This window comes from Macrosteles quadrilineatus, unplaced genomic scaffold (assembly GCF_028750875.1).
Source record: "Macrosteles quadrilineatus isolate MER2022 unplaced genomic scaffold, UCM_ALF_1.0 Scaffold_2__2_contigs__length_208266976, whole genome shotgun sequence".
In the NCBI taxonomy this organism is placed as follows: domain Eukaryota; kingdom Metazoa; phylum Arthropoda; class Insecta; order Hemiptera; family Cicadellidae; genus Macrosteles; species Macrosteles quadrilineatus.
In genome coordinates, this window is record NW_026542595.1 from 202,205,524 (window position 1) to 202,349,702 (window position 144,179).

General features: G+C 31.5%; 12 protein-coding genes and 2 long non-coding RNA genes across 14 annotated transcripts; 12 read left to right on the forward strand and 2 right to left on the reverse strand.

The window, feature by feature from the left end:
• Positions 1–1,648: 1,648 nt before the first annotated feature.
• Positions 1,649–4,486, forward strand: LOC128985283 (peptidoglycan-recognition protein 1-like). Its single transcript, XM_054404673.1, has 3 exons — positions 1,649–1,878; positions 3,404–3,531; positions 4,389–4,486. Exons 1-3 carry the CDS (start codon positions 1,649–1,651, stop codon positions 4,484–4,486), a joined length of 456 nt encoding a protein of 151 aa, XP_054260648.1.
• A 10,815-nt stretch (positions 4,487–15,301) lies between these two features.
• LOC128985950 (uncharacterized) lies at positions 15,302–18,273 on the reverse strand. Its single transcript, XM_054405957.1, has 3 exons — positions 18,143–18,273; positions 16,308–16,520; positions 15,302–15,644 (listed from the first exon to the last, which is right to left on the reverse strand). Exons 1-3 carry the CDS (start codon positions 18,209–18,211, stop codon positions 15,414–15,416), a joined length of 513 nt encoding a protein of 170 aa, XP_054261932.1. The 5' UTR covers positions 18,212–18,273; the 3' UTR covers positions 15,302–15,413.
• A 1,904-nt stretch (positions 18,274–20,177) lies between these two features.
• Positions 20,178–23,656, reverse strand: LOC128985948 (peptidoglycan-recognition protein SB2-like). The gene is made up of 5 exons (XM_054405955.1): positions 23,575–23,656; positions 22,646–22,898; positions 21,167–21,297; positions 20,470–20,641; positions 20,178–20,340 (listed from the first exon to the last, which is right to left on the reverse strand). The coding sequence occupies exons 2-5, from the start codon at positions 22,891–22,893 to the stop codon at positions 20,337–20,339; spliced, it is 555 nt and encodes a 184-aa protein (XP_054261930.1). The 5' UTR covers positions 22,894–22,898; positions 23,575–23,656; the 3' UTR covers positions 20,178–20,336.
• Positions 23,657–29,557: 5,901 nt separating this feature from the next.
• Positions 29,558–32,150, forward strand: LOC128985947 (uncharacterized). Its single transcript, XM_054405954.1, has 3 exons — positions 29,558–29,667; positions 30,508–30,711; positions 31,685–32,150. Exons 1-3 carry the CDS (start codon positions 29,605–29,607, stop codon positions 31,970–31,972), a joined length of 555 nt encoding a protein of 184 aa, XP_054261929.1. The 5' UTR covers positions 29,558–29,604; the 3' UTR covers positions 31,973–32,150.
• Positions 32,151–39,898: 7,748 nt separating this feature from the next.
• Positions 39,899–40,663, forward strand: LOC128985953 (uncharacterized). The gene is made up of 2 exons (XR_008490089.1): positions 39,899–40,030; positions 40,553–40,663. It is a non-coding gene; the product is annotated as an uncharacterized LOC128985953 (long non-coding RNA).
• A 12,511-nt stretch (positions 40,664–53,174) lies between these two features.
• On the forward strand, positions 53,175–57,547 carry LOC128985284 (uncharacterized). Its single transcript, XM_054404674.1, has 3 exons — positions 53,175–53,502; positions 53,964–54,091; positions 57,408–57,547. Exons 1-3 carry the CDS (start codon positions 53,207–53,209, stop codon positions 57,545–57,547), a joined length of 564 nt encoding a protein of 187 aa, XP_054260649.1. The 5' UTR covers positions 53,175–53,206.
• A 5,819-nt stretch (positions 57,548–63,366) lies between these two features.
• On the forward strand, positions 63,367–65,886 carry LOC128985949 (peptidoglycan recognition protein 1-like). The gene is made up of 3 exons (XM_054405956.1): positions 63,367–63,612; positions 64,146–64,273; positions 65,695–65,886. Exons 1-3 carry the CDS (start codon positions 63,383–63,385, stop codon positions 65,865–65,867), a joined length of 531 nt encoding a protein of 176 aa, XP_054261931.1. The 5' UTR covers positions 63,367–63,382; the 3' UTR covers positions 65,868–65,886.
• A 546-nt stretch (positions 65,887–66,432) lies between these two features.
• LOC128985951 (peptidoglycan-recognition protein SB2-like) lies at positions 66,433–70,348 on the forward strand. Its single transcript, XM_054405958.1, has 4 exons — positions 66,433–66,660; positions 67,626–67,870; positions 69,184–69,311; positions 70,179–70,348. Exons 2-4 carry the CDS (start codon positions 67,650–67,652, stop codon positions 70,328–70,330), a joined length of 501 nt encoding a protein of 166 aa, XP_054261933.1. The 5' UTR covers positions 66,433–66,660; positions 67,626–67,649; the 3' UTR covers positions 70,331–70,348.
• A 1,179-nt stretch (positions 70,349–71,527) lies between these two features.
• On the forward strand, positions 71,528–75,659 carry LOC128985952 (peptidoglycan recognition protein 1-like). Its single transcript, XM_054405960.1, has 5 exons — positions 71,528–71,603; positions 72,054–72,194; positions 73,107–73,239; positions 74,702–74,829; positions 75,321–75,659. Exons 2-5 carry the CDS (start codon positions 72,125–72,127, stop codon positions 75,443–75,445), a joined length of 456 nt encoding a protein of 151 aa, XP_054261935.1. The 5' UTR covers positions 71,528–71,603; positions 72,054–72,124; the 3' UTR covers positions 75,446–75,659.
• A 1,776-nt stretch (positions 75,660–77,435) lies between these two features.
• On the forward strand, positions 77,436–80,713 carry LOC128985954 (uncharacterized). Its single transcript, XR_008490090.1, has 3 exons — positions 77,436–77,627; positions 79,454–79,581; positions 80,601–80,713. It is a non-coding gene; the product is annotated as an uncharacterized LOC128985954 (long non-coding RNA).
• Positions 80,714–81,859: 1,146 nt separating this feature from the next.
• LOC128985285 (peptidoglycan recognition protein 3-like) lies at positions 81,860–93,500 on the forward strand. The gene is made up of 8 exons (XM_054404675.1): positions 81,860–81,863; positions 82,231–82,444; positions 83,868–83,995; positions 85,988–86,117; positions 89,297–89,557; positions 91,207–91,334; positions 92,586–92,711; positions 93,457–93,500. Exons 1-8 carry the CDS (start codon positions 81,860–81,862, stop codon positions 93,498–93,500), a joined length of 1,035 nt encoding a protein of 344 aa, XP_054260650.1.
• Positions 93,501–95,605: 2,105 nt separating this feature from the next.
• LOC128984524 (peptidoglycan-recognition protein SB1-like) lies at positions 95,606–98,214 on the forward strand. The gene is made up of 3 exons (XM_054403855.1): positions 95,606–95,872; positions 96,522–96,649; positions 97,896–98,214. Exons 1-3 carry the CDS (start codon positions 95,667–95,669, stop codon positions 98,006–98,008), a joined length of 447 nt encoding a protein of 148 aa, XP_054259830.1. The 5' UTR covers positions 95,606–95,666; the 3' UTR covers positions 98,009–98,214.
• Positions 98,215–100,170: 1,956 nt separating this feature from the next.
• Positions 100,171–113,730, forward strand: LOC128985286 (peptidoglycan recognition protein 4-like). The gene is made up of 5 exons (XM_054404677.1): positions 100,171–100,417; positions 105,275–105,402; positions 111,115–111,355; positions 112,611–112,744; positions 113,524–113,730. Exons 1-5 carry the CDS (start codon positions 100,179–100,181, stop codon positions 113,634–113,636), a joined length of 855 nt encoding a protein of 284 aa, XP_054260652.1. The 5' UTR covers positions 100,171–100,178; the 3' UTR covers positions 113,637–113,730.
• Positions 113,731–116,448: 2,718 nt separating this feature from the next.
• Positions 116,449–124,792, forward strand: LOC128983938 (peptidoglycan recognition protein 1-like). Its single transcript, XM_054403215.1, has 4 exons — positions 116,449–116,535; positions 121,195–121,406; positions 123,773–123,900; positions 124,364–124,792. The coding sequence occupies exons 2-4, from the start codon at positions 121,201–121,203 to the stop codon at positions 124,465–124,467; spliced, it is 438 nt and encodes a 145-aa protein (XP_054259190.1). The 5' UTR covers positions 116,449–116,535; positions 121,195–121,200; the 3' UTR covers positions 124,468–124,792.
• Positions 124,793–144,179: the final 19,387 nt, after the last annotated feature.

A 144,179-nucleotide genomic window follows, 5' to 3' on the forward strand; every position in this document is an offset into this window, starting at 1 on the left:
CTCTATTTCCAAGACTTTCCAAGAGAAAATAGACTTTAATAAGTGTGTTACAATTTTGTAAGCAAGATCATCATTGGATTTTAAATAAAAAATTCAGAAGAAAATGATGTTGCCTCCATCGTTGCAAAAGAAGTTCTAGTTCGCAGTTGGAGTTTTTTCCTTGTATTTTAAGGACTTATTTCAGGATATAATATTAACTTTCAAATTTATTTCTATATTTTATTTAATGATGAATGTTTTATAACAAAAAGCAAAATTATCTGTATTCCAATTTTTTTGTATGGAAATTCTATAAACAAAGTTTTTTTATTATTAAAAAGCCAAACAGTCAAAAACCACCACTTCGAAAAGGAATCTTAGAACAAAAATAAAACCTCATTTTGAAGCATTCAGAGTGTTTAAGCGCCATAATTAACTATTCGGATTTTTTTATAATTTTGTTACATAAAGAATATCTTAAATCCATCATAGTTGAGTTAACTGTCTACTTCCCTGAATTTTACGTAGGTTAGCCTAAGTATGTGAAATGTAAGTATGTGTATACTACACTGTATAAAAATTATTCGCAATGTAACAATCTAAATTTATAAATAATAAAACTATAATTAAAATATGCCGCCACGCATAATGGGTGTCCATTGTTTGCTAAACAATTTGCTTAACAGCAAAAATTAAAAGTCAAACAATTCACTAGTTCTAAAAACCTTAATATCAAATGGTTCATCAAAAGATAATTTTTTTCGGTTGTATTTGGAACTACAAATGTACCGTTAAGCAATGACGTATTATCACGTAGATAATGACCGAAACTAGATAATACTATCAGGGAAAATAATAACTTATGTAGTCTAGATAAATTAAACACATGACTACAACAGCTTTTTGATTCCAGTATGATTTGTTTTTCTTGACGACAGATTATTTAATCAAAACCATGGATTCAGATCAAATATTTATGGTAAGTTATTATTACTTTTTATTACATAGAAACATTGCAATAACACTATATTATCAGGCAAAGTTATTGTAACTTAATTGCAAGAGGGTTTTCTTGTTTATATTATTATGAGGTAAAAACAAACATAACAAAACTATTAAGGACTTGTAAATATATATTTGACACCTTATGTATTAATACTATTAGGGTTATTCAGTGTGTAATATAAATAGTTTTATATGATTTAGTAATTTTTCATTATAATAGTCGAAAATTATAAACATTTTGATTTAATTTGCAACAGGTCTTGTAGATTCGTATTATGACTTCGTGATTATGACTTTTCAGCTTGATAAATTATGTATTAATAACAGAAATACTAATATTTTTAGAATTAACTTTCTGTTATCCCCTTATAAGTTGTTTATATAGCCTATGATTGGATTTCTCTTTTTTCACAAAATTAATTTATGACGAATTAAGCTAAAATATCAAACAAGATACCATGTTTAGAATGTTTAAGTATATTGCTGCTGATTCATAAAAAAACTGTATACTTATAGAGGATCCTTATTGATGTGTCAAAATATTTATAAAATCCATCGCACAGTAATATTGTCCCCATTCTTTCTCATTAACTACTTCATTGAAACATTCAACTTTCTTATAACAAATTATGTAATAAAACCACAGAACTTTTCCGTAGCACACATGTATAGAACACTTTCCACCCAGCCCGAAAAGGCGTCCGTTGTGTCCCGAGCCGAGTGGGGAGCTGTGGAACACACTGGGAACAAACCTATACGTCACCCAATCATATATGTGTTCCTCACGATCAACTCACACGCACCGAGGTGTGCCAATAAGGAAGAGTGTTCCAGAATACTCCGGGACATGCAGGATCGAGACATGAAGGACGGATGTACCGACATTAAATACAAGTCCGTCAAATGGGTATACATAATTTTACTCATATACTTATTGTGGTTCTAGACAAAAGCAACATGACATGATCTTAAAATGAAGTTTTACAGAATCATATAACGATCATATAAGGATCGTTTAACTGCATGGCCCGATAATGCACAAAAGTAACCTTTTCGAGAATAGTACAGACAAAATAAACTTTTAACCACTTCCATCCCAATGCGAAGTTGAGTCAATTGAGATTTCTAACACTATAATAATAAACCAAAATGTGTTTAAACTGGTAAATAAAAAGAAAATAGAAATATATCTCAACCTGTTTCGAATAGTTTTATGCTAAAGTACAAAGGACACATGCTCTTATTCCTTAATTTTATAAAAACAAGTCTGAAAGTTAGATAGATTGGTTTTTAAAATTACTGATTGTACTGAGCCATCTGGTTCATCATAGATAACCAGACACGACACTTAGGCTTTACTTTTGTTGTTGCTTTAGCCATCTTGATAGTATGCTAAATTACATTAGTTTACCAACCTGTGCGTCTATGTGACTGATTTATAAAATAGAAACTATGATAAAATGGAAATGTTAGTAAAATCAGTAGCAGTTGTGTAGATTTTTGGTTATTGTGGTCAAGATTGTGAAAATCTTGCTCGTTGGGCCCTGAAAAGTGTAATAACTGTTTGATATTTATAAACTGGCCCATGAGAACTTGATCGTTTGTCTCATAATAAATGGTCCTAACTAAAGGAACAACCAATCTTAGCGAGAATAAAACATTCAGATATTACGCACAATTAATTATGTACTCATCATGAACGTATATGAACGCATTCGTTTTATTCATCGCAAGTACAGGTTTTACGAAATTATATTGTGAAAGAGTCCCATCTATGTAACAAAGGATTATTCGTTGCAAGTATTTTCTAATTGTCTGCTTGGTAAGATTTCCAGAAATTTTAATTAGGAGCTTTTTACGTTGACAGACGATTCTAATTGCACCCAAACCTACCTCTTCAGCTCTTTGTGCTTAGCATCAAGTTAAATTTGAAATATGAATGTAGTAAAGAAATACGTTTTGAAATTTTAGGATAATATTGTTTATTTTAACAATTAAGGTATGTTTTAACTAAAAGCAAAGGTGCATGGCAGTTCATGCTCAAAAAAATATTTTTTTTAATAATACCTACCTTGTATAACAAATGTAACGTAAAACTTGGCGTATGCCATTTCTATAATATTGATTTTTGATTGGCTGAAAAGAAAAACACGTGTAACCTTTCTTTGGAACTTTTATTATACTCAGATTATCACATTTAAGTTTAAAGTGAGTAAACTTCATATGAATAATAAATTTATAGATTTATAACACTTACTGCAGTTAATTACTGCAGTTAATTCCTATAAAATTTTCCATTTTTTGACATTTTAGGACTCCTATAAAACTTGTGTAATCCCCATTTGTAAATATCTTTTGTATCTAAAAAAGAAAAAAAACCGATTATTTGATTTTGCCTACTCATAGCTATCTTTCACAGTTTTCTGATAGGGGATGATGGAACGATCTATGAGGGACGGGGTTGGAATTTTCGTCCTCACCATCTAGACCAGTTTCCATCCATGGATGGGCAAATGCTGGACTTCGCTTGCATCGGCAATTTCAGAAGTAAGTTAGATGTAAAATAGAATGATAAATTATAGGCTAACTTTACAAGCTACTAAAATTGTTTTATCTTATAAAAATATAAGTCAAAGTATTATGAAAACGAATAACACCAATACCGTATGGTTTAGTATATTTTAACACAAGTAGATTATTTGTTCTCCTGAACTTCAATGCATGGACAAAACCGTATACTTTCCTGTAATGATAAATCGTATAAATTATAACTTTATCCTATCTATACACGTATTAATTTTTTAAGTAAATTATATTCAACTAGATGGTTTTGACTAAAGATATGTAATATTTGTTGTAAGAGGAGTACAGTACATCATTTTTCTATTAAATAGAACTAATAAATAGTTTACTTTCTATGAAGGTTAATATTTTATTATTATGTCACACACTTAGCTAACAGCACATCCGTTACCCTATACAAATGTTAAATATAAGAAATATATGGATCCAGCAAATACATTCAAGTTAGGCTTAAATGAAAGATGAAGAATGTATTTACTGAATAAATAAAAATATCCACATATTTTTGGACGTAGTTGTAATGCATTAGTCCCATGTTTTGATATCTTTAATCCCGAAACATCAAAAGCAGGTTTTGGAATAATACGAGTTGATATGACTTGCTAAACACATTTTTACTGCCTCAGATATGGCATTACAACAGATATGACATGGTTTACAAATAGTGGTATACCATTCTTGGCTAGGTTTGAGACTTTGGACGGCTGTGAAATTGAAAAAGGTGTTTTGGCCAAAAGGATGATATTTAAAATAGTTATTTATGTATGATTATCGAGTTTTTCGCAATTTCTTTAATACAATATGTTTTTTGTTCCCAACAGAGGAACTTCGCCCAGACGCCATGTACGATGCTCAATGGAAGCTCCTCAACCTAGGAATTGAGTTGAAATATCTAGCAAAACATGCCCATTATTGGTAGACTTTGTAAATTTATATTTTTATATTTGCTTTTAAAATAATATAACAAAATGCGTATGCAAAACATTTTGTTCTAGTTGTTTACTGTGGTAAAATTATCGTTATAATTGAAAAGAGCATAAATAATATATGTAAAGACATGCAGGCTGCGGAGTGGAACGGATGCATTATCTAATCAATCATTATCCTATGACGAAGCTGCTAGGTCGTCTGCCTGTCCATAGCATAGTTTCATGATTTTATAAATTGAGAGTAAAGGTTTCAAAGAGTCTGGACGACAAAAAAAATGTTTTGCATCATTTTCTCATTAAAAATAAAAGTTATTTCGGGTTTTGTAAATGGTATTTTGTGTGTGTATCCTAGTGTAGAAGTATTAGTACAGAGATTTAGTGTGTCTCTGAACAGCTTTTAAGATAAAATCTTAAAAAAATACTATAACTTTTAACTATAAGTGTTTTTATTTACATCAAGTAATAAATCGAGAACGATCAATGAAACCTCGTTGTATTATTATATATTTATAATTTGAAGAGTAACGTGAAACCTTTTCTAATATTTTATCAAACAAAAACTAAAAAAACACGTATTGTTTAATATAAATTATTATTATACCCTTTGTAATAGACACAGATATCTTATTATGAAAATACTGTATTGCTAATATTGCAACATTACAAGAACCATGAATGGTGAATGTTGAAGAATCAATTTAATCAATCAAACAACCTTTTACTAGAAAGCAAGATTATCGTAAAACGTAGGAAACCAAACGATCACTTTCCAACCCCAACAGACCCTCATTCTGGCTTCACAAACTGCCTATCTACTGCAGCATCCGGGAACTGAGGCTAACTACCTTGGTATTGGATTGGGTTGTTGTTATGTCGCTTGGTTTCTTTGTCGAACGTTTTTCCTAAGCCTAATACGCCAAGCCATTGTATTATATTTGAATAACTTATTTTTGTTTACCAGAATAAAACGTAAACTAAAATGATGACGAAAATTTTAGTATAAATGAAATAAAGATAACATTATCAAACATACCTGATTTTACAAATTATCTTCAAGTTAGTTTACCTAATTAACTACAGTTCGTAAAGTATTTGAGTTATTTTAGTCTAACTCAAATATTAAAAAGTAACTAAATGATTTGTATTCCATTACTTATATTTCGGCCCCTGTTAATCGTCACCGTATAAAATTAGTTTAAAAGCAGAAAAGCTATTTGGATAAGGCTTTCATTTTACTTTTTATACTCCTTTTCAAGAAAACCTCCATATTTGTTTTTTTTATTATTTTTTTTTATTTGTTGTGGAATCAACAAGGTCAAGTCACTAACACAATAAAGTGTGTTTAATGGACTAAAGAATGGAAATGTCAACTCTATTTACCTACTTACATAATCACCTATTTAGTTATTTATTTAAAAATATACACTATTTTAGATAAGAATATACACTATTTCCTTGTTGTAAACCAGGTAAATGTATTTACCTCAAGACATAAAAGAAAAAAAAAGAAAAAAACTGTAAATTTAAAATTATAAAAAAAATATTTAATTAGCAAATTTAATTCATAGCAAATTTAAAAATAGAGAATTTCAATTGGATAAAATAAGTAATTTGTATTGTTTAGAGAATATCGTAATATAACTCATTTCATAACTAACAATTCTAATAATTTACTGAACTGAACACTGATATCATGAGAGGCTTAACGTCACGAGACTATGCCTGCGTTGATTGCATTGTAAATTAATAATCAACATCAGGCTTCATTATAATGAACTGCTGTGCCAAAACCTATATGAGCATAAAGATGGTAAGATTAGCATTACAACAGGTTATCAATACAGTCTGAATTGAATTTATGTATTCCTCCAAATAATAATTCGGTAAACACACCACTTCACCGTGGCGACAGTGAAATACTAAAAAATATTAGTTTGTCTTCGAAAAGAGCACTTGTCATTAATTGTAAATCGTGATATAATCAACCATGAACATTTGAAGGTATAATAGAAATATCCTGAACAATTTAGGTTTTAGACGTCAGATGGGGTGAACCAATTTTGACACCATTGACCCCACAAAAGTCCTTGTTAAATCGTGCTAGTTCGCAAACTCGAAAATGTTTGTAAATATCACCAAAATGTTATGAATTTTACTCGTATTATCGAGTGAACAGTCAAATAACAGACAGTAAAACTAAATACTTTTTATGACACTTAATATATACATTGATACTTATACCATTAACTCACAAGATGGTAACTACATAAAATGTTTGGTAGTTTGTATGTTTGGTTGGTAAAATTTGTTGATGTTTGGTAGGCCTAAGCAGTATGTCATTCACTTTTTGAGTATAAAGATGATAAGTATGTCCAACCGAAATCGTTCACCACTTACCCTCTCGTATTAATATTAGTAAATGTATTTTAAGTGTTATTAGACGTATTTTGATTTATTTTCTGTAATACAAATAACACTTACAATAATGACCAAGAATCTCTCAACACATTTTAAAACATACACTTAGTAAATATTTTTATCAATGGGAATCAACAGGTGTGTAATTTAAAATATCAAAGTAACTGATGTGGTTTTTCGCCTCTGAGGATATAAAAAAAAATAAGGCGGACCCGAGTCTAGGTCTTACCATGAGGCATGCGGTAACAACTTATTCCCTTTATACGGAATTCACGAAACATTCCTATCTTATGTTGGTCGAAATATAAAATAATAATATTCCAAGATGATTTAGGTGTATATACATGTATTACACACTATCACTCATATTTAAATTATATAATTGAAGACAATTATGTTGGGTCAAATATATTCAACATGGTTTGCAGCAAGTAACACCTTAGTGTCGATATTGTACACCTGATAATTAGTACGTTAGGGAAATTAATTATAATTGCTCTGCCTAGACCCAAACTAACGTTACAACACCTTCGCATTACAAACTTGATATCGTCTCCAATACAATTACCTAAGATGAATATTGATTCGTCTTTTACAATGTTTCTAATTGTTGATAAGCTTAATATTTAGTAACTTTTCAAATCAGGCCTTTTTATGAGTGACAATAACAACTGCAGAAAACTGGTATACTAGTGGTTGTACAAATAATTCTTCATTAAGGATCTAACTAGAGGTCAATATTGTCAATCCACAATACTATTAATACAATTTTTTCAAAGTGTGTTACATTTAATGCTCTAGGTTGATGGTAATACGTATAATGCTTTTTCCTACGACCATATTTTGAACGAGACGTTTCATTTCAGTTCTTAGAACTGAAAAGTTTCACTTAACAGCATTATTGTTTTACTTTACAACACGATAACGGGCCAATGAGGTTCAAGTATCAAAGGAAAGAAGTAAAATTTTAGTACTTCGAACGTCAGCTTTTCAGTTGTTAAGACCAATTTAATTGAGTAAACAATGAGTACGTGGTTGCGACAATAAGTAAAAAGCATCACAACCAGTGGTTATGAGAAGTTATAAAAGAAAACATAACTTCTTTTAGACGTTATGATTAGTGTTTTGTTGTAATTAAGAAACGGTCGTAGGTAAAGTAGTGTACACAACTCGCGTAATTAGCCTTCAGGACACTCGTAGAATTCTTTAAGGCACTCGCCAAGGCTTGTGCTAAAAATTTTCTACTCGTGTCACCAAATATCCCTGCGTGATCGTCGTGTAAACTACTATAAAGCTATGACGGAACTTTCTTAACACCTCTTATTTAAGATAATGGACGAATAAGCTCAGTTAATTATTCTATTAACTAAACGGATGGATTAAAATGTTCGATGTGAAACCATTTTGTATCATCGAGTCATCTTAAAGTTTAGAAATTTTTGTATTTTGAATAGCCTTTTGATGAATAAAATCCACCTTCATCTACAATAAAGTAAATGTAAACGGTAACCGAAATCGTCATACAAGCGTAGCACTAATTAAGTGTTTTAGTCTAATATACAGTCTTTAATTCCAAGTTACCATAGCATCATCAATCGTATAGTTGCCCTACTATTGAACTATAATTGTAGTTTCTTCTGAACACACTTGGCAAGATTATAAGTTGGCGTATTATAGAAGTAATCATAGTATAAAGAAATACAGCAAGCTCTTAACCCAGCTATTTGTAATGTTTATGTAACACATAATTATCGTTTTACTTGTTCTGGATAAGAAGTTTACGTTACTTACGTAAATAATAATATATTAAATGTCATTACTGTTTCTCAAGGAATTTAAATAAAATCCTCTTTCACTAGAAGATTACCGCAAAAGTTATTTAGGAGATGAAACAACCACTTTCCAAACCCAACAGATTTTTATTCGTGAACCTCAATTTGATATACTACGGCATCTGGTACTGGGTGTAACAACCTTAGTATTGGATTGTATTGTGGATATGTTGCTTTGTTATTATGTTGATAAAATCACCCTTAGCATTATGACAACATTTATCGATTAGCTAGTAAATATAAAAACAATAACCCGTGTAAATAGGGTACCTTGTTTAAATTATTACAACAGTGTTTATGTATAGAAAACAATACTTAAATTAAACAAAAGTTTAATACTTTACATAGTAACATTTAGAAAAATATTATAAAGGGATTAAAAGTACGATAAGGTTTTAAAACTCAATTACATCATGACGTTAATTTTTTTACTGATCGGTTTTTACCTGTTATTTTGCAGTAAACTATGAATAGACTTAGGACAATGATTAGTTTTTGTAAGTTGTTTCAACCAAAATAACAATTAATAAAGATTAAATTTATAAACCATCATAATTAGGATAAAAATGATCATAGGTTATTATACTATAAAAAAGGCTAGAATATTGACAATTCTGAATCATGTAGTTAAATACGTTTTGTTACTTATATTTAGTGTTTTTTGTACATATTTATCAATATATTAAATCAATTCTAATACCACACTGAGCTGATCATTTGATATCATGAGAGGCTTACCGTCACGAGACTATGCCTGCGTTGATTGCATTGTAAATTAATAATCAACATCAGGCTTCATTATATGATCTGCTCTGCCAAAACCTATATGAGCGTAACAATGGTTAGATTAGCATTACAACAGGTTATCAATACTGTCTGAAATGAATAGATTTTACTGCATTTCTGCTACTGATATACTTTTTTTACTATCTGATATATTAAACAACGTTTGCAAAACTTATGATAGTCTGGCCATACTACTGGTTTGAGTTACACGTATGTGTCCACAATCTCTCTATAAATTTAAATAGGATTTAAAATAAGCACAACAAATGAATTTACAACTAAACAAAAATTAACATGGGCCATGGTAATTTGCCATGTTGGTGACGAAATAACAACAAAATAAACAGAAAATCTAAACAAATGGGAGAAATTCCAATCACATGATTTTTTACAGCGTGGGGCAAAAATAGAGAAGTTTGCACAATACATACTTTTGCTTGTGTTTTCGACCATGTTTGAGCTCTAATATTATTAAGCAACATATTTAATATTTTAAGCAGGAAATGTTTTATTACAGGGGAAAGATACAAAAATGTAACACCGTCAAATATTTGTTTACTTAAGATATACTCATTATTAGGAACCCTTTGGACTTACCATATTTTAGCTATTGATGAAAGAAGACTTAATATTTCAGCTAAGTCAAGTTTAATCAAACACATCTGATTTTAAATCGTTTATTAGTACACGATGATCGAAATGTTAGAGTTTTAAATCAGTAGGCCATGGATGTAGTTCATATGGAATGGAAGTAGGTTTTTTGCATGAGGTAAATTAGCAGCCTTCAGCTTGGTTTTATATACCTTGTGATTAGAATGTCAAGGGAATTAATAATACTTGCTACAATGGATGCTAACTAGCTTAACAACACTTAATCACTCTAAGCTTTCTATTACCCACGTCAATACGAACATCAATTCCTAGTAGATAACAATCGCTTTTTAAAGGTATACCTACTCTAAAATTGTATTTAAAATAACGTCTTTTAAAATTTCTGCTGATAGCATCAATTGACAACAAGCATAGTATAGTGTAAAAGCCTTTAACCTCACATTTCCTACACGAAATACTAGGGGTGTCAATATACTTAACATATTACAGATTATTACTATGTGTGCTCATTTTAAATTTGCACTTTATGACTACAAAAATATTCTATATCCTGAATGTAAGTGGGAAAAGAAGCCAACAATCTTAACGCGTTACCTTATTTACTATACTAAATCAAAGTTTATGGTGGAAATTAATTACTGAATACAATAGAAGGATTTAATGGTACATTGTAGCTATTAAAATCAGTGCTTGGTCCTTATACTTTAAAAAAAATTAGTGTACTTTAATTATACTGTATATTTGATAGCAAAACATGTTTGCCCACGTTGAAATACGATTGCGAATTGGTTATTTGTCTTAATAAAAGCTTAGAATTAAAGTGGAGTATAATTCCGCACAACAATAAGTTTATAATGACCTACAAACATAAAATTACTTGTGTGATTATTGTCTTCCTTTGAATCCAACAGTCTCATCTGAACTCCTACACGCTTAGGAAGTTTATAAATTGGCTTATTATAGCAAAAGCCATAAAGAAATATGTTCAGCTCTTAACACAGCTGCTTGTGATGTTTCTGTAACACGTAAATATTTGTTTCCTCCTTCTTGCTAAGACTTTTTCTTCTTGTGTTTGTAAACTTTGGAATGTAAATTTTGAATTTTTAAAGTTACATTTAATAATATAAGATATAGTAGAGTTGACAATTTTGTTAAAATATATTTGCAGTTGTCGTATTAAAAGTAAATGTTCTGTACCTAATCAAACATTCACAGTGTTTTAAAAAACTCCACACTCTTAGAACTTAACAACCTAATTTAACAATGGTTTGCAATATCTTTGAATAGTAATCCTTTGTTGCTGTGTTGGCAACTAGTTTCGGTTCTTTTGGACCATCATCAGGCCTCAAGTTGTCAGGTAATCACTTAATTCGAAGGTCTTTAACAGAGTTCAATGAATAAAATATATACGACACACTATTACATATGACCACACTAGAACAGTCTAGACTTTACAGTCCGGTCACGTTCGATTTTGTAAATGTCCCTTCGTGTTTTTTTGTAAACCTGTGTAGGTTCTATGCTATCAGCGAGCACATAATAATATCGTATGTTGTATATGTTTAATTTTTTTAACTCTGTTTGTTGGCGACCCTTGAATGAAGTAATTACCTGTCACCTTGAGGCCCGATGATGGTTCAGAGGAACCGAAACTAGTTTCCAAAACAGCAACAAAGGATTACTGGTAGCAATTAGTGTAAACAGTTATAAGTATAATACACTAATCCGCTAAACAACCATTTGAAAAATAATTTAACAAATTAATATATGTTTAACTAATTCGCATTTAATTCACTGATTCACGAAAACCTATCAGGACAACTCACATGTCAGGTCAAAGGTTGTTACAGTTTATCCCACACCTAAGGTATGATTGAAATTATATTTTTTAAACTTTTAAATATAAAAACCTGTTTAGGCTAACTTTATTGATTTGACCTGTTCGTTTCAGTATAAAAAAAAATTGTAATAACATTATTTGGTTGTTTTTAACAGATTGTTTTGCAACAAATTGTTTTTTAAGTTAACATATAAAAAAAAACTGCAGCATAAGGCACATTTTTAACTGTGTTTTGTTTGGTAAATATATAGTTCCTAGTTTTTTTCCCCAACAATGGTGTAGTATTCTCATCATCATAATAATATGTATTATAAATACATAATAATAATACATACATAATAATAATACATACATAATAATAGGTGTTATTTTAAAAATGTTTGCAAAGCTTTAAGGTTTTAAACATCAAGAACAATATTTCTGGAATGGGAAATTACCGCTTGTTCTATACACAAAGGACAATATGTGGTTTGCATGTCAAACACAAAATGTCATTGTCAGACGTTCAGTCACAATCACAAATTGTACAGACATTTTCCGAATTAAATGTCCCTCATTTCAGCACATGATGATACTGTATACTTACTTTTTCACCCTATGATGTAATGTAGCAGATAGTGTAATCGGTTGGTCTCATCCTTGTTGTACACTACATTATTTAGATTGGGAATGAGGTTAAAACAAAAACAAAATTTTGGAAATAGCATGATGCATGATGTTGTCCATGGAAATACATCATCTAAATGTAATTTTAATACGAATTTAAATTAAGTATTTTTTCTTGAATTTTTTAGTTTAAGTATTTAGCTTTATTAAGAAAAGGATTGTCAAACATCACAGAGAGCAGGTGTCATTTTTTATGTTGAGCTAGGCTGATTTAATGTTTATTTTAGATTATTATACTTTTTTCAACTAACCACACAAAATTGATAAGGTGGTCAGTTATATTTTCAATATTATAAGTGTTCATACCATGTAATTCTTTGATGGAAATAAAATCATTTATTCATCATTTATTTATTTATTTATTTATGTGTTTTTTTTACCTTGGGCTGTGAGCGTTGCGGGACACAATGGACCTGCATATTATAAAAGTAAAATATAGTATTTAAATTATTTTCTTTCCTGCTGCACTCCGTAATATGATATCCAATGTAGTTTATGTAAATCCGTAGTTTAATCTAGGGCGCTAGGCACGAGCCTAGGATTGTTTTTCACATTACTTCAGATTGGCCCTGGGGGTTGTAGCAATATCACTTAGATAAAATCCATTGTTGATTTAGTGGGTTTTGAACATCAGGGACCGAAGTCCTGCACTCAAATGCATAGTTACAAATGATTTAGGTAAAGCAAATCTTCCTTGTAAACATTTTAATGTCATAAGTGTTCGACTTGGTTAAATTTGAAAGTAGGCACTAAAGTAGGTAGCTTTTGACTTGCGAAAAAGGACTTCAGTGGCCTTACTCTGTTGAAAAAACTACTTCCACATTACGTTATTTGCATGTCAACCGATATTAATTTGTGACTCTTTGAGACTTTCCGTATTATTATTTTTTTTTCTTATTAAAACGTTTACTACAGAATTGCGCTTACCCCTTAAGTTTTATCCGCTAAGATGCATTAATTTAAAAGATTATTAGTCATAGGTTCTAATCAGATTGATATTCTACATATAGAGTACCATATGCAGTCCAAAGACTAATATTGTTTAACCCATATTGCTGAAGGACTAGAATTGCATAAATCATTTGCATATTGCATGACTCATAACTTTGAGAGGGATTCTGACAATGCTAAATTTTACCACTTTTGTTGGCACTTCCTCTAAAACTCAAATATTGTGTTACTTAGTTCGATATCGTATGTTTTAGTGTGTTTTTAAATAACATTATGATAAGCTTCCACCAATTAATTATAAAATATTGCTCGTAAATTTATTTTTATTTACAAAGAAAATATACTGTGTTTAACTGGAACCGTTTTAAATTGACTTGCATATATATTCTACTATATCATTTTAATTTACTTCCCAAAAAATTGTTGAACCCCAAATCACTTTGTTGCACCAAACATCAAAGCTGAAAAGAGTCTTACTTACAACAAAGGGTTCTCCGCTTAGCAAAGATTTTCCAATTGTCTGCTTGGTAAGTTTTCCAGGCATTTTAATTAGGTGCTGTTTTCATCATGAACGGATCCTACTTTTACCTTGGATAGCCTTTTATCTCTTTTAAATGAGCACTGCAATTATTACAGTAATTGAAGGTCGAACTTAGACTCCAGTTTATGAAGATTTGTTACTAGGGCGTATATAGATTGTTTAGATGTTTTATGTATATTAGTAGCCTAGATTATAGTTTTAGTTACATAGCACAGGTTTAAGATTATTTGCATGATTTAGAATGCCCTGCTAAAATATGACAATATCCATTTATCCCAATTAAATACATTGCTAATATGGGAATTTTAGTACAAAAAACTTTATTAGAAAGAAGAATTACCATACAATGTATTTAGAAAATAAAACAACCCCTGTCCACTCCAATCAACCCTCATTCGGGCTTCACAAACTGCCTATATTTTCTGCAACATCTGGTAGCCAGAATTAAAAACCTTAGTATTGGATAGCGTTGCAGTTATTTTGCTTCTTTTCTTTGTTGATCATTATCCTGTTATGCGTTAAGTTTTTTTACCAACTATTTACACTAACCGATATTACTTATGAAATGTCCCGTAATAATCCTTCATGATATGTTAAGTATTTTTTATGTTGATGTAACTTACACAAGAAAAAACATGTCCAGCTTGTATTTTATAAAAAAATACCACATGATCTGTACTTATCATTTAAAAAACTAAGCTTTATCACAGCATAATATATGCGCCTACGAGGACTTAAAACAGTGAAGTTATTGGATACACAGTCCTTCCTTTAACAAGAATTAACTAAGATTTTTGATTTTACAAAATGTTCGTGTTATTTGGGCCTAAAAAAATACAGCCTTTTCAACAATACTCCAATATAGAGTTGATGGCTATTACATAAACAAAGGCCAGTACGTTGTTTGAATGATGAGCAAAACTTGTCATTTTCAGGCTTTCAGTTACAATAACAAATTTTTGACTTTGTCTGCATCCACAAAAACACTTATTTGTCAGGATTAGCCATTCTAGTATGGTTTTCCCCATGTGAGGTGATTTTGATATTTGGCAATCAGGAAAGCTTCGTATAAAGCTTTATTTATACATTTTAAATCGAGAGGTTTGGTTAAATTTAAAACTACAAGATAAAAAAGTTGTATAATCACTAAGAGGTTTTTATTCAGAAATACTTTACATTACTGTATTTTATTTGCGTTAAACATTTCTACTTTAGTAAATGTATCTCACAAGCATACACGCAGCTATAAATTATATAACTTTGCATTATAATTAGCGCATATTTAATTCATATGAACTGCTATTACAGTCATTAGTACATGCATCCATGAAGCGCTTTTCTCGTAGCTGATTTGTACGCTTCATTGCATCTAGTTTTATTTTTGCTGAACACACAAATTGATCTAACTTTGTTTTCCAAGTGTCGTTTTTGTCTTGAATACATGAAGAATCTCCCTTGCAAGTTTGCACAGCATCGTACCAGTCCTTGTCAATACTTTTGATCTGAAATTTAACCATTATCTGTCACCTTCATACCCAAACACTTTATTGTGATTTAATAAATGCTGTATGAAAAAAATCTTTAGAGATAAAAACACACTGCTATAGGAAATGTTTAATATTATCGTTATTTGGTGGCAAACCCTTCTTACCTCTTCAGTTGTATCAACATTTGACAATATATATTTCATTTCTAGAACATTTAAGAAATTCTACGATTATACCGACTGTTACTTGATGACATCTATTAGAACGAGCTTTGTGTAAGCAAATGTTATTTAATACCTTTACCTGTAATAACCTAAAAAAGCCTGTGAAACCTAATCAATGTTTATACTTGTTGTTGTTTAAACGACAACAAATATGCGGTGAAAGCATATTTCCTTTAAAACGAGGACAAAATTACTTAAATTTGAAAGGTAGACAAATGTTATATTTTGATCTTATCCCCCCTTTTTTCATAGCCAACTAAATTCAATCCTTTTAAATATATCCTTTTATGTAAAATAAAATAAAGTGTAAACAAAATAAATACCTTAAAGTTATTTAATGAGCAAGGCATGAAGGTGTCCTTTTGAGGCGTTTTTATGTTTTTAAGTTTTATAAAATTTTATCGAGAAAATTAAAGCTATTTAATCAAAATATAAATTATAATACAATGCTTACCTGCCCCACGTTGCCAATCATCATAGTTTGAAGGGACACACTTTTAAATCCATACCACTTTTGTTTTTTCAACTGGGATTTACATTCCTCAGCTCGGTCCCCAGTGTATTTCTTCAGAAATTCGTCTTGGGAGTTATCGTAGGCATAGTTGGCCAGATCATTTTTAGCATCTACTGTCTCGTTTTGTTTGTAATGATATGTATCTACGATCGCCTAGAGGCACAAATAGGCTGTTGAACTGTATGATTCCACAGCATAATCACAATATGCAAAGTTTAACCAGTTAAATAATATGTAGTTTAAACCGAAATCTATGAACAAATGAATATCATTTTACAATATTTTACAATATTTACAACATTTTAAAATATTTTACAATATTTACAATATTTAAAAACATTTTACAATATTTTATATTTATATTAATATTTATATATTTTTTACAATATTTTACTTTTACAATATATTACAGCACAATTTAAGATGTTCTGCATAAGTGTTACTTTCTCGAATATTGCATACTTGTGGATGAAATTTTTTTATTGAACTAAAACCTATTTAAAAACCAAAACGGACCTAACTTTTTCGTGAATTAAACCCGCAAGCTGCTGAAATAAATTAGATAGGAGTAATCAGTTTTTTCCTCCAGCTTTCCTTTATTGTAATGTAATATCAATTGTTTGCAAGGCCATGTGTCATTTACAAAAAAATATTCAGATAGTAACTTTGTTAATTTGTAGCTTTGTAGCCTATTAACAGGTAGTTAATAGATTTAGTAGCTTCCACAAAAATCTAAATTGTGTCAACATAAAAAAAAGATTTTCTCCGGACTCTTACGTAAAGACAATTACGAAAATATAATCAAATTTAATTTGATTTCACAGATTAAAATATACTGAAGTAAAAGAGAGGTTAATTATTTTCTTCATAACACTTTATTATTTTTTAGGATTATAATGTAAGATTATAAAGCAATTTTAATAGGCATTTACACTTAAACATTCAATGTGCTTACACGACTATCTGTAAATGAGTTTAACCGGTTGCATACAAAAAGCATAGTTTAAAGTAATTCCATTATATTGTAAATCATGTTGATACCCTACAATTACCTTATCGTGCATGAACAAAGTCAATTTGAAATCTTATAATATTGTTGTGATAGTTCATTCTGTGCTAAAAATATTCAGTGTTCTCTTTAGCGTTTGTTCATGGTAAGTCCTGGATCTAAGACTAATAAGTACATACACTAACTTTACTCACGATGACAACATGTCAAAGCACTTAAGCCTTTTTTCAAAGTCAAATTCCCCCGGAAAGAAGGAAATGTTTTGATAAGTAGTAAGTAACTGGATTTTATATTTATTCGGGTGTCACATATCCTCCTTATTAAAGTATTAGTTCTTAGTAACTATAAGAAAGTATTCTTTTTATGTTGAGTACAGTAAGGTCAATATAACATCAGGTGTTTCCCAGATAAATTGGCATATTAAACATTTAATTATTTTTATTAACGTTGTAAGTCCTCAATAACAAAATCAGTTTCTCTATGAAACTACATTTTACAAATTACAGTGCGCTTTAAATAACACAGTCAAAAGTTAAGTAAAATGATAAAATTATTTGTCCCAAATAGTTTATAATTATTTCAAAGCTTTAGTTTGGATTTCAAAACAACAATTAATCATTTGTTGTAAAACAAAGAGACTACAATGTTTCTTATTGACTATATTTACAATGTTTTTTGATTTACAATAAAATATTATTTTACTGTATAAAATAACTATAAGTATTTTTTAACAGACACAACATTTGTTTGTATGCGGAATACTTACACGGCTCAAGTGGAACACAGCAAGTAAGACAATGATACTGGTGAAAGCCATTTCTTGCTTACGGTACATAACGAAGTCGACTGTACACACAGATGTTTTGTCGGATGATCCGCAATAGCTGTTATCGTTACGCTCTGTTTTGTACTCAATAAATGTCCTGACAGAAATTATGACTACTTGTTCACCGGAGAGAATTGCTGTTATCTCCAAATTCAAGAGAAGTATACTAAATGAAATTTTTAACAGCTAAAGCCTGTTACGAATTTTCAAGGCCAGAGTGGAATTGTGGTACGTTATTTAAGGTGTAAATCAATTTGATATGTATGTACGTTATCACTAGGAATACCGTTATAACAAATTTGAAGGATATTTTATCCAAATTTATTTCAAGATGCCAAAGAAATTTAAGAGTTGGGGGCCATTAAAAATATACGATGCATCTATTCCTTTTTACGCTATCTTAAGCTTAGGAGGAGATTATAAAAGACATGGACTGTAGAGAAACAGATTAGTACACAACTTTTGTTAAATATATAGTCGGTATTATCACGGTGCTATCCATAAGGCATATTTTATTTTAAGCGTACTTTTCCTAGTAAAAATTGAAATCCACTTGAATATTTCCTAAATCAAAATTACTTGTTTTTTACCTCTTTGAAACTATATCACGTCTTTATTGATATTTTACTGAAAAGCATCTTGAAACTACATACTGTATACATTCAAACCTATCATTAATGTGGTTTTCACGTGAACGTAATCTATATAAGCCAATATAAATTAGTGTAAGCTATGAGGAATAATAGTTTGTTCCCTATAGATAATTTTCAAATTGCTTATTTAGTCAAAGATAGAAGTATATCGCCCACCACCGACTCATACATACGAAGTACGCCCAGTTTATGATCTACTCGCGTGTTCTATCAACAAGGGTTTGGTGCATCACAGACATCACGCTAAATTCCCATTAACGTTCATACAACTTAGGTATTGAACATTCACCTGTTCACGATCTGGTGATTTTAATCTTCTGTGTTGCTGAATGGCGTTACCAGTGATCACCATTATAGTGTTGCAGTTGTGACAATTTGAATAATGTCCATTTTAAGGGTGGGGCAGAGCTTACATCACCAAACGTTGCTACAATGACCATATAAAGTTACCCATTATCACCCCCAGGTACAAATGAATTTTTATATCGAGATATTTTCATGGTGAGGAACCCTCAAAATGTCAGACTGATGAAAACTCGAAAAACTAAATCTTAACACAACTAAATTAACCACTTCTGGAAAGATCATAATTTTTGTTGTCCCTTACAGTGGAATAACAATGATGAAATTATAATTATCCACCATGTTGTCAAATGTCCATGTACTTTCAGAAATGTTATACCAAAATATTTCTTAAACAAAATTATATGTTTTCTGGTAGGTGGAAGAATAAATTCCTAAGAGAATTAGCATTTATCTTACATTTGTTAACTATACCCTTGGCCTACTAGTTTTGCATACCAATTTTATTATTTGCCATTTGCTTGAACTGATTTTTACAACCTACATCCATGAATATTCCTTTATAACGTTATTGTATGAGGTCGTAAAACATGTTATGTCAATTTGGATTCCATCATTCAAATATGTGTAGTTTGCTTAATCATCATCACTACTACAAGTGTACCTGATTAATAAATAATTCTTTTCTTTGATAGACGGTTTTGATGATACGTGCCTTTCTTGATTATTAAACATCACTTGCAATATAAACTTGTGACAAGCTATACCCGAAAATAAAAATAGAAATTTGAGATTATAAAGTAATTTTCCATAAATTGTTATGTAAAGCGCAACACTTTCAGTAATTATTCCTAAATATATACATATATATACATATATATTGTATACTATTTACAATCGACCAATTAAAATCAACAAATACAAGCATACTTATGATAACTTAGTGTCAAAATAAATCCACACCATTATAAAACCTTGCCGGTGGTGCTTTAATAAAAAAACAATTTTTTAAATCAAAATACTCCATACAAATAATCAGCTCTTTTCAGTAGTCAGTTACAATAGATAGTCTAGGTTCACTTTCATAAAGATTGTAATCGTACGCAAGTGTCTTAGTGACGAACGAAGAATGCCGAAGAAATTCTATGGCAACTCGGACGTTTTGGATGGGCAACTCTTCAACTGAAAAGTAAAAAATAAGTTTTACGTATGTAGAAAGTCCTTCAGCTTCTCATACAATAGTTTCAACATCTAGGTAGTTGTAGTACACTGGGCTAGATTAATTTGATTCTACGCGATGGTTATTCTTACGTCGCTGGGGGTGGTTCAGGTTCATTGCTCGGAGGTGGGGCTACAGCCGAAGCAAATATCTTTGGTTCACTTTCAATAAGTTTGTAGTCGTTGGCAACTTGCTTCAACACATAAGTGGAGTAACGGATGTAGTCAATAGCATTCCGTACATTCTTTATAGGCAGATCAGCAACTGAAAAATATCATTGAAAATGTATGTACAACGGGCACTTCTCTTGGCGCTTGGTTATAGTATGATTATAATTTATAGATTGTTGATGATTTGGATTAATGTTTAACCACATAATGAATCATCAATGCATTATCTGAAAAATATGTTGATAAATTGTTGTAATTATTCACCGCAATATTAGGTTACATCAGTGATATAGAGTATAACTATAATATTTCTAGCTTTTAGATTTTAGATTGAAGCACTTGTTATATTGTTATGAAATCTGAACGGATAGTCTTAGCAATGTTTTAATAAAAAAACATAATTCTAAGTACATCCTCTAATTTACATAAACGTTTTGAAGTTCAATAGTCCTAGCCAGGGCTACCCTAGCTACCAATCTACCAAATATTTTTTTAATCGTATGCAGAATTCTAGGTGAAGGATTAAGAGGCCCTAAAGTAACTGTATTTTATACCGAAAGAACTACCTAATTTGAACTTTGTATTGAAGTATTTAATGATTGGGTGAATTTTTACTCACTGTTCTCGTAGTTTCCGATGAAACCAAACTCAACACTTCTTCCATAAAGCTCTGGAAATCTGTCATTCCTTTCGGGAAGAAAGTCCCACCCTCGTCCTTCGTACACCTTACCATCACCACCGACAATAAAACTGAAAAAATATTACTCCAACTAAATGTGCAAGTGTAATCAAATTAAACCTGATTGTTAGTAAAACCATAGACAAAATGAATTGAAAATAGACTGTCAGCCGAGCACGTGCAGTGGTTACGATGGTTAACTTAGGTTCTGTCGCACACCGCTGGGAGCACCGTGCAGTTAAGAAGCGCGTTGGTCGTAAGTACATGGCGCTCCTAGCGGTGTGCGCCAGAACCTATGGTAACTGCAGCACAGCTAACAGTATATATTTAACTCTCTTTGTCTATGGTAAAATTTAGTATCCTTAACTAGGTCTGTAATCAAATTAAAATACACTCTTACAGTATATGTAAAATGGAGGTCAAACAATAATAGGTAGGAAATGCTTGTAAGAACGGGAAATATTGTATGCCATGCTTATTTTTTTCAAAAAGGTTACTAACTTGGATTGGGTACAGAATGGGCGTGATAAATGTGCCTCCAATATTGATATTACAAATTAAAATAAACTCCTAGATATATGTCAACCAAAAACCTATACACCTATAACATAGAAACCCTTAAGAATCATTGGAGCCTAGACGTGCTAAGTCAAAAATAAAAATAAAACTGCAAAGCAAATTTTTACATATTGTTCCCTAGATATAGAAATGACACTCCCTTTGGTATTTGAAATAATACATATTTATACGGCAAATAACCATTGAGCGAATTTTTTAACCTAACATTGCCCTTAGAGCGGGCAAATTCAAGATGACCGTAAGTTCCAAGGACTCCCTTGGAAACCAATTATAGAACCACAATGAAAATAGATCTCATAGTGCTCTCGATATTTAAATTACAATACATTTGCATTTGGAATTTGATTTTGGTATGGAAAATAAATCTTCAGCAGCTGTTTGAAATTCGTCCAAGATAGCCGACAGCCTTCAAGGACTCCTTATTATCGTTACCACATGTTATCTGTAAAACACAGCTGTGATGCCTGATTTCTTCGAATGATAACGGTATATGCGTCTTAATAACAGTGACAGCACTTTGTAAGGCAATTCAAAGATCCATCTAATGTAAAAGTTCCAGGTTTCAAAACAACATTAGAAGCAAGAGAGTAAGTCTGTGTTTATGTGCAGGTCAAGTAGATGGACCTAGTGCCTGACAAGATAAATGTTAATGGCGTGACTACTAAGATATCTAGGATGTGCTTGCAAAACATAATACACGATAGCATCCTCGGGAAAGTTTAGTTAGTATTTTCACCACCGCTGTGGGTAAATGAGATAAATAACATACTACATCCAAAAAAAGAGTCACATTATGATTAAAATATCCCAAAGGGCCATAAGAACATAATTTATCCTTACTTGTAACCAATGTCTGGTTTCTCTTGGTCCACCATATGAGACTTCTGCAAGTCTCTGACGGCTTTTTCGCATTGAGTGTTGATTAGACATGGTTTTGTTCCTGTGTTGTAGGTAAAGATGACATTAGGTATCGGTTTGTTCTCTATAGGAGGAGGGGGTGTCGACGAGGGAGGCTCCGCCCGCCATCGAGACCTGGGTATAAAGGCGTAGTGGTTCCCGAGCGAGTAGGGGTCTTTGGTTGATGACATGTTGGCTGAAACAGAAGTTTTTGACCGTTTATGGACTACAACACTAAGTGTTTAGTCATGTTAGAAATATTAGGATATAAAAAACTAATTAGATAAAACCCAGACTAATTAGTTAGTAAGACCCAAAACTTTACATTGAGTAGGCTTATTCAACTGGCCACACAAACCGGCCAAATAAAAACACAAAATAACGGGAAAATGCAAAAGAACTGCGGTTAGTCGTTTATGTAAACCTTCAACACCAATTATAGCACTACAGGAGGTAAAATATTTATAATAAAAGGCATTTAAATTCATAAAATACAAGCTTATAGTAATTATTTGTTATTTATTGGTGATGAAAAATTAATTTCCGAAATTAAAAAAATTGAGGATTTTCTACGTTACTGATATTTTTAAAAACGACAAAGTATAAGACATATATATTTTTTCAATTTCGCGCACCTTTTCTTCAAAATCATTTTCCGCCAATTTTCATTTTTGGTATTCATTTGAAATGGATATTGAGGCCATATTACGAAACGGTTTACAGTGTTTTAACCAAAATGGGATTGTACCTACACTTAGCCTAAGTCGTAAGTTAAAAAAAAAAATTTAATATATTGAAATTAAGTGTTCTTAAAGAATTATCCATCACACAGATTATATTAAACAAAAAAGGAAGTTAACTCATTTACTCACATGTTCCTTGTTTCAATAATTAAAAGATATTCTTCAGAAATATATGTACTACATTTTATTAGAGGGTATTCATTGAATAATGTTTTGTTTAGGAAAATAAATTGAGCATTTTGAACAAATCTAGAACATTAGCCTTATCTAAATTACACCCTTATCTCTTCTTATAAAGGTTTTGACTGCTAACACATAAACTATGAATTTCTAATAAAGCTAAGATAGTTTTTCTAACAAACTAGTCCATGATAGCATATCCGTAAAAATACATCTGTATAATATGTTTTTGTAAGTTTGTATAAGCTATTACGCTGTTTTAAACATTAGTAGGGTGAACACATTTTTAAAGAAATTAAACAGTTTTTCTTGAAGCTTAAACTAATATTTTACGTAAAGAATGGTATACGTTATCGTTCAACCTGGACAGCAAGTTCGCTCCGCGGATATTGAATAATACGCTAAGCCTCAGGGGAAATAATGGCTAAGAAGAAAGCGATTTTGGCAAGGAAATGAGAAAAGTCTTAGCTCAAACGTATAAAAGGGAAATCTTCGTTTTACGTTTCCATCCAAACAAAACAATATTAATATTTATTCTGTGATTTTGAATATTACACGCTGTTTTCGACACGGTTGGTATTTTTGAGTATTTCGCTTAAACAGATTTTTTTTTATTTACTTTGTACCCATTGATTTATTTTCTACCTAATAGCAAATACTACCATGTTCCAGAACCAATTATTTTAAATCGAACAAGCAAATACAATCAAAAACTACTCGACTTCTCCTATAAAATGCTTTTTGTATTTAAATGTATATTTAAATTACGAAGTCCAATTATTGCACATTATTACTATTCAGAACGAGTTTAACCATCTGCATGTTTGATATTGCAGCATCCTCAAGAAAATTTGAAAACGTGCAATGCACTTTAATCGGTAGTCTATTTAAGTTAGGTTCTTATTACATACTAAAGCTATTTTATTATAAAACTGCCTCTCTCCTTAATACTCCTATGGCTCTTAAGATTTTAGTCTATAATAAAAGAATAAATAAAAATAATAATAAAGAATTATAAAGAAGAGGTGGTGTCAATATTTCTATATGTGTGTTTGTACGCGCTAAATGCAAAAACTACTCAACCGACTGGGCTCAAATTTCACAGAAATAAAGCTTCAGCCTCGATATTATACATATTATATTATTGATATTATTATATGTATATTATTTTAAAACTATTCCCGATAGTGACCAAGGACTCTGCCTCGTGGGCTATCAAGGTTCTAAAGTTAGAGTTTCAAAAGTTATTATTGATTGATCTCTAACTCAGCAGAGAGCGAATTAACAAAGTTTGAAATGTACACAAGCAGAAATAACTGTCAAATTCACTTGATGTCACAAATTCCACACAGCCGATTTGAACTAATTCAATTCTGTAATATTATATAGGGAATTAGTCTATGGGTAAAATAAATTATTCTTTAATATAGGAAATAAGTAAAATTAGTTTTTGCCGTATCAACATAGGCTCTTACGCTCAGTTTTGAACTTAGCCTTTGATAATTGTTTCCTAGATGTATTTTTGTGGAATGTCGTGTGCAATTTTACAAACTTTTGAATTTTGAACTCAAGTTTAGTTTATAAATATGTTTTATTCACTTCTAAGCTTACAAACTCAATTCATGGGTTTACTATTTTACACACACGTCATGACTAATCTAACCTTGACGTACCATTATACTTTAAAATACTCGTAAAAAAACATTACAAAGCATTTATTACTGAATTAATGTTAATGATTAACGTGACCTATTTTACTAAACATATGTTTGACTTAAACTAAGTAAAAGATATGTCACAACGAAACGGTATACAGATTAATAAATATAGTATAAATTCAAACAATTGAGAACCATTTTTGCAGAGCCTCCAGTATACGTACTAGAATACTGGAACTGACTTATAAATGAAACCTTAGAATAGTTAATATTGCAAAATTGTATCATACATTTAGACGAACTGAACCAAAGTGACTCCCTACAACAATAATTGGTTTACATTGTTAATGAATAATCCGTGCCTTGGCGTGTAAATCTGTAGTATCCGGTGTGATAAACCGCACTTCCGCCGCCTAACTTCCGTTAAGTGTTAATCATCCTGTTACTTCACGTCACTTTCCTGCCTGTTTGTAGATAGCTTTACGATGATCAGATATAAAATACACCACATACAGAATGCAATAATTACTAACCTAATGTGTAATATATTGTAAAAACGAATACTAAACCAATCATCAAACTTGTTCCTTGCACTAATTATGGCCGTTTTAAATTATTCCCGTTTAAAAATAAGTAGGTGAAATAAACATAACCAAATACAGTAATACAAACAAATAATCACACATCATGTTAATAAGGTAATACATTGAAAGAATAGAATACGAATAAGTACAGCAGAGATATTTTTAACATGAGGTAAATGGAAAGTTCCCTTTAGATAGAACATACGAGCTTGTTTTAAAAATTTATGAAATAATGGATAGTTTTGCGCAAGATTTTCGTCATGACGAACATTTTAAGTATATGGTTTATGGGAGTGTGACTTGTAGTTTTCTCAAAAGTTCATGGGTACTTTGGGATTTATATATGGATGGGACTTACATACAAATAAATACTGACACGTAAAACGAATAACATAACAGCTATTTAGGTATACGAATAAAACCCAATAAGCTTAACATCTCCTCTTCGCACACATAATATAACAAAGTACGGCTATAATCTAAAAACTATACGCGAAAAAAGGTTTCACTATTTTTAACAAATACTATTTTTTAATCCAGGTAAAACTGTTTAAACACTAAACTACTTACAATAATAATTTTAATGGTTTCATTTTGGGTTAGTAAGCAGCTGAATGGATGCAAAATAAAAAAAAATAAGAAAAACTAATTTAAATATATAGAAATACTAGCTGACCCGGCGAACTTCGTATCGCCTAAAGGTTTCCCCTAAGACAGACCAATGGAAAGAAAGTACCGTTACGTTTAATTTTCAAGATGATCTCGTTCGCATCGCTCAATCACGTCCTGGTTGAAGTTCGTTCGCTACGCTCACTCACCTTTGGGTTGAAGTTCGTTCGCTACGCTCACTCACCTTTGGGTTGGAGCTCGTTCGCTACGCTCACTCACCTTTAGGTTGGAGCTCGTTCGCTGCGCTCACTTGCCTTCAGGTTAGCTCGTTCGCTACGCTCACTCGCCTCCAGGTTGAAGTTCGTTCAGGTTGGAGCTCGTTCGCTGCGCTCACTTGCCTACAGGTTAGCTCGTTCGCTACGCTCACTCGCCTCCAGGTTGAAGTTCGTTCGCTAAGCTCACTCACCTTTTGGTTGCAAATTAGCTGTTGTCATAAATGTAAAAGAAATAATAGTGCTGCACCCTGTTGGTAATCCTTGTAACTTTAATGCTATTGAACATCATAGAACAGAACCAACTTGTTTTATTGAAACAGCTGTTAAGATTCATTAATTCCATTTCTCATAAGGTTAACATGGGAAACTCCAGAGCCACTGGGGCGGAGCCCTTTTAAGAATTTCGAAACGGGAAGTAGTTTACGTCCGATTCGCATACCTACAGAATTTACACACCAAATTTCATAACGATCGGTGAAGTCGTTCCGGAGGAGTTTGCAGACAAACACTGTGACACGAGAATTTTATATATTAGAAGAAGATAGAACTGTGTCTGATGAAAAAATGTATAGTTGATGAGTCTAAGTTGATGAGTCTAAGTAGGTTTTATATTTTTACACTAAACACAGTTCTGTATGTTGACGTTATTCCTTACGTATACGAATATTTATCCATTACGTTAAAAGGAAAATATCACGAATATGTGAACATTAAATGTGTAGCAGGATTTGGAGGAAAATATGTTGAGTGCACAAAGTCTAAGCATCATTTCAAGTTTTAGAATGCTGTCAGATAAAATAAGATTAATGCGGTCTCTCGACTTAAGCGAGTTGCTTGGCTGCCTAATGATGCGAAGTCCCATCGTTTGGGAGGGAAAAACTCCTTATCTATTTCCATACAGTAAGCATGAATAGATTGCTGATTGCAATGAAGCTGAGGCGGCTGAATAATCCGTTTACAAAATGATTTATTATTAATTCATTACCGGGGGATTTTGAAAGAACCTAGAAAGGAACTAGAAAAAAAAGTGTCAATTAAATCAATTAAAAGAGTTGACATGAATATAACATATAATATATATACTTGTTCAAATTAAAATACCCCCGCCGTAGCAAACCTGCAGACTAAGAGAATTACCATTTGCCTGAATTGATTTTAAATTAAATCTGTTTAAATAACATTAGGTTTAGGTTTGCGGCTACAGCGAGGCTAATAAAGTGTGGTTGGGTAAAATATTAGTAGCTTACTATAGAATAAATAAATTTTCCAAGTTTGATCAAAATATTTCGATAAACAAGCAAACTACAACCTTTTATAATATTCTCAATACGAACATTGAAATTTAAAATTTACATTTTTTTTTTATTTTCTCCGTAACCAATGACCGTACAAAAACACTTTGGTATACTAAATTATTATTTTTCAAGCTCCTTAAAATGGTCAAGAGATGAATTGAGAAATGTTGTGTTTTGAAGGTCAAACAAAGAAGGTCGAAACCCTAAAACCCTTTTTAACCCCGTAAAACCTTGTTCCCATGGTCCGATCATGCTAGTTCGCGATCTCATTAAAGTTGATCCAGCCTTACACTTTCAAACAAAATTTCATAAAAATTGGAGAAAAATAACTCATTTTATCGCGTTCACGGACGTATATATATATAAATGTATAAAGGTTTGAACGAATAGTGTTTTTGGCCTCTAGGGACCTAAAAATGAAAAAGTATATCGGTCCCGGCTTTAGATCTTACCGTGTCACCTATGGTAATAGCTACTTCCCTGCAGGGAAATTCGCTAAACATATACATCTATTATTTTGTTTAAGGGCTAAAAAAAGAATGTTTGTATTTCTTTTGCTTTTTAGGAAAAAAACTCTCTATGTATTTAGTTTCTATAGCTTATACAACCCCACAAACGATATCCAAGTATAATCAATTGCTGACACAGTTTATACTTCAAACACACTCGTTTCTTTATACACTCTATAAAAATGTTTTAAACTAAATTAGTATAAATTCAATATTTATAACACAGGAGGGTTTAGAAAAAATGTAAAATTGTCTATTTAAAAATGGTGGAACAAATGCTACTTAAACCTTTTAATTTGTATGAAAACGACCTTACAATAAGTACTTTAGTATTCCCTTGTACAGATTTTTTTATTTACAATTAAAAACAGTTTTTCAGATTCATAGTACCGGTATTAAAAAACGATATTTATAATACAATCAAGAAAGTATGATATCTATCTTTTATATTAAACCAGAACGGTTATTAAAAATGCAGGGTTGAATACGAAAACTCGTGACAAAAGAAATTAAATAATGGGTTTTTATTGCATTGTTGATACTTTATTGCGAATTCTCGAATAGCGTTGGGTAACCATTTACCTTTTATTAAACGGATATAAGACCTCTTGAATATACAAATTAGATAACAATTTTTCCGTCTTTTTTATTTTTAATCAGAACATTTCAGAAGGTACGAAACACGATAGACCTGCAATTTCAAAGATTAGGAAACTTATTTAATATGAATTATTTTGACATATTTGTTCAACCACTAATATGCATACATGCACACATATATTTTTAGTTTCTAGGTTAGAAATCTTAATTAAATTTATATCCTAAAATTAAGGCTACAGGCAAAAGTCTGATATTAAATAAACGCATTTGGTAATGAGATTACAACCGGAATTCAGTTCGGCAAAAATGCAAGGTAAGAAATTTACAAAGATGGACCACTGATTGTTCAGATTAAACTGATTGCGTTGATAGTGCTGATATAGGCACACCTGATTGTTAGCAACAATCAACCAGCTGTTTAAGGGTTCATTAATGGACAACCTCCCACTATGGAGGCGAGACTGGTGTTCTTGGATGTGATTCTGGTAGTTTTGCTGACTCTCAATTCTTGGGTAAGACTCAAATTGCTAATTATAATGTAGTTGATATTCAATAATCTACTTACATAGGACGTATAGCTTACTTTTGTTAACTGATAGTCTATGTTTAAATTTACGATTTATACTCATTTTTTCAATTGGATGTAAATAATATTAATTTAGTTAGTATAGGATCTCTGAAATATAACTTAAGATAGATTTAATGCGTACTGTTTAGCAGTACCGGTATTTCATACCTTTTAATGGAAAAATTGTTAATATGAGTTCGGATTTCGTTTGATATTTTTCCAACTGTAAAATACACCAACTTGTATGAAATTACATGCAAGTTTTTTTTTATAATACGATATTCATACCGTTTAAATTGAATGATTATACTTTTAGCAGGGATTTAAAAAAATAAATTATGCAATTCCGTAAAATCGTAACTTGCTATTATATCGTTTAAATATATCCCCTATACTATTAAAATTCTGTATCTAATGTCCTTCTTCTCATTTTAGGTTGGAATGAAAATGTGCAAAAAAGGTCGAATAGCAAATAAAATATAGATTTTTGTAAGCCCCTTTGGTTTCTAATGTATAATAAACTTTCGCCTGTCTATTAAGTTTTATATATTAAAAGACCTATAAAATGTTTATGATCTTCATTTTACGAAATTCTGGACATGAACTTTATAGCTTCTACAGTTAAGAACAATGTACTCATTCAAGATAAAACTCTAAGTTGGGGAAGATGATGCAGTAATACCGATAACTGTAGGATTACAATTTTCCAAGCATAACAACTGCTACATTATATTACTATAAATAAACATAAACCTATTGTAAAAGTTGCAACACATTACAACAGGGTGAAGGAGAGAGCTATGAAGCTGAGTTGGATCTGACGAAGGAGACATGGAATAAGGTTCAGAAACTAGGAGACATTACTAAAGATGTTGAAACGCTGCTGAATAAATACAATGGAAATGCTGCAGAAAACTGTGTGAAGCAGCTTCCTCAACAAAACTACCGTTCTGCTCTTGACAAAAAACTAGCATCTTACAAAAGTAAGGTAAGTAGCCTAAATACATTTGTAAGCCAAATTGTAGTTACTCTTGCAATATTCTCTTTAGTATTTATTTCATTGTTATAATTTAGTTAGTTACAGAAATATTAAAATGATTTACTATAGATCACATTCTACTTACGTATGCCAGTAGGTGTCAATTGTTGTTGATATTATTCATGGTATACATGTTTCAAGCCTAACAGGGCTCATCTTCAGCAGCATTTTACTATGTAAAGTTTTTTTCACACCGAGAAACTTGAAACATGTATAACATGAATAATATCAACAACAATTGACACCTATGGGATACTTAAGTAGGTTATTATCTATAGTAAACATATTAAAGGTGTCAAGGCTGATCATTTTGATTTAAATGATGTCAAGTAGACTAAGTGCTAAGTAGTTCCATAGAAAAGTGTAAAGAATGTTTTAAATTGCGATAAATCATATATTAGTTCAAATAATGGATTATAAATTACACAAATTTAATAATCTTGTCAGAAATTTTTCAAAATATTTGTAAGATTATTCAATCTTTTTAGCAACAGAATAAAACCTACTTAAAGTATTTCATAAACAGTCTACTACAAAACTCGTTATTATTAATGCTAGTGGGTCCATAAAATGCAAAAACAATCCTAGAATAAAATAAATGTAAATAAGTATATTAACGAAGAAAATACATCATGCACTATTTTCCTTGTTTTGGGAATTTATGGATTAAAGTATTTATTATCTTTGCCATTGATTTTTTACAATATTATGTCTTTGTGAGATAAGGAATGAAAAAAAAACATTCATTATTTATAGGGCTGTTATAGTTTTCACTTCATAGTCAAAAAGTAACTAAACAAATCGATTTAATAGTAAAAAGAAAATAAAGTATACCAATCGTAAAATAGATTACTTCATGCATGGCCCACCATATAGAATATAAACCACATATACTCTGTTTAATTTGTATCTTAAATTCCAGCTCGACTACAATGACAAATTGCTACGAGGTGAATTGCAGAAGTGCGGCACTGATGAACCATGCAAAGAGGAGGTGATGACTAAATACGAACAAAACATGGACGCTTTGGTGACGAATGCAAACGTGTACATCCCTGGGCTTAAGACTGCGGCACTAAACAACCTGCAGAAGTTTATGGACTCGTGTGTTCAAGGGACTGTGGTAAAGGATGAGAGCAGGCCAGTGTCCAAGAGCACAAGGGATCAAGAGAGTTACAACAGTGAGGTCGGGGATCAATGGCATTGGTAAAACTGAGCCTTTGAAGGTCTAAAGCAGTTGATCCAATAAGCATGATCTAAGCAAACAGGTTTCAAAGCACACTGAGTTCACTGAGCTAAATGTTTCCCATTATTTTTTCGCCTGGAAAAAATATTTTTCGTAATTTCCTTATTATCTGAATATTCCTAAATAAAGTAAAGGTATTTTCTAGTGCTTATTTCAAACCTGACCTTGTTCGTAGTTAATATACACTAAAGTTATTGTTTGCGTTACCTTTTTTTGTGTACAATTCTAAAAAAAACTGCACGTGCTAAGAACAGTTTCCAAACAAACCAGACATATGTTTTTTTCTGAAATAGTTATTTGTGTAACTAGTGGTGAAAGTGGTACTTTGCTGCACACGAGAGCAATGTTTACGCACGAGCCACAGGCGAGTGCGGAATGATCTCGAGTGCAGCAAAGGCCTTTTTCACTCGTGTTACACATTATATTTTTCCTACAGTCACTATAAAGCATATAAATAATTAGTCTTTCAAACACTATACAACACGTTTTTAGGTTCATCTGGCAACACAAATGGAGCCCTAGAGAAAGTAGTACCCGCGGTCCGTACCACTCCGCTATTTTTCTTCGGCAAGAAATGTGCTCCGCGTTTTGACAATATAGTTCCGTATGTTTTTGTAATTTGAAGTGGTCTCCGCGCCTAAAAAAAGGCTTTAAAGGTATTTTCTTGTTTATTAAGATCGTGGGAATGTTTTAAAAACGTTTAAAAGAAAAGTCCAGAAAGTTCAGAAATACCGAAACTATAAACACGAAATGACAGGTTAAATTGTAGTTATAATAGTCAATCAGCTGCTCATAGTATTATTATCTTAAAGTGTTGCCAACCTATTTCCAAGCGTACACGGATTACGTGCATAATAGAACCACGCTGTTTTGTGTTGTTTCGTTGGAATCTTGATGTGCGGCAAAGTATAAATATGCAGCAATTAGCAGCTTTCTGTACTATAAACAGTACAAGGAAGCCAACTTTGTCGGGTGACTGTAGGAAAATGTAATTTTCAAAACTTAAAAAAATTGATTACAATGTTCTCAAACGGACAGGCAGCACAATCTTACCCATCTAATCGATGCAACTTGGGACCTCGGCTCACCTTTTCCAGAAAGAAAATAACCTACTCTTGTGTAATTTAGAATAGCTAATAACAAAACTTAAAGTCTTAACATTTCTTTGCTGCAAAACCTTAAAGTTGTCATTTTTTTCCAGTTAGTATTATACGAAATGGATTAAAATTTTATTTTTAATACGAGTACTGTATATTACGATTTAAAAGATTAAAACAAAACTAATGTCCAGCTTGTCTAAAGTCAATTTTACCGAGTATCCCATCAGTTAAAAGTGATAAAGATGAATGTGACATTTCCAAATTAAGGCAATAACTTCCCACGAAAATCAATGGTGAGCTTTGGCATTAACTTAGTTAGCAACCGATCTAAAAGTGTATTTCAGTTTAAAACACTTCAGATGCATAATATATACATTTCATTTGTTGTAGATAAAATGTTTTATTTAATAAGGTAGCAAAATGCATTTTGGTGTTAGATAGTAAGGTCATAGCATGATAGATTTACTCCAAGTACTAAAAAGCTCAAAATTATAAGACAAATCATTAAAATAGCTAAAACTCTGCAGTTGGTTTAAATATTAGGTCAGTGTAGTTTTACTACCCATATTTTCCATACTTTCAATCACTCCTGTTTCTTCTGTTGTCTAATAATTTGATTGTATCTAATGGTGGATTCCAATCAAACGGTCTGGAGTTATCACTCAGTTAAAGACAATATCAGGTAATCATTGTTAAAAAACATAATAATTACAAAAACCTGATCCCTAACGTTTTAACCCTGAAACCGGGCACCCTTCACAATTTTAATACTCTTTGAACTGGCTACTGGCATGTAAAGACAATTTAAATTCCTAATATTTATATCGTTCAATTCAACAACTCGTTTATATTCCCTTAGTCCACACTGAAGTGTTATTGGCTTCAAACTACACCAAACGTTAAATCAAAGCGAGTGGTAATCAAACTGTCTGATGGAAGTGTTTGTGCCACAAAGACTTGCAAATGTGAGCTATTTGATCAATGGTAATTGTCATCAGAGAAGGCGTGACTAGCATCGCTTGTGGTCGGATTAGGTCCTTGTGCGATTAACTTCACCATTTTTTATTTTTTATTTGCTGTTGCTTCGATTATTTAATTTTTATTTTCGTCGAACCTTTAAATATACATTAGTTGCTTACTACTGCAGAGCAAATGCTAGCTTCAGATGATACTATAATCAAAAAGATCTAAGTTAAAATTACATACTGATAGTTTTTTTTTTGGATTGAACTCAAAGGTAATACCACTACTTGGAGGTTTGGAGCCCATATTGTATAGGTCCCAATGTATATAGGAACGACAAATGATCACTTATGGCTGAGATTAGCCCACAAGCACCGGATTCTGTGATCACCGTGGCTTTGAGTGTTTATTTAATGTAAAATTGTATCTATACGTTAGTTTTCAGGTATATACTTTACTTTATACTTTATACTTTCTTATGAAATGGCAACCAAACTATGTAGGTATTTTAAGCCAAGTATGAATGGAGATGAGTGTAGGATGAGTGGCGCGATCTTGTAGTCTTGTTAGTGACTAAGGCCGACATTCCTTAGACACAGCTGTTAATTAATAGCCCAAACAGCTAATGGCAACTAAGGGACCTACAGTTTATAGTGGAATCCGAACCACATTTTTCCTTGGTATATACGAATTGGTCTAATTATCAGGATAGTACTGCGGATAGTAGTAGTACTCACTAGTGCGGACGTTAATCCACACCAGGGAGTATCCCATCCACAGCGCATGCCTATAAATATCCACAATCCGTGACCTCCAAGTAGCTGGATTACAGGACGACGCCACCCGTCCCAGTCATTAGAGTAAGTCTGCTGTATATGTTAAGCGTTCGAGTTCTAGCCAAGCTTAGAATCCCACAAATATTGTTTAAAATTGACGACGAGGTTAAGCAATGTGGTAGTTACTCGAAGGGGTGGTAAAAAGCTTTATTTAGGATATTTGAAAAGAATAAAGCAATAATAGTAATCCCTGGTAAGCAGATCCCATTATATACATCTGCCATTATCTGACAATTTTTTTTTGCGAGTCAATTAATCATTAATGTGCACCAGCTAAATTCATTACACTTTTTGTAGTCAATTAGGGCTATATGCAATAACGTTACAATCAATTAATAATAACAGAGTATACCTACACGTAAATGTTGTGGTAACGTCAGCGTTGTGGTTTCAATTGGAACTGTTATATTGTGGTCAAACAGTACCAGACATGATTACATCTAATGGGGGAGATCGAAGATGGTATACGTAAGAAAGGGTTAAAAGAGAATAGAGGAGAGCTAATACCTAGGGTGTGTTAAATCCGGTTTGTTCCAGAGAATACTATGTACAAATGTTCTACTACAATCAACCTTCATTTCATTGAATATCTCCGTGTTTCTCAAAGAAATGTCTGCAGGCCAAAAGGTTTTTTTTCCTTGTAACTGTTTTAGGCCATGGTATAGGTAATAGGTTTAAAGTAAAAACCCATTACATTTTTTTCAACACTACCTTACAAAACCCGTCCTGAAATGGTAATTGCATTCACAAAGAAAGACTTTTGTAGCTGTTATTTTCACTCAATAACTAAAATAAGTAATTAATTAGTATGAATAAAAATAGTTAACCTTTATCTGAAATAAACTAGAACCAAGTGGGCGTATTTGTTAATTTAATAGTTACCCAATCATATAAACTTTGAAATCAAAAAGAATTTCAAGAAAGAGGTTTAAAGAAAGAGTTTAAAATGGTGTCGAAAGAAGATTTAAGGGAAAATTAGAGTTATAATTAGACGTATCTTTAAAACAAAACACTTTCACGTAATTAGGCCAGACGTATATCAATTTATATTTTGTTTATAAACTTGCAAGTATAGCACAAAATTAAAAGACATAAGAGTATTTTTTTTCTGAATTTAAACATAAAATAATGCATGTAAATACTACCTTTTGTACCACACTTACTCTGTAAATATTTTTTTTATTAATACTTTAAATAAAAACCGCTGTTATTAAGTTATATTTAGTTTTATTTTTAACTGTTTATGGTTTTTTTATATACGTGAAGAATATAACAAATTGAAACTGTAGCAAATATTAAGTTGTATTTTAATTTTAAATCTAAAAAGAAAGAAGACTCGTTCAGATTTTAAGATAAGCAGAAAACAATATAAGCCAATTATTCCGGTTGTATTGGATCTGGGTTTCAAGAAATTAAAAACAATCTTTGCGAGTTCTTGGTTTTAGATTAAGCACTGTTGAGGGAATTCAATTAAATACTATTGAAGACTGAAGTAGACACCGTTTCCATTTCAATTATAATTCAATCTGTTGGTTTTGTATCCAAAAGACTTACCACTGCAATATTTCACTTACAAAATGGTTTTGTATTTAAAGCAATACACTATGATAGGAAAAGTTAACTATCAAATATTAATGCTATTTGAAAATGTTAAATGCTTTTAAAAGTATATTTCTCATTTCGTATGAAGTGAAATATAAAAAAGATCCACAACTAGAAATACTGCTAAAGAAAATAATTGTTTATACACCTTCTTAAATTAACTACAATTTTGAATTGTATGTATGGTGATCCCAGGATGATTGGTACAGTGTTTGTTACATAAATAAATATAGTTCGTCTTATGTAATTTCTAAAACGAATGTTTTATACTTAAATTTGATCTCAAGGCTTGATATATAGCCTATTGATATGTTGGGTTTAAGTAAGACATACTAAGAACACTAGTGTGATGAGAGTGTTTAATTAGTGATTAGTACCCTACTACACGTATTGATTGTATTCTTCCTAAGGGTTCTTAAATGCTACCATAGAATTAAAGTATTTTCATATAAACCTTTTTTTATCCTAAGACACTAGGCATAGGTTTGTTTTTTACATTACTTCAGGCTAGACCTAGGAGTTGCGGCATTATTAATTCAAATCCATTGGTGATTGGCGGGATTTGAGCCCGGAAAATTTAGGGACTGAAGTCACGCACTCTAACCACTAGACCAGCTCGCTCCTCCTTATAAAGCCTTGTTAGTGTATTCATGTATTTAGCAGTAATCAATTAATACTGGTCTAAAAACACCTGTATAGAGAGACAGATTCTATTTTAAAGTATTATTTTTTATATTACAACTAATAAGATTGTTACAATTCGTAATATTTAAACAACTCGTCAAACTTATAAACAGTCTATTAATGTTAACTGTTTACAGATACAACTAGTTTGACTTCATTTACGTATTATTGACCTTTAAAGAATGTGGAAGAACAGAGGAAAGTCATGTTTCTAATGTGGCTCGCCCCCTGGTAATCTCTGAACGTGATTTTAACTTGCTAAACTTTTAACAGCCTAAAATTTCCTTCAAAAAATTTCATTAACAGCTTTTACTATTTTACAAGTAAACTTTAACTTTTTTGTTTACACATTTAAGTATAGTTTACACTTACAATGTATTTCTTTCAGATGATGACTTATAATAAGATATTTCACAATTTTTCAAATTTTTTTTCATGAATTTATCAGTTATACTAAAACAACAAACTGTTTAACAATTTATACTACAGGTATGTAAAGGTGGGCATGTGTAAGGAAACAATAATGTTTTTCACATTAAATAAATAAATATAAATAATATTTTTAAACGTTTTACAGAACAACTCAACATAACTAAGTTAAAAAATACACAACAATTATAATAAAACAAAATGTATGATACAATATAATTAGAGGCACTACATGATTATCTTACAGTCATTTTCAGTGGCGTCGTCCTGTAATCCAGCTACTAGGAGGTCACGAATTGTGGATATTTAAAGTCATGCACTGTGGATGCGATACTCCCTGGTGTGGATTAACGTCCTCACGAGTGAGTACTACGACTATCCGCAGTACTATTCTGATAATTAGACCAATTCGTATATACCAAGGAAAAATGTGGTTCGGTTTCCACTATCAACTGTAGGTCCCTTTACCATTAGCTGTATGGGCTATTAATTAACAGCTGTGTCTAAGGAATGTCGGCCTTAGTCACTAACAAGACTACAAGATCGCGCCACTCATCCTACACTCATCTCCACTCATACTTGGCTTAAAATACCTACTATGTATGGTCGCCATTTCATTGAACAGTATTGAACAGTAACATGTTTCTTTTGAAAGCTAGGACACCCCAGTTGTTTTAGTTACATGGACAGATCATTGTATATCTTTGGGCCAAAGTAAGAAAACCCTTTTCTACCCACTTCTAGAGGCACTTATGCAAATAATGAAGGACGAACAAAGTAACTTTACGATTCCTCTTACACTGTCCGTTAAAAATAAAGCTAGATAATTGTAATTACCATGTCGGTTTGGAGTGAAAAGTAACATTCAATCAGCAAAGATAAATCACAAGCTGATTCGTATACATGGCCCAACATTGCTTTACAAAGGAAGGACAGTGTTCTCATTGATGGACAAACAGTGCACACGATCAGGACTGATTGTACATTCGTACAATACTGTGTTACCCAGGCAGTAGAAACAAAGTGATAAAGGTATATTTTGGCATACAATCCTCCTAGTATGAGAAAAGATTTACCAAGTACAACTCAGTGCTCAGTTGATTAAACAATTTTGTATATGAAAGTGGACCTTTCTTTCTATGGTAAAGTTTCCAGTCGATTTCGGCGTGTGTTAATTTTGGCCGTGTATAGTTTTAATAAGGTTACGTTTATCTCTTCTTTTAAAATAGTGTATATTATTCAGGTTTCACATATCCATTAGACTAAAAGAAACAACAAAAATGGTCCACAATCAGATATTTTGATTTACATACAATAATATTTAAGCTGTAAGAAATACATTTAAAATAAGCTAACCTAATGGATGTAAAGGATATTATGTCTATAAATAATTATGTTTAATTTTTGTTTAGTAGTCAACACAATATTTGGTGATCCTCATCTAGTGATTTGATGAGGTATTACCCAAAAATATTTTAAAACAACCTCCGAAACGTTTGTACACTGTACAGGGTGGTAGCAAAATTAATTCCAAGCAAATTTATGTTTTTCCAAGTGGTGGATATAGTAAAATGGTGGTCAGTGGTAGTATAATTATGGTACAAATATGGTACTGAAATTTATATGGGGTTTCTAAAACATTTTTTTAAATTTATATTGGGGTATACAGTTTAATATTGGCTTCAAACCTCAAAGTAGTGGTGTCATCTCGGATTTCAATTCATTTTTTTTTTAAACATAATCCCATCAGTATTTAATTTAAACCTATACCTTTTTGTTTACAGTATCTTGTCTTACGGCTCGCCTAGCCTTTGCTACGTAGTAAGCAACTAGCTTATACTTGCAATCTAAAGAAATACAAATAAATAATAGAAGAAACAGCAAATAAAAAAAAAATTGGTGGAGTAAATCGCACAAGGACCTAATGCAACCACAACCCAGACAGCACGTGAGCTTGGACCAAACTTGGTTTTTACATATTTCTGAATTGGTATGACAAACTTGGAGTTTGGAACCCACTACAAATTTAAAACAGCTTTGGTTAAGTGAACTTGTGTGAATGCGCCAAAACTGAACTTGTTTTATTTACATATATAACCTGGTTGGCCAAGTCCACAATTTAAACACCTAACCAGACCCACGACAAGCTTGTTCATGTGAGTCTAAAGTGAGCAGTGCCATATGACAAAAGAATTTTCCCTCCACCCCTACCCAGAACGCTCCTAAAACCTGTTTCTTTGTGCTGAACCACCATTTTTTTTTGATTTAGACTTCCTCACTCTCAGTTGTCAGTTCTCACTTATCTAGTTCTGGTGTTGTGAGTTACTCGTTTCGTTACTAGTTGTGAGTTTTGTTTATGGTTTTGATACCAAGACGAAGCAAAGAAGAATTAAGGGATTCCTGTAAAGGTAAGATTTAAACTCCATTGATAAAAAATATACTTGTGTTGGTTAGTCTATGATGATATAAGTAAGCTAAGTTAAGCAAACAATTAATTTCATTGCATCAAGACCTCGTAGAATTTTGTTTATAGCCTAAACCTTTTGTGCTTTAACCTTTGACATACTCAGCGCTTCACTGAATCGACAACGTCACTCACTATACTATACTCTAATAGTCTACTGCTGAACTCAACAGAACAGTGCCAAAATTTGTGTTTAACCTTAACCATTATAGTCAATGCCTTAACCTAGTCTACAGATAAAAACAGGCCAAACCATTAGTTTACGTATAAAAGTAAAATAGTAAGAAATAAAAGTTTGATAACAATTTTAAAAACAAAGGTAAGTTAACACCCTGTGTTTGCAACACCAACAAATTCCAAATAATCAAATAATTATAATAGCCTAACAAATAAAAATAATGAAAAATGATTTAAATTATAAATTGTAATAAACCAAATAATTCTAATGCAATTGTATTTTTTATAGATCTTCTGAAGCAGGCGGTGGAGTTGATGGGTTCAGAAAAGAAGTTGAAGGTGAAGTGGAAGATAGTGGGCATTGTATTTATTATATTAATAAATTGTCTTGAAATGTGAATGTCTTGCTTTCTAAACCTCATATATAACCAATATTTTTTCAAGATCACTCATAAAATAGGCTTCATTTTATCATAAATCTTTCTTGGTAAAAGATTAATTATAAGAAAAAATGTGGGCTAGCAAATGAATGGTGTGAAACAGCTTATATGTTAAATAGGTATAAATTATATTACTATTACTATAGCCTATTATAATAATAATAATTATTATTATCTCTGATCATGACAGTAATTGAAGTATATAAAACTTCGTACCGGTACCAAGTTCTGAGTGAGTCTATAGGTGTGAGCTTGTTTGCCCAAGTCTAAAATGTGCTAAAACCAATTCCAATATGAGTCTAGGCCAAGTCCAATATGAGCCTACTAAAAGCGGGCTTGGGTCTCCAAGTCCATAATGAGCCTGTTTAATTTTTGAGTGTGAGCTTGTTTGCCCAAGTCTAAAATGTGCTAAAACCAATTCCAATATGAGTCTAAGCCAAGTCCAATATGAGCCTATTAAAATTGGGCTTGGGTCTCCAAGTCCCGAACAAGTCCATAATGAGCCTGCTTAATCCACCAGACCCGTTTTGTATCCATCATTCCAAGCTTAGAGTGGGTTTGTGCCCATGAGTTCACTGTAGGTTTGGGGTTGGACTTGGGAAGCCAAACCCATAACAAGTTGAACAACTGCCAACTTCGGTCTCTAAAACAAGTCAATACCAAGCCTACAGACTTTGGTCCCTGAGTCTAAACCAGGCTTGGGAACTTGGGCCAATGGACTTGGAACAAGTTCCCATCAAGCCCATTGTGCTGTTGGGGAAGCGATGCTAGTCACGCCTTCTCTGATGACAATTACCATTGATCAAATAGCTCACATTTGCAAGTCTTTGTGGTACAAACACTTCCATCAGAGAGTTTGATTACCACTCGCTTTGATTTAACGTTTGGTGTTCTATGATCACTATCACACTTCACGGTAGACTAGAGAAACATCAACTTCTGGTTTCATTGGACGTCAATGGTAAATATTCTTGTTGATTTTGTACGTAAGTATCTCATTAAGAATTATACTTCGTTCACAATATTTAGGCAGATTTAGGAATAGTCAAAGGTTTAGGGGAACAAATCTATTCACTCCACTTGACCCTTACCTTAAAAGTAATTGCTCAACAGCTGATTAAGCAGAATACATACAAAGTGGCATGGAATCTTCCCCTGAAACCGCTTCAATATTTTGAACGAAGTATGGTACTGTTAAAATATACAGGGTGTCTCCAAATTGTCTGGACATATTTTGTGGACTTGTTCCTTGGGCTAAGACAAACATAAAATGTCATATAAGTATGGGTCTAAAATGCCTAGTTTTCTGTTTGTCAGTCTGTTTGTGATTTGTTAGAGTTATTTTATATCTTGGGCGTTTTTCAAGATAGAAACTTCAAAATTTGTATAAATGTGTACTTTAGTAGGTAAAAAGAGCTTAAAAGGTTTCGTTCCAATATCTCAAGCAGTTTCAATATGGCAGCCATTACAAGTATTTAATGCCATATTTCATGAAAACCGTAAGTATTAAGAAAATTGGTTTTAAGATTAAAAAGTTAGTGAATTTAAATCCAAATCAAATGAGACCTTGTTTGTTAAAATTGGATGACAAACAACCGAGTTGTCAGTTTGTTTTTTTCTACATTCGGTTACGCTATTAAATCGGACTACCATACTGCCCTGTGGAATAACAAATAATAAACAATATGGAAGTTGATGAAATGTATAACTAATTTTAAAAGTTCCAAATGGCCAATATATAATAAATTGTTTTAATCACAAGCGCTCTCGGAAACTATGTTTCCATCTTCAGGCTGTGTTCAATCTTCAATCAAAATTCAATCTAAATATGGAAGTTTATTATTGGTAGCAGTATGGACCATCGACATGTCGATGGTATGGACTACAATACTGCCCTGTGAAATAACAAATAATGAACAATGTGGAAGCCCTATTAAATTACGTAACCAAATGTAGAAAAAAACTGATGTCATCCGATTTTAACAAACAAGGTCTCATTTGAATTAGATTTAACTTTTCTATCTTTTTGATCTGGAAAACAATTGTCTTAATTTTCGGTTTTCATGAAATTTGGCATTAAATATTTTAAATGGCCGCCATATTGAAACGGCTTGAGATATTGGAACGAAACTTTGTAAGCTCTTTTTACCTACTAAAATGCACATTAAAACCAATTTTTAACTTTCTTTCGTGAAAAATGCCCAAGATATAAAATAACTCTTAAAAATCACTAACAGACCGACAAACAGAAATCTAGGAATTTTTTACCCATACTGATATGGCATTTTATGTTTGTCTAGTCCCAGGGAACAAGTCCACAAAATATATCCGGGTTTGGAATTTGGAAACACCCTGTATATACCCCCACCTCAACGAACCTGAATGGTAATAGAAATTTCATTTGCCTTAGGCCTATTGGATTTAAACTAAAATGACATTTATTCCCTATTTAAATATAATTAATGAGTTTACCGAGTAACTTACTTAGGTTTGCTACATAAAAATAAAAAAAAACTTTTTTAAACACCATAAAACCGCAAAACCGTATATATATGAATTTAGGGAGCTCAAAAAGAAAAACTAAATCGGTTCTAGGTCCACGTCTTACAATGAGTACTAAGATTACTACGGTAATAGGTTATTCCCTACATGTGAAATTCGCTTACAAGATTATTTTACCTGTGCATATGCTGGTGTAATGACTTTACAGTTCTAACCCACAATATTCGCGCGTCTCATAAACAATCTATACTCCAAAAAACCTATGGCAATAAATCCTAAGTATTGTTACAATTGTATTGAAATAAAATATTAACTTCTGTACACACCTTTAGAGACAACTTCTCTTAGTCTAGATGTTCTTACATATATTTTTACAAATCCGTTGTAAGTTTTACATATTCGGAACGGAAAGAGTTGTGGGGCAAGAGACAATTTGACAGAGCTACTAACAATCACGTTCTGAAGCGAGTGCCGAGCCACAAGGAAAACGTGACTTTCCTCTTTTCGTCCACTTTGTGTGACAGTGGAGAATAATACTTGAAGCATCTAAAACCATTAAGCTTCTCAAATCATCTGTTAACAGGTTACCAATCATCAGCAATAATTGAACGAAGCTGCAACCCATACTAGTTAGTTAGCAAGAATATACTAATTTATATTCGTTAGTGTTTAGGATTTATATTTAAAGATTTCCAAACCATTATTGTTGGAAGATGTGTTAAGATAACAAGTTTTATCGTCAGAAATCTCTAAGAATACAAATTTTTTTTAGATAAATTCATTTATATATGCATTAAATACAAAATAAGGCTAGGACTACAGTTTTTTCTTACCGGACCTATAAGTTTTAAGTCACAAAATCATCCAGCTTCTTAAATGGTAGAAATAATTACTACTACACAGTTTTGCAATTTTCTTAAAGTATAACGCAGTTCAATATAAAGTATTTTAGGTCCTAGGACCAAAGGCAAGAGCCCGGGATTGTTTTGCACATTACTTCAGGCTAGGTTGCTGCATTATCACTACACAAAATACATTGGTGTTTTTTTGGGATTTGAGCCCTGGACCTCAGGGACCGAAGTCCCGCGATCCAACCACTAGACCAATTCACTCCTCTTCAATATAAGATTGCAGGTTTTGGGCAATGTAAATAATATAAAAAATTTGACTAACAATAACATTTTGCCTTTAAAATTAAAACTCTCAATTAACCTAACTGAATAGCCACTACTAATACACTGTACAGGTATTTCCAACATACTCAAAAATAGTAATAACACATTTCAAAGCCTAATTATATTGTAACGTTAAATGCGAAATGTGTATTTATACTTGTAAAATGACTGGATTTGTATTATTACGTGTTAAAACGGTTACAACAGCACTTACTGAGCTGCAACTAATATTTAAACGTCGCAAAGGGTTGTTAATCTTAAATAATAGGATTGTTTAAAAAGATGCTCTCAATTTAGTGTGCATAGCTTGTTACTAAAACATTTGAATACATTGAGAATACCGGTACTATTAAAATTAGGTAATGATTATGATTATTAGTAACGCTTAGATATTCGAGAGATAACTACCATAAAATCATAAAATCTTAAAGTTTAATTACTTGATGAAACCCAAATAAAACTTTATTTTAGCGGTTGCCTCTGGATTACGTTTAATATATTAAATTGAAACAGAATTAAATAGATTAAATTGAGCCTTTTTGACATCCTTGACGCCTGAAGATGACTTTGTAGAAAGTCGAAACTAGTTGCGACACTAGCAACAATTAGGATTACTACGAAGCAGATATTTACACCAATCCAAATAAAACATTCGTTAATTAAAGTTAACTTCGAAAATCTGCTAAATTTGTAATTAGTTAAGCCGTCTGCTTGTAAGATTAAAGGAACGTTTTTGTCAGATACAGACTATGCCATTTACACCTAAAATAAAATGCAACGTGTCTACAAACAGTCTACAAAAGGTTTTTGTTTTTTAATTCCTAAAGTTTACAATATTGTCTGATTAAGTCATCTCAAATATTATTTTTCTAAAAACAAATATACAGGTCTGTACAATAGATATAAGGTAGATTAAATACCTTCTTTTTATCTTTTCCATAACAAAAAAACATTATTTTAATCCAAGCACGGTTGGACTAATTCTAGAACGTAGCAGTGAATTCTCAAACAAAAACAAACAAAAGTATCTGGATTGAAACAGATACCAAGTCGACTTTAATGTTATTTAATTGCATTCCCTCCACGATATTTAATATTGAACTAAGAACGACCAAAGATAATTTTAAATACTTCAAATCCAGATAACAACGGAAGAGCTATTAAAATCAGCATAATTCGTTTATATTGCTTTCCTCGTTTTCTTTAAGTTAAGATTAAAGGGTGTATTTTATTTATACAATTTGAACTAAACTTATAACCATCTTTAATATATATAATCAATAATAATATAATCAACTTGATAAACGTAACCAAGGTAAAATGGGTACGTTTACATTTAGTACTGAATTTTCACTAAATACAGAGTAATTGTTAAACAAATCTTATATCAAAAAGTAAGTCATGTAGCATTATATTTTTAATCAATACGACAATATTCTATACCTTAAATGGAACTGTTGAAATGATTTTCTAAGGCAGCATCGATACTTTTTTTGAGTTCTTATATTAATTAAATTCAGATTTCGGCTTCAATTGGTAAGCAATTGTCTATCAGCAAAGATAAATCACCAGCTGATTCGAATACATGGGCCAACATTGCTTTACAAGGGAAGGACAGTGTTCTCATTGATGTACAAACAGTGCTACACGATAGGGACTGATTGAACAATACTGTGTTACACGGACAGTAGAAACAAAGTGACGAAGTTTGACATTGGTATACAAAATGTCTCGAATTGCTAAATGTTAGATAAACAAGTAACAGTGTTCAGTTGAAAATGGGCTGTGGTACCGTGCCAAAAATGTATTTTTGCGGGTGTTTTATAGATAACTAACATGCATATAAAAAAACGGGATCAGCTGACATTTACTTCCTCCCATTATCTAGTCGAAAACCATTATAATGGGTAAACAGTGATAGTACACTAAGTATGATATTTTATATGGAAAATTATAAAAGTTGCAATAACTGTTGATTGTTGAACCATAGTTTTTACACGTAGCACTATTTTGTTTCGAATTATAAGGACATTTAATTAAAATTATCAACATACTAATTATTGTTTTGAAAATGTTTGAATGGAAATTAAATTTTCACTCTTTTGTTGAGAATGTAAAACATACTACCTTAGATCAAATCTTTCGTGCCATTTTCGGGGAAATTTACCTTTAGGAATACAAATATAAAAAAAATAAATAAGTACCGGATATACCATGGATTAGTACCTATGCACCAAACTTAATTAAAATCAGACCACAGGTGTGGGTGTGTATCCCAGTACACATCCACACACGTAGACAGACATCACATTGAAAACCACTTTTTTTCTTCTGCGGGCCCACAACTTGTACATCCACTAAAAAGTCAATTTCGAACATTTACGTTATTCCAAACACAACACAACGTTACTACAATACGTTTTGTATAAGGAGAGAAAATAACAATAATACTTTCTTGCTTTATGTCTTCATCGCATCTCCATTAAACCTCTTGCAGTTAGTATTAATTCTTGTCACGGTAGTATAAAGTATTAATTAGCATACTTTTCATTGAATTTGTTCGAAATTTGAAAAATCATTAATCTTTACTCTGTGAACATAGAACACCAGATTAAAATGTCATGATAACGAAAAATCTTCAAAATTATTTACTTTCTTAAAATTTAAACGCTTTCACTTTTATAGCTTAAGAGCCATATTTGACAGATTTAAGTTTTATTTATTTTATGGCCACCCGTTACCTTTGAGAACTTCAAAAATGACTCGTAATTTGCATACCTCTATTGTTCTTGTATTTTTTTTATTTATGGTGATTTGAATGCAGAATCAATGGAATTCTTACAGTTAAACTCGTGTATATTACATACTATTTGACTTTAATAGTATATTATTCTTTTATAAATTAAATGATCTTAACTGACAAAACGAGAGTATTGGAGAGAAAACTAAAAGAAAGACGGTGGTTGTAGGATTTAGAAGTAATATTGGGATACATTTTTGGTCTCAACTTTTCTTATTTCCTTAAATAAATCGCTTTATTCCTGACCATCATTTCCCAGAGGGGTTCAAGACTTAGCGACTTGTTCAATATCCGTAGATCAGAGTTCTATTGTCAAAGTTGAAAGCCGTACTTAACCAACATATTGTAGGGCTTCTTTTGTTTGACTAATAAATAACGACTCGGTATTACTTTGTCCATGAAATCTTTTTTTCATTTTAGCGAATTTCCCTATAGGGAAGTAGCTATTACCGTAGGTGGCATGGTAAGACCTAGGCCCGGGACCGATTTACTTTTTCATTTTGATGTCCCCAGAGGCCAAAAACACCATTCGTTCAAATTTTTATATATGTATATATATATATATATATATATATATATATATATATATGTCCGTGAACACGATAACTTGAGTAATTTTTGTCCGATTTTGATGGAATTTGGTTTGAAGGTGTAAGGTGGGATAAACTTGAATGAGTTCGCGAACCAGCATGATCGGACCATGGGAACAGGGTTTTACGGGGGTTTTTATGGGGTAAAAATTGGTTTTTCTAATTTTTAACCCTCTAAACATAAAATTTCCCAATTTCTCTCCGGACCTTTTTAAAGAGCTTAAAAAAAGAAATAATTCAGTATATCCAAGTGTTTTTGTACAATTATTGGTTACAGAGAAAATTCAAAAAAATGTTATTTTAAAATTCCCATGTTATTTTTATGGGGAATATTGTAAAATGTTGTAGTTTGCTTGTTTATGGATATATTTTAATCAAAATTGGTAAATTTATTTATTTTATACAAAGTTATTCATATTTTACCAAAAATACACTTTTTTACCCTCCCTGTAGCACCAAGCCTAGGTACTCATAAAACCTAATGTTAATTAAATACATTCAATTGAAAATCAATTCAGGCAAATGGAAATTCGCTTAGTCGGCAGGTTTGCTGCGGTGGGGGTATTTTTTTATTCTATAGAACAAGTGTCTTTATATTATATTTCCATTTAACTGTCTTAAACATAAAAAACACATTAGGGAAAGGACTATTGTATTACGTTCGATACTATTTCATAATCTAAATTGTATATTTTATATCATGTACATCAATTAATTACAAGTGTAAATTGAATATACGTCAAATGTGTGGCTTTAAATCTGTGAGACTTGGTGTATTTTTCTCACCATATGTTGATAACAAAATAATGTTGATCAACAAAAAACGCATTATCAATTTTTGATAATAGTCTAGACCATTGGTTTTTCTTTAGCAACATGGCGTCCTACTGTATCATTTTATGTATTGTAATATTTGTGTGTTATTCAATAACACACTTAGTTAAAATAGCTACAAAAATCCAAAATGACCTAAACAATACGCAGATTTATTGAAGTGAGTAGCTTTTCTTATATAGTTTATTCAAAAAATCTATAATTATTGATACATAGAAAACATAATGCATAGTCCATTTAAAAACATAAAAAAGAAAATATAAATCATTTTGTATACACTATAAGCTGTTTGAATAAAAAAAAATTATTTACGTTTTAATTTTGGATAAAATCTGGAACTGTTTACATCTATTAATTTAAGCCTGGGGGTTTTTCTAGGTTTTACACAATCTTGCAGGGCAATATAACCTGTAAATCCCAAGACTTAGAAGTCCATTTGACCGAAATTCCCCCCAATCCAACTTCAACCCTCAATTCCTAACATTCCGTTTTCTTCTATTTATATTTTATACTTGGTTATTAAAATATTAATCTGATAATACGAATGTAATTTAGATGCAAAATGTTATATTATGATTCACATATTATTGAAGTTTTATTAATACAAGACATTACTTTGTAGAAACCAGAATAATAGTGTCTAAATTTAAATCTTTTTGGTTGATACACTTAAAACTTATGTGTTTTAATTTTACTTCCTTAACAGTATATATTTTCTTACTCCTGAATTTCTCCGGTAAATAGCTACTATACATGATATTAGGGTATTTAAAAAAGATTAACTTTGCCTGAGTTCGCGAGAATGTTGTTTTCTACGATTATAAGTAGAAATAACTTATTTTATGTAATCTTTAGATATAGTTTACAGCAGTTTATGCTAACACTAGTCGACATTATATAATATGTCTATAAATCTGTATACTATTTATCACCTCAGTTTATGACATAAATAAAAGTTTTCTACTATTTGCAGCTGACCAAAAATGTCCTTCCGCCTCAAGACTCGCTCGGATTGGTTCGCCAGGACGCCTCATATTCCTGTCCCTGTGTTGCCTGGTCCAGTATCTTTTGTGTTTTTCAACTACATGAGAAAGCAGTATCGTCAGAGAAAACCGTCTCCTGGCCCTCGACCTTCTCCTAAGCAAATCATCAGTGAGCTTTCGTATGTACAGCAAGGGGATATGCACAAGTACGCCGACATACGCTACAAGTAGGTAGCCTGCAATCATATTTATATTGTAAAAACGATGCCAGGAGACTTCTTAATATTTTATATTATTGGGACCAATATGTAATTTAAAAATGGAAACTTGATGGTCCAAGATATTTTAAAGTTGGAAAAGTAAAAATATCTAGTTCATATGATAGAAAATTGTAAGGAAATAAATCAACTTTGAAAATCATCATGCATAATAGACAAGCTTGGTGCAGTTATTGGTCACGTTTTGCCTTTTGGGTCTGATTATGATTGGTGTGTTCAGTTTATTGTCTTTTATATTAGATCACGATTTTAAAATAAATTTCAAAGTAAGATAAAAAAAAAAACGTGTAGCACATTGATACGTAAAAAAGTACCAAAGGTATTTAATTTTAAATTGTGTTTATTTTACGCATAAAGTTAACCACACTGAGCAGCAGATTTTTAAGGTTATGTTATCCGGTTTCCTGTGTGTTTTAAAAGAACTAATCTCATTTTATGACTTTCTTCACCACTAAGACAACAATAAATAAGGTGATTCTGTGTCTTAGTCAGTAACACCACGGGTTTTGGGCCCAAGGCTGTCGTTGTCTTGGATCCTGTTAGCTGCCACCATTTTTTATCAGTTTAGTTATGGGGTCACATTACTCTGCTGGATGCGTTCCACGCACAGGCCTCTGAGGCTCATGTGAACGACAAATGAAAGCCTTAAGAGACCACCAACCTCTTTAAAAATACAGTATTAATTCAATAAGTATTTGGTATCTTTTATACCTAACTATCCTTCATTATCAAGTCTGTAATGTAAGGTCCTGAGCATAACTAACTACACAAGACCAAGCGTAACATTTTCATACTCACTAATCACACAAAATCATCAGATAATTACCTAAACAAAGTAAAAAATGGTTATTCATTGTTTTTGCAGTTTCATGATTGGTCCTGATGGTTACGTATATGAAGGCAGGGGATGGATATCGGCATCTACTCTACCAATTCAAATAACCAATACTACATTCTATTCGTTGTACATTGGATATATTGGAGACTATGCGGGTAAATAAAAACTCTATCCTATAAGCTACCTGCACGCAATACATTTTAGACCATACGATGAAGAGGAAATATTTGTTTTTAACGTTGCCTTTTTTCATGTAAAACACGGTTTTTTTCATTTTAGATATTTTGAAATTAAATAATCAAACGATATTACGTTAATGGAACTTATCATTCTTCTGCATGGAAAAGGGTGAATTTTATTAAATGTAAAACACATATTTTTTATAATTGTAAATATTTTTATTTGCTTATATATAGTGTGCGTATTATGTATAACTAATCGGCTCTCTATTTCAGATATGCCACCTCCAAAAGAAACATTTGAAGCAAGAGATGAACTGTTGAAGTTTGGAGTTCAAAACAAATTTATCAAAAAAAAGTTTTATAGCGTTACCCTTCAGCTACCAGATAGTTATAAATGCCGATGGGAAGAATACGTTGGATAAATGTATAAAATCTTTACTCAATACGCACGGGAAAAATTTTTCTATTATTGTTCATGTATATAATGTAAATAACTGTATTTAAATAATTAAACATTAGGAAATTTTGTTTTAAAGCTTTAATTATATTACCACTTCACACTACGTTAATCTGATTTATAAAATAATAAAAAATAAAGCAGAAGGTAGGAAATGCAAAAAAGGAGCCAAAATTAATATATTTGTAAGCAGGAATATGTATAAAACAAAGTTGAAGGAAAGTATGTAACCTCCAGCTTTTGAAACAAATGACGACACCAAAATGTAACATTTCAGAATTTTAATACTAAAAAATCGCATTATTTTTGCCTGTGTTTTCAATTCACTCAGAAGGCTCTAAGTATTTCTAGAGGCTTCGAACATTCTACAAAAGTCGTTTTTGTTTATGACGTCATAGTAAAGTATTTATGTAGTGACTTTGCTTTTAACATTTTGTGTAAGTACTTCCAAGAGAACCATGGTCATAAACGACATTTTCCTGTTAGAAAATTAAGGTTTTGTGATCAGTGTTAAAGTCACGTCTACTCTACACGAAACCACTTCACATACCTTAGTTTATAACTTCTGAATTGAATTATGAATACCTAAAAGAATTAATAAAATTATGATAATTGTAAAAGACCTTGTGTTGTAAACTGCAGACAAATACTAAATGTGTTCCAAGTTGTTTCATGATCTTCCAGAATATATCTATATGAGTTAATTACAAACTCAAAATAAAAATGCACTTTAATTGTCACTTATTAAAAAAAAAACTACATGATACATGCATTAAATAAAGACATTAATTATTGGAAACACGAAGATTATTCATCCTTGCGATAAGTGTTTAGATTACTCACGCTAACTGTTGGATAACATGCGTTATTATATAATTCATTATTTGATGTGTGGTGTATTGAAAAATCTAAACCATGTTTTATATAACACAATAACTGAAATTGACAAATGACTGAGATGTCCTCATAAATGTTTCATATAATTTAACCTGATATTGTTGGGACACAATTTTGTGGATATCGTAGAAGGTAATGTATACATAATAAAATTTCTGGAGGTTTATTAATATTTACAGTGTTACATTCAACGAGTTCTATATTACTTACTTATAATAATGCGTCTAGAGATAATAAATATATTAAATAATAGAAGAATAAATAAAATATTTTAATTCAAGAGGTACAAGGAACTAACGTTACCATTTGTCAATATTTGTGTTTATTTTGTTGAATTGATATCATTTTAGAAATTATTATTTTAAATTTTTTTGGATTACCTCTTTTAGACAACATTCTCAAATTTAACTTTTTATTTAACTGAGTATTTTTTTTATTAATAATTTTAACATGTAAACATGTTCTATTTTGTCTGCAGGTAGCATGTAAATTGTAACCTTATGTGGAAATTTGTTCATCACAATTTTATGTTTCCATGTCTTTTGCATAAGTTTTCAGTGTACACTGATTGTTCTTTCGATATAGATTTTTTTGTCCCTTGTTTTGACTACCATTTAGTTCAAAAGGTTGGTTTTACTAAATGATTCTCCAGCATTGAGTAGGTCTTTTTACGATCTTTTAATGTTTTTTCTTCTGTCTAATCTAAAGATGAGTTGGGTTTCTAGATCCCAAAACAGAAGGGAAATGTATTGTTACCAATCGTGTTAATCACCTATTACAATAATCTATCAGAAAACAAATACCGGTTAACATTTGCTTTACTAATATGTTTAATAATACCACTCTCATTATTTTTGTAGATTTCCGAATGAAAACGACCACAAACATTCGCAAATATGAAACTTGATCGGTTCAAGCAAGCTTAGGCTGTATCAGAGTATAAACAAATTTAAATACCAAAGTAAATATGGACGAGATCTTTGACACATTGTTCAATCAATACAAAACCGATCTCAACATTCGTTCCAAGAAGGTATGGAAGTCGCATACCGCTAAGAGGCCGAAGGACTCACATCCTGCTGCTCCCCTTCAAGGACCAGTATCCTTCGTGTATTGCTCCTTCAACACAACATCACCTAAAGGACAACAGAGGGACTTCATGAAGGAGCTAGGACCTCGGCCTAAGACACTTCAAGTGCTTGACGCTTTAAAGTCCATTCAAATGCTCGACCTGAGAAAGAAATTTCACAACATCCGTTACAAGTAAGCTTAGCTGCCGTTTTGCATGTCTGTAACGGTAAATAATATTTTGCTATGATTTAATGTGTTTGTGTAATGTAGTCTGTGGATACCAAAATACACATGGGTAACTGCCACAGCCTAATTTTTTATTGCTAAAAATGTTTAGTAAATGAGTGTATTACAATCTGGAATTAGAGTTTCTCCCTCGTATTAATATGATTGAGAGGGTATATGTTTAAATAAATATCGTATAGCTGTAAATCACTATTTCCAAATACAGTTTTTAATGATTGAGACCATTAATTGGAATTGGCACGCTTCCCTTTTAAAAGGATTTAATGAATCTAAATCAATTTTAACGAAATAGAAACCCCATGAAAGTATGGTAATACAAATCTTCTTTATCATGTAGGCACTAGACAGTATGCCACATTGGCTATGTTATGGCCTAAAGTAGTCATGATTTGTTTACTACTTTTCAGCTTCATGATTGGCGGAGATGGTGTAGTTTATAAGGGAAGAGGGTGGAGGATCCGTCCATCTTTGCCTGCAAGACATATCAACAACTGGAATCAAGGCGTTTACTTGGGGTTCATAGGCTACTTTCATGGTACGTAGGTATATTAAATTAATTTTTTTCTAAAATATCGCACTATACAAGATTATTTACAAGAAAAAACTATTAAATGTAAGACACTGATACACACTTACTTACTTATACTTTTTCCCTTCATCTTTGACCAGTGATACTGGATAGATGGCGTCAGTAATACTTTTAAAACTAATATTTAGGACTGTACAACAAAATATAAATTATTTAAAAACTGTACCCTATTTACTTATTTTGATTTGTGTATTTGGCGGCAGTCTTTACCGAGCAAGGCCTTACATATTTTGGGTATCTGCTTTATAACATTCCTCAACGGAGTAGAAAGGATTTTTCCTCAACCATCGCTCTACCCGAGTCTTGAACTTCCCGACCTCCAGATTTCTCACACTAGTTGGGAGCGTGTTGAAAAGTTTTATTGCCAGGACTGGTAAGCATTCCTTCTTTCTACTCTGCTGTAGGCAGGGGGGGATAAAGGATATAAATCTTTTCCCTCCCTCGGGTGTTATACGGGTGCAGGTCCCCTCTCATAGTAATTAAAGATAGGTTTCCCCTGACATAAAGCAGGAATTCTGATTTTTGTAGAATGTATTGGCTAAACACGGTGCAGACTTCGAGTTTTGCAAATATAGGTTTGCAGTTGTCGAGAAAACCAGCCGGGTCTATGATTCTCAAGGCTTTTTTCTGCTCGAGTAGGATATTATTGCATCCCTATGCGTGTACCCACAGCTGAAGCCCATAAATAACATGACTGTGAAAAAGTGCATAATATATCATTAATAGTTGCTCCTTAGATAGTAGAGGCTTTAGGCACCTGAGGAGACGTGTTACTTTTGCTAGTTTTAGGCAGATGTTAGCCGTGTGACTGTTCCAGCTTAATTTAGCATCCAGGGTAAAACCCAGTAACTTAACTTCACCAGTGTACACCAGTGTACGCATTTAACGTAATAATATGAGTTACAAGTTAATTGATGAATTAATGAATAAACAGCTTTATTAATAACTAATACCTGCTGCTACTTTAGCATAGGTGATTTATTAAAATCTCATTAAAAAAAAAAAAAAACTGAACTACTTGTATAGATAAATGTTCCTGAACAAGATTAAAATATATATTTATAGTACATATATATATATATATTTAGCAAATCATATGTATAACATTTTTGTATTTTCAATTTCATTAATTATTTCGCATTGGTAAATTGTATTATTGTATTTTTTTTTCTTAATGAAAGTTGTTATGTTGTTGTTTATGTGTTTTGTTACTAGACCACGTTGGTTAATTTTTATAAAAAAAAATAAATAAATAATATGTATCATTTTGCAGATGAACCACCAGACGATAAACTTTTCCAGCTTCGAGACGAACTTATAAGAATAGGCATTGAAAAAGGTAGCATTAAGAAAAAGTTTTTTATGGTCAACTTGGCATTCCCTAGTGTTTATAGGTTTAATTTTGATATGTATATAAAGTAAAACCATTGTAAAAAGAACTGTATATAATTTTCGTTTTGTAAATTCTTAAAAAATATAGTTTTTATGTTTTACAACAATGTGTTGTTTGATTTCCTTTATAACTATAAGTGAGTTGTCTTAAAAGAATATAGAAGAAAACATAACCAAAGTACGACCAGGTACGGCTTAAGCCCATGAACACTGTACTATACATATTGAAACCTACTTAAAATTTAAAATACAATTATTTTTCAAGACCAGAATGAATTGTTATTTACCCTATAAAAGGAATATTACATAGAATTTAAAAATTTATAACATTTTGGATGTTTAAAATTATCTTAAAATACCATAGTTTCAGATCTGTTTCAAAGCTTTTTAATTATCTGGATATGAATGGTTCTTCACACTATTTTCAAAACCACCTCCTTAATTTTGATGTTTAAACTTAAACTAAAATGATAATTGCAGTTATAACTTAGCCTTCAGCTTTATTGTGACGGAAGTACAAAATGTGTATAATGTGTTGCTCTAAACTGTTTTACACATTCTGTCAAGCAAGTCCAATAGGGTTGCAGAATTATCATATGGATAAAATCCATTGGATATTGATGGTATTTGAACCCAGGACCTCGGGCTCCGAAGCCCCTAGCTTTAACTAGTCCAGCTTGCTTCCCAATTTAATTTCTCTGTAGTTCCTATAGATCACACGTGCATGTTAAAGTATATAAATCCAACTATGACAAATCGAATGGAATCAATTTGGTACAAAATTACAAAGTGTAACATGAGTATTCGCAATAGTTATCGTAAGAGAATATTGTCTTCCTCTTATCATTGTCAAATAATTGTAATGAGTTATCGATAATATGTTATAAAAATACCATACTTTTAATATTGCTAGAATCTTCCGGTGGTTATCTACATTATTCATATTCAATATTATTTGCTATATCTTTACAGTAGTTGTAATCGTTAGGACAGCAAATGTGCGAGAATTAATTAATTGGTCCGTCAGAGTGTTTTAAATATGTATAACAAAATGAGAATATATACATTAGTATACTTTTGGAGTTATAAAGCTAGTCTGTTAATATAAGAAGAAAAATGTTCGGAAAAGAATTATACACCTCAAAACAACGTTATGTGCCATTGTACAGTTATAAGTATACACTTATACAATTGTTATTACATTTAAGAATGGCTTATAACTGAAGCCTATTTCTGTGAATAGAAATATCTTTGCACCATTTAGAAGGTAATTGTACTACATAAATGTATATAAATGTACATAAATGTATATTATTTAAGCAAGTTTATGTCAGTTATGTGACTTTTGTTTCATAATGCCTGATATACTAGACAAATTACAATAATATCTTTACTTTAAAAACATACAACAAAAGTAACACTAATGTAACTTTAAAAGGTTAATATTAAAGCATTTCTTAAAGTGTACATATAAGGATGTAATTATTTAAGAGCAGAAACACATAGATTTCAAGTGTAGTAGTATTTTTTATCCATCTTTCTAAAACATATAGGTATAAATATAACTGATATTAACTGTTACAGATGTTGGCGGATCAGTTCTACTATTACAAGCATGCCTAAACAACGTGTCATACCTATCCACTGAAGAAGAAATCTATCACAATGAATCAAACTAAATTAAAAATAAACCCAGAGAGGAAACCTCCGGTTCCCTCTGACTTTTGGTATAACTTTGACAACAAAATGTTTAAAATTCGAAAAAAGAAGTTGTGGTCCCACAGCCGACAAGCCCCTCAAAGAGTGGATAAAATGCTTGTGGCAAAAACACCAGTGTCGTTTGTGTATTTATCCTTTGGAGTTGCTACAGTGAAAGTGAACTCTAGAGTGGCGGATTATTGGGCTACAGTGTTGGGCCCAAGGCCAAAGACTATACAAGTGATAAAGGCCATGCAGGACCTTCAAGCTAGAGAGTTCAAAATGCTGAAGCCAGATATACGTTACAAGTAAGAACCTAGGATAAGCTTTAACTATAGACACACGACTAAGAGTTAAGGAATTTAAAAAAAAAAAAAAATGATAGTTAAAAAAGAGGAAAATTAAGGATAATTATAAACACTGAAAACCGGATTTTTGAAATTTTTCCGTAAAGGTTTTGATCTTTTAACTATTCCAAATGATCATTAAGAAACTTGGTACGTATGTTGGTCATATTTTAAATTTTAAAATTACACCCATTTAAGTTTGTTACCTTATTAGAAGTATGTTGAACATATTTCATAGTCTTTTTATTATGCATTTGAAATTCACCATAAAATAATAACTAGATCAACAAAATCAAATAAAAATAGCTATAATATTACGATTTTCTGTTGTACAATTAGGCAAAATGAGGCATACACCGCCTGACTTAGTCTTATTTCGCCTTACAAAAAAGAAATACCGTGATTCTTTTTTTTGCTATTTTTGTTTGGGATTTTATTGATGTATTTGACAAAAAACTACGACTGCTGTAAACAAATCTTTCTGGTCCTTTTCTATTGAATCTGCAATATATTTATTCTTTAAGCTACTCTGTATAAAAGTTGTAATTGCCACAATTTTTAAATTCAATTTTTTACTACGGTATTTGTTTATATTTTAATAATCTCTTCTGTTCTAAAATACTTACGAAGTTTCATAAATATCAGTTGAAAAATTTAAAGCTATAATATTTCGGTAAAAAAACTAAGTGATTTTGGAAAATATTTCGTTTGTGAGTGTCTCTTTATTTTAACCTATAACATTTCCCAGAGTTTGGCTGGTCAACGTAAAAATTATTATGGGTCCGGAATTTACATAAACAGCACTTAACAACCAACATAAAATCACTTTTTACCCCAAACAAGGAATACTCAACCTTTAAGGCAACTATATATTTAAAACTTAGATGCATTTATCCGAAGGCAAAGATATACTCCATTTACCTAAAGATTGGTAACATATATTTGTATTTAGTAGCATAAATATATATAAATGTTTTTGTGAGCTAATTGACTGTGATAAACTAGATCTGAAAAATAGTTTTAACACAGTGACTTTCAAATCATATTAAAGACAAATACTACTGAAAATTCTAGACACTCAAAATATAATCGTTAGGTCAATAAACGATTAGCTTAACGATTATTAAACCTTATTAACCTAATTTTTAACCCAATTGTTTTCATATCCCCTGACAGCTTCATGGTAGGAGGAGATGGGGTAGTATACGAAGGAAGAGGATGGAAAAATCGGCCACAATTGCCTAAGAAGTATTGGTACAGCAATGACCAAAGTCTCTACATAGGCTTTATAGGTAACTGGCAAAGTAAGTGGACGTTTTAACAGTGTGGTAGTTCTAAAGTTTAAAAATGTTCTTAAAAATATTATATTAAAAATTCATGACAATTCGATATTTAAAAGCGCAAAATGAAATCAACAAATCTTTTCAAACCGGTATGACAGTAAAATAAAATATAAAAAACTATCATTGGCAAATTGACTTTAGTCAATATTTTAATTACTAGCCTCTTTACATTACTTATTTTAAAACAAACCATTAAAGATATACACCGTGTCCCAAAAATAATGGATCAAATCTACAGCTTAATATACGTGTTATTGAGGGTCATAGGAAAGTCAAGTGTGGCTTATTTTAAAGCTGACATCTTTAAGTTTTTTTAGTATGATTCAACAACAATCAGCTGTTCATTGTTGTGAGCACGCTTGAACTTTCAAAACACAACACACAGTTGCATTATGAATTTGCAGTTAAAAGCACAGCGCCTTGAGTGCTTCATTGAGACTAAATCAGTAGTTAAAGTAAAAAGAAGATTTCGGACTGTATACAATGTAAATCCACGATCCAGAAACAGTATGGAGCGATGGTACAGGCAGTTTAAGGATTCTGGAAACATCGGCCAGACGGATGAAACCTTCCCAGTTGGGTTGGTCGTGGCGGTCCCATACGGTGGCCTCCTAGATCTCCAGACATTACGCCTTGTGATTTTTTGTATGGCGATTTGTGAATCAAGTGTATAACTTGCCGATCTCAAACTTAGATGAACTTAAAGCAAAGATAAGGGAAGCCTTTGTAAAAATATCCAATGAAATGCGACACAATGTGTGGTCTGAGCTAAAACACCGCCTTGACTTTCTCCGAGCGAACAACGGAGAACATTAGGAAAACTTAGAATGTTAGGAAACAAAATGTATATAAAGTTAACTTTTTGTCTTTAAGAATAAAGTGTTCATGTCAGTTTACTTTTGATCCATTCTTTTTGGGACACCCGGTATTTTGATCGAATTTTGTCCAATTACGTTGAATTTATAGTACAGTGTTTTTACGTGTTTGAGAATATTATTTTTTTACACGGATTACTCCTAATGTTGACTTTATACTTGCTTAAAATAATTAGGGAAAATCATTAAGGAAAAACAATATGACTATTGGCCTATACAATTTTTAATGTATTAATACTGTATGTTATAGACATTGAGAACCTAAATTAACATGGATTTCTTAGTAAATCAAACTGATAGACCCATTGAAGTAATGTTCAATAGAAACACTAATCAATGTTATTTTATTTCAGAAGTGCCACCGCCAAAACATCTCATAGACCTTAAAAACGAAGTAATAAAAATAGGTATTCAAATGAAGATGATTAAAATGAAGCATCTTCAGATTGTACTTCCATTTACTTGTGATTATAAACACGAGCTTAATAAATATATATTTTAAATCATTGTAGTTATGAGGTAAAACATTATAATATAACTAATTTTTAAAATATAAACATTATAAAAATGTAAAAAAAATATTTAATGACCATGCAAAATTGTATTACTAATACGCTTCTTATATTATTTACCTGTAAAACAGTTTTATTTTGTTAATATTTTTGTTTATTTATTTTCTTACTATACAATAATAAATTTTATACCCGTGTTTTGCTACGGTGTGATAATACAGAAGTGCATTATAGTGTGTAATTTTTAATTAACTTAAAAATATAGATGTTTATACTATTGATCAACTGTACCTCTTAGTTTTTTAACACTCTCATATGACAATCCATAGGGGAATTCTAACAAAACAGAACTTCTAAAACTTATGTTAATTATATTCTTGTGAAATATTATAGTTTAATCTTGCGTTGAGAGAGTTATATAAAATATTTAGGTAATTTAAATTCTAAATTGCTTTATTTATAAGTCTCTCTCCACGTAAGCTCTTGCGTTTTAAATAGCATATTATCGATTTGGATAAACGATTTGCCTTGTTGGTGATTTAATTTGTTTGTTTCAATTTAAATTCGTAAACCAGCAAATTTAATCATATATCAAAACTGTTGTGTCGTTTTGGCCATCACGTAACAAATCTGTAGACGACTACTCTCTTAAAGCAAATATTAATAATAAAGAAAAGCATCAGATTCTGGATGGATATTAACTTATTTCCTTAAAGACACTAGATTTTTCTCTTCGTAAAACAAGTACTGTTCTGTTTAAAATATTCAGTGAAGCTTCAATCTGTCAACTGAATCGCAGCAGCAATATCATCTGAGAGAACCTATATTTGTCGCTTATGGTTTTTTATCAATACAAATATTTTTATGTTATTATTACAATACAATTATACATTTTACTTTTACACAATTATTATACCGTACATTAATAATAACTGCAAGTAAGGGGTTTCCACATTAGATTGGATTACTGGTCTAAAATAGTGACATATTTGCACACAGAAAAACAGAGGCCATATATTTAAAATCCACCCATTCTTCTACATTTACATTAGTAATTGAATAATTTAGGTATTTGACTTATATGCAAGCAAATTGTGGACTCCTACGTCAAACTGCTTGTTGGGTGGGTGCTTGTTTTTTTTTTATATTAATTACAATTATGTCAATTATTATTAGTTAATTCATTGGGACAGCATTAACGTTAACGTTAACATAAACGGGGGGCTGTTTTATGTTAGATATGAATGGAAGGTAAGTAAAAAATTAAGGGATATAATGGAGCATGTCTGTATCCAAAGACAAACCACTCTATCAGATGAGCTTTTTAATACAGTGCTTAGAACGACCAAGTTTCCTTCCGCACTATATGCTTGTTATACCTCGCAATAAAACAATTAATTTTTACACAATCAGATTTTTATGGGTCCTAAGATGCTAGGCACGAGCATGGGATTGTTTTTCACACGACTTCAGGCTAGACCAAGGGGTTGTTACAATATTACTTTGATAAAATTCATTGGTTATTTAATGGGATTTGAACCTTGGACCTTATAGACCGAAGTCTGGCGCTCTACCACTAAATCACTTCCTTCAAAAAAATAATAAATAATAAAAGCATAGCATTTATTTTTTTGAAGTAAAATACCATACAAACAGTAATTCATTTTACCAAATAACTACAAGAGTTTTAATACGGTTTTCAAATAGAAACGTGATGTTATATAGAAGTTATTTCATAGTAAGTCCCAGACAGACCGATAACAGAGGCTATCTAAATAATATCAGTTTTGATTGTAAATAAGTTAAAATATTTGGATAGAGATTAGACTAAAAATAAATGAATAAAGTTTTTTTCATTTTAAGAACAATGGAGACTCCTGTGTGTTAAACAGATTTAACCAAATCATCCTTTTTTCGTGGGGAAAGTATTAAAGTAACCTAAACATGTAAGTTTAATACAAATAATTTATTTTTGACCATTCAATTTCATTCAAATTGGGAACACCTTATTTATACTGCAGCAAACAAGGTTATGAAATTGTTAAAATGTTTGTTAGTACTCTAAGAGGAAAAACACAATCATTGTATAAGATCTATGTTAGTAGGTAGGCTTATGTATCTATATTGGAACGCTAAATTTACAAGCTCAGAATAGCTATTTACAAATTAATTCATTAATAACACATGTAAGTAACATTTCACCTAAACTAGTTTTTTTTCTACAATCAAGTATTTTCCTATATACGAATTTTATTTAATAATAAGGTAGAAAATAAGTTTTCTAATTTAAAACACTTGCATCATATTCACTTATTTTTAATATGTGTATATTCAATATGGGTATATATATTCTAGGTATAATGAAGGTTGATTTTTTAAAACAAACCTAACAAATAATTACAGTATTTGAGATTTAGGTTAAGACCAACATTTGTTCAACATTTGCTCGGGACTTAAAACGGTCGAGAGGACTAAGATTCCTGGGTCTGAAAGGGATACAACCCGTTGGTTATTAGCCTAATTCGTACCGAGGTTCCTTGGAAATCTCATGTTTTACCACTAGAACAGCTAGCACCCATATGTTCTGCAGTTCTAAAACTTGATCGAAGATAATCAAAGTTCCTTTATCGTTGTCTGTAAAAACTATTTTCGTAAAATTTACAAATAGAGATGGCTCAACGTCTTAAACCACGTTAGAAATTTAATTAAAATGTTGAGTCATTGCAATTAAAACTACCATTAAAGAAAGCTAGGTTTATTGTTAATAGTTTAATAGAACACTAATATTTTCGCTCCAATAAAAGCCCATAGATTCTATATGATTCGAAACCGGACTTAAATTTATGTCATGATAAAGCTCTTAAAGAATTAACTATAAAAAAAAATAAAAAAAACAGCTGATCATCAACTATACTATTATCTAGCTCATACAACACTAATAACTTTTGCCTTTAGTCACAATGCCAAAAAATACATCCCTCGTTGTATAGATAACAAACTCATATACATTACGATTAGGCCTATTTAGGAACTTCTTTTAATTTACAGAATACCCACTTTTCCAGCGCCAATGGAAGACCTAAGATTTGTGACCAGGCAGCAATGGCGGGCGCAACCATCGTCGTTCGTTCCCACCATGAACCCACCAGCCAAGATGATTATGTTTGGGTTTCCTCAGCAACAGTACGCTCCTAAGGGCAAACCGTGGCTTGGAAGTCGACCTTCGTATGAGTCGGCTGTCTCTGAGATCAAGTTCATTCAGAAAATGGACCTTAAGAAGTATCCAGACATAAAATACAAGTAAGTTTTTCTTAAATTTATGGAATTGTTAAAACATACAGGAATTAGTATTTTTGGCTTATCGATGCTAATTATATAAAGGTTTAAATAACTTCCCAAAACTGAAATGTTTTTTTAAAATTTTACAAATGACAGATTTTGGAACTTTTATGTTCAATTTATACTTTATTTTATTTGTCTATGAGAGTTTCGTAAATTTATCAATATAAAAAAAAAATAATAGAGCGATTAAGTTTAAATTGAATATTTACAAAGCTAAAAATATATACAGCAAGTGCCTAATTTATTAATGTGATAATATATTTATTTCGTCGTAGTACACTTTACGTTAACTTAAGATTATATTATTCTTTTTGGTCTAATGTGACTTTTACTCTTAGCTTTACTAATTTTACATAAAATATTTGTGTCAGTAGGACTAATATGTGCAGCAAGCTGCGTAGATAAAAAAATAGCTTCACTTATAAAAAATGGCCATATGTGTTATTTTTGCATTTTTCTATTTGTTATTATTTTTATTTATTATTTTATAGCTTCCTCATAGCTCCTGATGGGATTGTATTCGAGGGAAGAGGGTGGGACAAGGTTCCTACGTTGCCATCAAAGTACAGAATCTTTTCACACCTCTCCTACTACATAATGTTCATAGGGGATTTCATAAGTAAGTAAACCGTGCATTGAATATTTGTATTCTATTATTCCTAAATACAGTAGATAATTTTAAATACAATGTGTAGATAATTTTAACGTAACGTAACAATTAAAAAAAAATAATTTAACTCACAAGAACATTAATTATTGAGTGGAGTGAGTGAAGCGATTATACTATACTCCTGATTTTGTTTTACAAATACTCCTCCTGAACGGCTACAGCAATCCGCATGAAATTTAGCAAATTCATATAAACCAACTAAGGAAAGCTATAAATCTAAAACAGTACAAATCGAACTACAGGGCTTTTTCATACGCAAAGTTTAAGTTTATGAAATTTTATATGGACCTTATGGGTTAATTGGTCGCCATGACAGCGTTTGCAAGATAACAATAAAAACGTAAACAAAAGAGTCGTAACATATATTTATAAACTAATCATTTAAGCTAGTACGTTACAAATGCAGAACAAAAGGGACTAGCAATCTGATTAATACCGTTGAGCATGATTTACTCAAAATGCAATAACGAATAGGTTATACATACACGGTTGACTTTTGATACCGAAAGTAAACATTCCATTTACGTGAACTAGACGTACCATTGACTTTGGATACGGCAAGTAGACATTTCATTTATGTGAACCAGATGTATCATAGACTTCATTTAACATTCGGTTAATATACTTGCTTCGCTCAACATTGCAAGCAGACAACTGCATTGTGCACTTAGCTTATCTGGTCGAAGTTCTGATATAAATGGAAAATTTAATAACTTTACGTCGTGCATTTATTTATACTAGTATTGGTTACACTTATTTAACTGGTACTAAAAGCATATTGTTAAAATACGTCAAATAGCACTTTGGTATCGTTGACATGGGTCGAATGATATCAATTAACGCCAAATATTCACATTGTTCCACGCCAAATTTACTAGAATCCTTCTGTAGCACTTTATTACTCATTATAAACTAGTCAGTGATTCATATTTATTATAAAATTTAGATTTGATTTTAGCATAGACAATGCCAATCTTTATCTGGAATACAAACAAATATTTAATGTTAGCTGAAAATCCTAAATTTTGCATTCCTTCTACATGCAAACAAAACGACTCTTGTCGAAATAAAAATGTTATTCTATTTTTTATTTAATATTTTTTTATTATTTTAATTAAAATATTTTCAAAACAACTGAGTATTATTGGTAAGAATTTAACGCTTTTTAATACTTATGCACTCAAAATATAAAACCATCTCTAACAGTAGCTGTGGTACGAAATGGTTATGAAAAATTGAAAATTACGGTTTGATGCACACATTAAATATGCAGTATATACAATATTTAAGGCTTGCATTGTATTTGGAATATTGTGAAATATATATGTGAGGTTTTATTCTTGGATATAATTGGTATTTTTTTTTTTCAGATGAACCTCCAGGTGACGAATACTACATAGCAAGGAATCAATTATTACAGTTTGGTGTCAGGCACAACTATTTGTGCAAACGATTTTTGCTCTATACACTGAACAGCAATATAAAGTCACCCAATGAAGCGTACGATTTCAATAAAAGGAGCTTGACCGGCTCGAAATTTTGAATATACAAATTCGTGTAAATACGTGTAAATAATGTTATTTCTATTGAACATATATATATTCTTATGAATAAAAATGGAAACGTTGAGCATATGCAGTGTTTATATTTACGAATGTAAGTTTGTAAAGAATCCTTTCCACTAAAGACTTTTACTATTATTCCTGCTTTGATTTCTAATCTTAATTAATATCACGTCCTGTTTTACTGAAGAGCATAAATATTGTTTGTTGCAATATAACACATACAAACTTTATTAAAAATAAGTAATACCGTATGGAGCATTAACACACGTGTTAAACATGTGTGTGTGTGTGTGGGGGGGGGGGGAAGGGGGTTGAAAAAATTTAAAAAGTTTTGAGCAAATTATATTCAGTGGAAATTAACGTAAATATCTTTAACAACCAGTCAAATAGTGTACCATCGCTTAATAGCAACGGTTATCAAAATCCAATGCTATATCACTACTTTTATAGTCGGGCGTGATAAGCCGAAAATGATAACTACAGATACAGTTTGCATTACATAACTTTGTAGCTGCACACGTTTTAACACAAACAATGTAATATCATAGATTAAATGTAAGCAATTTAAGTCTGAACTAAAACAATGTATGGTTGGATACAACCTGTTTTATATAGTGTAGTGAATTAAAAACGAATTGTTTACAGCCGTTTTTAAGTAAGAAAGTGGTGTTCAAATTCACAAATAATGTTTTATTGCATGTCTGATTAAATTCATTGAATAACTTGTGTGAACTTTATTGATCGAAAAGTGGACATGTAATTGAAATAAAAGTAAGTATATATATTTTAAAATAATAGTACATAAGGCTATTCCGTCCACTATTTTCAATCATGACTTAAATGTAGCATTTTTTAAATCACTCAAGAAATTATTTAAAATGATTTATAATACAGTTGCGGTTTTTATAATATTTATCATAAAATCCATTTAGAAGGAGCCAAGCCTATTCGTGTTAGAATTGTTTATTTCTAATTATTGGTTTTTCCAGATCTATAAATGATTTTCTTCATAAACTAAATATTATATTTTCCTTGTAAACATAAAATTGAAGATAAAAAAACTGCTGAAAAACAATTATCCAAACAAATAGACATAATAAAACATATAATTTGTTGTTTTAATACAAGACGCGAGTGAAATTGTATTATTTTTTTATATTCTAAATTTCCAAATGCCTTCTTTTAAGAAGGATTCGTATGACAAATATACTTCGTAAACGTATTATTACTATCAACATACTTAGGGAGAACACATATGTAATTTTAGTTCAACCTTTTATTCTCTAGCTTACGTTATAGTGTCATTAAAATACTGTATTTGACTGTGTGTGCTTTTGGGAAACTATGCACTCTCTGTCCATATCGGTTACTCTTTAATAATTTAATTACATCTCAGTTTATTTTACTCGATAATTAAGTAATTTTTTATGGAAATTCTGTTTTTTTTTTCTTTGCTTTGATGTATATTATTACAAAATAGTCGTATACAATTACCTTACATCTTATTAGTTATTCCATAGTAAAAAACTAGTTAAGTAATGATTATATTACGTCCTCATTTTCAGTGATAATATTTTTTTACGGAAAACATTCTTTTGATATGCAATTTATATTATGAGATAATTACTTTCATAACTTTTTGTATTTATTAATTATTTTATTTATGTCATTTTCCTTTTGCAGACCTCTCAGTTATTTAAATTACCATGTGTTCACAATTCATTTTTCTCTTGTAGGCTATAACAATGATAGGCTAAACAATGAGTTCATTGAGGGTTGTACCAAGGAGAACTTGGGGAGGTAAAGACATCCAGGGTAACCTACCACGTGTCAAATATCCAGCTGACAAAATATTCTACGCCTTCGTATTCGCGGAACGAAAACACGGACCTAGGCCCGGGGCCTTGGAGATAGAATGCGTGGAGTATCTGCAAAGGTTACAAAACTGGGATATGAGGAGGAAAAAGGATATCAGATTCAAGTATGTATTGCAAAAGGTATTAAATGTAAGTGTCATATTATTTATATTTTTTTTTAACTTTTGTTGCTAGTTTGCAGCTGGACCCAGCTGATCATTGGTTAATCATTGGGCGTTAAGCATATGCTATCTTGCCTATACATATTTTAAGGTTAAGGATAATCTGTTAACTCAATATCAACATGTCATTTTGTCATATCAATGTCATTTTGTCAAAAATTACTTTTGTATGTATAAGTTTAAGTTAGATTAAGTCATCTTATACAACATATTATTGTAAATTGGTTCTTGACCGTTGGAAGGTAAAATAAATAAATAAATAAACATGTGGCTCATGTTGATGAAATTGACTAATTATGCTACTAATAACACAATAGCCTTGAACACAGAGTGTTGGTTAGCAGTGTGGGAAAACTGGCCCTGGCACATCACATAGGGTTTGGTCTTCTTTCCATAAAAAACGTTCCTTTTAAAAACACCAACGATTTGGACAGCGACGGACAAAACCTTGCGCTAATGAGTACTTCTTTGAAATTAGTACTTTTAGGTGAATGATTTGGACATTTAAAGATATAAAATATTGATTCAGTTTCATCAGTTTCATCAGTTACCCTCCAAGTTTCGGTTGACGTACGGGAGCCCTGAGTCCTCCCGTACAGTACGAAACAGTACAGTACAATACAATACAATAATATACAATGCAATACAATACAATACAATACAATAAATACAATACAATACGATGCAATGCAATACAATACAATACAATGCAATGCAATGCAATGCAATACAATACAATACAATTTGATACAATACAATAAAATAAAATACCTTTCAACGAACATGTTTATAAATTTAAAATCCTTGATTATTTAAAAAGCCATAAACATTATTATATGCTTTCTATTATGAAAGGTACGAAAAAGGCATGCTTGATTTGATAAAAATTATATTATTAATATCACATTTTATTGTTTTATGGAATTAAATAAAGACAGCATATGTGTAATAATAACATTTTCAAAACGTTAGCGCCCACATTCTTTGTAATTTATATACTCCTTTGATTACAAAATTAGTAATTCCTTGATCACCGAATAAGTATTTACTACAAATATATGTGACTCAACCTTTCGTTCTCGATCTACAGTTTTTTTTACCCCTAACAATTGATTAACGACTACGTTGGTAGCCTAAATTTAAGATATTTATGTCTTCCATTTTGGAAAAAAATCTAAATATTTACTAGCGATATTTATTAAGATACAACAAAAAACATATAAAGTACAGGTAAATAAAACTTTGTATTTGTTTAGTTTTGTTATTGCCCCGGACGGAAACATTTACAGAGGTCGTGGATGGAATAACGCCCCTTTTCTCCCACACAAGCATAAGGAATTCAACTACACGTCCTTCTACATCGGATATTTAGGGGACTTTAGATGTAAGTATAGTAATTTTTTAAAGTTTTATTTTATTTTTTATTTGATAAAATATTTGTGCTAGTCTAGTGACTAGCGTCTGAAATTTGTGTGTCAAAATGATTTCTGATTTTTGTTGTGAAGTTTGATTTCTGATGTACCCTGAAAACGTTTGCAGGGCTTGGATAAATTTAATTGAAAAGTAATATATTGCATTACATATACCTGACGTTTACAGAACGAGATGTTCACTATTAGGGTTGCTTTTACTTTCTCTACTCGCGATGAGCACGGAATAAAGGAAACCCCTAATATATGAAATTTAAATGAAGGTATACACGAATAGTTACCAGACGTTTCCGTGTATGTCATGTTTTAACATGGCTCCTGAAATACAACATTAAATCTTAATCCGATTCATGTATTGTGCCTAGTTGTTGTAACTTAAAAAGTAGTGTCCTAAATCTCGGCTTAATGACGTGTTAAATTCCTCATATGTTATATTATAATACTAACCATAATGTTATAATATTTACTATAAACGAGTTAGTAAATTTAAATTTCATTCATCAAGTTTTGTATTTTTAGTAGTGATATTAGGCTGTATCCAAAGGAGAAAAACATTTATAGTTGTACAATATTTATTTAAGCTCTTTACTACGTGCTTATTTAAAAACTAATAAAACTGTTGTCAGTAGGAATTATAAAAGTTTGTTTATGGTTTAAAACTGTTACAGATTGTTTCTGTTTATTGTAAAGAGGGATGAACATTGTAAAAGTCGTTGGCACATAGGTGTATGTATCAAAATCTTTGGTACGTTTGGTACATGTTAAAATAAGCCATTTTAGTACTAAAGTGAAATCATATTTATTTAAACTTTTCGTTACAGATGACATGCCTGCTATTGATCACTTGTACCTTCGAAGAAACATAGTCCAGTTCGGTATAGAAAACAAATATATATCTGAAAGATTCATCGAAATAAACTTGAGACACACACTTATACCTCTTTTGTTTGATGAGCTTGTAAAAATAAATTGATAAAGTAGAAATATAAATAATATTACAGTTGGTAAATTTTACAATTTTTTTATTTACTTAAAGTGCAATATTAACATTATTGAATAGTGCTATATTTAAAAATCTTTTCATAATTAAAAGGTTGTTTACAACAAAGTAGATGTGTATAATAAGGTTGAGTACGTTTAAATTAAACTTTACGTGGTTTTCTATAGTAACTGTTTTCTTCTTATCACCATATACTTATATTTATTTGTTAACATAGTAAAATTTATTAGGATTTCTATAAGCCACAATTACACTTGGGTGTAAATTCTAATTAAGTAAAGCTATATGAAAATGCATATAAAACATTGTTTAATTATTACAAGTTTCTTATTAGTTTTATGCATAATGTCATTGAATTAAAGCTACAACCTTATATTCAGGTAGGGTAACCAAATTATTTTGTGTTGCTTCACGAATAAAAAAAAGCAAAGTCAATAAGCAAATCGAATTCAGAAACAAATACATTTTTACTTTGAATGGTACTATGTGACGCGAATTTACTTCCAAAGAAAAATAACTCAAACTAGCACAGGAAGTTACGCCACTTAAAACATCAACAGAGCCTTAAGGAAGTGCTAAGTCTGGTCTATGGGATACTCCAGAGACCATTGGTGATTTTCGATAGTCTAATTTAAGTAGCCTTAGATAACCAGTGCTTAGAATAAAGTCTCTCTAGACATAACATCATCACCACCTAGACCGTGAGTTTGGTGGGGTCCCATAAATTTGTCTTGACTCTGTGGGACTCTATTAGACATTTGATGTAAAATTTAAACTATTTCAAACCGAAATTAAATAAACATACGAAGATTTTGAAAACAATAAAAGTAACCATGTATGACATTGTATTTTGTCATAATAGTATATCCATTGGGAGCTGAAGTTATTGTAAGCTTTACATAAAAGTAAACAAAATAAAATTGAACGTACTTTAAGCTGGTGTTATACTTTTACTTCTATTTATAACCAACCTTGTAGTTGAGGGATTTGTATCATACCTACTTGCTATACGATAAATAATTTATTTTAACACTAACAAAAGTGTGGGAAAAAAACTCAAATATAATTTGTACTCAGTTACTGTCTGAACTCATAATTATCGATACTTGATTCTAGATATGTTATCAGAACCAATATGACGTTGACTAATCTTCATAGCATTATCTACTTAGTAAAAGTTTGTTATATACATACTTTTTTTTGTAGAGACAAATAACATGTTTTATTTGTAGTAGAACTGATATAGGTACGTTTTATGACTAGTGTTTTTAATGGCATTGGATTTCATTGTGTTACTTATTATATGTAATTTATTTTAATTTTTCATCTTTTCGTACGTAGCTTTGTATACGTCTTTACTTTATATTGTTTGCTAAGATAAAAAAATTCGAAATTTGTTTTACTTAGTGATAGGCTTATAGATTTTTTAATAATACAACTTTCCCTTAAACTCTAAGTGTTATTCTTTCATTACAGTAGCTAGCCCAGTTATTTACAGTGTTAAAATGAAGTTAATAGAAGAATTATGATTCTTTTTTTACAAAGTTTAATAATAATATTTTAAAAATGTTTTTCAATAAACAATACTTTATTGTAAATGCATTCAAATCACAAGCAACTTGTGAACTTTCTTGTTTTAAATTAATCTTAACGTTATGAATTTAAAGTTGTAACATTGCATTGTTGCCATTTTCAGAGAATTCGTTATTATGAAAAATGAAAACAATATAAACAGGTGAAATTGGTAGACAATTGACTTTAACGAGAATGCCTTTCAAAATGCACGGCCAAGATGAATGGCGGAGAAGAGCAGCGGAGTGGGAAGGTACAATGAAAGGTAAGTGTAGTTTAAAAAAACTTTACATGTTGTGACATTTCAATCGATTTAATAAAATAAGTTATTAACCGTCCATCCTTCGTAGATTCATTTTAAGTATACTTAAAATGACACAATAAAAATGTATCTTACGTAACGTGTGAACTTAACGTGCAAATATCTTTTTTCAAGCGGAAATTTGACAAGTAAGAATTTTTTTATTATTTTTCTTCGTTTATTCAGACAAATATAGGTTTATAAATAAAAAGGTGTGGATCCAGCGTACCCTAATCTCCCCCCTACTAAACTGAGTAAAATTGTATTTTTTAACTACTGAAGACTTTTGAGAGTGAGCCGGTCAGGTGGTAATGCGCGGGGCTTTGGTGATCGAGGTTCCGGTTTCAAATCCCGCCAATCACTAATGGATTTTATCCACGTGATAATGCCACAACTCACTATTACTAACGTTAGGTATTGTGTAAAACTGTTCAGGGGTAAAACATATTTAAGTCTTTTGAAAAGGATTTTATGTCAACTAATGTATTTATATAATGTTTAACACAAAATTGTATAGCATACATTTTTATATTTTCTTTTGATTGAACTGTACAACTTACTGATCCTACCAGGCCTGCTATAGCATTTTTATTGACACTGATTATATATTTTTGTGTTTCTAAGCTAGTGATATTAATATATTATTATATTAAACATAATAGAGCTGAAAATAATTTGTTATACAACTTATAATTGATTAAAATGTTGACATGAACAAGAATATTCAGTAATTTACAGATGAACATTCTGTCAGAGAATTATTTCGTCCATTCCTAATATAGCTAAAATCTTTAAATTGCATTTTTATGGATATTAATATTCATATTCAATAGTACTAACAAAACTGTTTAGTAATGCCTGTAATTTTCACTACAGGACCGATCATTTACATATTCTACTCAGTGACAGAAGATCACTATTGCAAATCCAACAACTCGTGCTGTAAAATGATGAGAAAACTTCAAGCTATTCATAGGGAAAAGAAGCACTTTCCGGACATCAGATACAAGTAATACAGTACGTTGGTTTATTTTTGCAATGAATAATTGCATTTAAGTTTATTATCATTTAATGTGAATTTTAGATTTCATTATTTTATTAAGGCAAGATATTGGTGAAGTTACATGATATTACTAAAACAATAGATTATATATGATACATTCGACCTTAACATTTATATTTAAATCAAACTTAAAATTAAGTAATAAACGTAAAATATATAGATAGATTTGTGTTGGTTTAAACGATACCATACATTTAAGAAATTTAAAATTGTTTGAATAATTTATTTTTTATTTTAAATGTCATTACTTAATCAATTATTAGTTATTTACAATATGTTTCTAAGTCGTGTTTCCTTTCTAAAAATACAAGGCAATTAAACATTACGTCGTAAAACAAAAAAAAAAGTATAACAAGTATTTTTTTGTTAGAATTCTACTATTTATAAAAACTTTATTTATACTTTGACATTTTATGCTTTTATAAAACTACTCGTAATAGCAGTCTTATAAAACTACGTATTTATAAAATATTTTTTTCTTACATGTTTGCCTTCAACAAATAGGTCTAAAAGTTGCACTTTAAATTTTATTTTATTGTAAAACAAAGGGTTTCTTTAGAGGTTTAAAATTTTACCTACGAATCGGATAACAGTGACTACGTTTTTAAAATGCTACTGATCCTATTTTTACAAACATGTAAAATACGTCAAGCTCTAAAGGTTATGGTTTCTTTTAAATTTGATCGGTTTGCATCACAAATAATAAATTAGCTGCACATATTTTACAACATATAACATTGACCCTTAAAAATAAATATTAGTTTCAAAACTATTCCATGATACAACTTATAAAACAATACCTCAAACCTAAAGCAAAGTGCCTTGAAAATATAGTGGATTAAAATACCTTGTTACTCTTAAAAACGACCCTTCGTAGTATGTGAGACTACGCTGTTTCATGCTTCAAAGGAGCACATCTTCAGGTCGGAAGAACGTCAAGTAGTCTTCATTGGGATTAAATATTCCTGGTAGTGGAGTTCGTCAAAAGTTTAATAAATAGTTAACAAATCACATAACACATGGAAACACGAAACATTTAGAATTGGTCGACCAGACGACGGTAACAATTATTGTTATTATTGTTATTATTGTTACCGTCGTCTGGTCGACAAATTCTAAATGTTTCGTGTTTCGTGTTTTTAAATTTTTGACAAACTCCACAACGAGGAATATCTAATCCCAATGAAGACTACTTGACGTTCTTCCGACCTGAAGATGTGCTCCTTTGAAGCATGAATCAGCTGTAGTCTCACATACTACGTAGGATCGTTTTTGACAGTAACAAGGTAATTTAAACTACTATACAGCATCATGAAAGTGTCTTGACATAAATATTCATGAAACACCGGATAATGTTTTTTTTTTCAAAATGTCTAATTATAATTTGAATTACCAAACTGTTTGACAGCTTCTGCATTGGAGGAAACGGCCATGTTTATGAAGGTCGAGGGTGGAAGATTCGCCCATCCCTTCCAAGCAAATGGGTTGAGTTTCAACCGAGAAGTTTGTTTGTAGCCCTAATCGGCCATTTCTATGGTAATGCTCGCATTAAAAGTCAACATACCTATCTATCTTTCAAGTTCTTATAGTTAGCTCCAATTAAATTTAGGTTTTTAAAACTTTAAGCTGTGTTACCGAGTTTAAAACGACACTTATTGATGTCGCAAAATGAAGCAATTGTGTAAGAGACTATATAATTCAAATTAAATATTTACAATTATTAAAACGTTTACGGTTATATAATAAAACAGTTTTTTTAGTTAATCTTTTTACAAATATTAGCTGTCGTTTGATCCCAATGTTTCTATATAATCATTGTAAGAGTTGAACTTACTTGATGATAAATGGACTTACTTCAATAATTATTTTATCCGTGATTACATAAATAGGTAGTTACTATATTATGAACTTTAAAAGGATTTAGCCCACCTTAATTATTCAAATTAAAGTTTTTTGTGTTTTTTGTTGTTGTTAGATATGCCTACTTATACAGACGCAGATTAATTTAGGTTTATATATTTTTGCAGATTGTAATCCTACAGAAAAGATGTTTTTTGCAAGAAGAAAACTGCTGGAATACGGAGTAGCGAGGAAGTACATTTCATCTAAAGTATTGGAAGTTCACGTTCCTCCTGATCTTGTCCCTAATTAGGTTAAAATATGTATTTTAATTCGATATTTTGAAGTAAAATATCCCACTAAACAACTATTTGAACTCACAAAAATTAAATATTACACAGACATCATTCGAATTTCCTTTTTTTAGATCGGGTCCCGACGGAAAGAATGTTTATCACACGAAGAAAGCTAATTGAATATGGAGTCAGAAACGAGTTTGTGGCACCTAAAGTTTTGGAAATTCGTGGTACGCGAAAATAATTAGTATGTTTTATCATAATGTTACTCAACAGATTTTATCTAAAACAGTTAAGTACAATGTAATTTAGTGTAAATATTATAATTTTTATTTTGTGATTTAATAAACAAAATATGTATTAATTTGTAACAATTTTTTACTGTTTAGTTAGTTGTTTAGTTTTAAGAGTTTAGTAGATCTCGTTGAAACCAAACATAATATGAGGTGGTTTAAATTATGTCATCAAATGCAAATGCTTATTGTAACGACATTGTTTTAAAGCATATTTTAATAGAAATATTTTGTAAATCCCTAAATACAAAGGAAAATAAATTTATTTAAATTTATATAAATATACAACTCTATTTCTATAAAAAAAAATATGAAGTATAAGACTTAAAAAGAAATAGAACACTTCTCAAATAAAGACAAAGCATGTGTTATCTTAATTAACAATTACAATCTTCTGATATTCATTTCACTCTGAACCATTTACAGAAGAGTGTAAACTATAAGTGACTACTCATTATTTAGAGAGCTAAAATGCAATAATGAATTATGAACTGTTTATTTTGTTTTATGACATGAATTTATTTCATATTTTGATGAACTTTTACAGCTAGGTAAGTACATTTAAGTATATATTCAACTATAGATAAACGTTTAAAGGTAATTTAATGTAAATAGCCAAATCATAAATGTATTTCCAAAACAAACCCAACGTACATTATTACGCTAATTGTTTTGTATTGTTATTTTATATTTTATAACGGTTTATAAATTCTGTTGACGAATTACTAACAAATAAAACGTCAAATATGTAAGGGAGTTGAAAAAAGAAACATTGATTGATGATAACCCATGTGGTATCCTTTATTAACTAAATGTGTATTAAAATGCTGGTTAAATCTGTTTATTGAGCTATACATTTAGTTTCAGAACATAAAACAGCGTAAATTTTAACCCTCAAAGATTATCTGAGACTTTTATCAAAAGGTTGCTTTTTTGATCCTGAGAAAATTCAGTAGTTTCTTGTTTGTTCCAAACTGGAGTCAGCTATTTCTGATCATTGTGGCTTTAAATATGATCCTGATTGATGAAACAGCTGATTCATTAAGTAACAAAGCTAAACAGATCATCTCAGAACCTTCTACACTCATCCTTCACTCATATTCGGGTTAAAATACGCACTTATATGGTGTTCCCACCTCACAAAAATAATGATAATGATAATAAAATAAAAAGTAATAAAAGTTAATTTAGATAAATCGTACTTAAGCCTGAAAATATGAGACTTCCTATCCAATATCAAGAAAATATTAGAAACCATGAAAATAGATGAAGTTCAAGACCATCTCACCAGAGGGTACTAGTTTATTCGGTCAAAGTTACTTTGGTATTATACCGACCACACCTAAGTTTGGTTTGGTTACAACACCTAGGTTAGGTAAGATTAGGATAATATAACCGGAACATAAAACCTAACCTACGGGTAACCAATTTAGGTTTGGTCAATATGATACCAAAGTACCGAGTAAAAAAATATTAATAAAAAACTATCCTAACAGCTGATTAATGTATCACTTGGACACAATATATTGTCATTCGTTGATGTACCATCGCAACAGACATTGATTCTTTTTTTTGGCTTCAACTTTTTACATTGGATGGGAAGTCTACTCGTTGCATATCCAATTGTTTAGGCTATATTCCAAATAAATATGAATGTAGTATGTATAACTAATATGAGATTTATATGGTTAAAAGCCATGCCTCTCAAGATAGTTTCGGGGCAAACTTGGGGTAAAGTTGAGGCCAAATGGAGAGTTCCTAGTGTTGGTCCGAGTGAATACGTGTTCTTCGTCAACTCCAACACCAGGCCATGTTTTGATGGCTTTCTGTGTATCGGACAAGCAAAGTACATCCACAATCTTCACACCAAACGCAGCTCATCGGGGTGTCCGGATGTGCGCTTTAAGTAATGTACATCTAAAGAGCTTTGTTTTGTTTTAGTGATGTATTATTTACATTTGACTAAAATGTTAGTAGTTGCCAGAGGCCATGCATGAATGTTGTTTGAAACTAAATATAATTGAACTAGTAAGTGAGATTATACATATGTTGTCTTGGTAGTGAGCGTAATGTATTTTACGTGGCACTGAGCTTTAAGCAAAAGGATTAATAATTTACACTATTGATACTGATATTAATAGAATTATTAGCAAACCTCTTCGAAACAAGATACCTGAACAACAAAGTGCTGGTTTAGCTGTAAAACAATAATACAACTTTTATTGATATGGTCAAATTTATTTCTTAAGATTAAGTTTTGAAAAGAAAAACATTTGGAATATAAGGCTATTAAAATACAAAAGCCCCAGTAAAATTAGGGTAGTGGACCATTACTCTGGTCAGACAAATAACTAAACATCTGTTTAGTTGTTACATAAAACAGTTATATTTCCATGGCTAAACACACAGCAATAGTTAAATAGGTAAATGTTATATCAACCAAAAATTAGTTCCAACTAAAATATGGGACTGTTTTTGTTTTCGTTCTCGCGCAACCGTACCTCAAAGTACGGCCTTTAGTAATGAAATATTTTACTTAACTTTTTTGTTTAGTGACAAGTGTTCTCTCATGATTACTTATAACATAATTTGGTAACTTAAATAATGATGTGTACATAATTTGTTCTCGGAAGCAAGTAATTTGCATGTTTTGATTCAAATATACATCGAACTTTTCACCCCTTAAAAACTTAGTTTAAAAGTAATCAGTTTCTCCTTCCGGAAAATTTAAATCACAGTACTGTATTTAAAAAATTTATGATAGCTTTTAATACTATAATCAAAGTATTAGCCTATCAGCCTAAGTTTGAAGGACCAAAACGTGTTGATTATCCTAAATGGCAAAATTCTAAAAGGATAAACTTTGTATGATGGATGCCACTATGTATAACATAGTGATGATGGATGATAGATGACATACACTTTGTTATGATGGATGATAGATGACATACACTTTGTTATGATGGATGATGGATGACATAAACTTTGTATGATGGATGATGGATGACATAAACTTTGTATGATGGATGATGGATGACGTTAACTTTGTATGATGGATGAAATATGACATAAACTTTGTATGAAGGAAGATAGATGACATAAACTTTGTATGATTGATGATGGATGCTAGATGACATAAACTGTGTATGATGAATGATAGATGACATAAACTTTGTATGATGGATGACACATGACATAACCTTTGTATGATGGATGACAGATGACATAAATTTGTATGATGGATGATAGATGACATAAACTTTGTATGATGGATGATATAGGACATAAACTTTGTATGATGGATGATACATGACATAACCTTTGTATGATGGATGACAGATGACATAAACTGTGTATGATGGACTATAGATGACATAAACTTTGTATGATGGATGATGGATGACATACACTTCGTATGATTGATGATGGATGATAGATGACATAAACTGTTTATGACGGATGATAGATGACATAAACTTTGTATGATGGGAGATAGATGACATAAACTTTGTATGATGTATGATAGATGACATAAACATTGTATGATGGATGATGGATGACATAAACTTGTTATGATGGATTATGGATGACATCAACTTTGTATGATGGATGATGAATGATGGATGATGGATGACATAAACTTGTTATGATGGATGATGGATGATGGATGATAGACGACATAAACTTTGTATGATGGATGATGGACGACATAAACTTTGTATGATGTTTAAGTTTCATGATTGGTGGGGACGGAAACGTTTACGAAGGCCGTGGGTGGAACGTCAGACCGGCACTACCTAGGAGGCACAACAGGTTGAATGGTATAAGCCTTCTTGTTGCCTTCATTGGCACCTTTCTAGGTAAGACAAGTGTAGAACTGAGTCTTAGTATTATAAGGACTATGAAAGCTCCTACAAGAAGTATTGAATTTAAAACAATGTAATTCCATGTAGGAATAGTATTTTACAATATCACTGTAGGTTGTTTTGTTGGGCAAACAATATTCAGTGTTTCTACAATGCTATTTAAAATATAGAAAAACAAATTAACTAAATACTATTACTTTTAAAATGTTGGTTACGATAACTATAGTTAAAATACAATACAAATAACAATTAATAATTTCGGAGATTTTATTTATTATTTTCGAAATGTAACCCAGTATAATCTTTGATCTATGATCTAAGACATTGATGAATTGCCACTCAGTTATTTTATTTGCAAACATTTTTCTAACTTTAGGTATAAAGTACCACATATCCGCTTGAGTAGCGTGGAAAATGTAGCTTAGAATTTAGTATAACATATGATAATTTGTAAAAATCTCTTTTGCTATCAGATATTAATGGCAAAAGAACTAAGCATTGTGAATAAGTTAAGAAAGGTGGTTTTGAGCTAGAAACTTGTAATTTGTTCGTTTACAGAGGAAACATTATTAGAAAATTTTACTACCATTGAAATTAAATAATTACACTAGGTTACTAAGTATTTAATATATTAAGCTTATAAATTAATTTATTTCTACCATGAATTGCAATCATGTTACTTTTCCAAGGAATGTATATTTGCTTTCTTCAAAACTGAACAGTTTCCAGGCATTTGTAATCCTATCTATTTAAAATCTCATCAAAACTTGTACGTATAATTATACAAATCTTTTTTTCCTGCATCAGAAGAGAAATAACCTTTGTTTTTTTAGGGATAAACTTAATAAAGCTGGACGTAATCATGAAACAATTTAGCGTCATATTTGGTTAATGATCAAAAGATCCCACCATCAAATTAAAAGTAAATAGGTAATATATTACGTATATGATGATTCTTTGGTACTCAAGCAAGTTCATAGTTTGTAAGTTAACATGTTTACAACTAATTTCAGAAACAGAGGTGCCAACTATCATGTTTGAAACGAGGGAAGAGCTTGTTCGTTATGGAATAAAGAACGGTTACATATTACCTAAACACACCCAGTTCAGCTTGCCAGCTATAAGTCCCGAGGAAGTGTTTAGATGAACTAAACAAGGATATTTTTAAGGGTTTCGACATAAAAAGTACGTTTTTCTGGTACAAAAATCAAACGGAAGATTTGTCAGAAAACATACAACAGTAAATTTTTGCGTTGGATTAACTGTTGATTGGACAATATAAACATAAAATTTAACAATTTACAGCGTAAGGAATTTGTAAGTTGTTAAGATTCTGCGTACATTTTATTTTAAATAGAATAAATGATTGTATAATTTTTTTACTGTATACATACAGTTTAAAATCGAATGATTGGTATTGGCTCATTTTCCTTAGTAAAAATTAAATTTATTGCAAATAAAGATTCATGTATATACAAAAATTAAAATCTTTGACTAAAATATGGTAAATTGAAACGTTATTTTAGTTGATGGATTATTGTTTGAGTGTGAACTGAATGAGCATTTGGTAATGACTACATTTTAATACATTTTAAACTTCATTGATGTCTTAAACGTAAGGAAAGCTGCATAAATGTTGTGGTTATCTAATTGTCTTTAAAGTAGTAATTCAATGATCTTTAACCTAAGTATTACGTGCAATTGTCGAACAGTGTAGTAATCTCAAATGGTGTCTATTTCAAATACAATCTGAGATGTTTTTACTATTGCCTTAATAAAATAAGGCTATTTATAACCCATGTAATACATCTTTCATTTTAAGGTAAGAAAGTTATCTTTAAGTTTAAATATACATTAAATCCCACTACATTTGAAAAAGACTGTTTCAGCCATTGTCAAAATGTAATATTATAGTAAAATTGAAAAACTAATTAAGTAAACTAAAAATGTGTAAACGAAACAATTTATGTTACCACTCCTATGTTAAACACCTATGTCTATGTTAAACACCTCGAATACTTATAGAAAAATGCATTGGAATTCCGAAAGCTATTTTTTTCTACGGGTCATTAAATTCCTATGTTAAACGATAGTGCACCGGATATAGATAATATTTTAAATATGCAAAAAAACATACTACACGGATTTTGTAAATATTTTCCCGGTAAGTTGTACGATAAAATGTTTTTTATACTTCATTCATAAAAATCATACAATGTTAAAACATTTTGTATCCATGTGAAATGGTTCAATGCATGTAAGCTTTATTTTCATGGGTGCGTTATCCTTTATTAATATACTTACTGTAATAGTTTGTTTTTGTCAACAATATTTGTAAATTAGTAAAGAAACTAAGCTGTTACGGCAACGAAGATATCATTTATATTCATTTTTAAGGTGTTGGCGGTAAATAAAGTTTCACTCATATTTATTATAGCAATTTAACTACCAACTATTTTCAAAACTTTTATAGTTGTTTTTTTTTCTTTAGGTTTTTTGTTTTATGTTATTTTTTCATGTAAGAATCATTAACACTACAACTAATTTACGTTCTTTTGTGCATTACATGCTCAATTTAATGTAATATACTGCAATTTTTTCAAACCAAAACAAATATTCTATGTGAAACGTTCCGCTGCGCAGGAGGGAATAAAGTTATATTCGTGACCGGAAAGGAATGGAGACGCCATGACCCAGTGCAGGCTCTCCTACAGCCGATGGCTTGTCCTGTGGCATCTGTAGTTGTAGGTTATACCCTGAAGGACCCTTGCTTCGACCACCAAGAGTGCAAGAGAGAAATCAAATGGACACAGAAATGTCACATCTTTGGGCGTAGCCTGGGAGACATACGTTTTAAGTAAGTTTTTTTTCTTGATTATATAAAAGTAGTTGTTGTGTTTGACCGTAATTGATCCTAGAATATGAGGCTCTAGCACGGAACTGTCCTCAACAATACTCCAGGCTAGGCTTGGATGGTCACAGCGATATCGAATAGATATTCTTGACTGGTTGTATTTGAACCCGTAATCTTGGACACCTAAACCCAGCGTTCTATCACTATACCTGCTTATTCCACTATTAAACCAACACCAATGTTTGCATTGGATTTAGAGAATAAAAAATGTAAATGCAATATACCTATTACGATGATTATAATGGTGTGTTTGCATACTCTAAAGGTATATTAATTTCCTGTTGGACTTGACAATACTATTCTAAGGACCTTTAGTTTTAATATGACTGGAATGAATTTATTTTTTATTTTTATTTACACTGTAACATGTATCATAAACATAATACCGTAAAATGAGCTGTTTTCCTATGTTTGAATGGTTACGAACCGATTAATATATATTGTTAATTAGTTTTAATAACGTGTCAAAGAGTAGAATATCATGTATAAATATTGTTAATAAGTAACTACAACCTTACTAAAATAATTACCGTACCACGTTTCTTATAAAATGTTACTCTGATACTAAGAATTATATTAATGATTAAGTGAAAATCTTTAAGAAAAGACTGTCTAATTGACATCAGACATAAAACAACACACCTCTTAAATCACACATACATTTATTTTTCTTTTGAATCTGACAGTAAAATATAAAGTTCACTGATATTCAATAAATGAAGATTAACGGGTTTGTTTGTGTAGCTGAATCTAGGACCGTTTAGAATATGAAAAACTAGAACAATATGCATGTAAGCTAAATTTTTGTGTATAGCTTTGCACTTAATTTCAATTGTATCACCTAGTATTTAGATGATGCGCATTTTTAAATCAATGTGACATCGATAGTTATATGAGTTTTATTCGATGGTTTGCTACAATGATTTTTATCTATGCCATTTATTGGCAAATAGAAACAGTCTACCTATAAGAGATATGCATATTTATATTAGACTATAAGTTTAACATACAATTATTTTCAAATAAAGAATTTTAATTCACTCAATCCTTCAATTTTCCCGGGTAACAGGCTTATAATAAACTTCCACCTATGCCTACCCATTTGGTATGAATATTCTATGAATGTTTTGGCATAAATTAAAGATTTGAATATTCGTAAACTATTTGTATTCAGTTATCATGGTGTTCAGTCATTTGAACACAAACATACTATAACCTTTTTAAATTTGCCTCAAGTGTTTTTTTACTTAGTGCTTTAGTTCTGAGTCTTTCTACTTAGTGTTTATTTTATATTTGGTTCACTACTGCTAAAATGTTAAGTTAGTTTTACTATATTGTATTACATTTTTTTTCCACTTTTTACCAGTTTCCTAATAGGTGGAGATGCTGCAGTATATGAGTGTAGAAGTTGGAATATCAAACCTTCAATCCCAGACAAGTTTCGACTTGATGTTGATGACTGCATTTACGTGGCATTTATGGGCCGATTTGATGGTGCGTTTCATAAAATCCTACTTCAGTTCAACATTCTAATTAATAATTAAAATATTTGGTAAAAATTTACCATGTTCAATAATATGTTATCAAAAATAAAATAAAATGAATACAAACTATTAGGTAATAAAACTGGATAAAATTCAAGTAATTTTTACTGATCATTTGTAGAGTTTATATAAGCCATAAGGGTAACATATAATTATAAACTCGGGTACTCTGTAATTTAATTTTATATTCTTTTGTTATCGACTTAAAAGTTAAAGAAATAGTCACGATGTTGGTCAATTTTGTAATAAAAATTAATAACTACAAATACTTTTATTGTTAGACATTTCGTTTTGAACAAGAACACACGAAGTGCCAGGTCTTGCAAGTTAAAGCATGTCTTTTAGTTGTTAAACACATAAATTAATTATCATTTCAGTAAAGGACGAATACGGCATATTTTTCTTTATGATTGAAAATATTAAAATCCAAAGTCCATTTCCATCCATACGGGACTGAAGTATAAAGTTAATAGCCCAAGAGCCCATGACTGCCAGACCTTCGTCATTTTATAAAAGCTGAAAGTTTCTCAGCAAATGCTCCCAGTTCAGGAAAGAGTGGCAACTATGACATTTGGATTTTGGTTACTTTGGCAACAAAAAGGTAACAAAGGTCAGAAATTTGCAAATAACCATCGTTATAGTATAAAGCTTGGTTCTTTCATATTTTCTTCAGAGGAATGTTAGAAATCATTTCCCCCATTGCCAGACACTTTGTGCGGTTTAAACCCTCTGCCAGACACCCTTAAAAACTAGGTATGACGAAGATTAATTTTCGTCATTTTATAAAAGCTGAGATTGATATATGTTATTTGGGGAGCTATCAAAAGACGTTTTCTCAAAAGCCAGACACTTTCGTTGGTAACTTTATCTAGCCAGACACTTTAAAGTCTGCCATAATAAGCTTAACTGTTAGATGCAAACAGCGAATTCAGTTCCAGTTTGGAACAGATCTCTGTGCCAAATGTAAACGGTGAAATCACAACTTATTTCTAATCGTAATTGCGTTAATTTATATCACAGTATAAAAGCTGAATTTGATATATGTTACTTAGGAAGCTATGAAGAGACATTTCCTGAAGAGCCAGACACTTTCGTTGGTTATTTCATCTGGCCAGACACATTAAAAGTCTGTTGTAATATAATAGGTAGTTGTGGGCTAACTGCTACATACGAACAGTGACTTCTGTTACAGTTTGGAATAGTTTTCTGTGCCCAATGGTTTTAGAACATAATTACATATTTTCAAAACACTGCAGAAATAAACACACAATTAAATGCAAATATAACATATGTTTACATCAAACATATGGTTTATTATAAAAACAGACTCTGAGGAAGAAAGTAAGTAATTTAACCGTTTACATTTGGCACAGAGATCTGTTCCAAACTGGAACTGAATTCGCTGTTTGCATCTAACAGTTAAGCTTATTATGGCAGACTTTAAAGTGTCTGGCTAGATAAAGTTACCAACGAAAGTGTCTGGCTTTTGAGAAAACGTCTTTTGATAGCTCCCCAAATAACATATATCAATCTCAGCTTTTATAAAATGACGAAAATTAATCTTCGTCATACCTAGTTTTTAAGGGTGTCTGGCAGAGGGTTTAAACCGCACAAAGTGTCTGGCAATGGGGGAAATGATTTCTAACATTCCTCTGAAGAAAATATGAAAGAACCAAGCTTTATACTATAACGATGGTTATTTGCAAATTTCTGACCTTTGTTACCTTTTTTTTACCAAAGTAACCAAAATTCAAATGTCATAGTTGCCTATCATTCTTAAGTGAACTGGGAGCATTAGCTGAGAAACTTTCAGCTTTTATAAAATGACGAAAGTCTGGCAGTCATGGGCTCTTGCTACTTACATACTTTATTGCCTTGTAAATGTTTTATGTTCAGGAATATGGTCTTGAAAATACTTATTCACAAAACTATTTATTTTAAGATGAGCCCCCTACTGAGGAAATGATTGGTACTTACCGATGGCTGTTGGAGTACGGAGTAGAACACAAATATCTGTCAAAGGACTACAATGAGATCTTTCTGGACAAAACAGGGAATTCAGCAACGAATGTGTCATCAGTTTTAAGGGGAAATGGAAATTCGAGCTTTCAACATCAATATGTTGACAGATGATTCGATTTTGTTGTATTTTAAACATTTGTTTCTTATGGAAAGTTGGTTTTTAAGCAATAAGTACAAACGTTTGGTTGGTAAATTTGTAGTTTTAACAGTGTATGATGCTAGAACATTTTTGCGTAAACTACAATTTTCTTTGGACGAAATAGATCTAGAACTTTTAATGTCAATACTATTTATTTTAGAAAGCTGAACCAATTTTTCTTTTATAAAATAATAGTATATGTCTTTAACTACTCAATGCTTAAACTAAAATTATCATTAATTTAAAAAATTAGTGAATTATGCAAACCATAACAAATCTGAAATATAACAGCAGATAAAGTCCATACCTATATTGTATTAGAAATACGTTTTATTGTTAAATTAAAATTATGCTAAAACAAATTTTACCAAGACCAAACCTTATTGGTTACACGATTTAAGCTTTCAAATGTAAAAAGCCAGTAATATGAATTTTAATTTCAAAATGCGTTAGATATTTGTTTATATTTATTATAATATATTTATCATACATATTTATATTCGTATATTTAATCAAAGGAAAAATGCATTACGAAAAATATCTTAAATGGAACAAAATAGTACTTGTATTTACCTTTTGTATTGGTTTAATAAAAATACCTCGTCTTTGCATGGTTCAAAAAATTTATTCATTTTATTTAGTTTAAAAGGTAAACGTCAGATATTGACTACAAAATGTTAAATTTACTAGTGAGTTATACCTACTAATCAATATCAAGCACATTAAGTTCGACCCATCTTTGTAACGAGATTTTATTTCTTGAAGTAAAGATTAATTTTAGAAATTGTTTGGTACTGTTTATGAGCTCTCCTTTATTTACTCTTAAGACTATATAGAGAATAACATCTTGTCAAGAATAAAGCTCTATATTTAATATGCAATAAGATTCATGTTTTTATTTGACAACCTGAAAACAACAAGACTATAAACCATTGCCTATTGAATTCTTAAATATGCCAAGCTAACAAGACCATATTGCAAATTTAAGCTGGCATTAAGTTAAGAAGTATTTTGAATGTCCAAGCTGTATTTTTGAACTAGACCAGCTTGTCTTCAGGCAGGCCCATTTATTAGTCCTAATTATTGGGTACATTTGATTTTACTTTTAGCATAGAAATAACCCAAGAATTATTCTTAGAACCGGTACTGCTAATCATCTAATTAATAAGTGAGCAATTTGACAGCCAACAACATTTTAATTTATTATTTTAAAAAGTATGTTAAGGCGTGGTTTTTTAGTTTTCGATTTTACTTAGAGGTTGATACTTTTAGTAATCAGCAAAATATAATGATATCAAACGAAACGTTTACATAGACTTAACTATCGTTTATTATAAAATATTAATTTTTATACGAAAAAAAATACATAAAATATAATATAAAAATTTTGTATAAGCTAAATATCGCATAATAATTATCGATAGTAATATTTTGAGTTGGAAATCAAAGGTTAACGAGTTGTTTACTTTTAAACAATCCCAACGAATGACGTAGTTTCTATATTTAACTCTTATATAGAACACTCTTATATCTTGATAAGAGTTCATTGGTTCATATTCAGGGTTCAATGGTTTTTAACCAGATGTAGATAGTGGCGTCCAGTGGTTATCTTGAGTGAGGACTGATATTTGTTTAAAGGCAAGTATAACTAACTCTTCATAATTATATTGTCATAGGCATGTAACGTGTATGACATTATATTTAAACATTTGTAAGTTAATATAACTTTATACAAAAAAAAAAAAAAAAATCAAGTCCTTAACAACCCTTACTGACTTGGAAGAAGCCTATACTGATATTTTATTAAACTGTATTGCCTGAAAAATGCAAAACATTCAGTATTTTACTGAAATGCCAACCCATTAAATCTACCATCATTAAATTACCTAATGTTTTTATTGTAGGATTGATTAACAGTTCTAAAACCAATGTACGTTATTGGTTGTGATACAGGCTATAACAGAGCCAATAACTTTTAATAATGAAGTTATTTCACGTTTCATTCGTTTTACTGAATTTGCTGTACTATTTTGTTGTCATATTATATAAAGAAAATGACGATCTATTTTCTTTATTTTATGTAGAGAACAATAATTGATGGGTTTTCTGTTAAATTTATCTATTTTATATTTCGAAAACACCAAATAATATATCATAGTTCATGACTTATAAAATGTTTTTCAGAGTTAATAATACAGTGTGTGTATTTTTGTATGCAATTTGTTCTAGGCACCTTCTTTAGTGAGGATGGGATACTAAATGTCCTCTTAATATTATATACAACAATCCCAGTTGTTTTTCATCAAAGATTAATTCTGTTAAGATTTATGAATTAAGCCTTTAATATGCGTATTCACTTAAACAATTGTAAATACTGTAATCTAACCAAAATTTAAATTGTTTAGTTAGTAGTCTTTGTACATCCAATTACCCTGACCAAGAAAGTTCAGTTTTCAAGTTTCAGTTCTTAGTTTTCACTATTGTTTATTGTAATGACTTTCCAGTACAATGTATTATTCGTTATTTCGGAATAAAAAACTTAGGAATTATGACATAATGGGCTAATGGTCAGTGACCTTTAGTTGTTTATTAATTGTTAATAAACAATTGTTAATTGGATCTCCAGACATTTAGGCAATATTCTTATTCTTGTGTTGTACCGATGTATATCACATCTAGCCTCCACCTCATGTTCTCTCTCTTTACACCACAACCGGAAAGCTGACAGGGGACAGTCATCCCCCAACTGTTTGAAAAGTGGTCTAAGATGTTCTTGCTGATTCACTACTCCTGAAATTATCCTAAAGACTTCTCTGTACCTGACGAAAACTTAATCTCTTCTGGTATATTTACAGCTATTAAATAATAAAAAAAAACTAGGCCTATGGTCGGTGACCACATAACAATAAATACCTAGTACCTTGAGGTTATCGAAGAATGGTAAAATATACATTTGAAAACTGAAGCTCATTTCTGTATTGAAATTTTGTATCTATAGCATTACTAAGATTTATCCATACATATACAGCTGTTAAATAATTGCAAAAAATATTGTAAACTTTATTTACTCTAGAGCATATTTTTCCCTAGATCAAACCCACATTTGAAGGCAGCCATGTTCAATAGACCACAGGTGACTCTGCCCCTTCACCTTGTCACTAGAGAGGAGTGGGGGGCGAAGCCTGCTAAATTCACCCACGATATGCAACATCAGCCAGTCCACCACTATGTGGTAGAGTACGCTGCCAGACGGCCTTGTTATCAGCCCAACGACGGCTCCTTGAATGACATCATGAGGAAGATGCAAAAAAACCACATGGCTGACAAGGACTGTCCAGACATTAAATACAAGTATGAACCTCGATGATTGTTTGATGTTTGAATGGTTACGTGCCATTTAGATCCATATTATGCCCTGTAAGTGAATACAAAAAGTAAGGTAATATGTTCCAAGGGGAGAAATTAATAATAATAATTTCATATTTGCCTTTAACAAATTTCCCTATAGGAAAGTAGTTATTACCGTAGGTCTTATGGTAAGACTTGAGCCAATTTGATACCAATTTGATTTTTCATTTTGATTTTCCCAGTGGCGATAGCTTGAGTAGCTTTTGTTCGATTTTGATTAAATTTGGTTTGAAGGTGTTAAGGCGGGATTAACTTGACTTTGTTCGTGAGCCAGCATGATCGGACGATGGGAACGTGGTTTTACGGGGAGTTTTATGAGGTACAATGGGGTTTTCTCATTTTTGACCATCAAAACACATCATTTCCCAATTTATCTCTAGACCATTTTAAAGAGAATATAAGGAAAAAACAAAAATACAAAAAGTGTTTTTGTGGTGTTATTGGTTACGGAGAAATTAAAAAAAGTAAATTTAAAATCCCTATGTTATTCTTATGGAGAATATTGTATAAGGTTGTAGTTTTCTTATTTATTGAAATATTTTGACCAAACTTGGCAAATGTATTTATATTATACAATGCTATTAACATTTTACCGAATCATACTTTATTAGCCTCCCTGTAGCAGCAAACCTAGGTACTTGTTTAACCTATTGTTATATAAATGGATTTAATTGTATATCAATTCAGACAAATGGAAATTCGCTTAGTATGCAGCTTTACGTCAGCGGGGGTATTTTATCAATTCTTTGCTACAGTTTGTAGACACCGGTACCTTAAATTTTTTTGAATGTTCTGACACATATTATAATATTTTACCGGAATGATTATCATTCTAATTTAACTTTTTTATGACTAATTAAACCTATTTTTCACTTTACTTACGGATGGGATCCAGTATATACTTAAAACTAATTTATGATAACCAAAACTGAAACCAGATAAATAAAAATCTGACATAGAAAATTATAGGTAAATTTACATCATAATAAACCTAAGTTATAAAGATAAATTTCAAACTCGTTTTATAGTGAAATTATTTATTATTGACATGTCTACGATCATGTACTAGTTAATCAGTACTTAACTGCGAGAATGTACTTACAGCTAGACATGTCAATATATATTAATACAATATAAATTTTAATGTTAATACATGTTTAATTATTGAATTAATTTATTATTAATTATTATTGTGATAACATTTTTGAATAAATTAAAATACCAATCCAGTAGGAGATATTTATTACATTTTAGTTATATTTGTCGTCTTAAAGATTGTATGTATTTTAATTATGTTATACGTACTTTTATGTAATTTCCCATTTAGTCATAAATATGTTTCTTGATAAGGGTCTTTGTGGGATGAAACTACGATATAAATCAATTACATTTCGTAAAATATTATTTCTTGTAGCCTAGATAGCTCTATTTTTGAATACATGTAGTCAAACGTGGTTTATTATTATTTTTTTATGCATGTTTAACAAGTATTTGAAACATATATTTTTTACATTTTCTCAAGGTTAGAACCTAAATTAGGCTCTGATGTACTTTGTTTTGCCTATCCTAAAAGTGGTTTTTGATATTTTCAGTTTTGTTGTTGGATACGATGGCATGGTCTACGAGGGAAGAGGGTGGATGTTACAACCAACACTTCCAGATAAATATTGGAAAATAAAACACATGTGTGTATTCATTGGTTGGATTGGTAAATTTACAAGTAAGTTTTATGTTAATATTTATAAATATGGGACGGAAAGACAGTATGTATTTTAAAAAGATAAGGGTACGGGGCAAAATTACCCAATACACGTAAGAAGATGCTTAACTTTACACCGAATATAAATAGTTTATTTAATCTATGCCTCCTAAGGCCCCGGCCACACGAGGCGAATTTAAGCCGCGCGGCTTATCTTCGCGCGAAGTTAAGCCGCGTTGGAGGGGATGACACATGTAGTCTTATGAGAGTGGCCACACGATACGGTTCGACCGCGTGGCAGCCGCGCTTATTGGAGATATTCTTCGGACATTTCCAGTGGTTTTTGAGTTTGTATTTTGTGTGTTTGTAACCGGTTGTGTGGTGTTTGAACAATGTTTAAAAAACACCGAACTATGGTTTCACATGTGGTCGTAAAAGGTTTGAAACTCAATTGGTTTTTCGTTATGAAGAGATGGACACAATTATTTCGGTTAACATTTGGTTCCAGATCACCACACGCTTTTAATGCGCAAACTAACATTAGTTTTTCGTCAATGACTACTAAAAAGAGTGAACTGAACTATGTTTTAATAGAGTACTGATACTAAGAAAACCCAACAGGAAGCGGTTCATCCGCCCCATGTGGCCAGGCACTTGCGCGGCTTAACTTCGCGCGAAGATAAGCCGCGCGGCTTAAATTCGCCTCGCGTGGCCGGGGCCTAACATGACAGATCTTTACTATTATTAACTACCCTAACAATCCTACGTTAATGTCCAACATTGTACTTTGTATATACATCGTTTATGGTTGTTCATCAAGGTAATTTTCCAACAATATGACGTAGATGTTCGTCAATAAAATCTATAATAAAGTCCGTGCTATTCCAAAGTCACAATTCAGGAGAAATATGCAATGAACTGTGATTTAGAACTATAAAAACCTATTTAAGTTATATTTTCTTTATCCGCTGATACAAAATATATATAGATATATTTTTAGTCATCTTTTAAATAAATTTATACCATTATGGATATTTTGCTGTTTTCCTTTTCTTTTTAAGGTTTTACTAATTCATCGATTAAAAACTCTTTTAGAAAATATTATATTGGTAAGGATGATTAAAATTAGTAAATTAAACTATAGTTGATGTATGATACGAAATATTAATCATGTAAATAGCTAGCTGAAACGGATGAGATCTAAGTGCAACAGTAACACTAAGCATATGATTGAGCATGGGATTTTAACAACTAAAACCATTTATTGTCTAGGTGCAATTGAAGCAAAAGAAATTACTCCACCGAAGAATGTTGTGGACGTCCGAAGGAATTTGATGCACATAGGGATGGAGCGGAGACATATCAGTCATATACTTAGAGTTTTCTTCATAAAGCAAGGTAATATTATTTTAACTAATATTTATGAGCCCTATTTCACAAAAGTCAATTCCTAATGGTTTTGAGCTTAGTAATTTGTTTGTGAAAAAAACTTACAACCTAAAATATGTTTAATCGTTTTTATACATGTACAAGTAAAAAAAAAAATATATTTTGCATTATTGTAAAAACTATTTTACCGTACACCTAACCTAACCTAACTGTTATACATTTATTCAAGTTTTAAAGTGATAATGAGATAATTTTTTCTTAAGACACTTTTACTTTAATTATATAATACAATAATGGTTTCATATAATATTATTTTACATACATACACAAATCCTCTCCCTATCTGGTTATCTCCAGGTCTGGGTGTTCACTAGGCCTCTCCATCTTCTTCTGTCCCTCCACAATTCCTCTTCCTCCACATACTGCCATTGCACTCCTCTTGCTTCCACATCACCTTTCACCTTGCCAATCCACCTTCTTCTAGGTCTTCCTATTGGTCTTCTTCCGTTCATGTGAAGCTCACAAATTTTTCTCATTCTTCTTAAGTGGACAAACTATCTCAATCTTGATTTTTCTACTTGTTCTCACAAACTGTCTTTAACTTTCCTTCTTCTTAAATCTGTGTTTCTAATTCTATCTAATCTTGTTTTCCCTAAACTTCATTTCCCCCGCATAAGCCCTACTCTATTCCCTTTATGTTACTTTCCAAACGTTTTCGCCATAGGTAACTATCGGTAATATTTTTTTGTTTCAGGCAATCACAAAAGAAAAGGTGACTTCTCACCGGATTGGGAATAATCTATAAATATAAATTTCCTTTTTGGCCTATAGTAACTTAATTTTGATTCACAAGACTATTTTAAAGTAGATTGTGCTCAATAAATATGTTTGTATGATATATCATGGGTGACAAAGTTTTATTTTACATGAATGCATGTTGGTATTTGTAGCTTCTTAATAACAAGCATGAACGTTAAAAAAAAATTTTTTTTGGCGCAATTACTACTCTTATTAACAGAGAACCCCCTTATTTTAATTGTTTTTCATTATATTTGTTCTCATACTAACCCTCAATGTAAATTAAAGTATTACAAAATCATTAATATTACGTTAGGTAATATTTCAGGTTAATATTGAATGTAAAGTGTCACATAAAATTTGATTACTAACCTCATGAAAATTACTTATAAGAATTTTGGAAAATATATGTTGACAGTTTAAATAGGTAGCTGTGAGACCTTTATTATGTTTGTATATTTGTAAAAATTCATGTTAATACTTTAACAATCTGTTTGAAGTTGTATAAATCTGTTATGTTTTGGAAGCTGTGTTTTAATGGTGTTGTTACGAATACACATATTTTCGCATGACTTAATAATTGTTATATCCTAATTAGAAGAAAGTAAACAAAAACTTCTATGGTTAGAAAATTTATTGTTTTCCGGCAATTTTTTAAACATCATCGTCTTATTCCCTTTTTAATCGTCTTTGTTTCACAGTGCATAGCCTTTAGGGCTAATTTGAGGTTTTTTACGATATATAAATGTATTTTACACCGAAAGGGTGTAAGGTGTATTTTACACTTATGTGTACGACGTTCAACTGCTAAAAGCTATCGTCTAGGCAATAGAGAACCTCTTGAAAACGCTGTATGTACCAAGTTCAGGAGGGTGAATTCGTATGCTCGAAATTCCAGCGATGTTCTACCGGACTTTGCTGCACTGATGAATCAAAATTGTTCAGTCCTCTGATCTTTCACCACTCTCCTCGAAAATAAAGAAAAGGTGTTCCAAAATTCTGGTATGGACTATTTTGGGTTTTGGGATCAGATGAACGTGTTTGTCTGGCGAAATTGGCCTGCAACTGTTTCAAAGTCCCTTCTGACCTTCCCTAATGGAATCAGATAGGCAGCACATCATCGTTATCGGAGTTACATACTGACATTTAAGGCTCGCTGACTATCCCCTTTTTGAAGGTAGGCTCCGAAGCAGGCGTCTCTGGCAAGAAATGATTTACACAGAAATCTCTCTCCCCGTACTCTTGTTCAACTTACCTTCGGGGATCTCCATAAGTCACAATGTCCATCTTACCATAGACAGACACCCCTACCTATATTGCGTTTTCTCCAGCTTTGGTAAGGGTCAAGGCGCCGTTGTCATTGAACATCAGCTTCAAATTGAAACCAAAGTCAAAGGGAACCACCCCTACACCAATAAGAATGGTTAGCACTGCAGTTGTAAGCTTATTATCAAAAACAAATCATACATTTCGGAAGACTATTATCAACCCTAAATTCTACATAGAACAAAACTAAATTTCTTAACAGAGAAACAGTAACAAATACCGTTGGCATTAAATAAAATAATAAAAACCTTCTCAAATTATAAGTCTAAACCTAAGCCACGTGCACAAACAAAAGTAATAGTTGATGTTAAAATTACTTATAAACAATACAATAACAGGGACTTTTACTATTATTAATTCTCTAACATAGTTTTAGCTTTTTCAAAAACCAATCCCAAACATTTAACATTTTAATATTGCATTTTTGATTCGTGTCTTTATTTGATTCGAAACAAGAAAATGTGATTCTACTAAGGAACAACGTTAACAACGAGCCTCCTCTCTGCATAAAAGTCTTTCTACTTCAAAACAATTTACTTTCTCGAAGAGATATTATGTAGATATTTTCCCACTGATCTTTAAATAAATCAAAAGAGGTTAAAATAGATATACTGTGCATTTGGAACATTCTCTACTCTCATCACTTATAAAACTATAAATAGCACAACTACAGTTCTATCTCCTCAACCTTATCTTATTTGTTAACAATCATTATATTAATCTGACCATTGATTCATAGGCTAACGCACTCAAACCGAATTTTATCGTTGAGATGCTTTACATCCATGATGACTCCTTTAGGCTCTACAAATGTTGATTTGAAGTCCAGAGGGGTGCAAGATGATTTCGGGTTTGATAACTCGAGACCAATGGCAGGCTGAGAGAGCATTATGGGCGACATTTCTTCTCCCACCAGCTATTTACGTGTTTTCAACATTCGATACCCATGTTTCGCCCTGTTTTTCTGAAAAGAAATGCTTACGTGATGTTAAGTTTCTTCAGAAAGAAGCTATGCGATCTGGGAAGGTGCCTGATATCAAGTACAAGTAAGGTATTTTTGTTATGGTTAAATTTATATATTGTGCAATTTCTTATTATGTCTTTGTCTCGTAAAGGGGTCTCGTTTGTGGGGGTGATGTTTATCTTTTTAAGGTTCTTAGTAAGCTTTATAACACCCTTTTTTATTTATTTACACTAAGATATGTCTGAATCCAATTTTCTAGGTATACCAGTAAAATGAGTATTGTTTTTAAAGTGTATTAGCCTACATATCAAAGATCAACTTAATAGTGCTTTAACAGTATTTGTTTTAACTAAAGCCCTAGTGAAATTGTCCATAAATCTAGTTATTCTATTTCGAAAAGAAACATGACATTTGATAAAAAAAATCATCTAAAACCAAGTATATTACTGGAGAATGTGTAACTTGTTTGGCATTTTGTGGAAGTTTGTATTTAAAGAGTTAAGCCCAGACGGTAAATATTACACAAATACCATAACATATATAAAAAAATTAATAAAATTACTAACTACACTCGCTCATTCTTATTATATTGTTAACAAACTGTATATTGACTTGTTTAGATTATGAAACTATAATTTTTATTAAACAAAGTAAAGCTATAGAACAAAAAGTCAGGCAGGTAGTTTTAGGTTTTTAAGATGTATAAGTTTTTAATTCATATTTATCTTTAGTTTCTTGATAACGGCCCATGGTAAGATAATCGAAGGAAGAGGATGGATATATTGTCCTGGGGTTCCTACTAAATACAGAAATTTTCTACAGAGAAGCATCTACATTGGCTTCATGGGTAATTTTACTAGTAAGTTACTATTACTTTGTTTTATGCCTGCTAACCTCCTATTACACCTCCTATAGGTTTATTGCTTTAAAGCCGACTCGTGCCTAAAGCTTCTTTTTTTTAAAAAAAACCACCGAAATCCTTGGATAATTTTGCAGCTTAAGAATATTTCCAGGATCGGTAAACTCTTACCCAAAACTATTTCACACGTTACTCTGTGATAGTCCTAGAGGTTCGTGACGAAATTAAATGAATCAAATCCATTCGGTATTCGTGGGATTTGAACTGACGACCTCGGGGATCGAAGTACTACACTCTACCGCCAGACCAGCTCGCTCTCAAGAACTTAAATTCAATGTTTACATAGTAATGACACTTAATGATCCCTCGATAAGAATTGTGGTTCCTAGGATCATTATTGCATTTGGTCTTTAATGATGTGCTCACTTCAGAATCCTCCTTATTCTATGGGATGTTTGAGTGTTGAACTTTACTAGCATCTCAAGATCCTGGTCACAAATCGATGAGAACCTCTTTTGCGAAGGAGTGGGGGGGGGGGGGAGTAACGTCACACTCTTTTCTTGAGGGAACACCATTACCGCAGCGATACGAAGTTTAGCAATCGGTGTTCATGGTGTAGTGAATAGAGTAATCGGTTGATGTTTATAAGGTAACCAGATCGAATCCCGCAGGTGACACTAACTTTTAGTCAAATACTTTGCTTACAATGCGATTACTTTTTAAACGTATATCTTTTGTTGGAATTTAAGGCAATTATAATTTTATTTTATGAACAGTACTATTTTTTTCAATTAGTAAACCTTCATTCGATTATTTTCTTATGCCTAAGATGACTAATTAAAAAAAAAATCTTAAATTGACATGAGGAGCTCCTCCACAATCCCCCACTCCTTTGCAGAAGAGGTTCTCATCGGTTTTAGACCAGAACCCTTAGACGCTAGTGTTGAAAATTTGGTAGCTTATAAAACCTCCACAATACTAAATTTTGTTTTCTTGGTAGCTTCAGTTCAAAAGATACTTTTTAAATGATTTATGATCAAGAGTTTTGTTTATCTAGTAAAACTTACACTATGTTCTCACTAATTAGGAACGTAATTCACTTTAAGAACTTTTCAGTATAATATTGTGATGATATTTATTGTTTATCAATATAAAAAGAACAACCGTCAAGTATCCCTACTATCCAACTCGATTATAGGTCCGCATTTATAATTATAAAATATTCATAATGTGTTTACTTTTTAAGGAGACGATCCACCTCGAACGATGTACTATGCAAGAGACAGGATAATTGAATTTGGATTGAAAAATGACTACATATCTCAAAAAGTATTGGAATTTGTGTTAAAGAAGAACTGAGATACTCACAATCGTATACTTTTGCATACTAAATAGAAATTGAAAACGGGTATAAATGCTACGACATGTAATTGTGTGTAGGCCTGTAGCTGTGAACTGCTACTAATTTTAATATCTTCATTCGTTCTGTAATCTTGTACGGAACCAACTTTAAAGAATTGTCATTGAATTAATGCATTAGCTAAATTTAGCTGTTTTGTTAATCTTTGTATATACATATCGTATTTTTTTACTTTGTGTTACAATTTTGTGTAAATATAGCATGTATGAATTTGTATTGAGTTAATAAATATGTATACTGTCAAATAGATATAAGTTTTTTTCAACCATTTCCCTATTTAATCCCTAAATTAATTTAAGTTTTTATTAAACAGTATGTTCCCTTATGCGTGAAACAGTTGTACTATTGACTCCATTATAGATACCCTTTTTAAAAGTAACAAAAAAGAGTTTTTATGAGTGGAAAGTCAATAAAATTATAGAAAAGTCTTTATGATTTACATAGTTACTCTATAACATAGATGTTCATTACAAATCTAAAACATACATATGCATATTTTAAAACAAAAACACTGCATTTAAAAAAAATATATAACTTTTACTAATAACTTTTTAAATTAATATAAACTTTTTGTAAAACAGAGTGACTATTTGATACTAAATATCAATAGTATTTTCAGAGTGTGTTTGTCCAATGTATGAAAACTAAAATGTTCAGTTGTTGACTACAAATCTGTCATCAAGCACTATTGTCTTGGAACGTATGACCTTTTAAATACACAATACCATGCCAAATACAAGCTAGTACAGCCGTGAGAAATGTAAACTTATCAGCTGCTGATAACTAAACGTCTTTTTAGATAACACTTTTTGTCTTTGTCCATGACGTCATGAGTTACTCTGGCTCTTTCACAGATATGCCTATTTTGTAAACTCAATGTGTTAACCAGAAAGATGATATATTATTTATTCAGATTCGTCTCGCAGGGGATCATTAGTGTTATTCGTAGTTATATTTTATTGAAATGACATTTTATTCCTCATAAACTACTATTGAGTACATTCAAAAGGTAAGTTGTACAACCAAAATATGAATTAACATGCCATTTTAACCATACACTTACGAGTTGAATGAGAGTTTAAACGAATTTTCTCTGATTAATTTGGGCAAAACTACTCATATATTGTTTTGTGCTATTTTACGTTATACACTTTCATAATTTTCTTTAGCCTATAATGTTCAAACAATTTTTCTAGATACTGACTGGGGGAAATGTGAATATAGCCTATCCTATACTCTTATATGAGCAATGTTTGCTTGTATGTATGCTTGTACGCTTGCACAAGGATAATCTAAAAGGCTTCGACGATTACCTTCAAATGTTGTAAATAATTTATTTCTGGCCTAAAAACGTGTTTACTGCAGTTAAAACTGCAAAAAAATCTAATTACGTAAAAAATTAAAATTGGAAGTCAAAGATTTTAAACATTGGCCTTATGGGTTAACAAGTAACCTTGTTGGCCGAACAAAATAACATTGACAAAGTAAACAAATGACTTGTAACATGTGTTTATAACAAGCCATCCACAGTATACTTTTTTTAAGGGAGAGGGGGGGAAATGCTTTTACGCCACAGGTAGCCAGCCTGTAGTGTGAGTCTCCTGAATTTATCACAGACTACTAACTAAAAAACCCCCTCTACTACTATTGGACACAGACCTGGAATTGTTTGTCACATTACTTCAAGGCCACGGAATACTAGTAAATTACAAAATACGGTACAAAAGGAAAAACATCAGTTGTTACTATTGAGCAAAGATTAAACTGAAGATTACTAGATATAGGGGTATAATGAAAATAACTACCGAGCCATGGCTCGGCCCTCAGGTACTTAATATCTTATTTCAACTGTAGCTTAAAAAGTACATTCACACTTATAAAACCTTCTAGAATCAGATTTATTAAAATATAGGGCTTAGCACGTTATGTCCAATGGCGTAAATTTTGTATTGCCTACATAACAGTGTCTTCCTCAAGGTTAGTTATCCTTATAGGAATTAGGTGTTGGTTTTCTACTGCAGCCAGGGAAAATAGCTAATAACCTATTCCAATGTTTGTGTAATTTATTTAGAAATCTGACTCAAATATATTTTCAGACAATAATAACAGATGTATTATGTCCAACACTCTCAAAGGATTGAGAGACCTGGGTTCAGGATTATCAGCAGAGATGAGTGGGGAGCAGTTGACCCGTTGTGGGTAAAGTTTCTCGCACTGCCCGTGCAACATGTGTTCTTCGAGTATACGAACACTGACGAATGCACTAATAGGGAGGAGTGTATGGAGATGATCAGAATTATTCAGCGATACAATCTGAAGCTGAGATCCAATCCTGACATACGTTACAAGTAAGTAAATTAATTAGTATAAACAATAAGGGTGTATTTGTTTACAATTGATTTTCAGGTACGATTTGGTTTTGTACAAAACTCAATCCATCAACATAAAATAGTAGAAACTGTATCTCAACTTATTAACTCATCTTATTATGAAGTTAAATTAGCTATTTGTGTATTAAGTACACAATGACTTTTTGTGCTCGTAATACACACAAGATGTTTTCTTACCATCATAATTAACACAAAAAGTATGTTAACTTTTTTAATTAAAGTAAAATGTCAGTTAGGTTATGTTTTTTTTTTCAAAGAAATTCAACTTACACAAACATAAACAATAACAAACTATTAATACACAACAACTGTTATGTCACATGCCCTTTTTTTAAAAGAACAAAGTCTTTGTATTTTGTTGGAGGCTTGGAAGTTCTTGTAGGCATTTTCTGCTGTTGTTGGGACCTATAAGAGGAATAGAGTACACATCTCAGGCCAGCATACGGGCATGATTTTCAAAACAACAAGAAAAAGAACCTAAAAGTGTGCAGTACAGCAGAAAAGGCCTGCTAGAACTTACAAACCTAAAAATGGTCATGTGACATTACAGCTGTTATGTCACATAAAGGTTGTGATATTTCTTGACGGTTGTTAACTAACGTACCGGTACCGGATCCGCGGCTGTGGTTGGTCGAGAAACGACCATATTACCATATAAGCTACTGTAAAGTAGAGATTTACAGATTAAAAATAAATCAAGTATTTTATACGTGAACTGCAAAACATTCAACTATACACGCGTAACTTGACCCATAAAATGCTAGAATAATGCATAACAAAAGTATAAACCGTGTCCTCAACTCAATTAAGTATTAAATATCCGAATTTACTTTCTTCAGATTGGGCAAACCCTCGCCAAACACTATAAGGCCAGTGAAAGTTATCCTTCCAAATGCGGATTCCACGAAGAGCTTCTTCAAGAAATTTTCAGCAAATCTTCTCCCAAATGGGTCATCTGAAGTAACAGTCTCGAGGGATAGGACTACCAGTGAGCGCAAACTTCTCGACAATCTTCGTGACATATTGCAAACCAGAACCAAAAACGGGGAAAAAGATCTTACGATAAAATACCAAAATGGCACTCCTAAAATAGTAACGATGTCAAAAAACTAAGTTCTTCCACTGACCTGGCCAACTACTCAGTTTATTACCAGAATGTAAACGGGCTCAGGTCTAAATTGCATGATCTTCGCTTATCTTTATCTTCTTGTTCCCACGATATTATCGCCTTCACCGAGACAAATCTCCTGCTATCTTTCCGTTGTGGTGAGCTTGGTTTCCCGCCCACCTACTCAGTCTTTAGGAATGACCGATCACCATCAACCTCCAGCAAGTCTAGTGGTGGAGGTGTCCTCATTGCTGCATCCAATTCACTGAAGCCAACTAAAATTAGTACTGATGTGGACTTAGAATTTCTCTTCATTTCCTTAACTCTTCGTCCACACTGCCGAGCTCTTCTTATAAATGTGTATATCCCGCCCAGCTCACCACTTCAATCTTACATCAAACTCTCCACCCACATCGAAGAGGTTTTGGCAAACTCTAACTTCAGCTTCATTCATATATTCGGAGATTTCAATATCCCCATTTCCAGTTGGGAAAACGAACATGCGCCTGAAGCAAATTCTCCCCTCTCAGCTGTCTCCAACTTAGCGGCGATGTTTTCTCTTTGTCAAGTCAATTCCATAACTAACTACAGAGGCGTCCTGCTCGATCTGATCTTCACTTCATCTTCTAATGCTCTAGTACTTCGTGACGAAGACCCTTTAATCCCTGAAGACAGACATCATCCAGCTCTAAACTGTGTCTTTGCTCAGCCACCCCCATTAAGTGTCAGACGCAGATCTATACTCAATACAAGAAGGTGTAACCTGCAGAGTGTCTTCGAAGACCTGTCCGTGGCCAATCTCGATGCGATAGCCTCGGCTGGGGATGTAAATGAATCGTTCCAGCTGCTCATAAACACCATTAGACATTCAGTTGAGAAGAACTCCCCGATGAAAAGCTGCGGACCCTCCAGGTTCCCCACGTGGTTCACTAAAGAGCTTAAGCTCTTAACTATTGAAAAAAAAAACGTCTTCATAAGATCTACAAGTTGAACCTGGACGAAGCTTTCTACTGTCGTTTTTCTGCCGCCAGAGCTCAATGCAAGGCCTTGTCCACAGCCTGTTTTACAAATTACATTGCGCACGTGGAAGATGTCCCCCACAAAACCCCAAGATTTTTTGGTCCTATGTAAAAAGCCTCAATAGCTCAACCTCAACCCCCACCTCAATGTCTCTAAATGGAACTTTCTCCGATAGTGACCAGTCAGCTGCCGAGTTATTTGCTACATACCACCTGACTGCTTCACCCCTGTGTCCCAATTATTGGGGTCCCACTCGTTCTACCCTATCCAAGTGCATGAAGTCCGCCAAGCAATTTTTAACATTGATGCACACAAAGGTTGCGGTCCCGATTCCATCCCGCCGGCTGTTGTAAAGCACTGCCGCTGCCTACTGGAACACCCACTTACCAATCTCTTCAATCTGTCTCTGTCAAATGGTATTTTTCCCGACATCCTTAAACCAAGTCATATAATTCCAGTTCATAAAAAAGGGACCTATAAATGACGTCAAGAACTATCGTCCAATAGCGATTCTCTCAGTCATCTCAAAGATCTTCGAGACAGTCGTTCTGCCTAGATTCAAGTCCATCATCTCGCCATTCGTCTCCCCCAATCAGCACGGCTTCTTGACTGGCCGCTCCTCTTCCACAAACCTGATGATCTTTGCATCAGATATCTTTGATGCGTTTGCCAATCTTCACCAAGTCGATGCAATCCAACTCGATTTTGCGAAGGATGTTTTATTCGATGGATCGAAAGCTATTTGCAAGACAGAGTCCTACAAGTCAGGTACAACGGTTCACTTTCTCATCACTTTTATGCTACCTCGGGAGTTCCACCTTGCTTGGTCCCATACTATTTATCTCGTTTATAAACGATATCACTACAGACCTTCAATGCAGCTTCCAACTATTCGCTGATGATCCTAAGCTCTACCAAACAATTACATTCATTGATGACCTCTACATTCTCCAGGTTAGTCTAGATTCTGTAGCCAGGTGGTGCATTAGGAACAAGATGTCCTTAAATGTCAGCAAATGCAATTATATCATCTTTCATCGTATATCCAACCCCGTCCGGAGGAACTATACAATTGATGGCAAAGAGCTTGCTAGATGCTCGGAGATTGTGTACCTCGGCGTGTTACTCACCCCAAACCTCAGCTGGGATCGCCAAGTCCACTCTGTCTGCAACAAAGCCTTGCGCAACCTCGGCCTAATTCACCAAATCTCATCAACCTTCAATAGCATCTACTCGCTAAACCTGCTATTTCTTTCCCTTGTGAGACCCCACCTGGAATATTGTGACACTATCTGGTCCCCTCACCAACAATATCTGAAGGACGAGCTGGAAAGTGTGCAAAGAAGATTTGTACGGCTCGTGGGTACTCGCCTGGGATACAGGTTCCTTGAGGCTCCTATCGATTATCTGCAATCCCTCCTGAAGCTGCCTTCACTGGAATCCGTCGCTTCAACCACGACGTACTATTCCTCCAACGTCTGGTCACCTCTGAGCTTGATTGCCCAGAACTACTCCAAAAGGTCAACTTCAGGGTTCCCACTGGTACTCGCTCCACCAACCTCTTCACCAGGGTAGCAGCTTCCTCAAATTACGGAAGGAACAGTCCACTTGTGAGACTTCAAAGGCACGGGAACCTAATACCTGGAAATCTTGACATCTTCTGCTGCAGCTCATCCATCTTTAAAAGATATCTGCTCGAGGCGCAAGTTAGTGATGGTGTTCAGTGATCGGTGGCTCTTAGTGATGTGCAATAGGTCTCATTGTCCCGGGTTGATGTTCTGATCATGTATTTCTAATTTGTCTGTTTCTTTTCTGCATTTAATGGTTTTCTTTGTAAATTGATTATATTATAAATTATAAGGCATTGTTTGATTGTGCATATCTGTTTCCTAAGTATTTCTAGTCAAAACTGTATTTTCTCCCACATGTTAATTGTCCACATTGCTTTACTACATATTGTTGCCGCCTAGTTTGAAAAACTCACTGTTTCTGTTTTTAGATCCTGCTAGTGTTTGTTGTTGCATTGTAAATTAATTTATTGTATTTATTGTTCTGTTTTTGTTCTTGTTATTGTTTTTTGCATTGTGTTGCATGTATTTATATTTCTCGTTGACTGGTCTGATATTGTTTATTTTGTTAATTGTTAAATATTGTTCTTTGTCTTTGCTTGAAATTTGTTATCTGATATTGTTACAGACTGATCTGATATTGTGTATTTTGTTAATTGTTAAATATTGTTCTTTGTCTCTGCTTGAAATTTGTTGCACAGAATCAAGTAGTTTTGAATTGTCATGTACTAATTGGCTATTTGCCGTGGAAATAAATGAAATGAAACAACAGTACTTTTTAATAATGTTGGAATATCAAATTCTTTACGATCGTATGTGACAAAAAAAAACACATTTAAACAGAGAAAACAAAACAAAAAATAATTTACTTATATTCCTGGATAGGCTTCCACGGTCATGTAGAATCGTGGTCTTGGCCGACGACAGTGTCAAAAATTGATTTGTCATCTGTGCGGAGTCAACTCGCCCTGATGATGGTGGCTGAAGCGTCGGCAAGTGTTGTGTTTCCTCATTTTCGCCACGTTGTCGCCTGAAGACCATGATTATATAATAATTAACTAGTTACAATACATCATAGTTTCTGAACGGTGAAGAATGATTCGTAATTTATGATTTTAGTTTCCTAATTGCTTCTGATGGCACTGTCTACGAGGGCCGCGGATGGGACTCAGCTCCTCGACTGCCTCAAAAATATAGCAATGTCAGGAGAAAAGCTCTTTACGTTGCCCTCATAGGGAACTACATAGGTAAATGGTCAACAAAGTCACTTAGCAGATTGTTACTGCTTTGTGGCTGTAACCTTTTTAAATTAGTGTTTTATTCCATGATAGGAAGGTAAGGCTCTAGTCTGGAACCGATTCACAAATGACTTCAGACTATGTCTAGGGTTCATGGCTTTATGACTTAAATATTTTTTACGGTAGGCTAGATTTTACCCCTTAATAGGACAATAGGATCTAGTCCAGAACCGATCCCTAATGAGTTCAGACTAGGCCAAGGGGTCATGGTATTATGACTTAAGTAAATTGTATTACGGTATGCTAGATTTTACCCTGAGACTTCGGGAATCCAATGTCCACTTTCAATTTTAACACGATACCTCTGAGGGTACTACGTACTACTAACCTAAAGATACGCGTGTGATTCCATTCATTATCTTAAGGGTGCGCTCTACCTCAGCTCTGATTTCTGAGTACGATGTTGCTAACGCAGACCATTGCACTGAACAGGGCCATGAAGAGTGCTTGCAAGCCTTTTGAATCTGGGGGATTACATCGTCATCCTTAAACATTTTAGTAAACTAACTGCAGATTATTGTTTTTAAGAATTTATTGCACTTCACCTGTTTGTTATATTTTTTTCTCTCAAAATAATTTTTTGCGTTAAAACTTATAAAAAAAAACACGTATTTTTTACCAACCTTTGAGCCTTTTTTTTTAAATATCGAAATATTGAAAATCAAAGGACCTACAATAATATGTAACAAAAAATATGACAGCAGGCTCCTTAAGTAGAGTTCAATACAAAGCAGTTCACACTGCTTTAGTTTTAGTCATATTTGAATCAGTTTGTAGAAGTAGATAAATTTATCGTGGTATTCATCAGTAGATGTATATAATACAAATAGGCAAATAATCAGATTGTTGAAGTATCAATTTTTTATAACACCCAATCAATAGAAATATGCCAACTAACCTTTCCCAAGGAGTTAATATAGGAAATCCTTAAATATGTGCCACTTATATTTTACGCATTTGCTAAAAATATATCTAAGAAAACGTCAACTTATGTCATAAGATCTTAGAATAATAAAACGTTTGGATTAATTACACTTATTTTAGCGGAAAGTAAATAAAAGAAACGTCTTATAACACTTAAAACATATGTCACTCACAAAACGGTAAATATACAAAAAAGATGGTAAGTGGTGATCGATTTCGATTGGACACTCCAATCATCATCAGACCCAATAGGCGAATGACAAGAATCTTGAATGGCGTCCCTACTTATACCCTATTGGCTACCGGATTCCTGTCATTCTCCTATTGGGTCTGATGATGATTGGAGTGTCCAATCGAAATCGATCACCACTTACCATCTTTTTTGTATATTTACCGTATTGTGAGTAACGGTATAAGCGTAAATATATGTTTTAAGTGTTATAAGACGTTTCTTTTATTTACTTTCAGTAAATTTAATAACACGTGCAATGCTGATCAAGAAGTTACTTATTTTAGATAATTCTTAATTCCCATAAACATTTTCTTTGATTTTATATTTTTATAATTATGTTCCAGACAAGGCTCCCAGTGAAAAAATGTTTCAGGCCAGGACAGACCTAGTCGAACACGGAGTTTCACTAAAATATGTCAGTGCAAAGCATTTAGAATACAGCATTGTAACTCCAAAAGTCCCAGGGACTTTGGATAATTAGCCATGTTTGAAATATAGTGTATATAGTTTGAAGTTAAAAAAATATCAACAATTTTTATAAATTTATTTACAAAACTTTTTTACCTACCTACACATTGAGAAACGTAAGCGAAACAATCAAATCATACTCATATTATAAATGTGAAAGTTTGTGTGTATGTTTGTTTTTGTTGAAGTTCAATCCCGCATCAACTACTGGTCGGATCATTCCCAATTAACATATAAACATATTATTATTTAAAGAATCCATTCGGGCTCCGTCCCAGTGGTTCTGAAGTTTTTTATGTTAACCTTATGAATATTCATATTAAAAAATAATTAAATACTTTTGACAGCTGTTCTAACTAAAAAAGTTGGCTATATGATTTTTAACAGCATTAAACAGTTATAAGGTTTACCAACAGGGTGCAGCACGATTAATATTTTGTTCATTTATGACAACAGCTTATGAACTAAACTACAAAAAGCTGTGACACACAACAAGAACTTTCAAAGTAGGAAATTTATGTTTTTAACTCAATAAATAATGTCACATATTGTGCAAATGTGTGATGGTTTAATTTTATCTATTGATTATGTGCAGTGGCAGGACATTATGGCTATGGTAGATGTGTTTTACTAAAGCATAGTGCAAATTTTAAGAACCAAATTTTCTCAAAACTTTTCCTGTTCTCTGTCCTCTTCCATTGCAAATGTAAAGCAGGAGTACAACACTATTGTTCAGTTCTTTCACCAAATAATTTTCTTTGGCCTTTATTTAGAACAGCTGATGTTTAAAAAATGATTCAAACTGTATAAATAAATATTATTGATTTCTGTTCTTCTTGAAAACATGACTTATTTTATTTCTCTCTTAATATTTCATTTTTATTCACAAACACTCCACAACTATAATAAGAGTTTTATACTTATATACGCCAAGTGAAGGACGAGTACTCTGCTAGTTGTAATATATTTAATGTATCAATATGATTCATATTTTTAATACAACAATAATTACTTAGCTGGTTCTGTTTACCGTCCACTTACTTTATGTTTGTGTTACATTTAAATTAATAAAAGTTATTACGATGTCAACTGCTGTAAAAAATATAGATTTATGAATTAAGGACTACAGTTTAATTAAGTTACAGTATCATTGCAAAACTATTGTTTCTTTATTTTTGTTTGTTTTTGTGTTTCTAAAATGCAGTATTTGAAACTTTGGTTAATTAGTTGTAAATTTAGTACCTAAAACAAAGTTCCCATATGGGGTGTAATTTAACAGATATTCCAATGTCTTTTACGCACCATGTTCTTCGTTGAGTCACGATATATGTTCAAATTAACAAACTTGGCAACAACTGTAAGTAAAACCAAGTAATATATAGCTGATACTACTATCACAGGTTACATCTTTCGTTGAAAAGTAACGGCATGACATTAGAAGTTGGACTGAACTATTTTTGGATATTTTGTAACTCAAAATAATTCGTTATTATTTTTCTACTCAAGTTGAATTAGAGGTAATTTACGAAACAGTATTAATATCTATGTTACAATCTAAAATTGTTTGTGCAAGTAACATATATTTTACTATGATGTTTTACGAACAATAATTTAAATATATTTTTATGTTTGATATTAATATCTACGATTTTAATGTTTTTGTACACTATTCTATATTTAAAATTTTGGGTTTTATATATATATATATGTTAATAACATACAATAATACAAAGTACTCATAATATAATACAAAACAATAAACTGCTATTAATATCAGTAGGTGGAGAAATTGTAATTATTCTTATCTAAATTGGTACGATAGCAAAATAGATTCAAACCCTGTTTTAGTACTATGAGTGAAGTAAAAACTCTGTAAACATGGAAGGTTTTATCGGTCAAGTGAAGAAATTGAACGATGGAATCAGATGCTATACTACTTAAAGGATTCCTGTTATAGAAGAAATAACGTAAGTAAATTATATATTTTTAATAATATTTGCTGTTTATTTAAACATTAACCAAACGGGTCTTTAGGAGAGTAATAGGTATTAACCATGCTTCTTATAGGGCTAGTAAACATTTTGTAGACCCCCCTCCTGTTAATTTTTAACGGCCCATTCTTTTATCACGACCTTTAAAATGAGGGGTCACTTGATGGGGATTAACATTTAAAGTTTTTGAGTTTCCCTCAAAAATCCCCCATTTTGGGTTTGGGAACCAAGTAGCAATTAGGCTCAAAAAGTACTTCATAACATTTCAAAAGGTGTGCAGAGTTTAGTTTTTCTAGTGTGAGCCGTTTACATGGGGTTTCCAAACTTGGAAAGCTGTAAGTTAAATGAACTTCTGAAATCTTCTATTAGCTGTCCTTTTTTACTGGATTGAGATAGAGAATCGTTGGGTCTTACGATTTGAAATTTTTTAGTTCCCCCCAAAATCCCCCATTTTGGTGATGTACACTAAATGGCGGTTATCCCCAAAAAGTACATAATATGCCATAAATGTATGCCGAGTTTATTTTTTCCAGTATAGGCCATTAAAAAATTAAGAGGGGTCTCCAGACTTTTTACTAACCCTGTATTTTGAAACTTACAAAAAATAGTCAAGTTCATGTACCCGTTTGAGGACATGCAATTTGAAGTATGTGTTTTCCATATTTCCTTACTGAGACACTGTGATAAATTACAATACACGTATACTCTACGTCCCAATAGGCCTATATTTACCTCATATATTTGCGAAGGTACTTTAAGAGGCTTAGTAGTACGACAAAAATCATTGGTAAAATTACCTAAGTGATTTAATTAGCACTAGCTATAATCATAATCATGTTTATAATCATTTTATTCTTAAAAAATGAATTAAGGTAATTTAAAATAAATCAACGTTGCAAAATACCATTATGGTTCTCAAAATTGACCAATTAATTAGTTTGGTAAACCAAGAACGCAAATTTATTGTATAAAGACATTATTGGCTAACAAAGATTAACATGTTTTGTTTATTATGTCACACACTCATTGTTTTTTTTGTTTTTTGGGGGGTTTTAGTTTTGCTTTTTTGACTACTTCACTAAGTTTACTACACGCAACATAACATTCAGAAAAACTCATTTTTCGATTTTGGTCTTGTAGTTAAACTTACATTATAAACTGTTTAGTAATATGATACTAAATAGTAATATCGTTGAACCCAACCATGCAGCATTAAAAAGAAAACATTCCAGGAAATATTAAGATTATTAAGAGTCCTTGGAGCCTAGACGTTCTAACTCGTTAAACGATTAAAAAACTGCAAAGGCAATTTATAATCTCGCAGTATACTAGATACTTAAATTACGATCACTCTGGTCTTTGGATAAATATTTTGAGATGGTAAATCTCAAACTCTTCATGGCTGTTTTATGTTCATGAAATTAACTCCATATGCTCTTATGGTGGGCAAATCCAAGATAAACGTTAGCTTCCATGATCTCCCTTGGAGAAAATTCAAAACTACATTTCCAATCACGCAGTATACTAGACATTTAAATTATGATAACTTTTATGTTTTAAATAATATTTTTGGACAATAAATAGCTTTTCAGGTTTGAAACTATCCAAGATGGCCACGAGCCTTCAAAGACTCCTAACAAACTGTTGAGGGGAGCTAAATAGCCTATATTAGGTGTGCATAGTAAGTTTAAGGTAATACAAAAGTTTTTTTTTATAACTTGTTAAGGCTTATAATCAACTCCTCTAGTTATTTAATAGTTACTGATGATCCTGTTTCATTAACCAGAACTTATTTCAATTTCCATTTATTTCAAGCCTAATAATCAGAGACATCTGAGTCAGATTTCGAACCATCAAAAAGCTACTAACCTTTCTAAGAGTTGAACCGATGACATTTTGATTTTTAGGCAATCACTATAAGCACTCAGCTACCCAGCCATTGTATAAGTAAGTAACTGATAATGATAGGAAGGTAAAGAAAATCAATGTTTATTTTTTTTTTTTTTTACTTCTCTTACATAAAATTCAATTGTTTTAATGTTTTAGATACCATGGATCGTACAAGGTTGAAATTTGAGCCGGCAACTTTTACTCCGCTCCAACGAGAAGCATGGGAAGCTGAATCGCCCCGAGGCCAGCTAGACTACTTAACAGACCCTGTGACAGCTGTGTTCTGTGGCCTGAGGACCAATTCTAAAGGATGCTCACACACAGACCACTGCAAGATGCTCATGAGAGACATGCAAAGACGAGATATGGAGGCTGGCCTACCAGACATAAGATACAAGTAATTCAGCCATATTGTGCTTACTTACTTTCTAAATTGATTTATAAATATTCAAGTGATGATTTGTGTCACCCTTTCTAGACGTTCTGGACTAAGAGGCGAGATATGGAGGCGTCCTACCAGTTATCAGATACAAGTAATTTAGCCATATTGTGTAAAACTAACTTGTATTTGTACTTACTTAAATTTATCCATAATAATCAATTGATGATGTGTCCTACCAAACACTTTTTAGACGCCCCGTTAAGGCCTCTTACTATTCCTTTTAGTATAACTAACTACACAATTGCATTTTACTGTATTAAATATCAACCTAAAGGTCTTCTGCAGACTTAACCGTTTACCTATTCGACTTATTTATTCTCAACTACTTATTTAGTGTCCTTCTGAAATCTCAACAGTCTAGATTGTTAGACTACAGATCTAATTGTTTATCTGGTAGTGTTCTGCAATCTTAACTGCCCTTTTGGGGACCTTTAAGCAAACTTACCGGTCTACCTTGTTGATTCTTAGCACATGGCTTTCACCATTGTGTTAAACTGTCAACTTACATGGTCTTCTGCAGTTATAATTTTGTAACTTGGGAGCTAATACTATCATAACTGTATATTTAGGTTGTATTATTGTCATTAATAACTGATTGACTAATAATTATCCTTAGCAAGATGTAAAACTTATAGCATGTTAATTATAATTAGTATTTATTGATCCACAAATTGTTATGCATGTAATTGATTGTACAAATGGCGATTTTGCCGTAAATAAATAAATAAATAAATAAAATAAAAATAAAATAAATAAATACTTTATTATGTTGCATATGGATTACGTTGTGTCATATTTTGCGGAATTATCAAATTAATAAGTAGGCTATTATTTCATCGTTTGGCCTTAATTAATACGTCTACTTTAAACTAAACAGTTTTCAAAATGTTCTCAATGTTTATTTTTTCTTATATTGCCTTAGCATAGGCTACCAAGCTATTCCTGTTTAGTGACTTTTTCTTATTCAAGCAAATCGATGTTTTCCCTACATACATGTATTGAAGTATTTACCCATTTTTTATTAAATAACTGTATATTGTATTACATTTTGTTTAAACATTTGTAAGATTTCTAATGAACATGTTTTCTGCAATTGAACTTTAAGAGCACTTGTGTAACTTGTCGCACCATTACAACTAGTTTAGAAATTTTTAGTAGAGTTTTATTCATTGAACAATCTGTATCAAACCAAACAAAAGATTTTTCTCAGTTTCTGTATAGGCGGGGACGGAGAGGTGTATGAAGGAAGAGGGTGGGCCTCGAGACCATCTCTGCCTTCGAGGTACTCCAAGTGGGTCTCTCATAGTCTTTATATAGCCTTCGTGGGTCCTCTGACAGCAGGAGGTGGGCAGTTTATCATTAAAAATATTTTAAAAGTAAAAGTTATAAAATAATTAATCAAAGCTCAAAGGTAACCATTGTTGCTTTCGTGAGTTTATAAAACAGAAATGTTTAGATTTTTCGATGTATTGCATGGGTATTTTACACTTATATAATTTATTCAAATGTATAAAAATGCTAATTGTTATGCATTACTTGCTTTGTAAAAAGAATTTTAACTGGTAATTTGGATATTTTATAACAGGCTATATAAACTGAGAAAATCTTAAGATAAATAACAATAACTATATTTTTTTCAACAGTCCCTGGATTGAGTTTTAATGTGCTCACTTAAACCACGTTTTCGTCCAAATAAAAAGAACAAAAATTGAAAATAGTTCAGGGGCAGCTAGCATTACAAAAAAATCAAAATCAAATTGTTCAAATGCAAGTAAGTTAATAATAGAAACGATATCTTCTCTATATTTTTTTGTGTACAAATGACTTTTTTCAATAAAACTAGATCACATGCTGCATGGCAATTTCAATGACATGAGGAACAAATCCAAATAGCTAAAATTGTTTCATTATTTACTATAAAGTAATATACGCCTTTAATTTATAATTAGACTGTATTTTTATATGGTCACGAAAACATTTTAATATGGTATAAAGTATTAATATTCAAACGGAATAGTATGTGTTTCTATGGGCTCTCTTATTAGCATATAAATATAAACAGTATAATATCTTTATTTCATGCCAATCTGTAAGTAGTTATAACAATTTCGTTCTGCTTCTAGGAATACGCCCGAGTCAAAAAATGGTCTTCCACAGAAACCTTCTTGTGGAGGCGGGACTAAGGGATGATATTATAAACAGGAAGTTTATGTTTATACTTCTGTACAAGATATAGGAAATTGTGGAATCAAGGTGATTACTGGCTAGTATCTTTTGGTGCTTTTAAAAAATGAACTCAAACCTGTGATTCAAAACTAAAAGTGGCGTGGGTGTAATCGTAATATAGTGTATATATGTATTTTTTAAATATATTTTTTAACTTAAAGGGAAGTAAATTTACTTTTAAGCCTTTTGAGTTGTATATTTTCTTATTACTTCGACAGAAAAAGTAATTAAAAGTAATTAAAAAACTACAATTACTAAAGTATAGAGTTTGGGGATTCCAGCAATTTTAGAACATTCAAAATTGTACATGATAGTCAATGATTTGTAAAGTTTAGCGTCTTTTGATTTCCAGCAATGAGTGTTTTATCAATAGAATTTTAGATCATCAAAGTTTGATTAATAATCTACTCAGTAAAAAAGTAATGTTGACAGAAAGAGAATACAGGGTGAATCAGTCCACCCGTGCACAAACTTTACGGTATACACAGTCGCTTATGTAACTCACTTACTCACTGATCAGTCATACATATGTTTACCCACTTCTAGAAAAGCAAGGGGTCTGAAATATTTTGTGAAGTCCCATTTCGGTCCATTACACCCAGAAAATTAAAAAGCTACATTTTCAAATTTCAACCCTCACAAAAAAAATCCCCTAAACTCCTCGTTTTTAACACGTCTATAGCTCGAAAACACTAAAAGCTAGTAAAGATTTAAAAGAATTTCCATGGTCAGGAATTGAATTTTCTTTAAGATACTTCAAGAGGTTTTTTCGAGAATCGCACTACTTAACCTTCAAAAAATTCCCTATTTCAAAAATTTTTAAAATGTCTTGGATTCTCAACATGTTTAAAAATTTTTAAACTCATTTCGCACATAATACTCTGAATGATCTCAACATTGAGAGAAACGTGCCTTAAGTGACAATTTAAAATCGTAACCCAGAACAAAAATTTAATAGCAGATTCTCAATAAAATAGTTTTTTTTTACGCTTGTTAGGCCAAACCGTTGTGTACAGGTAGTCCAATTCACCTCGTACCATATGGAATATAAATTAGTTTTACAAATGACATACTTTCAAATGGAACCGACACAAAGTGTCATTTTTCAAATCAAAGTGATGCTTTATTAAATTGTTTAAATTTGAAATATGAGTTTTATTCTAAATAAATAAGTGAAAAATTGACATATGGTTGTAAGTGTATAAGTAATATTACGTTAAATACTATGATTAAATTTATATCTTCACGAACTCAATTCTTATAATGCAAAACTCGTTGTTATTGCAATCAGAACGTGTATGAAAGCCGTATAACCTATTCTGTTTGTGAAGCTGTCCTAAAAGCATTTTACGTATTGGTCCCGGATTCGCAAGTGATTGCTCTGCTATTTAATCATAGATAGTTTGTTTTACAGTTCATGACCATGTAAAATTTAATATAGACAGGATTAGTAGACTGGATAGTAAATTTTATTCCCTTAGATAGATGAAGGTGGTTTTTTTTTTACATTTTCTAGAATATATTATTTATTGTAGCCATTTCCTTATTCTAATGAATTGTAGTGCTGTTTTTAAAGATGTATATTTTACTTTATGAGTGCTTCGTTCTCTCTAAACCTAAATTTAGAGCTAGATGGGTAACTTAAAACTAAATCATTATATGGATCACTAGTTTCACTGTTTTCCAAGTAATTTAAAATAAAAAACAAGGGGCCTTTTCATGTTGTAAGAAATATGACTAGTAGAGCAAGCATTTATAAAACTTTAACTGCTAACCATATTAAATAAATTACATATTTTTTACCGGTTTGTTATTTAATTATAATCATAGTTTTGGGAACTACTACATCCAAGTATAAAAATGAATTAATTTTTTAATGCCATTGGAGTCAATGTGTGATTATTATTTAGGGTAAACAACTTAAATAGGACCCATGCCAATATCACAGACACTATTAGATTTCATTTTGTAATATCTGGGCTAAACTTAGGACGGACTTCTTATCAAACACCTTTTCGTTAGTGCTTTTTTTGGATGTTCATGCAATCAAAAAACGTTTTTATTATTCAAACCTTTTCTCTGAAGCTAGTAATTATATCTAAGCTGTTATATTTAAAGCTATATAAGAAGGAATTGCGTGTTAAACCTTGAAAAAAGTGGCTTGCTGTGTACTCTACATATGCTCTAGCTTGTAGCTCCTTAACGAGTAAGTTTAGAGAAAAAATGTAAGGGATTAAACGTTCAAATGTATTTACATACCAAACTAAACATAAAATACAATGTGTTATATAATACATTTAAAAATTAGCCAAATTTAAATTGAAACATTTTTTAAAAGATAAAATTCATATTATTTATTGTCACAAGAAAATACTTCTTTACAGTTGAATCTTTTATCTAATTCAGACTGTTTCTGAGATACCAAACCAAAGGTGTAAGGTTAAGCTGTTCACCCTGTATAAGCCTACTTTCCATGTAATACATTTAAGCTCTTATTAATCCAATGTTAGCCAGATAACGAATCTCTAATTGTAACGTTTTATTTAGTATTTATAAGGCGTTAAATAATTCATAGTTGATTATTAATGATAAACTATACAGATATCTACAAATATCTTATCTTCCTCTCATCATTCGAGTGTCGTGCTCTTGAAATGTTTACTTTCACTATTCAAATACATAAATACGTTAATGCGATATGAGTCTTATGTGGATATTAAACAGAAGTTTCAAGAACGGCTAGCCGTGGTCATAAACTATTCTTATCTGAAAAAGAAGATTGTAAGATAACTTTAAAGTTATTTTTTAGCTGTGATAGGACCTTGAACTTTGAAGTTGTTATAGAAGTCAAAGACAGCTTGGGGCGTTGAAACTTACTGTCAAACTTGACATTCGGAGGGAAGATAACGGTATGGCAATCACTTTTGTCTTTATACGTTTTTAAGCACAAATAAGTTTAAAATGTAAAAATATGTTCTTATTTAATGCATAGGTATAAATTAAATTTATATACAAATATAGTTTCCCAGTAAACATATGGACTCTTTAGTTTTTTAAGCGAAACTTTGTACCACAATTAAAAAATACCCTCACCGCAGCCAACCTGCATTCTATGCGAATTTCCTTTTACCTGGCTGGATTTCTACAAAAATGTTCCCTGAAAATGTTCATATTAATTTCCTATTTAAATAACATTAATTTTATAATGAGTACCTAGGTTTGCTGCTACAGGGGAGGTATTGAGTTGTGTTTTTATTAAAACTTCAATAGCTTGGTATGAAATAAACAAAGTTACTAAATTTGATCAACATTCATCCAAAAACAAGCAAACTACAACAGTTTATTTATTCTCCATAAGAGTAACATGGTAATTAAGCAACACTTGTTACCACAATAAAATATAAAAAAACTAATGATAACGAACTGATAAAAGAAAACAGGACTAAGTTTTAAAACTGAAAATGGGATTAGTAGCCTAACGATTAAAAAGAAAATCTAATACATACTTCAAATTTAAATCATTGTAAAATAAATGTAATTGTTAATTTTATTGTATATTATTTTTTAATGATCATGTATAATAAACTAAAGTTATGATATTTTTCAGCATGTTTCATAAACTATATCTAAATACAATGAAGAGTTAAAATTATACAGGGTGTCCCGGAACTCTCTACCAATATTTTTGGGTATTGATCCTGGGTAAGAAACGTACCTAAATATCATATTTAAATTGTCCGGAAGTCCTTAGTTACTCACACAGCCGCCATTTTGTTTTTTTCAGTTATACATTTTTTTCTAAAGAATGGTTAAACATACGAAATGGAAACTTTGCACAAACATTTATGACAACTAGACAAAGCTACAAAAAAATTATGACGATTTTTCAAATTCATAAAACAAAATGGCGGCCATTTAAAATTTTCTTTCTTAAATAACTCAAAAACCATTGATTTTACAAAAATTTTAAATGGCCGCCATTTTGTTTTATGAATTTGAATAATCGTGATAATTTTTTGGTAGCTTTGTTTAGTTGTCATAAATGTTTGTGCAAAGTTTCCATTTCGTATGTTTAACCATTCTTTAGAAAAAAATGTATAACTGAAAAAAACAAAGTTGCGGCTGTGTGAGTAACTAAGGACTTCCGGACAGTTAAAACATGATATTTAGTTATGTTTCTTACCCAGGAGCAATGCCCTAAAATATTGGTAGAGAGTTCCGGGACACCCTGTATAGTTGCGACTAAGCATAATTATCTTTGGGATATTTTAACTTAATCCAAACTTTATTTAGTAAAGATAAAATATTTTTCCATTATTAAAACAGCAATAACATTTTAATGTTTATATCTAAAATAGATCCATTGTTTTCATAAAATAGTGTTATTATGAGTATGAATGGAGTATCAATAAATAAATTGTACCAACAATCATATCATAAAGCGTATACGATTTTAACGCAATCCATTTCGGTAAATTTACGACTATAAGATTATAGTATTAAGAGTTTAAGTGGTACACAATTTTTATGGAAAATAAAAAATACCAACTTAATTGTTTTTTTTGTTTTTTTTTAAATAAACATAAATTGTACCAACCGTACATGATTTTAAACCAATTTATCTCGGTAAATTCACGAGTTTTAGATTTTGGTCTTAATCTGTGCTATTTATGGATCCAATAACTAAAATTTAGTTGTGTTAAACCCTACATATGTACAATGTTTATATGTTTAATATGCTCTTTGTAAACCTTATTGGCATGAATAGAGAAAAACAATTTTGTTGAAGTTTTGGCAGCTTCTGGAGTGTTTGACAATAGTCATTAAGTCGTAATCAATTATTCAGCCGTATTTGAATATAAAATCAATCAGCAGACAAGTTCAATTCGGAAACTTCAATCAACAGTTAGGTATTCACCTCTTCCTGAGTTTCACGGGCTCATTCAATTATTAGTTTCCCGTTCGCTTTCAAAACATCTAGCGCACTTGATTGAATTTCTCATAATTGCGTTCGTCGAACAAGTTTTTTTTTATATGAGACAAGATATATTACCTTTAATTTACACTCTTTTCATACTTATACGCGAAAAAAACATTTATTATCATACTGTCCAAATAACAACCGATTTTTTTCTCTAAATCGTCCACAAAATAATCGTTTTCAGGTGACTTCAAATAGGGAACAGAAAAAAACATATGGTAAATTTTTTGGTTCCCCAACCTCAAAATGTATTGCGTAGTCGTGTTAGTATATTATCAAAACTCTTCTTATCACACGATATTTTAGTTTTGTTTGTAAACAACAGAAATTTTGATGTTGATGACGGCTTTGTATAGCCTAAAAGGGTATTGTTGGTACTTAATCGTATTTCCTAAATAGTAAAACACGATTACGTACCAAAAAGAGCCACTTTCTCCTATCGATGAACTTCTATTGTTGGATGGTGGACTCAATCGTATTTGATTTTGCAAATATTTACTGTACTCAACACAACGGTCTGATCACATCCTAATAATAAATTCAAAGGACAGTATGTAGTACTACTAAAATAACAGGTATAGCTTATAACTTTACTGAACGTGAAATGGTATTTAGTAAATATAACCAGGATAGAAAGCATTTATTTTTTTCAAACTTGTAATTTGAATTACATAATGATTACATGCAACGTAGTTAATGAATTGACAGGATTACTTAATACACTATTTTAGTTAGTCCAAACATATATATAGTTATTTTTAGGTATGTCAAGTCCTATAATAGACATAGAGAAACTTCAAACCCACCAATACTCGTTTGCACTTTGAACAAGATTTAAATCTCTAATTGGGTTGGTTTTTACCAGAAGTGATTTACATGTCCATCAGCTAGGGATCATGCAGTCGTGACACAGGGAATATCAAAGAGATTGTGTGGATTTTGAATTGACATGCACATGCCACAGCGTTGCAAATCAACCTTTTGATGCTTTATTTGCCAACCGTATGTTTTACCGAATTGTGACGGTTATAAAAGTTTTTTTGTATTAGTTACTCAAATATAAATACCTATCCTTATAATGTAGCTGGGAAGCAAACTGGTCTAGTGGTATCGACAAGTTTCAAATCCTGGGGTCCTGGGTTCAAATCCCACCTGTCACCAATGGATTTTATCCATGTAATAATGACGTGACCTTGAAGTGATATGTATAACATTTCTGGGCTAGAACCTAGCAGCCTAGGATGTAAAGTCAAATATTCCTTTATAATGTAGATTAATGGGTCGTAAACGAATTATTCTTTCTAGAAAAATAATTTTTGGTTAAGAGTAGGAAGTATTCGTAGCATAGCTACTCTAGAGTACTAGCGTCTAGACTGCCAGTGCAAGTCCCAGGAACGGCCGATCGGAGGATCGTGGATCAGATCATACCGGCGCATCAGCATAGCTTATCTAACTGTTGGCGGAAAATTGTTATATGTATCACTGTCGCTGTAAAAACGTATAATTTGTAGATTAAATTTGAATTAAATATAATTAAACTATCATAACCTAACCAAACTAACCAAACTTGCTGATAATGATAAACTCGAATGAAGGTTTACTAATCGAAAAATAGCTCTGTTCTAAAAATAAAATTATAAATGTCTCAAATTCAATTTTACAATCTTTTAATTATACAATTAAACTGTCATAACCTAACCAAACCAACCAAACTTGCTGATATGAAAAAAATTGTTGACAAAAAGTTAGTGCTCCCAGTGGGATTCGAACCCGGCACCATCAGATTATCAGCCCGACACGCTATCCACTACACCACAAAGGCTCATGACTCAGTTCAGTATCGTTGCAGTAATGGTTGACGTCACGCCACGCCATCGGCACTGAGCGGTGGTGGGGGGTTTTTCGATCTGATCCACGATCCTACCGATCGGCCGATCCTAGGAGTTGCACTGGCAGTCTAGATGCTTATCTCTAGAGTACGTATATATTGTTATTTTACCTATTCTGCAATGGAAATCAAATTCCTAAAGATATCTTCTTCATCACTAGTGCTCCTCTTATGTCACTCCTGAGAAGTAAAATAAATGTATTTACCCTTTTAATCCAAAGACAATTCAATCACTTATACATTATTATTTTTAGGACCAATGTAAATGCACTTAAAATATATAAAGATGGATTGATATAACATGCTTATTTATTAAAAAATACAATGGAACTAGATAGAATCGCAAAACTGTAATTTCAATCGTTATAAATATAATAGTTGGATCCAAAATATTGCTGTGTGAATTTCTGAGGTCTTCCATTAAACACGGCGAAATTTATTTGTACAAAACATATTCACATACGTTCGAATTTTTAACTGCTCTTCCCTATGCATAAAGTCTTATTTGGGAAAATTACAAATTCTTGACCAGTTTTAAATGTTAAACACCTATGACTATTGCTGTCTTGCGTTTTAAGTTTTTTACTCACCAACTCATCCTGGCCTACTATTTTTTGTAATTTGACGGAAAATTAGCATGCAAAGGACCAAAATAAGAAAAAATAAATTTATTAGTAATTTAAAAAGTATTTGCTACAGACTGAGATGCTAGAAGTTGTAACCAGAAGAGAATGGGGTGCAGCAGAAGCGTCAAGGGTAGAATACATACGGAAGCCATCAAGCGTCAAATACATTTTCCTAGTATCCACTCATCAAGTCAAATGCAACGACGGCAACACTTGTCAACGAATAGTGAAGGATATACAGCGAAGACATATAACATTTCATAGAGTTCCTGATATTAAATACAAGTAAGTAGTTTCATGTGTATTTGAATGTGGATATTACTAAATAATGTGACTGAGAAGCATCCTGGCCTTTGAATCAAATTATAACGCTTATTTCGCACTATACGGTTACGGCTTATTGACGTACGGTTAAAAACAGTGCGGATTTCAACCGTTTCTATGTTTCTTTCACATTACATAGTTTCCGAATGTATGGCGACAAAGTGTTTACAAATTAACAATAAACATACATATCCAATTGACACGGCAGATTGTAAACTATAAACATCGCATCAACTATTTGAACTGGCTGGTGGGATTCAGTTCGATTAAAAATCGTGCAGTATGAAATTTGCATTTAACTACACGTTAAATTATTTACGTTTAATTATTGACGCACGCCCACATAAGCATCTAGACTGCCAGTGCAACTCCTAGGATCGTGGATCAGATCGAAAAACCCCCACCTCCGCTCCGTGCCGATGGCGTGACGTCAACCATTACTGCAACGACACGGAGCTGAGTCATGAGCCTTAGTGGTGTAGTGGATAGCGTGCCGGGCTGATAATTTGAAGGTGCCGAGTTCGAATCCCGCTGGTAGCACTAACTTTTTGTCAACACATGTTTTTTTCATATCAGCAAGTTTGGTTGGTTTGGTTAGGTTATGACAGTTTAATTTTATAATTAAAAAATTGTAAAATTGAATTTGAGACATTTATAATATTATTTTTGGAACAGAGCTATTTTTCGATTAGTAAGCCTTCATTCGAGTTTATCATTATCAGCAAGTTTGGTTAGGTTATGATAGTTTAATTATATTTAATTTAAATTTAACCTACAAATTATACGTTTTTACAGCGACAGTGATACAGATAACAATTTTCCGCGAACAGTTAGATAAGCTATGCTGATGCGTCAGTATGATTCGGAAGCGTACGACATGGTGCGGTGGTGCCACAGCGCCTCTGATCTACGATCCTCGGAGTTGCACTGGCAGTCTAGACGCTAGTCACGCCCACGGCTCAACAACCGTCCGTTCAGTGACAGCCACAGTGGACGACCGAAAGACGGCACGGGTTTCTACCGTCTCTGTAACCGTGTAGTGTGAAAGCTTTCATGCCCTTTTGAATAGCATAGTGAGTAGTATAGTGTGAAAGAAGCGTTGGGTATATTTCATTTGAGGAGTTAAGAAGAGCGTGTGACCTTTCATACAACTCGGTTTCGGTGGTACTAGAATACCGGGCCGTCTTGAAGCCGTCCAATGCCATTGAACCGGACGGCTGTTGCGTCATGTCTCTGATTCAGTGGTACATATAGTTAAATGCAAGCTTTCCCAATGTACGGTTTTCTGTTGAACGTGACCCCACCTGCAAGATCAAATCAATCACTGTTTTTATTTACAATATGGCTTGACGAATAGACACTTTTTATGATTAATGTGACATTTTAAACACTTTCATTTCACCGTATGGTCAGAAACAGAGACAGTATAATGTAAAAAGTATGTACATACAAGGGTAATATCGTACAATTATTGACCGAACAGTAAAAGGTAGTAGGACTGCCTGCGTATCTTATGAACGTAACAAAGTGTATATATAAGAAGTCCTCAATATTTTTTTACGTATAACCTAGTTATTTTCTATTTCAATAACCACATAGAACAGACTAAATAGCACTCTAGATCTATTAAGTGATTTTTTTACTTATATTGACAAGATTTGTCAAGAATAACTGCACAAATATGAGATATTTGACTCATGCATACCCAATAAAGATTGTATTCATCCTACAAAATACTCAGAACGAAGGACTTATTTAAATAATTATTTTCACTAAAATTATATATTAAATGTGACTATAATTTGTGGTAAAAATTTCAAAACAATATGAACTGTACTATATTGTACAATAGTCCAACAAATTGCAAGTCGAGTTGAGCAAAACATGTAATGGCAAGGCAAGGATGGCTCCAGCCAATCAGAATTCATCTTTGGTAAAATGTTCTGGAAGCTGATCTTCCGCGCATATAAGCCCGGTGACCACGTGTCTTGGTCTTAGTTTGTTGCTGTCTGATATGTAAATTAGTAAAAGTTTGAGTTGTGTCTTTTTATGTGATGTGTTTGGTTGAACCCCAAATTGGGGGTTTATTCTTATACTTCTATTTTGGTACCAATTTATGTATTTGGAAATGAAGATTTAATAAACCGAAGTATTATTCTATTCGAATGAAGAAGTTTTTATTCGATAAATCCTGAAGAAGACTATTTTATTTTATTTTATCAATGTAAATTTAAGTAACTTAAGTAAACTTAAATTAATTTAAGTTAATTTACCTCTCTTAAATGAAGCATACTTTGGTAAAACGATACTGTATAAATTTTTTTCAGTTTTCTTGTTGGTGGAGATGGCGCAGTGTATGAAGGTAGAGGGTTCAATGTCGTGGGAACGATACCATGTCCATATTACCAATTGAGGTTTTCGAGTATTATGATCGCTCTCATAGGAGAGTTCAGTGGTAAGATCTTAATACAAGCGATACATATTTTAATTATAATACAGCAGTGAACTTAGAGGGTCGAGATAGTAAAGTGATATAACACGGGAATATGCTATCAGTCACCTATATATTTTATCTTAATGATAATGACACGATCTACCTCTGAGCCGGGTAAGAAGTGCATTAAACACCATTTTGCTTCAAGCGTTGTAGAATGTAAAGGTGCTACATAAATAATAGTTGAAAGTTTTATTATTATAAATAACAGATTCCATGATTTTTTTTATTTCGGTTTAAATAATATTAAAGCATTAGACATTTTATTCAAAAAAATTTAATCTATTCAGTACTTTCGGAGAAAATGTATTGGTAACATTTCAATGCTCAGATTTTAAGTAAACTTATATTTTATAGGTTACAAACATTCATTTAGTATACAGGGTTTACAGTGTACAGTATATTAAATTGTTTTCTTTTTCAGAGAGTCCCCCACCACTAAACATGCTTGATGCGTTCAGAGGCATCGTCAAAACTGGTATTGACAGAGGGTATATAGCTCCTAAAACGTTGGTTTTCCATCTATAGCACTTGTTGTGTAACTTAAATCAAAACTATTTAAAACACTCTGTAAAATTAGTAAGTAAGTATTTTTGTACGAATAAAGTTAATATTTTATGTGTTTGATATTAAAACACCACAACTCTAAAATCAAGATTTGAGTATTTCTTGAACTTAGATAACCATGTAGTTATTGGTTATGTTTATTTAGCTTTTGAGTATTTTTTTTTATAGTTTGGTTAACTTGTGTAGGAATTCACATCTTTAAAATAAACTATCGTGTGCCCGTTTGATAAAAAAGCTATTTTAAAAGAAAAAAAAAAATTAAAAAAACAAAAGGCTATTAATACGTTTAATCTTTTTGGAAAAACGTAAACGCACAATATATTAGTTTTGATCAGTTGTTGCTCAGCTGGTACAAAAAATTATTTTAGGAAACAAAACCACTGAAATTATTACTTGTTTTAGTTGTTCCAAATTAATTAAAAAGCTTGTTCTAATAACAAAATCCATTAATAAAATACTAAAAACTTTAACAAATGTAAATGTTTTTATTGAGTCACCTATTATATAATTTTTCTATTAAATATAAGCTTTTCATGTATTGTAGTAGTGCTTTAAGACCAGATTACCAAGGCAGTGATGAAGGATTAGTTCACAAAAGTGAGGAGTATCCATAGTGGCAACGTTCTGCAATTAGCTTTTGTGAAAGCTATAATGCAGGCTGCTGATGAACACCATTGTTGTGTTGGACTTAATTTAATCTTAGATTAATAATCTCTCACGATATTAAAATTATCACGAACACACTTTCAGTGCACATTTAGTTACGAAAGACCAAACGATTAGACCAATTACAAAATGTATTTGCTAAAACAAGTCGGGATTATTTGATCTAATAAGTTATATCTTAAGAGGTATGTTTTTTTTTATTTAGAAAATAGTTTATAATTGTTTTTTTTTTTTTATAACTGTGAGGGTGTAGAGATCTAAGTATATTTTAAGAAACACATTATTTGCTTGAAGAATTTAGGCTAAATTGTCAGTTTTAAGATAACAGTTCAAAATTCATTTTTTTCGTTTTTTGTTTTGGGAAACATTTCCAAGCATAATTTTCTCTCTCTTTGAGCAAGTGATTGATTATCTCCTTTAAAGATGTGACTCTTAGCATAAAAAGCAGAAATGTAACTAACAACTTAGGAAACTATTCAGCCTTGTGATCCATATAATAATAAAAAAAAAAAAAAAAAAACTTTAAAGGTAAAGAATTGCCCACTGTTGTGTATTACAAGCTAACAGAAGCAATGAGGATTTTCTGATGTGGCATAATCTCAGCAATTATTATCCACGGTGTTTCTTCTTCTTTGTATAATCTTCTTTCGATGCGAGTCTCAATCTTCAATCTTTACACAGGGAAATAAATGTTATGCCAGAATTTGTTTCAAATGTTATTATTGTACGCGTGAAAATATGATTAGAAATACGACATGAATTGTAATACGTTTCCTAACTAGGGTGTAGGCCACTCTTTTCGAAAAAGAACTTTTGATGAAAAGAAAATTTTTACCCATGTGACGATTTTTATTTTTAGTTATACTGCATATTTATTAAAAAATATTCACAAATATTATAAAACTACTTAAAATGTAGAAAAGTTTCAGCTTTTTAAAATTTGCTTACGGTATCTAAACAAACATGAAATAGAAATGATTAGTAACTATTACAAAAAATTGAACAATACTATTTACATAATATAAAAAACACAATATAATTAAACCAATAAACTTTACCAATCTAAATACTACTATGCAGCTTGCAAACAATAGTTTTGGTGGTAAAACATTTGTATCAAATAAGCATGAATTGATGGGAGGGTTAAAATCAACAGAACCATTGCTAACTGAGTTAATCCAGAGACAGTTAACACAGTTAAGATGCGAGACACGTAGTAACTGAGTTATCATTGATACTAAAGTCGCAATATATACCTTGTTGTCGGTGTATTGAATCAAGACCACAAATAATTAAGACCTTTTGACCTAATTACTGAAGTTGCAAGGTGTTTAAACAAATCATAAAGAAATTAACTTGGGAAAGCCGATTGGCTAGATGTTACTAATGTAATAACCATAGTCAAACAGTTACATATGCAACTTTAGGGCTGTACGAAATGGTTTGTGTGGTTCACTACTATATGACACTAAGCCATGACCTTTTTCACGAAACTTATGCTTTAATACTTTACCACCTTATTCTGAACAACAATTGTCAATACTTTTAGTTGTACTTTAACTATATTATTGTATTTGTTTTTTGTTGAAATAATACTAACACCAATATTTGATGGTAGAAATACTAATGGTTACCTATCATAATCCCTACAGACTAAGTTTTACTTTTTCATTAGGGGAAAAATGTCCCTTGAAAAAAAAAACAATATCCCTATGTTATGAATGCGTCATAGAAATATTTCATGTGATTCCACTTTAGGTTATAAGATATTAAGATATAAGATTATGAGATATAAAGATGTGAAGTAGTAAAAATCATGAGACTCACTTGGAACCACATTTTTAAACGAATTAATGTTGCTTTTATTTTATGTTTTTTACGAGCTGTATTACATAAATTTAAAAATAATTATAAATGTACTTTTTTATATAAGTATACCTAGTTATACAGTTACATGTTATAGTTTTAAAATATGTTATTTTACAGCAAGGTGCCAACCAAACAGACGGTTTAAATAAACCATTGTTTTGTGTGTTTTGTTTTTTATTGTAAAAGATGTAAATAAGTTGTGAAGAATAAAGCACTTTTTTCTTTCTTTTCTATAAAGATGTGAATCGCAGCAGGTATAATTAATTAAACCCCCCCCCCCCTCCGGAAGCAAATATAATACTCCCAATATCATATGACCTATACCAGCTTACTTAACAAAGATCGAAGAAAATGGTGTTGTCTTTGCTGTGACGTAAACATGCAACCTTTTAAGTAAAGACTTTATGCTAAGTGGAGTTTCCTGTAAAATTTGTTTTCTTATTTTACCGACCGGAATATTTAGGTTACCATCAACCAATCACCTAGAATCCCCAATCTTAAATTTTAAATATTATGTTATACGAACCTAATCCAAATATTTTCAACCTCATGTGTTAACTTATACTAATGAGCAATGTGATGTTGTTGTCAGCAACAAGATACAGACTTAAACCGTAAAAGTAAGTTACAAGTTAACAAAGTAATTACAGTTTTGTGTTTTGGTTTGTCAGTTTAGCGTTCTCGTTGTTTACACTCGAAGCTTACAAATTACTTATGTTTCATCCTATGCAAAAAGATTTATAATAATAATAAGTTGTGGATACTAAACTTGATAAACCTAAACTATTTACAAACTATTTTAATACTTAGCCAATGATTATAGCTTGTCACAAAATCTTACTACAGTTATAGAAAAAGACACAAAAAAGTGTGTTAGTTTTTTTTACAAATAGTATATTATAACATTAAATTGATTTATATCCACGCCCATATCATAAAAGACTTACCGTTTATTATTTATGCTACCAATTAATGTAAATCATGTACAAAACTTAAAAAATACAATCCTTGCGTTAACTGTTTTATTAGTAATAGCATTAACAGTTTTCTAATAAAAACCAACTTATCTTTTATAGTTGTATTTCTTACGCATTTATTTCAAAACTTCAAACCTACATAATATCATTTCTTTTGAAGTATGTTAGATTGGACCGCAAGCTAGTTATTTGATAATTACAGACTGAACTCCAAATTAATTACGGTGTATACGATTACCTAGAAAATAACTTTATAGACCAATTAGGTCAAGCGAAATGTAAGTTTGCCAAAGTTTCTCGAGGCTGGTCAGTTAACAGGGCACAAACGGACGGTCCGAGCTATTGTACAATTTATAATTGAACTAAGATCGATTGGTTTTGGTAATAATGATAACTTTGTTGGCCAAAGAGAAACTTCAACCTGATTCCTAAAATGTGAAATATTTCATATAAATTTGTAACTAAATCTTATTGGTGTGAAACGATGCTTCTAAGGGTTAAGATTTGTTTCATAAGCAATCTCAACGAACAAACACAAATAATTTAAAATATATTCTTAATTGTATAATGTCACAACAAATAAATTATATCGTAATTAATCTATTTTACGCTTAAAAATTTAAAAGTAACATTCTTACTTTTTTGAGTAAAATGTGAGTTCGTCCCTGTCCCAAGAGTTTTAAATAAAGCAGTCGATTTCCCCCTAATATTCATACCTTTCTCTTACAGTACTTTTTGCCTCTGACTTTAGCTTTAAATTATGACATAAGGCTAGGAAATCTTTTTAATAACTTTTCTTTCCTCGCCATATTAAATGCATCATAAACTACGTTCAAAAAAATTACCAAGAATTTTTTTGTAACCAACTCCAATGCTACTAAAATGTTGAGTAAATACAATGAGTAAATATGGTAAAAGAACGAATCTATAACTTGTCATCCAAATAAGGTATAACTATTAATGCCTAATGGTTTGGTGTTTGTATGAGAAAAATAGAATTTGTGGGAAAACATACTGAGATTTTATTCGCATTTTGGTATTGTACTGAATACTCACTAAAAAGTCCCAATAACGTATGTGGTCAGGTGAATTATTAATTGGTTTTAATAACGTTATAACAAACTAGTAACTAGCGTTTGACAAAAATCAAATTGAAAAACAATTAATATAAAATAAACATTGAAAAAGTATTTGGAACTAAAATTTAACACCTTTAGTATACTGTTTATCTTTATTATTGTATATCATGTGTAGACTACTAATGACTTATACTGAATATTGTCGAAGAATAAAATAAAACAATGCTCCAAACCATAAAACCCCTTCTTTTATTGTGCCACACCTTTTTGCGGCACACAAATACGCCTTTCATGTATTGTGGTAGTGCTTTAAGACCAGATTACCATGGCAGTGATGAAGGATTAGTTCACAAAAGTGAGGAGTATCCATAGTGGCAACGTTGTGCAATTAGCTTTTGTGAAGGCTTCAATGCAGGCTGCTGATGAACACCATTGTTATGGACAAGATTATATCTCAGCTTTACGCAATAATCTTTCTATATTAAGGCTATCGTACTCATATTATTCGCGTTGTCAGTTGATAAAAAGAGAAACATAATGAAATGGATAGGCAACAGCAAAAATAATTTTTAAATTATAAAATAAGTTTAAATCATGCAGTGAACAACATTATTCATGTAATACCTTGAAGGGTTTATTTATGATTTAATTATTTTAATTGCTGTTTTGAATATTTCAGCTAGAACTCATGGTTTGTCATAAAAAATAACCTATTGAAATTTGTATCGAAGAGTGCATTTTTATATCTCCAATGAAAAAAATCAATTTTCATTATTTGAAAGATTTTTTCTTATGGTTAAAAAGCTTAGTGAAGTAATCAAGTAAAGGAAATTTTTTTAAGTTTTAAATTTTTACTTAACACTTTTATTAAATTAATTCCTTAAACATGGGTTTTATTTGCTAAATTTCTTTTTCCAAACCTTATTGAAATTTCAGACAGTGTTTACCGTATAAGCTAGACTAGTTGAAAATAGTGATACTAATAACATAACATATTTGAGCCCTCTCAATTTTACATTATTTATGGCACTAATTTACCCGACGAAGGTATACATATAACCTAAAATTAATGTAATTGAGATCAAAACCCATAGAAAGTACAAGGCAGACAACAAATTACCCTGTTGTAACCGGAATTACAAGTTAACAGAATCAATCATGATGTTCTGTTGTGGTTTAATCACAGCATCTCTCCCCCGGATTGATCCTTTATCTTCCTGTCTTACAACTCTTATTATTCCAGGATTTTGAGACTGAAATAATCCTTCTTCCAGCGCTGAATAATATTTTGTGTAGGAGAGTTAAATAGTGTAAAAAGATTTTTTAGAATGATATATATAATCGAACGGGTGTAAATTTGGTTTCAGGAAAATGTGCTTTGTCGTATCTTACACATATAACATAGTCTTTTGTATTGTGTCATTATTTTTTTTATTTCGAAAATTAAATTAGGGTTGAATGAGGCTTTTATTTATTTATTTCTATTTTTTTTACAAATAGGTTAAACAAATGAACACAATAAAGTGATGCTAGAATCAAAATCAACAGAACCATCGCTAACTGAGTTAACCCAGAGACAGTTAACACAGTTAAGATACGAGACACGTAGTAACTGAGTTATCATTGGTGCTAGAGTCGCGATATCTAGCTTGTTGTCAGTGTATTTAATCAAGACAACTAAATAATCAAGACCAGCTGACTTCATTACCGAAGCTTCCTAGTAAAACAAACTCATGTGTCTACAAATTACTCTTATCTACAGTTGATAATTAACTTATCTTTCTGTCACTGTTCAGTTCCAGTATATTGGTAAACTGGTATCAAATATCCGGAAGCTACAAGTGAATAAAATTAAAGTAATAAAATTAATAATTAATTATTCTTTACAAAATGGTTTGTTTGTTTTGGTACTATGAAACTTATTTCTACGGTTAATGATTTTAATTTGATAATTAATATTATTTACTTTTAATTGTTATAAAGAGATTTATAGCCAATAGATTAATGATTATTTAATTAAAGGTTTGGACTTTATATTTATTGATAGTTGTATTCAGATTAATCTATAAAATATCATAAAAACCATTGTGATTTTTAAATACCTAAAATCCATCGTGCTTTTGGTGTATTTGAATCAATAAAAACTTTAATGTATTAGTAACTAACATAAAATAGTTTCTGACTTTGGAAGTATACCGATTCTAACACTATCTGAAATATAATTTTAATCAAGGTTAAAAAATATTGTCTTTAGTTTGACGCCAACAAGAAGCTTTCAAAGTTAAAGATTTTATGCTAAGTGAAGCCCCTGTAAAATTTGCTTTGTATTTTACCTAAAACTTAGAAAGTTAACATTATATCTGCAGCGTTAAAAGCTAACTTGAATATAAATTTTGAAAAAATATTTGAGAAAACTATTATTATAAGTAGAGTTGGTAGGATAAAAATTACTGGTTTTGTAAAATTTGAAAATACTATAGAACTTGTTTGGAACCATATATGGGACGTAAGAGTATCATAATAAAGTATAGACTAATTTAATTAAGCATGCTCGTCATATTGAAATTGAATTAAATCTTTCATAATGTGGTTTTTGGCAAGTCTAACTGAGGGATTTTGTTTATTTTTAAAAATTAAGTTGCAAAAACGTCTTATTTTGTCTAAATTGCCAGTTAGTTAAAAACAAGTACAGTTTTGAAGTTTGGTTCAGCTTGTATTTTGTTCTCCAAGTTTCCTCACATTGTTCCTCGTTACAACTTGCATATTATTATTCAAAACACTATTCACTATGTTTCTATTCGATTTAACTCAAATATTAAGTAAACCATCATTTAACATTAACTGAAACAATTATTAGAAGTGTCAAAAAATCTATCTGATCAAATATTCATTTTAAGGCGATTGTTTTAACATTGGTATGTTTTCAAAAACTTCGTTCGTAACGATATTAAAATCTTCAGAAACCATCCCTAATTACAAAATGAGTTTTGAATCAACTATGAGTATTAAACTACTAAGACAGTAACTTTAGATTAAAATTAGGTCAATTGAAAATTTAGTTTCCCAAACTATCGTAGAACTGGCAAATCAACTGTGCTTAATTAATCGGTCCGGGCCTTGTATAATTAAGCTCGTATCGTCTTAGTCATGGAATATTGAATAATTTATTTGGTAAACAGTAATTTACCTAACATTTTTAAAATAAAACTGAAATTTAGTATAGTGTTGAGGTTAAAAGTATATAATTTGACAGAAGTTATAAAGGTTTTTTTTTACTTTTGGTTGAAAAGAAACTTTTAATCTTCAGTTTAAAAAGACGTTTTTTTTTCATTTATTTTAAAGTAAAAGGTATAGAACATAACTTCAGTTATACATTCCAATTATTTTTACTTAAGACTTACTCTGACTGCTCACAACCCTTAAAAATTTAATTTATGTATTTTATATTTTAATTAAACAATAAAATATTTTTGAATAAATTATGGAGTGAAACTATTAAAATAAATTACTTTAATTAAAATTGTTTATATAATGGTTTGTATTAACTTGTTACTGTCATCACAAAATTGTTTACAAAAGCAACAAAGGTCTGTGTTATAAAAAAAATTAACTAAATATTTCAATTATTTATAATAATGCAATCTTTTTTGTGGCGTGTAAATCGTTAGTTTAAAATATCCCCCTTTACACATAGCTACAGTACGTTCTGACAGACCTAAAGTTATAATATACCTTTAGTATAGTGAACCATATTATACACCATTGAACAAATAAACCAAAACTTAAATAAGTCATCATTTTTATATACAACTGCGCTGATGAATATAACTAATCTATTTTTTTCTTTTGCTCAAAAATATACGTCAAATAAATAGGCTAGATTACAAAACAATTATTGTATTTCAACATGCAACAAAGTTATTTGCCAGGATATTTGTTTATGTTTTATTTTATGACCACCACTACTCATTAATAGCTTTACCGCTATCTCAAGTTACTAGACAGTTTCTTTAAATTGTTTATGGAATAGTTTAAAGAAAAACTTGTGTTCAGTATTAAAACGATGTATTTAAATTTCATTAAAGGATTATCAAAAATCATCCTATTTAATTTAAAGGAAAACTGTTCCTACATTGTTTAATGTATTTTTATAGCGATCAAACATTAAGGAAAATAAATACTTTGATATTGAATTTAATCGATATCTATAGCGTGCTCAACAGATAATTTAGCTTCGTGAATTCTCATTTCGCTAAACCACAAACGACAATGATAGCTTAACCTCAATTAGAGGACACAACACAAGTTGTTAACAGAAGCAATCAGGGAACTGTGTTATGTTGAAACCACGTCGTTGATTTCCTGATTGTATTACTTACGATTCCCGATATCTACAATACATTTAATCAAACCACGTTAATTTAGTTTTATTTTCTTAGCTGTATCATATACTATAAAAAATTTTAAGAATGATCGTTTTTATTGTAATGTAACGTTTTTCATCGCTATTTTATATAATCACAAAGATGATCGTTTACGCTTCATCCAGGCTAACCATAGTGATTTTAAAGTTATTTTTTCTCGTGTCTACGCCAGTGGCATTTTTTTATGATCTCAAGCAATTTTAAGGGTAAGCGATCCAAACCCATTAAAGTTTTGTGGATGTGCCGGGGATTGATCCTGTCCCTCCCGCACCGAAGTCCGAGACGCTAACCACTAGGCTAGCAACACACCAGTTTTTTTAGTTTCATTGTATTAGCAACACACATCTCACACTGTGTAGTTTCTATATATAAATGGACGTATGAGAAGCGAGCTGACCTGTGCCGTAAACGTAAAACATGGGACTTCGGTCCCTAAAGTCCCGGGTTCAAATCTGGCCAATTGACCAATCGATTTGATCTAATCGATAATTCCGCAACGCTTGGGAATAGCATGAAGTAATGTGAAATACGACCCTAAGATGGAGCGTAGTGCCCTTGGACAGCAAATAAATAATGTGAATAAAAAAATATCAGATTTCTTTTGGGTATGCAATTTAATTAATCCCCAATTCCGGTAACTTAATCTTAATAATTTATAATCCATGATAAAGCACGCTAAACCATCTTCTAAAATATACTTTTTTCTTTCTGTCACCAAACATATTTGTCTATAGTGTGTTGGATACTAAATCAAAATTGCAAAATACGAATACAATTTTAGAGAGTATTATAAACAAGTTAAATACATATGCACTTCGTAAAAGAAATAGAAAATAGAAATTTTACCGATGCTTATGTATTAAATGCAAAAGGCTGCCTAATATTTTAATGAGATTTTGTCAGTTGCAAGTTTTAACGAACCCCAACAAACTTAAATATTCATTTCAACACGCCTTGGTCATGTAGTATGCAAATTTCGGGACGGGATACTTTTATATCTTTTTAAAGACCCCACAACGTCTTTGACAAATAAAGTTGCTTAATTTATTTCAAATTCGTAAAACAAATATAAACGTTATTAAACTTCTACATGAACCGGAGAATAATGAGGTTTCTCAGAATACACCTTTAAAACAAACTACATACCTTTTGGCATAGATGTCTTCAAATGTTAAAGTTTATTGAATAGTAAATAGAACTGCTTTGTTTAAATAATTACTAAACTTAGGTAGGGAATGTGTATAAAATATATATTATACACTTGTAGTGAATTATTTAATGAAGTGAATTAACATTATTAAAAACAACTGCTTATGTAGACAAAAATTAATGGTTTTCCAAAGCAAAAACGAAAGCAAAAATTGTGAGTGCAGTCCGTCAAAAGTCGATAGAAACTATAGCATATGTTAGTTTAATATACTCAAACTTTTGAATTATTTGTTTAAAAGGAATCGATTATATATAGAGTTTGAATTAAAACAACATTGGGTGGGAACGTCTACTATTTTGTTTTTATATAAAAAGCAACTTTAATCTAACAATCTGTCTATAAACTAAGATACAACCACAAATCTATGTCAGATTAGATGTCTATAAACGGTGTATATACGTGGTATGTTAAAGTAGCATCAAATCAAGAAGCAATTCAGTTTAACAATTATTTACTGAATTTATTAGTTTTTATCGTTGTTGTAGAACGGGGTTCTGTCATATTATGTGTTTATTACACGATAAACCTTCGAGGAATATACAGAATCTAAAACATCCATATAGTGTGGCTGCAGACTTTTACATAGAAAACTAGCTTTAGTAATTTTGAAGTCCAAAAAAATAATTTTAAACTTCTAAAACTCGCCTTAAATAGTTCGAGAAATTATAATGATAATAGTAATAATAATAGCAATGAACTGGATCTATAGAGATTATAAAAGACAGTATGTAAAGGTGGTTAAGAAATACATTTTGTAGGTAAAAATATGTCAACATCATAACAAATCAAATTATATGCTCGTACAACCCAGAATAGTAGGGCCTGCATCATGAAATATACAATTTCTTTTACTCGTGCTATTTAAGATTACCAAATGCAGTAGTAGTGGTTGATAGCTATTGTACACACCAGTGTTTAAAATAAGTTTCTTTAATGATAAAGTAAATATATTTACAGAACATTTCAACCTTCAAGCACTTTTCAAATTCGTATTGATTTTAACAATAAATACGAGGCTTAGTCCGATTTTTACAACCTCTCTAGGTTAAATGTGTTTTGCTAATACCAAGATATCGCATCATTCACGTTTTATCATTTATAACTTTCCAACTTTATTAACTTCCTTAAGTTGTTTTTTTATCATTCCTTTCTTGGTATTTGCAATAGATAATTCAAGTCGCCCTTAAACAAAGTTTCACATACTGTGATTAACGAACGCATTAGTTAATACTTTCATATAACTTAACCAATACAAATCAATATTTTAGAACTATAATGCTTACGTTTCTATAACATTTGTTATTAATTTCCTTTTTCATATATTAACCTTATTTAATAAAATCTAAGTTCTTACCGTCAACGCAATCAGGAGTAATATTCCACTACGGCCGTTTCGGAGATGACTCCATCGTCAGGTGCGTAGTGGTACACTAAACTATAGTCTTGTCACATTTAACACTAGTTTTCTTCATTTGCATTGCGTCAGGGGGTGAATAAATAACACACATATATTTACAGGACGGACACACGAAAACACGAATACACGAAAACATTTAGAGCACGTGCACGGCTTGAAAACTGACGACCGACTGTTCAATCCTGGTCACTGCAGGAGTTACGTGGATGACTGGAACAGCTGATAACACGGTGTGCCAACCTTATCTACTCAAATTAATACTTTCCTGTTTGATTTCCATTATTCTCTCAAAAATTGGATTGGCAGCTGAATTTGTTTGGGAGTTAATTACTAAGTTGGGTTCAATGGCTGTACTGCTGTAGATATGGAAATTTTCGATGCAATTAAGTTTGTGACTTTTATTGCCAATATGTAGTATTTCTAAACTGTTTATGTCGGAATAATCATGGCAATACTGTTGAATATGTTCGGCATAATTTGAAGTAGGGTTGGGTTTCTTAATGGCGCTTATGTGCTCTTTATATCTGGTTTTAAAGCACCTACCAGTCTGTCCAATATAATACGAGTCACATTCTCCACACTTAAGTTTGTAAACACCTGGCTTTTCCAACAATGGTGTATTCCTGTGTCGAGGAGCAGACAGCTTACGTTGGAGGCTATTACTGGTTCTGTAAGCAACTGAATAATTGTGTCTACTAAAAGGACGGGTTGCTAAACGTTGGTTTAGTTTACAGAACTCTAACGTGACGTATTTTTTATCATCCTTATCGGCTTTATTGTTGACTTTTTTCTTGACTCTCCTGTGCAGTTTATCAATTAATTCTGTGCTGTATCCGTTATTCAAAGCAATGTACTTTATGGTGTTTAATTCACGGCTATAGTTCTCTTCATTTAGAGGGATATTAACCAATCTGTGTAGCATGGAGTTATAGGCTGCGATCTTGTGGGATTGGGGGTGATTAGAACTGTTGTGGATGGTTGTATCTGTGCTAGTAGGTTTCCTGTAGATGTTAAAAAGGTGTTTATTGTCCGATTTGGTTATTGTCAAGTCAAGAAAGTTAATTGAAGCATTTTTCTCGTGTTCTGTAGTGAATTTAAGCCTGGGATGGATGTTATTAAGGTATTTTCCAAACAAATCAATTTGTCTATTGTTGCCTTTGAATAAACAAAGCACATCATCAACATATCGGTGCCAGTAAACGATCTTTCCTTTGTGCGCATTAATGTCGGCCAATATGCGCTGGTGTTCTAAGTTGTCAAGGAAGATTTCAGATAAAATTGATGATAAGGGCGAACCCATAGCTAATCCTTGTTCTTGTAGATAATATTTGCCGTTGAACTCAAAATAATTCTGTTTAAGTATAACTCTTAAAAGTGATACTAACTCAGCTATTTTATCATTTTCCAGAGATCCCTTGGTTCTTACATATTGTTCAACTAAGTCAATGGTTTCATCAATTGGCACACTTGTGTACAAGTTGGTTACATCAAATGATACAAACTGTGCGTGGGACGGAATATTTATGGTTCTGATCTCGTTAACTAAATGTGTGCTGTTCTTAACGCTGCAATTAGCTTTGAATTCAATGTTGTTTCGAATAATTTTGTCTATAAGCTTGCATAAATTGTAGGACGGTGCATTAATAAAATTAACTAAAGGTCTGATCGGAATATTCTCCTTATGTATTTTTGGAAGCCCGCGCATTTTTGGAGCACTGGGGTTCATGACCTTGACCTGTCTCTTCTGATTAACATTAAGGAGGTGTTTACATTTATTAATAGCTCTATTGACTTCCAAGAATCCGTAAACTTAACATCAATCGAATTTAACCAGCAAGAAACAGCTTTACTTAATAAAGGTCTTAAACATAACTTCCATCATAAACCGAAACACGATCTGGTTGACTCCCTTTTAGAGATTGAGAGATGTGTTGAAACAGTAAAATATGATAAACAAAACCCAATTAGATACGAGATCATTAATAAAATAAATCAACGAAATCATACTATGGTCAGCATTGATAAGCTTTCAAATGAAGCTAAGAATGACTTGTCAGCCTTAAGAAGCTTAAAAGATAAGGTTGACCTCAATGAGGCCATTGTCACTAAGGCCGATAAAGGTAATACGGTCGTAGTTTTAGATAAGAACGAATACACTCTTAAAGTAGATAATTTTATTGCAGCAAACGACATAACTAGCTTAACCAAAGATCCAACCAAACAGTATCATAGTGAAGTCAATAGAGCTATTAATAAATGTAAACACCTCCTTAATGTTAATCAGAAGAGACAGGTCAAGGTCATGAACCCCAGTGCTCCAAAAATGCGCGGGCTTCCAAAAATACATAAGGAGAATATTCCGATCAGACCTTTAGTTAATATTATTAATGCACCGTCCTACAATTTATGCAAGCTTATAGACAAAATTATTCGAAACAACATTGAATTCAAAGCTAATTGCAGCGTTAAGAACAGCACACATTTAGTTAACGAGATCAGAACCATAAATATTCCGTCCCACGCACAGTTTGTATCATTTGATGTAACCAACTTGTACACAAGTGTGCCAATTGATGAAACCATTGACTTAGTTGAACAATATGTAAGAACCAAGGGATCTCTGGAAAATGATAAAATAGCTGAGTTAGTATCACTTTTAAGAGTTATACTTAAACAGAATTATTTTGAGTTCAACGGCAAATATTATCTACAAGAACAAGGATTAGCTATGGGTTCGCCCTTATCATCAATTTTATCTGAAATCTTCCTTGACAACTTAGAACACCAGCGCATATTGGCCGACATTAATGCGCACAAAGGAAAGATCGTTTACTGGCACCGATATGTTGATGATGTGCTTTGTTTATTCAAAGGCAACAATAGACAAATTGATTTGTTTGGAAAATACCTTAATAACATCCATCCCAGGCTTAAATTCACTACAGAACACGAGAAAAATGCTTCAATTAACTTTCTTGACTTGACAATAACCAAATCGGACAATAAACACCTTTTTAACATCTACAGGAAACCTACTAGCACAGATACAACCATCCACAACAGTTCTAATCACCCCCAATCCCACAAGATCGCAGCCTATAACTCCATGCTACACAGATTGGTTAATATCCCTCTAAATGAAGAGAACTATAGCCGTGAATTAAACACCATAAAGTACATTGCTTTGAATAACGGATACAGCACAGAATTAATTGATAAACTGCACAGGAGAGTCAAGAAAAAAGTCAACAATAAAGCCGATAAGGATGATAAAAAATACGTCACGTTAGAGTTCTGTAAACTAAACCAACGTTTAGCAACCCGTCCTTTTAGTAGACACAATTATTCAGTTGCTTACAGAACCAGTAATAGCCTCCAACGTAAGCTGTCTGCTCCTCGACACAGGAATACACCATTGTTGGAAAAGCCAGGTGTTTACAAACTTAAGTGTGGAGAATGTGACTCGTATTATATTGGACAGACTGGTAGGTGCTTTAAAACCAGATATAAAGAGCACATAAGCGCCATTAAGAAACCCAACCCTACTTCAAATTATGCCGAACATATTCAACAGTATTGCCATGATTATTCCGACATAAACAGTTTAGAAATACTACATATTGGCAATAAAAGTCACAAACTTAATTGCATCGAAAATTTCCATATCTACAGCAGTACAGCCATTGAACCCAACTTAGTAATTAACTCCCAAACAAATTCAGCTGCCAATCCAATTTTTGAGAGAATAATGGAAATCAAACAGGAAAGTATTAATTTGAGTAGATAAGGTTGGCACACCGTGTTATCAGCTGTTCCAGTCATCCACGTAACTCCTGCAGTGACCAGGATTGAACAGTCGGTCGTCAGTTTTCAAGCCGTGCACGTGCTCTAAATGTTTTCGTGTATTCGTGTTTTCGTGTGTCCGTCCTGTAAATATATGTGTGTTATTTATTCACCCCCTGACGCAATGCAAATGAAGAAAACTAGTGTTAAATGTGACAAGACTATAGTTTAGTGTACCACTACGCACCTGACGATGGAGTCATCTCCGAAACGGCCGTAGTGGAATATTACTCCTGATTGCGTTGACGGTAAGAACTTAGATTTTATTATATTTTCACGCAATCTGCCACACTCAAGAATATATATATATATATTTAACCTTATTTGTTTTCTACATGTTTTCTTAAATATTTCAAATATCTACAAATTTAAGTAATAGTTGTAAATAACGTAGTATTATACACGTTTATGCCTATGGCTAATTGCTGAAAAATTTTCCCGAACAAAAATTTAAATGTATTAATGGTTTAAGGAATGTCATAGGAATTCAACTTTTAGTGTGAAAATACCTGGTCTAACATGAACTCTGTCATCTTTATAAAACAAAATATTGTACTCTTTACAAAAAAATCACGCTATAGGAAATAGTTTGAATACTGTTAAATAAGTTCGTTAAGTAAGTATACGACGGTGTATGCGTAATAAATAAGTACAGAATTTTATCCACTGTTTCTTACACAAATTTGTTCTCTTTTGGAGGAAGGTAATAAAAAAAACAGATAGTGTTTTTGTAATAAACATTTTTCCTACGAGGAGATTTTCGATCTTTTTGATTATATTAAGAAAATCTTTGTTTTTTAGTAAAAACATTCTCTTAAAAATTAAATATCTTCTCTTAGAAACCCCCTGCGTAATAAATAAGGCAAATAAGGGGCCTTGACGTTCAAATGCAATTTTTGAATTTAATCATCTAAGTTTTCAACGAACCCTAACAAACTTTGATATTAAGTTAAACACGGCGAGCTCCTGTAGTATGCAAATGTTCGGACAAACTTCCTCGTTTATTTAATAAAATGCTCACACTTGCAAAACCCTGTTTTCTCATTATAAGACACCTCATTATTTAATCATTTAATTAAAAAATAAATATACAAATACTGAATTTCAAATCCTCATATTGTACATATCGAGTTGTTAATAGTAGAGTCCAATATATTATGGGTTAAAATAAAATAAAATATTCAGTCAAATATCGGCTTTATATAGACTAATGAAATATTTATTTAATCGAGCAGTCGTAACACATTATAAGATATCAACGCTTTTGAAGTAACCAAAATTTACTAAATTATACTAAGATTTTGTTCTCGACACCACGATACATTTTTTTATACTTAGCAAAGATATATGTCAGTATCTAAAAAAATGTATATAAAATAATAATAACCTATCCAAATAGAAACACGGAATATTTTGTGAGTGTAAACTCGGTTTTTAATCTCAAACACGTAATTAAATATGTTGCAGAAAACAATTTGTTGGCCGGAAAACCAATTAAACTTAAACTCATTGAATGATTCGACGTAGATGCCAACTTGATTTATAAAGCTAATTGGTGAGTGCAATTCGTTATTGGATTTCACTTTAAAATACCTAATTTAAAGTTGTAAATGAACAATTTAATTTGTTAATATGCACTCCACGATTATAATTAAAATTAGTTATTGTGATTAAAAATCTAACTGATCTTTGCTTAATCATCTTAGCTAATGCAATACTGTGAATCCTTCTACCTGATTATACTCGTACTGCTTATTTCGTCTGCTTGCTGTTATAGGGCAATTCTCTGAATAAGTTAAATCTTTAACATATTTATTTTCGTTATGTTTTACTTGCATTTCATTGTTATATTCCGTATCAGAAGTCAATGACCTAAATACGAAGTACCTTTCCATACGTAAATTAAGTCAAGGAATGGACTTACAAACGTCTACCTTGCCACTAATTCATTTAGACAGTTTCGTAGTAATTTCAGCCTTCCTTGTATCAGATCCTTTAGATTTAGCCACGGAAGTGATTTAAGCACATATTAACGCGGCAGTGATGAGGGATTAGTTCCCAAAAGTGAGGAGTATCCATAGTGGCAACGTTCTGCAATTAGCTTTTGTGAAGGCTTCGATGCAGGCTGCTGATGAACACCATTGTTATGGACAAGATTTGATCTCAGCTTTACGCAATAATCTTTCACAATATTAATGTACCTTACTATTATAATTTCCACATTAATTTATTGCAGACGAAAAAGACAGTATATCATACAAAAACGTATTCGTTTATATAACTATTAATCTATTGTCGGGACCACGTAAGTTTGCAGTTGGTGGCAGCCAATCACAAGACAAGGCTAGTGCGACGTTGCCACATCGCCCATTGACAACACTATTAAATATACTCAGGCAATATATTAAAATCAGCTGGTATTAAAAGATTTGGCAACACCGCACGGTTCGCATTGGTTTATTCAAAACCATGTGGTAAATAAACTTTTATATGGAAATCACATTTAACAGGATGGCTCGTGTTTGAACACATTTTCTTATATAAAACGAATGAAATAAATTGTTCTATGTGGTCCAGAAATATATATTTTCAAATAAAAGGTTGTACCACAATAATAGATTAAGTTGAAAATTTTTCTATACTGTTCTTGAGCAAACTTACTCCAAATATTATTCAATGAAACTAGAGAACCCATGCTGCCCCGCAGCGTTGAAATAAATATCATATCCGGGATATAATCAAATTTACGATTTTTGAATGAATAATACAGTATCTTATCTTAATTTAATTCAAACGATCATTAGCTAAAATTTAAGCCTATAATTTACTGATTATTTGGAGTCCAAAACTTAAAAAATCATAAATAATACTGGTGCTATTAATCTATATCATAGAAAAACGCTATAAAAATTATTTTTATTTGTTTATTTATGTTCGTTGTTCACCTCTAATAGCTTAAATGAAAGCCAGCATTTCACTGAAGGTTCTTATACCAAAATAGGGTTATATATATATAACTGGTGGAATACATCTTAAATGTAAGTAAGAATGAGAAAATCAATAATTTTTATGTTTTTTTTTTTGTAGAGTAATGCAGTAGATAATAGATAAAATACATGCCTATGCCTATGCCTATGCGTTTACATGCCTATGCTTGATGTGAAATTTGCGCGTGCATACCTTTAATTTGAGACCTTAATCATGAAAATCGGTAGGGTAGAAGAGCCAAACGAACTCGTAAAGGAAAAACAAAATTTCACTCCCATAAGAAATAAATGGGTTATCGTAAATAATAAAAAATACAGTTTCACTCATATCAACAAGCGGTTGAATTTTATTTTAAGATGTCCATTTACAACATGTTAACACTCTATAACTGCTTAATTTAATACGACAATTAAGAGGACCATTTTTTTTTTATAATCTAATATAATCTTCGTACATAACGTATTTTGTTCTAATCCCCATAGTTTTCCGTATGTGTTTCATCAAAACCTACAAAAAAAAATAAAAACGATAGAATTTTGTCAAGTTTTACACCCCCTGGCCCTCAACCCGAATATTAAAATGGTGCGACTATTTACGTGCAATACGGCGATAGAAAAATGGAGTCAAACGTGAGCTTTCACTTTAGATGTTGCGGATTTTAAAGGCTGATTTTTACTAATTGTATCGTACTGTAACGGATATATTTTTAGGTAGAATATTAGAAACCAATCATGAATTTTTGCCATATTTTGACACATTCTACGATATTTGTCGAAAAACTACATCCAAGTTCAAAGTCAACAGTGGTCAAGAGATGGGCAAATATGAACTGCCGTCGTGCGAAATTGATCTACCAACCAGATATTTTTCTTGCATTTCGCCTAGAAAACATTATATTTTTGTAACGAAAACATTTTACAGCAAGCTAGAGGATATATTTATATTATTAATTTATAAAAGTGCTAGTTGTAACTTGAAATAGTAACACGTGCTTTTAAAATTTAACAAATTAGTAACATGCAATGGTTAAGGTAATAAGCCAGTATAAAATAAATATAATGTAAAGTAGATGGTACAACAATCTCTACTAATCTCTAAACAGAGGAATTCTTAAGCGTTTGTTTTGCAGAAATACCGGTTTTTTTGATTATGGTGACGTTACTGAGCGAGGCAATAAACGATTTAATGAAAGCATGGTAG

What these genes read in the sequence shown, in the direction of transcription:
- LOC128985283 (XM_054404673.1), top strand. Translation starts at nt 1,649, where the DNA reads ATGTATAGAACACTTTCCACCCAGCCCGAAAAGGCGTCCGTTGTGTCC. An exon ending in TGTACCGACATTAAATACAA is followed by an intron (nt 1,879 to 3,403) that starts GTCCGTCAAATG and finishes TATCTTTCACAG; the next exon opens with TTTTCTGATAGGGGATGATG. An exon ending in TTGCATCGGCAATTTCAGAA is followed by an intron (nt 3,532 to 4,388) that starts GTAAGTTAGATG and finishes TGTTCCCAACAG; the next exon opens with AGGAACTTCGCCCAGACGCC.
- LOC128985950 (XM_054405957.1), bottom strand. Translation starts at nt 18,211, where the DNA reads ATGTACCGTAAGCAAGAAATGGCTTTCACCAGTATCATTGTCTTACTT. An exon ending in CTGTGTTCCACTTGAGCCGT is followed by an intron (nt 16,521 to 18,142) that starts GTAAGTATTCCG and finishes TTGTGCCTCTAG; the next exon opens with GCGATCGTAGATACATATCA. An exon ending in TGATTGGCAACGTGGGGCAG is followed by an intron (nt 15,645 to 16,307) that starts GTAAGCATTGTA and finishes GTTAAATTTCAG; the next exon opens with ATCAAAAGTATTGACAAGGA.
- LOC128985948 (XM_054405955.1), bottom strand. Translation starts at nt 22,893, where the DNA reads ATGTCATCAACCAAAGACCCCTACTCGCTCGGGAACCACTACGCCTTT. An exon ending in AAACCAGACATTGGTTACAA is followed by an intron (nt 21,298 to 22,645) that starts GTAAGGATAAAT and finishes ATATTTTTTCAG; the next exon opens with TTTTATTGTCGGTGGTGATG. An exon ending in CATCGGAAACTACGAGAACA is followed by an intron (nt 20,642 to 21,166) that starts GTGAGTAAAAAT and finishes GATATTTTTCAG; the next exon opens with TTGCTGATCTGCCTATAAAG.
- LOC128985947 (XM_054405954.1), top strand. Translation starts at nt 29,605, where the DNA reads ATGGAGGCGAGACTGGTGTTCTTGGATGTGATTCTGGTAGTTTTGCTG. An exon ending in TGCTGACTCTCAATTCTTGG is followed by an intron (nt 29,668 to 30,507) that starts GTAAGACTCAAA and finishes ACATTACAACAG; the next exon opens with GGTGAAGGAGAGAGCTATGA. An exon ending in TAGCATCTTACAAAAGTAAG is followed by an intron (nt 30,712 to 31,684) that starts GTAAGTAGCCTA and finishes CTTAAATTCCAG; the next exon opens with CTCGACTACAATGACAAATT.
- LOC128985284 (XM_054404674.1), top strand. Translation starts at nt 53,207, where the DNA reads ATGGACGAGATCTTTGACACATTGTTCAATCAATACAAAACCGATCTC. An exon ending in TTTCACAACATCCGTTACAA is followed by an intron (nt 53,503 to 53,963) that starts GTAAGCTTAGCT and finishes ACTACTTTTCAG; the next exon opens with CTTCATGATTGGCGGAGATG. An exon ending in GTTCATAGGCTACTTTCATG is followed by an intron (nt 54,092 to 57,407) that starts GTACGTAGGTAT and finishes GAGTTGCTACAG; the next exon opens with TGAAAGTGAACTCTAGAGTG.
- LOC128985949 (XM_054405956.1), top strand. Translation starts at nt 63,383, where the DNA reads ATGGAAGACCTAAGATTTGTGACCAGGCAGCAATGGCGGGCGCAACCA. An exon ending in TATCCAGACATAAAATACAA is followed by an intron (nt 63,613 to 64,145) that starts GTAAGTTTTTCT and finishes ATTATTTTATAG; the next exon opens with CTTCCTCATAGCTCCTGATG. An exon ending in GTTCATAGGGGATTTCATAA is followed by an intron (nt 64,274 to 65,694) that starts GTAAGTAAACCG and finishes TTTTTTTTTCAG; the next exon opens with ATGAACCTCCAGGTGACGAA.
- LOC128985951 (XM_054405958.1), top strand. Translation starts at nt 67,650, where the DNA reads ATGAGTTCATTGAGGGTTGTACCAAGGAGAACTTGGGGAGGTAAAGAC. An exon ending in AAAAAGGATATCAGATTCAA is followed by an intron (nt 67,871 to 69,183) that starts GTATGTATTGCA and finishes GTATTTGTTTAG; the next exon opens with TTTTGTTATTGCCCCGGACG. An exon ending in ATATTTAGGGGACTTTAGAT is followed by an intron (nt 69,312 to 70,178) that starts GTAAGTATAGTA and finishes TTTTCGTTACAG; the next exon opens with ATGACATGCCTGCTATTGAT.
- LOC128985952 (XM_054405960.1), top strand. Translation starts at nt 72,125, where the DNA reads ATGCCTTTCAAAATGCACGGCCAAGATGAATGGCGGAGAAGAGCAGCG. An exon ending in TTTCCGGACATCAGATACAA is followed by an intron (nt 73,240 to 74,701) that starts GTAATACAGTAC and finishes ACTGTTTGACAG; the next exon opens with CTTCTGCATTGGAGGAAACG. An exon ending in CCTAATCGGCCATTTCTATG is followed by an intron (nt 74,830 to 75,320) that starts GTAATGCTCGCA and finishes ATATTTTTGCAG; the next exon opens with ATTGTAATCCTACAGAAAAG.
- LOC128985285 (XM_054404675.1), top strand. An exon ending in ATTTATGGGCCGATTTGATG is followed by an intron (nt 83,996 to 85,987) that starts GTGCGTTTCATA and finishes ATTTATTTTAAG; the next exon opens with ATGAGCCCCCTACTGAGGAA. An exon ending in AGTTTTCTTCATAAAGCAAG is followed by an intron (nt 92,712 to 93,456) that starts GTAATATTATTT and finishes TTTTTGTTTCAG; the next exon opens with GCAATCACAAAAGAAAAGGT.
- LOC128984524 (XM_054403855.1), top strand. Translation starts at nt 95,667, where the DNA reads ATGATTTCGGGTTTGATAACTCGAGACCAATGGCAGGCTGAGAGAGCA. An exon ending in GTGCCTGATATCAAGTACAA is followed by an intron (nt 95,873 to 96,521) that starts GTAAGGTATTTT and finishes ATTTATCTTTAG; the next exon opens with TTTCTTGATAACGGCCCATG. An exon ending in CTTCATGGGTAATTTTACTA is followed by an intron (nt 96,650 to 97,895) that starts GTAAGTTACTAT and finishes TTACTTTTTAAG; the next exon opens with GAGACGATCCACCTCGAACG.
- LOC128985286 (XM_054404677.1), top strand. Translation starts at nt 100,179, where the DNA reads ATGTATTATGTCCAACACTCTCAAAGGATTGAGAGACCTGGGTTCAGG. An exon ending in CCTCATAGGGAACTACATAG is followed by an intron (nt 105,403 to 111,114) that starts GTAAATGGTCAA and finishes TTAATGTTTTAG; the next exon opens with ATACCATGGATCGTACAAGG. An exon ending in GGGTCCTCTGACAGCAGGAG is followed by an intron (nt 112,745 to 113,523) that starts GTGGGCAGTTTA and finishes TTCTGCTTCTAG; the next exon opens with GAATACGCCCGAGTCAAAAA.
- LOC128983938 (XM_054403215.1), top strand. Translation starts at nt 121,201, where the DNA reads ATGCTAGAAGTTGTAACCAGAAGAGAATGGGGTGCAGCAGAAGCGTCA. An exon ending in GTTCCTGATATTAAATACAA is followed by an intron (nt 121,407 to 123,772) that starts GTAAGTAGTTTC and finishes AATTTTTTTCAG; the next exon opens with TTTTCTTGTTGGTGGAGATG. An exon ending in TCTCATAGGAGAGTTCAGTG is followed by an intron (nt 123,901 to 124,363) that starts GTAAGATCTTAA and finishes TTTCTTTTTCAG; the next exon opens with AGAGTCCCCCACCACTAAAC.